The 144,179-nt window shown below is 47.5% G+C and overlaps 1 protein-coding gene across 2 annotated transcripts; it reads right to left on the minus strand.

The window, feature by feature from the left end:
• Window positions 1-67,670: 67,670 nt before the first annotated feature.
• LOC129341718 (uncharacterized) lies at window positions 67,671-109,772 on the minus strand. Of its 2 annotated transcripts, XM_054997059.1 has the most exons (11): window positions 109,681-109,772; window positions 108,828-108,923; window positions 105,839-105,878; window positions 104,887-105,039; window positions 103,162-103,212; window positions 102,162-102,308; window positions 84,014-84,081; window positions 81,515-81,557; window positions 72,683-72,743; window positions 72,267-72,340; window positions 67,671-68,019 (listed from the first exon to the last, which is right to left on the minus strand). In XM_054997059.1, exons 1-11 carry the CDS (start codon window positions 109,746-109,748, stop codon window positions 67,990-67,992), a joined length of 831 nt encoding a protein of 276 aa, XP_054853034.1. In that variant the 5' UTR covers window positions 109,749-109,772; the 3' UTR covers window positions 67,671-67,989. The 2 variants fall into 2 exon arrangements, with proteins under 2 accessions (XP_054853034.1, XP_054853043.1); XM_054997068.1 differs by lacking the exons at window positions 81,515-81,557; window positions 84,014-84,081.
• Between the last annotated feature and the right edge of the window lie 34,407 nt (window positions 109,773-144,179).

Consider the following 144,179-nt stretch of genomic DNA (forward strand, 5'->3'; position numbering starts at 1 on the left):
TGCCAGCTTTGGGCCTACACAGGCCAGAAGCCTGCTGCTCTGGCTTTGTTGCTCTGTGCTGCTTGCTGGCCTGGCTCTCCCAATCACGCTTAACAAACTTGATTGGGGTGTCTGGCCTTGCTGGTTATGGCCCCCTTTCTCCCATGCTTCCCACCAGGCTCTCCAACAAGTGTGCCAGCTTTGGGCCTACACAGGCCAGAAGCCTGCTGCTCTGGCTTTGTTGCTCCGTCCTGCTTGCTAGCCTGGCTCTCCCAATCACGCTTAACAAACTGGATTGGTGTGTCTGGCCTTGCTCGTTATGGCCCCCTTTCTCCCATGCTTCCCACAGAGATCAACAACAAGTGTGCCAGCTTTGAGCCTACACAGGCAAGAAGCCTCGTGCTGTGCCTTTTTTGCTCTGTCCTGCTTGCTGGCCTGTCTCTCCTAATCACGCTTAACAAACTGGATTGGTGTGTCTGGCCTTGCTGGTTATGGCCCCCTTTCTCCCATGCTTCCCACTAGGCTCTCCAACAAGTGTGCCAGCTTTGGGCCTACACAGGCCAGAAGCCTGGTGCTGTGCCTTTGTTGCTCTGTGCTGCTTGCTGGCCTGGCTCTCCCATTCACGCTTAAAAAACTGGATTGGGGTGTCTGGCCTTGCTGGTTATGGCCCCCTTTCTCCCATGCTTCCCACCAGGCTCTCCAACAAGTGTGCCAGCTTTGGGCCTACACAGGCCAGAAGCCTGCTGCTCTGGCTTTGTTGCTCTGTGCTGCTTGCTGGCCTGGCTCTCCCAATCACGCTGAACAAACTGGATTGGGGTGTCTGGCCTTGCTGGTTATGGCCCCCTTTCTCCCATGCTTCCCACTAGGCTCTCCAACAAGTGTGCCAGCTTTGGGCCTACACAGGCCAGAAGCCTGGTGCTGTGCCTTTGTTGCTCTGTGCTGCTTGCTGGCCTGGCTCTCCCATTTACGCTTAAAAAACTGGATTGGGGTGTCTGGCCTTGCTGGTTATGGCCCCCTTTCTCCCATGCTTCCCACCAGGCTCTCCAACAAGTGTGCCAGCCTTGGGCCTACACAGACCAGAAGCCTGGTGCTGTGCCTTTGTTGCTCTGTGCTGCTTGCTGGCCTGGCTCTCCCAATCACGCTTAACAACCTGGATTGGGGTGTCAGGCCTTGCTGGTTATGGCCCCCTTTCTCCCATGCTTCCCACCAGGCTCTCCAACAAGTGTGCCAGCTTTGGGCCTACACAGACCAGAAGCCTGCTGCTCTGGCTTTGTTGCTCTGTACTGCTTGCTGGCCTGGCTCTCCCAATCACGCTTAACAACCTGGATTGGGGTGTCTGGCCTTGCTGGTTATGGCCCCCTTTCTCCCATTCTTCCCACCAGGCTCTCCAACAAGTGTGCCAGCTTTGGGCCTACACAGGCCAGAAGCCTGTTGCTGTGCCTTTGTTGCTCTGTACTGCTTGCTGGCCTGGCTCTCCCATTTACGCTTAACAAACTGGATTGGGGTGTCTGGCCTTGCTGGTTATGGCCCCCTTTCTCCCATGCTTCCCACCAGGCTCTCCAACAAGTGTGCCAGCTTTGGGCCTACACAGGCCAGAAGCCTGCTGCTCCGGCTTTGTTGCTCTGTGCTGCTTGCTGGCCTGGCTCTCCCAATCACGCTTAACAAACTGGATTGGGGTGTCTGGCCTTGCTGGTTATGGCCCCCTTTCTCCCATGCTTCCCACCAGGCTCTCCAACAAGTGTGCCAGCTTTGGGCCTACACAGGCCAGATGCCTGTTGCTCTGGCTTTGTTGCTCCGTGCTGCTTGCTGGCATGGCTCTCCCAATCACGCTTTACAAACTTGATTGGTGTGTCTGGCCTTGCTGGTTATGGCCCCCTTTCTCCCATGCTTCCCACCAGGCTCTCCATCAAGTGTGCCAGCTTTGGGCCTACACAGGCCAGAAGCCTGGTGCTGTGCCTTTGTTGCTCTGTGCTGCTTGCTGGCCTGGCTCTCCCAATCACGCTTTACAAACTGGATTGGGGTGTCTGGCCTTGCTGGTTATGGCCCCCTTTCTCCCATGCTTCCCACCAGGCTCTCCATCAAGTGTGCCAGCTTTGGGCCTACACAGGCCAGAAGCCTGCTGCTCCGGCTTTGTTGCTCTGTGCTGCTTGCTGGCCTGGCTCTCCCATTCACGCTTAACAAACGGGATTGGGGTGTCTGGCCTTGCTGGTTATGGCCCCCTTTCTCCCATGCTTCCCACCAGGCTCTCCAACAAGTGTGCCAGCTTTGGGCCTACACAGGCCAGAAGCCTGGTGCTGTGCCTTTGTTGCTCTGTGCTGCTTGCTGGCCTGGCTCTCCCAATCACGCTTTACAAACTGGATTGGGGTGTCTGGCCTTGCTGGTTATGGCCCCCTTTTTCCCATGCTTCCCACCAGGCTCTCCAACAAGTGTGCCAGCTTTGGGCCTACACAGGCCAGAAGCCTGGTGCTGTGCCTTTGTTGCTCTACGCTGCTTGCTGGCCTGGCACTCCCAATCACGCTTAACAAACTGGATTGGGGTGTCTGGCCTTGCTGGTTATGGCCCCCTTTCTCCCATGCTTCCCACCAGGCTCTCCAACAAGTGTGCCAGCTTTGGGCCTACACAGGCCAGAAGCCTGGTGCTGTGCCTTTGTTGCTCTGTGCTGCTTGCTGGCATGGCTCTCCCAATCACGCTTTACAAACTTGATTGGTGTGTCTGGCCTTGCTGGTTATGGCCCCCTTTCTCCCATGCTTCCCACCAGGCTCTCCATCAAGTGTGCCAGCTTTGGGCCTACACAGGCCAGAAGCCTGCTGCTCTGGCTTTGTTGCTCCGTGCTGCTTGCTGGCCTGGCACTCCCAATCACGCTTAACAAACTGGATTGGGGTGTCTGGCCTTGCTGGTTATGGCCCCCTTTCTCCCATGCTTCCCACCAGGCTCTCCATCAAGTGTGCCAGCTTTGGGCCTACACAGGCCAGAAGCCTGGTGCTGTGCCTTTGTTGCTCTGTGCTGCTTGCTGGCCTGGCTCTCCCAATCACGCTTAACAAACTGGATTGGGGTGTCTGGCCTTGCTGGTTATGGCCCCCTTTCTCCCATGCTTCCCACCAGGCTCTCCAACAAGTGTGCCAGCTTTGGGCCTACACAGGCCAGAAGCCTGGTGCTGTGCCTTTGTTGCTCTGCGCTGCTTGCTGGCCTGGCACTCCCAATCACGCTTAACAAACTGGATTGGGGTGTCAGGCCTTGCTGGTTATGGCCCCCTTTCTCCCATGCTTCCCACCAGGCTCTCCAACAAGTGTGCCAGCTTTGGGCCTACACAGGCCAGAAGCCTGGTGCTGTGCCTTTGTTGCTCTGTGCTGCTTGCTGGCATGGCTCTCCCAATCACGCTTTACAAACTTGATTGGTGTGTCTGGCCTTGCTGGTTATGGCCCCCTTTCTCCCATGCTTCCCACCAGGCTCTCCATCAAGTGTGCCAGCTTTGGGCCTACACAGGCCAGAAGCCTGCTGCTCTGGCTTTGTTGCTCCGTGCTGCTTGCTGGCCTGGCACTCCCAATCACGCTTAACAAACTGGATTGGGGTGTCTGGCCTTGCTGGTTATGGCCCCCTTTCTCCCATGCTTCCCACCAGGCTCTCCATCAAGTGTGCCAGCTTTGGGCCTACACAGGCCAGAAGCCTGGTGCTGTGCCTTTGTTGCTCTGTGCTGCTTGCTGGCCTGGCTCTCCCAATCACGCTTAACAAACTGGATTGGGGTGTCAGGCCTTGCTGGTTATGGCCCCCTTTCTCCCATGCTTCCCACCAGGCTCTCCAACAAGTGTGCCAGCTTTGGGCCTACACAGGCCAGAAGCCTGCTGCTCTGGCTTTGTTGCTCCGTGCTGCTTGCTGGCCTGGCACTCCCAATCACGCTTAACAAACTGGATTGGGGTGTCTGGCCTTGCTGGTTATGGCCCCCTTTCTCCCATGCTTCCCACCAGGCTCTCCAACAAGTGTGCCAGCTTTGGGCCTACACAGGCCAGAAGCCTGGTGCTGTGCCTTTGTTGCTCTGTGCTGCTTGCTGGCATGGCTCTCCCAATCACGCTTTACAAACTTGATTGGTGTGTCTGGCCTTGCTGGTTATGGCCCCCTTTCTCCCATGCTTCCCACCAGGCTCTCCATCAAGTGTGCCAGCTTTGGGCCTACACAGGCCAGAAGCCTTCTGCTCTGGCTTTGTTGCTCCGTGCTGCTTGCTGGCCTGGCACTCCCAATCACGCTTAACAAACTGGATTGGGGTGTCTGGCCTTGCTGGTTATGGCCCCCTTTCTCCCATGCTTCCCACCAGGCTCTCCATCAAGTGTGCCAGCTTTGGGCCTACACAGGCCAGAAGCCTGGTGCTGTGCCTTTGTTGCTCTGTGCTGCTTGCTGGCCTGGCTCTCCCAATCACGCTTAACAAACTGGATTGGGGTGTCTGGCCTTGCTGGTTATGGCCCCCATTCTCCCATGCTTCCAAGCAGGCTCTCCAACAAGTGAGCCAGCTTTGGGCCTACACAGGCTAGAAGCCTGCTGCTCTGGCTTTGTTGCTCTGTGCTGCTTGCTGGCCTGGCTCTCCCAATCACACTTTACAAACTGGATTGGGGTGTCTGGCCTTGCTGGTTATGGCCCCCTTTCTCCCATGCTTCCCACCAGGCTCTCCAACAAGTGTGCCAGCTTTGGGCCTACACAGGCCAGAAGCCTGCTGCTCTGGCTTTGTTGCTCCGTGCTGCTTGCTGGCCTGGCACTCCCAATCACGCTTAACAAACTGGATTGGGGTGTCTGGCCTTGCTGGTTATGGCCCCCTTTCTCCCATGCTTCCCACCAGGCTCTCCATCAAGTGTGCCAGCTCTGGGCCTACACAGGCCAGAAGCCTGGTGCTGTGCCTTTGTTGCTCTGTGCTGCTTGCTGGCCTGGCTCTCCCAATCACGCTTAACAAACTGGATTGGTGTGTCTGGCCTTGCTGGTTATGGCCCCCTTTCTCCCATGCTTCCCACCAGGCTCTCCATCAAGTGTGCCAGCTTTGGGCCTACACAGGCCAGAAGCCTGGTGCTGTGCCTTTGTTGCTCTGTGCTGCTTGCTGGCATGGCTCTCCCAATCACGCTTTACAAACTTGATTGGTGTGTCTGGCCTTGCTGGTTATGGCCCCCTTTCTCCAATGCTTCCCACCAGGCTCTCCAACAAGTGTGCCAGCTTTGGGCCTACACAGGCCAGAAGCCTGGTGCTGTGCCTTTGTTGCTCTGTGCTGCTTGCTGGCCTGGCTCTCCCAATCACGCTTAACAAACTGGATTGGTGTGTCTGGCCTTGCTGGTTATGGCCCCCTTTCTCCCATGCTTCCCACCAGGCTCTCCATCAAGTGTGCCAGCTTTGGGCCTACACAGGCCAGAAGCCTGGTGCTGTGCCTTGGTTGCTCTGTGCTGCTTGCTGGCCTGGCTCTCCCAATCACGCTTTACAAACTGGATTGGGGTGTCTGGCCTTGCTGGTTATGGCCCCCTTTCTCCCATGCTTCCCACCAGGCTCTCCAACAAGTGTGCCAGCTTTGGGCCTACACAGGCCAGAAGCCTGCTGCTCTGGCTTTGTTGCTCCGTGCTGCTTGCTGGCCTGGCACTCCCAATCACGCTTAACAAACTGGATTGGGGTGTCTGGCCTTGCTGGTTATGGCCCCCTTTCTCCCATGCTTCCCACCAGGCTCTCCATCAAGTGTGCCAGCTTTGGGCCTACACAGGCCAGAAGCCTGGTGCTGTGCCTTTGTTGCTCTGTGCTGCTTGCTGGCCTGGCTCTCCCAATCACGCTTAACAAACTGGATTGGTGTGTCTGGCCTTGCTGGTTATGGCCCCCTTTCTCCCATGCTTCCCACCAGGCTCTCCATCAAGTGTGCCAGCTTTGGGCCTACACAGGCCAGAAGCCTGGTGCTGTGCCTTTGTTGCTCTGTGCTGCTTGCTGGCATGGCTCTCCCAATCACGCTTTACAAACTTGATTGGTGTGTCTGGCCTTGCTGGTTATGGCCCCCTTTCTCCCATGCTTCCCACCAGGCTCTCCATCAAGTGTGCCAGCTTTGGGCCTACACAGGCCAGAAGCCTGGTGCTGTGCCTTTGTTGCTCTGTGCTGCTTGCTGGCCTGGCTCTCCCAATCACGCTTACCAAACTGGATTGGGGTGTCTGGCCTTGCTGGTTATGGCCCCCTTTCTCCCATGCTTCCCACCAGGATCTACAACAAGTGTGCCAGCTTTGGGCCTACACAGGCCAGAAGCCTGGTGCTGTGCCTTTGTTGCTCTGTGCTGCTTGCTGGCCTGGCTCTCCCAATCACGCTTACCAAACTGGATTGGTGTGTCTGGCCTTGCTGGTTATGGCCCCCTTTCTCCCATGCTTCCCACCAGGATCTACAACAAGTGTGCCAGCTTTGGGCCTACACAGGCCAGAAGCCTGGTGCTGTGCCTTTGTTGCTCTGTGCTGCTTGCTGGCCTGGCTCTCCCAATCACGCTTTACAAACTGGATTGGGGTGTCTGGCCTTGCTGGTTATGGCCCCCTTTCTCCCATGCTTCCCACCAGGCTCTCCATCAAGTGTGCCAGCTTTGGGCCTACACAGGCCAGAAGCCTGCTGCTCCGGCTTTGTTGCTCTGTGCTGCTTGCTGGCCTGGCTCTCCCATTCACGCTTAACAAACGGGATTGGGGTGTCTGGCCTTGCTGGTTATGGCCCCCTTTCTCCCATGCTTCCCACCAGGCTCTCCAACAAGTGTGCCAGCTTTGGGCCTACACAGGCCAGAAGCCTGGTGCTGTGCCTTTGTTGCTCTGTGCTGCTTGCTGGCCTGGCTCTCCCAATCACGCTTTACAAACTGGATTGGGGTGTCTGGCCTTGCTGGTTATGGCCCCCTTTTTCCCATGCTTCCCACCAGGCTCTCCAACAAGTGTGCCAGCTTTGGGCCTACACAGGCCAGAAGCCTGGTGCTGTGCCTTTGTTGCTCTACGCTGCTTGCTGGCCTGGCACTCCCAATCACGCTTAACAAACTGGATTGGGGTGTCTGGCCTTGCTGGTTATGGCCCCCTTTCTCCCATGCTTCCCACCAGGCTCTCCAACAAGTGTGCCAGCTTTGGGCCTACACAGGCCAGAAGCCTGGTGCTGTGCCTTTGGTGCTCTGTGCTGCTTGCTGGCATGGCTCTCCCAATCACGCTTTACAAACTTGATTGGTGTGTCTGGCCTTGCTGGTTATGGCCCCCTTTCTCCCATGCTTCCCACCAGGCTCTCCATCAAGTGTGCCAGCTTTGGGCCTACACAGGCCAGAAGCCTGCTGCTCTGGCTTTGTTGCTCCGTGCTGCTTGCTGGCCTGGCACTCCCAATCACGCTTAACAAACTGGATTGGGGTGTCTGGCCTTGCTGGTTATGGCCCCCTTTCTCCCATGCTTCCCACCAGGCTCTCCATCAAGTGTGCCAGCTTTGGGCCTACACAGGCCAGAAGCCTGGTGCTGTGCCTTTGTTGCTCTGTGCTGCTTGCTGGCCTGGCTCTCCCAATCACGCTTAACAAACTGGATTGGGGTGTCTGGCCTTGCTGGTTATGGCCCCCTTTCTCCCATGCTTCCCACCAGGCTCTCCAACAAGTGTGCCAGCTTTGGGCCTACACAGGCCAGAAGCCTGGTGCTGTGCCTTTGTTGCTCTGCGCTGCTTGCTGGCCTGGCACTCCCAATCACGCTTAACAAACTGGATTGGGGTGTCAGGCCTTGCTGGTTATGGCCCCCTTTCTCCCATGCTTCCCACCAGGCTCTCCAACAAGTGTGCCAGCTTTGGGCCTACACAGGCCAGAAGCCTGGTGCTGTGCCTTTGTTGCTCTGTGCTGCTTGCTGGCATGGCTCTCCCAATCACGCTTTACAAACTTGATTGGTGTGTCTGGCCTTGCTGGTTATGGCCCCCTTTCTCCCATGCTTCCCACCAGGCTCTCCATCAAGTGTGCCAGCTTTGGGCCTACACAGGCCAGAAGCCTGCTGCTCTGGCTTTGTTGCTCCGTGCTGCTTGCTGGCCTGGCACTCCCAATCACGCTTAACAAACTGGATTGGGGTGTCTGGCCTTGCTGGTTATGGCCCCCTTTCTCCCATGCTTCCCACCAGGCTCTCCATCAAGTGTGCCAGCTTTGGGCCTACACAGGCCAGAAGCCTGGTGCTGTGCCTTTGTTGCTCTGTGCTGCTTGCTGGCCTGGCTCTCCCAATCACGCTTAACAAACTGGATTGGGGTGTCAGGCCTTGCTGGTTATGGCCCCCTTTCTCCCATGCTTCCCACCAGGCTCTCCAACAAGTGTGCCAGCTTTGGGCCTACACAGGCCAGAAGCCTGCTGCTCTGGCTTTGTTGCTCCGTGCTGCTTGCTGGCCTGGCACTCCCAATCACGCTTAACAAACTGGATTGGGGTTTCTGGCCTTGCTGGTTATGGCCCCCTTTCTCCCATGCTTCCCACCAGGCTCTCCAACAAGTGTGCCAGCTTTGGGCCTACACAGGCCAGAAGCCTGGTGCTGTGCCTTTGTTGCTCTGTGCTGCTTGCTGGCATGGCTCTCCCAATCACGCTTTACAAACTTGATTGGTGTGTCTGGCCTTGCTGGTTATGGCCCCCTTTCTCCCATGCTTCCCACCAGGCTCTCCATCAAGTGTGCCAGCTTTGGGCCTACACAGGCCAGAAGCCTTCTGCTCTGGCTTTGTTGCTCCGTGCTGCTTGCTGGCCTGGCACTCCCAATCACGCTTAACAAACTGGATTGGGGTGTCTGGCCTTGCTGGTTATGGCCCCCTTTCTCCCATGCTTCCAACCAGGCTCTCCATCAAGTGTGCCAGCTTTGGGCCTACACAGGCCAGAAGCCTGGTGCTGTGCCTTTGTTGCTCTGTGCTGCTTGCTGGCCTGGCTCTCCCAATCACGCTTAACAAACTGGATTGGGGTGTCTGGCCTTGCTGGTTATGGCCCCCATTCTCCCATGCTTCCAAGCAGGCTCTCCAACAAGTGAGCCAGCTTTGGGCCTACACAGGCTAGAAGCCTGCTGCTCTGGCTTTGTTGCTCTGTGCTGCTTGCTGGCCTGGCTCTCCCAATCACACTTTACAAACTGGATTGGGGTGTCTGGCCTTGCTGGTTATGGCCCCCTTTCTCCCATGCTTCCCACCAGGCTCTCCAACAAGTGTGCCAGCTTTGGGCCTACACAGGCCAGAAGCCTGCTGCTCTGGCTTTGTTGCTCCGTGCTGCTTGCTGGCCTGGCACTCCCAATCACGCTTAACAAACTGGATTGGGGTGTCTGGCCTTGCTGGTTATGGCCCCCTTTCTCCCATGCTTCCCACCAGGCTCTCCATCAAGTGTGCCAGCTTTGGGCCTACACAGGCCAGAAGCCTGGTGCTGTGCCTTTGTTGCTCTGTGCTGCTTGCTGGCCTGGCTCTCCCAATCACGCTTAACAAACTGGATTGGTGTGTCTGGCCTTGCTGGTTATGGCCCCCTTTCTCCCATGCTTCCCACCAGGCTCTCCATCAAGTGTGCCAGCTTTGGGCCTACACAGGCCAGAAGCCTGGTGCTGTGCCTTTGTTGCTCTGTGCTGCTTGCTGGCATGGCTCTCCCAATCACGCTTTACAAACTTGATTGGTGTGTCTGGCCTTGCTGGTTATGGCCCCCTTTCTCCAATGCTTCCCACCAGGCTCTCCAACAAGTGTGCCAGCTTTGGGCCTACACAGGCCAGAAGCCTGGTGCTGTGCCTTTGTTGCTCTGTGCTGCTTGCTGGCCTGGCTCTCCCAATCACGCTTAACAAACTGGATTGGTGTGTCTGGCCTTGCTGGTTATGGCCCCCTTTCTCCCATGCTTCCCACCAGGCTCTCCATCAAGTGTGCCAGCTTTGGGCCTACACAGGCCAGAAGCCTGGTGCTGTGCCTTGGTTGCTCTGTGCTGCTTGCTGGCCTGGCTCTCCCAATCACGCTTTACAAACTGGATTGGGGTGTCTGGCCTTGCTGGTTATGGCCCCCTTTCTCCCATGCTTCCCACCAGGCTCTCCAACAAGTGTGCCAGCTTTGGGCCTACACAGGCCAGAAGCCTGCTGCTCTGGCTTTGTTGCTCCGTGCTGCTTGCTGGCCTGGCACTCCCAATCACGCTTAACAAACTGGATTGGGGTGTCTGGCCTTGCTGGTTATGGCCCCCTTTCTCCCATGCTTCCCACCAGGCTCTCCATCAAGTGTGCCAGCTTTGGGCCTACACAGGCCAGAAGCCTGGTGCTGTGCCTTTGTTGCTCTGTGCTGCTTGCTGGCCTGGCTCTCCCAATCACGCTTAACAAACTGGATTGGTGTGTCTGGCCTTGCTGGTTATGGCCCCCTTTCTCCCATGCTTCCCACCAGGCTCTCCATCAAGTGTGCCAGCTTTGGGCCTACACAGGCCAGAAGCCTGGTGCTGTGCCTTTGTTGCTCTGTGCTGCTTGCTGGCATGGCTCTCCCAATCACGCTTTACAAACTTGATTGGTGTGTCTGGCCTTGCTGGTTATGGCCCCCTTTCTCCCATGCTTCCCACCAGGCTCTCCATCAAGTGTGCCAGCTTTGGGCCTACACAGGCCAGAAGCCTGGTGCTGTGCCTTTGTTGCTCTGTGCTGCTTGCTGGCCTGGCTCTCCCAATCACGCTTACCAAACTGGATTGGGGTGTCTGGCCTTGCTGGTTATGGCCCCCTTTCTCCCATGCTTCCCACCAGGATCTACAACAAGTGTGCCAGCTTTGGGCCTACACAGGCCAGAAGCCTGGTGCTGTGCCTTTGTTGCTCTGTGCTGCTTGCTGGCCTGGCTCTCCCAATCACGCTTACCAAACTGGATTGGTGTGTCTGGCCTTGCTGGTTATGGCCCCCTTTCTCCCATGCTTCCCACCAGGATCTACAACAAGTGTGCCAGCTTTGGGCCTACACAGGCCAGAAGCCTGGTGCTGTGCCTTTGTTGCTCTGTGCTGCTTGCTGGCCTGGCTCTCCCAATCACGCTTACCAAACTGGATTGGTGTGTCTGGCCCTGCTGGTTATGGCCCCCTTTCTCCCATGCTTCCCACCAAGCTCTCCAACAAGTGTGCCAGCTTTGGGCCTACACAGGCCAGAAGCCTGGTGCTGTGCCTTTGTTGCTCTGTGCTGCTTGCTGGCCTGGCACTCCCAATCACGCTTTACAAACTGGATTGGTGTGTTTGGCCTTGCTGGTTATGGCCCCCTTTCTCCCATGCTTCCCACCAGGCCCTCCCACAAGTGTGCCAGCTTTGGGCCTACACAGGCCAGAAGCCTGGTGCTGTGCCTTTGTTGCTCTGTGCTGCTTGCTGGCCTGGCTCTCCCAATCACGCTTACCAAACTGGATTGGTGTGTTTGGCCTTGCTGGTTATGGCCCCCTTTCTCCCATGCTTCCCACCAAGCTCTCCAACAAGTGTGCCAGCTTTGGGCCTACACAGGCCAGAAGCCTGGTGCTGTGCCTTTGTTGCTCTGTGCTGCTTGCTGGCCTGGCTCTCCCAATCACGCTTTACAAACTGGATTGGTGTGTCTGGCCTTGCTGGTTATGGCCCCCTTTCTCCCATGCTTCCCAGCAGGCTCTCCAACAAGTGTGCCAGCTTTGGGCCTACACAGGCCAGAAGCCTGGTGCTGTGCCTTTGTTGCTCTGTGCTGCTTGCTGGCTGGCCTGGCACTCACAAGCATGCTTCACAAACAGGTTGCTGACCGTTCGTGGGCCTCTCCTGGATTGGACAGCACTGCACTTGGAGGAGATCGGCTTGGGGACCTCTGTATGTGAGCATCAACTTTGCTGCTGGACATCAGGAGAGGAGGACTAGTAATTTTTTTATTGTTATTATTATTTTTAATATATTGCTACTGCTGTGGCAATCTTCCAGCATATGCTTTAGTTTTGGTCTTTATGGCTTGGGTCAGGAGGAGGGACATTTTTTCATTGGGCATGAGGACATTGTTCTGGGGTTGGGGGGGGGGGGTAAAATATTGATTGTTGTACTTGCTTTCTTTGATATTTTCTTTCTTATGATTGAGTGTGGGGTGGGCTTGATCTACTTTTAACACCAGAAAAACAGTGTGCCATATTCGGGCCCACACACAGGCATGCTCTGCAGGGTGGATGTTTTGTGTTTTACCAACGGTTGGCCCAATCCTTTCTTGGGGGGGGGGTTATTGCATGACCGGACTTTAAACCATGGCACCGCTTTCTCACAATGGCTTCTGGACTATTTAGGCCCAAAGCAGGTTGGAGCCTTGACTTTTGGGGGTTGTGTGTGTGTTTGGCGCGTTGCTGACTCTGTTAACATGATTCCACCTTTCTTTATAGCATAGAGGAAGAGAGGAGGACCAGCTGCACGACCGCCTGAACATCGCTGGACTGCAGGACTGTGAGTCTGGGTTAACATTTGGGTGGGCTTAGGGGTGGGTTCCTGCTAGCTTGGGAGAGGGGAGGCTCATCTTCAGATCACCACATCCTCACCCCACACCGACACACCACAGAAACATTGTTCCCACTAAATAGTGTCTTAGGCAGGTAGGCCCGTTGGTAGGTGTAAAGTGGCTAATAGCCCTCAACGTAATCGATAGGGAAAACCAAGCGTAGTTTTTAAAAAAAAAATAAATAGGGAATCAGCAGGAAAAGCATTAGTGAGTGAGAGTTAGGATTGAATTCAATATATATACACATTTGGAATAGCTGTCAATAGGCTTCCCATTAGTGCCTCCATAACTAGGGTTCCACTGCCCATCTCTGGCACCCGTGGTGGTGCCAGGCCGGCCTGGGCATACTAGTGTGTGAGTGTCTCAGGCTGCCTGTCACCTACTGGGGTTTAGGGCCAGCTCAGTTCCAGAGGAATTCAGCTGTTTGGCAGGTTCACTTAGGGTCGCTTAAAAGGGCACTTGATTGTTCATCTCCAAGTCACAGAGCCACTAGAAGCACAGATTTAGAGCAGGCAAGTTAGGTCTTGAAAACAAAGTTGACCTTTGTTTTCCCAAGGTTTTTTGAGTAGTTAGGGTAGATTTCGGGAGGGGAAAGCATGTCAGAGAGGAAAGCAGAGAGGGGCCCCGGGGGAAAGGCTAAGGAGAAATCTAGAGGGGAGGAGGGGAGGGGAGGGGGAGGGGGACTGCTGCGGCAGCCCCCCCCCCACCTGAGCGGAGGAGGCCCTCCCCTGCGCTGCTGCCGTTCACCAGCCTGGCTTCTGGTGACAGGAAGAGGGTCCGCAAGGCTCTCTTTCCTGAGGCAGCTGCGGGAGGGCCACCCCCAACCCGGGTGCGTGAGGCAGGGGCTGGCACTGGGCGGGGGCCTGCTGCTGAGGCTCCTCCTCCTCCAGTGGTTGCGAGCCAGCTGCTGGAGGAGGGGCAGCATGTGGTGTCTCCTGGGATGGGCGTGGGGCATGTGACTTTTCCATCCCTCACGATCACCCCAGGAACCCGGAGGATGTTGGAGGAACTGCCCGTGAGACCCCCCCTGGGGCGGTCCACCCCAGTTTCCTCTGAGGCCAGCAGCAGGCCTCTCGCGGCTGTGCAGGAGGAGAGGATGCGGGAGGAAGAGGCAGAGACTGTGGTGGAAGAGCCCACATCTCTGCCCCTTCAGCCTTGTCCATCCCCACCTGCCCGGCCGAGAGTGGGACACGGTGTGTCCGGCCAGAGCACCTCACAGGAGGTGCCTCAGGGTGGGCCCGAAAGCGCTTCTCCTGGGAAGCGTGGGATGCCCTTTTCCTCCGAAATCTGGAAGCACTTCCAGAGAACGGAGGATCCCCGAGCAGCCCAGTGCCTGCACTGTAGGCAGCACGTCAGCCATGGGAGAGATGTGCGGCATCTCTCCACATCTGCGATGAGGTACCATATGAAGAGGCACCACCGGGCGGTGCTTCTTCGGGAGGAGAGTCCAAGTGGCGCCACACGGCCGCCAGCTAGCCAGAAGGAGGCAGGCTCCTCTGGTGCTCTCCCCCCCCCCAAGGGTACCTGCAGGGAAGGGACGCCAAGCCTCTCTCCCGGAGATGCTTGGTACGGCGGGCCCTAGTGTGCCCAGAGAGGGGATCCGGAACACGGTAGCAGTGGATGGGAGACCGTTTTCCATAGTAGAAGACTTCGGCTTCTCAGGGCTGCTCCACGATTTCTTTCCCTGGTACGCCGTCCCTGCTCGCACGACGTTGAGCAGATCGGTGGTGCCCTCGTTTTACAGGGCTGCCAGGGACCATGTGAAGGCACAGCTGTCCCGGGTTGCCGGGAGAACTGTGCACTCCACATCCGACATCTGGACCTGCCCAAGTGTGCAGCAAGCGTACCTCTTGCTTACTGCTCACTGGTGGGAACCTGAGGTGGTTGTGGGTGGGGGCCGGGGGGAGGTGCCTAGCACAGCTAGCCAGGGACGGATGGGAGACCGCCGGGCCGGCTACTGCAAGGCCCTGCTTCATGCCGAGGTGCTCGACGTGTCCCACACGGCCGAGGACGTCGCTGCCACCTTAAGGAGACAGTTGGAAGAGTGGGTAGGCCAGGGACCCGCCACCGTGGGATGCATGGTGACGGACGGTGGCAAGAACATGAGGGCGGCAGCGTGTCTAGTGAGCTGAGAGTGCGTCTACTGTGCGGCTCACAAGCTTCACCTAGTGGTGAGAGACGCGCTGGGGTTGGGCTCCTCGAAGGAACCCCTTGATACCCGGACTCGTGAACTCCCGTTACTGATCCAGAAATGTCGGAGGCTCACAGGTCACTTCTCGCGCAGCGTGAAGTCCACGCATGAACTGCGCCAGACACAGGTCAGGACAGGTGTGCCAGAGCACGCTCTGATCACTGATGTTAGCACTCGCTGGAACTCCACCTGCGCCATGCTTGAGCGCTTGGTGGAGCAGCAGGCCGCACTCCACGTGTGGCTCTCCGAGAGCCGCAGTGCGAGTCAGGTGGGTGAGTTCAGCCGGGAGGATTGGCTCACCGTCACCCAGACAGTGGAGGTCCTGAAGCCCTTCAAGGACTTCACTGTGGCGGTCTCGTCAGACATGGCGACCCTCGGTCTGGTCATTCCCCAGGTGCACACGCTCCAGAGGAATCTGGCCACCCTTGCAGACCGGGTCGCGCCCCGTGCTGACCTTGTTCCAGCGGTGCGCACCCTGGTGAGAAGGCTGCAGCTTGGCATAGCTGCCAGGCTAACTCCTCTCACTAAGGAAGAGTCATACATGTGGGCGACCGTGTGTGACCCGCGCATAAAGGGCACTTTCGCCGAGCGGGACGGGAACCTCACCCAAGCCAGAGACGGGCTCTGCTCTTGGGTGAGGCGCAGGCAGGCCAAGAGGGGACACCTGTTGACAGGGGGGACGCAAGAGGGGCCCTGCCGTGCGGGTCCCTCTGACGCCCCCTCTGCGCAGCCCCCCCCCCCCCGCGGCCACCACCGGAGTGCCGATGGAGATGGAGCTGCTCCGGTGGGCCCTCGTCCCCTCTGGGGTCGTGAGGACCGTGAGAGAGGATCCGGCGGAGGCGATGGTCAGGGACTACCTCGCGGACTACCTGCGAGTCGCTCTCCACCGATCCACTCAGCTACTGGGCCAGGAAGGAGTCGGTCTGGCCGGACCTCTCCCTCGAGGCGCAGCGGCTTCTCTCATGCCCTCCGACGAGCGTGGAGAGCGAGCGCGTCTTTTCACATGCGGGCGACATTGTCGGCCCACTTTGCACTCGCCTTCTCCCATGGAGAGTTGAGCAGTTGACCTTCCTGAAGGTCAACTCTCGCCTCTTCGATTTTTCAGGACTGGACTTCCAGAGTGACTGAGGTGAGCCCAACTTGTGGCCTGCATCCTCTGCGAGTCCAATCCTTTGGAATCGTGCTCTCCCCTGCATAAAACCCTGTAGACGCAGTTAAAACCGGCCAGTAGAGGGAGGGTGGTTAGGAACTAGTGGCAATGGGAATCCCCCCAGCAATTTGAAGCCCCCACCCCAAGGGAATTCAAAACTTCTCCCAGCACTGAGACAGACCCTGTGGGACCAAATTTTTTCTGAAAAATAATGCCCCAGAAACATGGATTGCCACTGGAGGGAGAAATAGGTTAGATAGGGATTGCTTAGGTGGGGATTAGGGAATGGGAAACTGTAGCCTTCTGTTTGGAATGTTTAAAATGTTTTTCAGTGTTGTGGTTTTTCAAAAAAAGAAAAAAAATCCAAAAAAAGTTGAAATGTTTGTTGAGAGTTCAAATGTTAGTTTTCTATATATATAAAAAAGAAACCCCCCCAAAAATTATAATGTTGCTGTTTGGTTTGCTTGGGGGGGGGAGCAGGGAGAGTTGGGGATGGGCGCCAGCCAATGATGATGTCTCGTAGATGTTTCCAGTAACATGCTGAGGCTGGTGTGTGTGTGGGGGGGGCTCTGCAACACCGCCCCACAAATACCAGTGTTCCATACCTTGGCAGTGCCAGCTCCAGCTTTGTGTTGCTGAACCAAAAGCATAGCCCAAGGAAATGACATTGGTTCTGCTGGAACTTGTTGCAGTGGTTTCCCCCCAATTAAGTTTGGTGATGGAGAGGTGGTTGACAGATGGGCTCACGCGCCTGGAAACAGAGAAATTGTGAAAGAGAAGAAGTCTTTTTGTGTTGTGTTTTGTTGTAATGGAGGAGGCCTTGAGGGGATGAGCAAATTAGTATTTTATTTCATGATAGTTGTGTTATTTTCTGACTCAGAGTCTAAGACAATGCTGTCCTGCCTGTGGTTGTGCCCTGCTGCCATGTTGCCTACATCTGTCCAAGACAGAAAGTGTTTTTGACCCATTCCCCCCACCCCGTGCAACACACATCTTGAAATGCTGGTTTCAAGTTTTACTGATTGTCTAATATTAATTGAGTTAGTTGTGTGTTATGTTTGTGTGTTGTGTGACTCGCTGCAAGCATTGCTGTTTTAATGCCCATTTGTGCCCTTCTGATGTGTGAATTTAAGAAGTTCTTGAAATGTGGTTTTTTTCAAAGCTCTTGTTAAGGTTTTGTTGAATCTGTGATTTGAGATAGGTTGTGTTAATTTTGTCTATGGGACTTCTGTTTTCATGCCCTGTTGTGCATTCCTACTGTATAACCCGATTCAGTGCTAAAATTTTAGAGTTTGTTAAAAAAAAATTTTTTTAAGATTCTCTGATGTGTAGTTAATTGTGTGGTGCTTTCGTGTGGGGGACAATTAGTGTGATATGTTGTGATTTGTTGACCTATTGTACTTTGAAAGTGATAAAATAAAGTTTTTTTAAGCTTGAATCATTGTGTGTGTGTTCCTTTCTTTGATGTGAGGTTGGTTCCCGTCATTGGGAACAATGGGGCAGGCTGGCCAGCCTTCTCTGTAGGTGGTGGGGGGGGTCGGGGGGAGTTGTCCGTGTGCCAGGTCAGGTGCTCTTTCCCAGGGACGAGTTGGCACTCAGGAGTGTTCCCATTGTGGCACCCCTGGGCTATGCGGATTTGCCCTGGGAAAGAGAGGAAGTTCCCAAAGGGGGAGGGCTGGCCAGCCTGTTCCTGGGGTTATGGTGGGTGTGGGGCTGCTGGGGGGGCTAATGTTGGGATTTGGGCCTGTGTGTGGCAGATGGGGAGGAATTGGGTTTGTATGGGGTAGTAGGGGGTGGACTTTGGGGGCTGAGGGCACCTACTTGGGGAGGCCATGAAATGCCCCCCCCAAGTGGGAGCAGGCTGAGCCTTGGTGGGGGGTGGGAGGAAAGGTGGGAGAAGGGCCCCTGAGGGTAGGGGGGCATTTTGCATGCAAAATGCCACCCCTGGCAAGACAAGCCTCCCCCAGCTGTAAGTGGTAGAGATGAGAGCACCTACTTGGGGAGGCCATGAAATGCCCCCCCCCCAAGTGGGAGCAGGCTGAGCCTTGGTGGGGGGTGGGAGTAGAGGTGGGAGAAGGGCCCCTGAGGGTAGGGGGGCATTTTGCATGCAAAATGCCACCCCTGGCAAAGGAAGCCTTCCTCTTCATTTTTTCCTCATAGGAAAAAATGAATGAAGATGAGCAGCAGCAACCTAAAGCTATGGCTTTTTTTAGGAGAGGATGGGGGACCTGGTTTGGGGGGCCATAACATGCCCCCCCAAAGTCCAATCGTTCTGAAACTTGGGGGGTTGTTAGAGGGGAGTTAGAGAAAGGCCCCCACCAAATTTGGGGTGATTCGGTGGGAAAATGCCTCCCCCAGGCTTCAGAGAAGCCTGGGGGAGGCTTTTTCCCATTAAAAAAAACCCGAATCGATCCGAATTGATCCGAATCGGTAAACCCGAATCGGCTGGGCGATTCGGATTTCTGCTAAATCCGAATTGGCCTCTCAATTCAGATTTAGCAGATTCGGAAAAAACGAATCAGGGTGCCTTTGCACACCCCTACCTACAGGGATTTCCTGACTCGGAGTTTGCAAGCCCTGGGGAAGAACTAGTGGGAGGCCCCCTCAGGAGACGTGACCAAAACTAATCTCCAACTGACTCTCCCTCCCAATCGCACCTTCACGAAGCTGTAATTTTCAGCTATTTCAAAAAGGAACAGGGTAAAAGCCGGAATGGGCATTAAAGAAATACTAGTGCCACAAAAAAACAGTGGCATGTGTTAAAGACAGTAAAGAACAATATTTTAGAAATGAAAACTCTGAAATAGTATGCTGTTATTAAACCGTTCCATGCCAAAATGCTCCTGGAACAGCACAAAACAGGCTGGAACAGGCACTAAAGAAATGCCAGTGCCACAAAAACCAGTGGGATGTGTTAAAGACACTCCAGAAAAAGATTTCAGAAAGGAAAATTCTGAACTGGCATCCTTTTATTAACCCATTCCATGCCAAATGGCTCACGGAACAGCCCTAAACTGGCTGGAACAGGCACTAAAGAAAAGTCAGTACCACAAAAAACAGTAGGATTTGTTAAAGACACTCCAGAGCAATATTTTAGAACTGGAAACTCTGAACTGGCATGGTTTTTATTAACCCGTTCTGTTCCAAAATGCTCCCAGAACAGCACAGAACAGGCCAGAACAGGCCCTAAAGAATTCCAGTACCAGAAAAAGCAGTGGGATGTGTTAGACACTCCAGAAGAAAATTTTAGAAATGGAAACTCTTAACTGGCATGATTTTTATTATCCTGTTCTATGCCAAAATGCTCCGGGAACTGCACAAAACAGGCCGGAATGGGCACTAAAGAAGTGCCAGTGCCACAAAAAACAGTAGGATGCATTAAAGACACTCCACAACAATATTTTAGAAATGAAAACTCTGAACTGCCATGCTTTCATTAACCCATTCCATGCTGATATGCTCACAGAATAGCACAAAACATGCTGGAACGGGCACTGAAGAAATGTCAGTACCAAAAAAAACAGTGGGATGTGTTAAAGACACTCCAGAACAAGATTTTAGAAACAAAAACTCTTATAAACTTTTACTCAAATATGATACAGAATCAGAACAAGTTAAAGTGTGTATGATAAAGTGGATGCAAAATTTTGGAGAAGAAATAACATTTCGACAGTGGGAGAATCTCTGTACAAAGGGCATAAAATTTACGGCAAGTCAAACATTAAGAGAGAATTGGTACATGATGTTTTCTAGATGGTACATCACACCAAAAGACATTCAGAAAATGGACAAGAAATATGTGGGGTTATGTTGGAAATGTAATGAAACACATGGTTCCTTCTATCACATGTGGTGGACTTGCCACAAAAGCAGAAACTTTTGGGGGAAAGTACATGCTGAGATGCAAAAGATTTTAAAATCTGATTTCGCCATGAATCCACAAACTATGCTGTTGGGAATACTACCAGAAAATGTAGACAGAAAACTACACCAACTATTCAGATATTTACTGATGGCAGCAAGGGTGATATTTGCAACCAGATGGAAGGAAGATGAATGCCTAACTAAGGAAATCTGGAGAGATAAGATAGCAGAATGTGCAGCGATGGCCAAATTAACAAGCTTTTTAAACAGAAGACCAATGAGAGAATTCGAAGAGAAAATGGGAAATGATTTTGCTTACAAAGGATAAAATGCATAAAATGTCTTAGTTTTAGAAACCAGAATATCAGTGATGAGGTAGAATGCATGATATGGAAACTTTGGCAAAATAGTTAAGCTAGACAGAAATGATCTGTATAGAAGTATTAGACAATACTAAGATACAGCAGTTAGAATGTACAGGGAGATCACTTCTTTTGACCTTTAGTTGATCTAAAATTGAATATTGTGTAGGGAAAAGATCGAATTTAGTTTGAGAAGACACACAGGAACTGGAATAGAAGATACAACATTGATGGACTCTGACTAAGGTATGTTCTGTGTACTCTGTTTTTTATTATTACAACTCTTGTAGTGCAAAATCTTAATGTTCCTCTGACCTGTTATTCCCTTTTCTTCTTTTGTACCTCTTTTTTCTGAAAAAGAAAAAGAAAAAAAGAAATGAAAACTCTCATCTGGCATACTTTTATTAACCCTTTCCATGCCAAAATGCTCCTGGAATAGCACAAAACAAGCTGTAACAGGCATTAAAAATGCCAGTACCACAAAAAGCAGTGGAATGTGTTAAAGACACTCCAGAACAATATTTTAGAAATGAAAACTTTGAACTGGGGCACTTTTATTAACCCTTTCCCTGCCAAAATTCTCCCGGAACAGCACAAAACAGGCCGGAACGGGCACTAAAGAAATGCCAGAACCACAAAAAACAGCAGGACGCATTACTGACAGTGCAGAACAAATTTTTAGACCTGAAATCACTGGTAGTGGCTTGCTTTTATTAACTCTTTCCCTGCCAAAATGCTCCTGTAGCAGCATAAAACAGTCCGTAATGAGTTTTGCATGAATGCTTGTTCCAAATATTTAAACAGACAAATAAAATAGTGGGAACCCTTACGGAAACTGGAGATCAATATTGTAGAAATCAAAACACTGTAGTATTATGTTTTTATTAACTCTTTCCATGTTTTAATTTTATTAACTTGTTTCCATACTGATGTTTTCAAGAAAAAACATAACACCAGTCTCTAAGGCACACCAACCAGCCTAATTATCAGTCCTTGGCAAGTGGATCCCCAAGTTCTCCACAGCAAACACACAGGTGATTGGGTTGAAGTAACTTCAACCAATATTCTTCTACGCTCAGAGGCTCATGATGTACCTTTCTTTCCGTTATGCTTCCTAGATAAGACAAAAGTCTGATCCCAGCATATTTTGCTTAGTCGGCTGAGAATGGAATGCGTAACTTGTAACTGTTGCTATAGCCATATTTGGGCATCCGGGACTTCCTGAATACAAGCTCATAAAACTCTCGCCTCCATCTTTGGAGGGACAGACTTTGCATCCAGATCTCGGTCTCGTGGCGTTACTACACTTACCAAGGTATCTTTTTGTACTATTTCTTATGACGTGGCCCTATAATTGAAGTAGAAAGCTGTCCTGGATAATTCAGGTTTGCCTCGCTTGCAGAAAGCCAGGAGGGTGGGGGCTTTCTTGACCTCTTCAGGCAGGCCATTCCACGAGGTGGGGGCTATCGCAGAGAAAGTGCACGTTTGGGGAGTTGTTAATTTAGCCCAACTGCAGGGTGGCATCTGCAGAAGGCCCTGTTCAGATGAGCGAAACTGCGATGGTGGGACATAGTGATGGCCTTGAATTGAGCCCAGTAACTGATGCGTAGCCAATGGAGTGGTGGCAGAATAGGAGTGATATGCGTGCTCCATCTAGCTCCTGGAAGCATACAAGCTGCAGTGTTTTGCATCAGCCAGTACATAAAAAATTGCAGAAAGGTACTGTTGGTTGCATTAAGATTCTTTTTGTGTGATGTTTTACTTTATACGTTTCTATACACTTGCACACTGGTAAACCACCCAGTAAAAAGAGCCCTGATACTCTTGTCACTTACTTACTCACTTCATTTATACTTGTCTTTCTCCCAAATGGGGACCCAAAGCAGCTTACCTTGTTCTCCTCTCCTTCATTTTTTCCTCACCACATCCTTGTGAGGGAGGTTAGGGCTGAGAGGGTCTGACTCACCCCAGGCCACCCAGCAAGCTTCCAAGGCTGAGCAGGGATTCAAACCTGGATCTCCCAGAGCCTGGTCTGAAACTCTAACCACTGCACCACAGTGGCCATTGTTGCCTACAACCCAAGATTACTTTTGCACAGTGTTTTATCAATGCATGCATGAACATCATAAAAGAGAGGAAAGTACATGAAGGCAGTTAAGAAACTGAAAGCTCTGGCGAGCCACAAATACGCAACATTCTGTACAATAACCAGACATAAATCAGGATTCCAAATGCATATGTTCTAGAAACGAGATCCAGTGATTTGGAAGCCCCAAATTTAAGAAGACGTTCCTCTGATGAGAATTTCAGGAACAGCATTTGTCAGAGGCTCCAAATCTAGGGACACCTACTCGTGAGCAGTAAATCGCCTTGGTTTCAATTTGTTTCCTGGTAAATAGCTGTGTTCAGGTTTACTCAGAAGGCTGGGATTTATCACCACGTCACCATGCCAAGTATTGCAACCTTAAACACGCAGGGCTTGATCCAACTAATTTGAAGTGCTTTCAAGACTCATTGATTTCAACGGGAGAGTTAAGCTCCTGGTCCAATCTCTCCCATTAAAATCAATGGGCCTTTACTCTTCCACGGCACTGCACCCCTTAAAATGTAGCTCTCAACATTTATGGAAGATAGTCCCTAAGAGGCTCTCTTAGGAGTTAGCCGTGTTAGTTTGTAGTAGCAAAATAGTAAAGAATCCAGTAGCACATTTAAGACTAACCAACTTTACTGTAGCATAAGCTTTTGAGAACCACAGTTATCTTTGTCACATGCATCTGACAAAGAGAGCTGTGGTTCTTGAAAGATTATGGTACGGGGAAGTTGGTTAGTCTTAAAGGTGCTACTGGATTCTTTACTATTTTGCCACTCCAAACTAACACGGCTAACTCCTCTGGATCCCTGACGACACAGAATCCAGAATCCCGGCATGCCTAGTTCAAAGCCAGCTTCTCAAGTGGGCCTCTCTGCAGGCTCCTGGGTCTGCAGCAAGTGGCGTGGGATTGATCCGGTTTACCTCCCAACGATGCAAAGTTTCATCCACTGATTTCTGCACATCAAATTGCTGTTCAAGGTATTGAAGGGGCTGGCTGGGTCAGGGTTTCCCCCTTCTTAATAAAACAAAAATCCCGTGGCACTAACAATACTTCTTTCAAGAAAAGCTTTTGTGAGTGATAGCCCACTTTGTCAGATAGTATGTGATAGAAAATCATACTGCGGAATTTTATGGGGCAGGCTGGGGGAGGGGAGGAGTCAAGTCTTGGTGTGAATTGCACCATGAACCTTCCCAGTGTAAATCTCAAGGTAAAGGGGAAAGGGAGGAGTTGACGTAAGAAGAGTGGGCATGAGCCCTATCATAAATCAATAGAAGAAGCAGTTGCGCATACATACTCTGACCTGGATGGTCAAGTTGAATCTTGTTGGAAAGCTAAGTGAGGTTGGTCCTGATTAATACTTAGACAGGAGACCATCAAGCAAGTCCAGTGCTACTATGCAGAGGCAGCCAATGGGGCAATGAATATCGCTTGCCTTGAAAACCCTGTGGGGTTGCTATACGTTGGCTATGACTTGAAGGCACTTTCCACCAGCATCATACTGGATGGGTGAGGTAGGCCAGGGGTTCAAACAGATAAACAAATAGTTTACGTGAACATTATTTGTGTTATGTGCCATCAAGTTACCTCTGACCTATCACGATCCTATGAAGGAAAGACCTCCAAAACACCCTATCATTATCACACTTGCTCAGATCCTGCAAACTGGAGGACATGGCTTCTTTTATTGAGTCAAGCCATCTTGTTTTAGGTCTTCCTCTTGTCCTACTGCCTTCCACTTTTCCTAGGATTATTGACTTTTCCAGAGAATCGTCTTCTCATGATGTGACCAAAGTATGATAGCCTCAGTTTTATCATTTTAGCTTCAGGCTTGATTTGATCTAGTACCCAGTTATTTGTCTTTTTGGCTGTCCATGGAATCTGCAAAACTCTCATCTAGCACCACATTTCAAATGAATTAATTTTCTTTCTGTTAGCTTTCTTCATTGTCCAACTTTCACATCCATACATAGTAATGGGGAAAACCATTGTTTGGATTATCTTGATCTTGGTTCCCAGAGAGACATTTTTATCTTTAAGGATCTTCTCTAGCTCCCTCACAGCTGCTCTTCCAAGTCTCAGTCTTCTTCAGATTTCTTAATTGCAGTCTCCTTTTTGGTCGATGATTGAGCCAAGGAATAGAAAATCTGAATGATTGAGCCAAGGAAAAGAAAATTGAACATTATAGCCTGAAAAACCTTCCAATCTCTTTTAAAGACACCTGACAAAGCCTTCCAATCTCTTTTAAAATTCAGCTTCTCGGCTAGCACTGGGACTCCCTTCATGTGCCCCTCCTTGTGTAATTCGTCTCTTGTAGCTTGGTTCTGAGTTGTAGCATTCTGCATCAACTGGAATCTCCACGTTGACTTTGAAGGGAGACCTATATAGAGTGCATTGCAGTAGACACATCTCTGTGTCTACTGCATGAATCTAGGTGACCAGATCAGCCATGCCAAGGTAGCATAGCCATCTTCTGATATAGACTAAGTTGGTAGAAGACATATTTTGAAGCTGCATTAACTTGCTTCTCTAGCAGCCGTGCAGGATCCAATACAACCGCTTGGCTCTTAACCGAGTCTGAATGGGTCCGCTGAACCTCATCAAAGTGGGGTGCACAATATCCTTCAAGACATCTGGCTTCCCAACCAGTATCACTTCTGTCTTGTCTGGGATCAGTTTCAATGGCTTTGCTTTCAGCCATTTGACCACAGCCACTCAAGAAGACCTCTATTGCATCATAAGGGATTTGGACAGAGAGATACAGAGCTGGATCTTATTTGCATAATGATGGCAACCAATTCCATAGCTATGAATCATTTTTCCTAAAGGCTTTACATAGAGGTTGAGGAGAGGGAGGTAAGGTTGCACCCTGTGAAACCCCACAAGATAATTCCCACAGTGAAGATAGCTGGTCTCCAATAACAATTGTTTGAGCTCATTCCATAAATAATGATTTAAACCCATCCAAGGCATATTACTCAATACCAACTTCTGCATCCAAATGCCTCAAAAGGGTGGCATGATCTATTGTATCACAGACTGCAGATAGATCCAGGAGGAGCAAAGAAGAAGCATGGCCTTTGTTTTCACATTCAAACACAGACCATCCATTAAAGCCACCAGAGCCATCCGCCCCATAGCATGGCCTGAAACCAGACTGAAAGGGGTCCAGAGCAAGAAGACCAGGAGTTGGTCTGCTACTGCTCTCTCAATCATTTTGCTGAGGCAGATTAGAGACTAGGCAATAATTGGACACATCATTTTTTCTATGGATTTTTTAAAAGTAGTGGGTGGCCTCTTCGAGTGGCCAAGGGAAGGTGCCTTGAGTTAGTGACTAATTTATGTGATAGACATCGAGGGCTCATTTATGTGGTCCTTCCTTACATGATTTTAGCAGGCAAGATGGGCAAGTATCCAGTGCACAAGGACTGGCCTTCACAGATGCCAGAATCCCATCAATATCCATCACTGTAACTGGGTCGAAAGGGTCCATAAGTGGACCTGATGGCATATTAAGCATTTCTTCTGCCTTGCCTCTATTATAGCTAGCATCCAGATCAGAGTGTATTCATGCTGTTTTAGCAGCAAAAAAACTTTACAAAAGTGTCACAGATAATCGGAATCTTTTGGCAACTGGGTGAAATATGAAAAGCTGGGACAGGTTTACTTTGTACAGAAATATGGGCTTGAACACTGCCTATGTGTTTCCCCTTTTATTATTGAAATCATATGGACCAGCAACTGACTTTTTTTCAGATGCAAGTTAAACTCCCAGGCAAGCTAATTCATTAACTGGGTGCCATGGTAAGTCATGTTCAGATTTCTAAGTAGTCTAGAATCGTAATGGTTGCTGACTTCCTGTTTGGGATCCATGGAGGTCTAACACAGCTCTGGGAGCAGAGCTGACCGGGCTGCCGTTTTCAGTGACCGGCGGGGGCAAACAAGCCCGCGGTCCCCTGTTCTCAGGCGGAGAACAGGCTTTGAACGCTCAAGTACCTCAGGGCGCGTCGATCTCGGGCGAGGGGGGGTTCTGCGCAACGGACTCTCCCCCGTCCCTTGAGGTCCCACCCTAAGACAGGTAGGCTTATATCTCTGTGGCAGTTCTGGGGCCAGTGACGGCTGGCATAAGATCTACATGCCCAAGCATCAACAGGAGGAAAGAAGGTGAAAGAGAAACCTGAGTTTGAAGCAGTGATTACAACCCAGAAAGACGTTTGAAAAGGTAAAGATCACTATCTCTTGAAACGGGACGAATTACTTAAAGTAAAGAAGCATTAAAGGGGACTTTTAAATTGCAACAGTTTGATTAAAAGTAGAGGAAGACTCGGCAAGAAACAGATTAGTAAAAGGACTAAGCTAAAAGAAGTAATTAGATAAATCGGAGGATTGTTGTTCATACCTGTGGTTGTGAGGAGATAACAGACTGTGAGAAAGCTTCTACCATCGCGAGAGCTGCTGTGAGGAGACGGGAAACAGGAAGTACGTAATTGTGATAGAGCTGCTGGAGAGAGACGGCCCTAAGGCAGACAGGAAGAGGGCAATCACCATCTTTGAAGAGGGAAGGGCACGGGCTTCAGCAGAAGAGGAAGTATGCCATATTGGATTACAAAAATATAGAAAAACCATAGAGAAAAGACGCCCGGCATTTTGGATTTTGTAAGTGCTTTTTTTTTCCTTTTGAAACCGGGACATTTGAATTAAATTAAATTAAAGGGACACTTAGCCAAGCGCCACGGAGTTAAGGAAACGAGCAGATTCGTGGGAGCGAGGCAAGTCAAGCCCCACGATGTCGAAAAAAGAGTGGCAGACGGCTATGGAAAATTTAGACAAAAGATTTTCGGAAATGTTAAAGGTCCAGCAGGAGCTGGTGAAAGAGATCAAAGAAGTTAAAGAGACAGTTAAAAGTGAATTGGCAGAAATGAAAAAGGGAATGGAAGCAACACAGCAAAAAGTTAACGTGGTGGAGAAGGCGATGGAGAATCTCTCAGACACGCAACAGACAGATATGAGGACGATGAGGGGCAGAATGGCTATTGCGGAGAGCAAGTATATGGAAAAGCAGCTAAGGTTTCGCGGTTTGCCGGAGATGGAGGGAAAGACAGCTCAAGAGCAAGTTGCTGAAGTGTTAGCTGGATACCTGGGGAAGGAAGAAGAAGAAATCGTGGCTATCCTAGACGTGGCGTATCGTATAAACTCAAGACTTGCGACCCAGAGGAAGTTACCAAGAGACGTGATTGTGCAATTTACAACCAGAAATATGAAAGAAATGATTGTGAGCAAGCAATTCCAAGACCCATTGGAGGTTGGTGGCAAGACGGTGATTATTATGAAGGAGTTACCCAGATCGGTGTTGCTTGATCGGAAAAAATATAAAGCCTTAGTCCAAATTTTGAAGGACATGAAAATAAGGTATAGATGGGAATTACTGGAAGGACTGGCATTTGAGTTTGGAGGAGTGAAAAAGCGCATCAGATCTGAATCTGAAATGGAAAAGTTTATGAGGGACAATGAAAAGGACTTACCAGCAACAAGGCTATGAACATGGAATGTAAGGTTATATCTTGGAACGTAAATGGACTTAATTCACCCAATAAGAGAAAAAGTACTTTTCACTGGCTATTAAAACAGAAATGTGATATTGTTTGTTTACAAGAGACTCATATTAGAAAACAGGATGTAAAATATCTAAAACTGAGCAAATTGGGCACTCATTTTGCAGCGGCCACAAAAAAGAAAAAAAGGGGAGTGGTCCTGTATATTAGAGAGGAGCTGCAGCCAAAGTTAGTGTTTAAGGACCCAGAAGCCAGATTTTTAGCGGTGGAATGTACATGGAATTCAAAGAAAGTGCTGGTGATTGGAATCTATGCACCTAATGGAGCAAAAGAAAGCTTCTTTGAGGATTTGAGGAAGCAATTAGATGAACTTTCTTACGACCAGATAATTCTTGCAGGAGACTTCAATGGAGTTACAAATTTGGAGCAGGATAAGAAATCAGCAACTGCACAAAAGAAAAGAGGACTACTACCAAAAACTTTTTTTGCATTAATGCAGCAGGAAACTTTGGAAGATGTATGGAGAATACAGAATCCCAAGAGCAGACAATTCACATTTTTCTCCGCAAGACACTCTACTTTATCACGAATTGACATGATCTGGGCCTCAAAGGACTTAGTGTTATGGACTAAAGAGGTGGAAATAATGCCTATGGTAGGCTCAGATCACAATCCAATTATGTGGAAGTTTGGGAAAAGAACTAAGAGGAAAGGATGGAGAATAAATGAGGACTTGTTGCAAGAGGGAGAAAACTTGGAGACGTTGAGAAGGGAAACTAAGTTCTTCATACAATACAACATGAATCGAGAAGTACCAACCAACAAGGTATGGGATACCTATAAGGCAGTAATTAGAGGCATACTAATGGACTTAAACGGAAGAGCCAGGAAAAAACAAGAGGAGAAGAGACAGGAGATCACAGAGAAAATAAAAGCCAAAGAAATACTATTAAAGAAAAGACCAGGGAAGAAGAAAATTTACCAAGACATTAAAATTTTACAAGAACAGTTGACAGCAACGAATAATAAAGAACCGGAATGGAATCTGAAGAGAATGAATCAAAAGTCGTTTGAAGGAGCAAATAAACCTGGGAAATATTTGGCATGGCAATTGAAGAAGAGAAAGGAGAAGAAGACAATAAATAAAATATGTGAGGATAATAAAGTATATCTGGAACAGACTGCTATTAGTAGAGCCTTTTACAAATTTTACACGGGCAGCCCAATCCTAAGAAGGGCACGGAAAGTGAACAGGAACCGAACTAAGGCTTGCGAGGGCGCATCTAGCCCGTACGCCCGCGTAAGTGGCCCTCCGCCCGCGCTGGGACGCGGCGCTGGCCCGCCGGCGGGCCAGCACCGGTGCAAGCCACAGGCGCCCGGGCGGCGGCGCAGGAGTGGCGTAGAGCCCTACGCCGACGCAGGGGGGGGCGGGGAGCAAGGCGGGGTCGGAGTTAGTCCGCTCCCTAAGCTCCTCCAGAAGCGGGAACGCCCACAGCGGCGCAAAAAAGCTACGCCACGGAAAAAGAAGGCGTAGCCCATAGGCGTCCATGGAACGGCGAAAAATCAGCCCCCTCTCTGAGCGCCCCGCCCCGCCCCGCCCCTATGGCCCGAAGGAGCATAGGATGAGAACTATCCCGGGGACCAATCAGCGTGCGCGCCCGGCGTGGACGAGCCCCCCTCTCTGCACCCAATCACCTGCGACCGCGCCCTACAAAACATCCGGCCAGCGCCGCCCAAACCCCCAGGTAAGTGAGCACTCGGCCGGAGGCTCTGCCCGTCTGCTGAGTGGCATTGCCCCTTTGAAAACCGAAACGGGCTGAGGGCATTCACATTGGCAGGCGCAGAATGCACTCGGGGGACTTTGCGAAAAACTGGGGGAACTTCGCATAAAGGGGAAGAGGTGCAAATGTCTGCCTAACTCTCTTTCTACCGTGATAGAAAGAATGACTCAACAGCTAACTGGACTCATGCATGCTAGTTGCTTCTAACTAAGCACAAACAAACTAACCCTTCCGTGGCAGAAGGGAATGACACTTTGCAAATTAACCGCATGCTCTCCCGTTTCTTTGCAGGTGCCCTGACTCTGGCGCTCCCACCTGGTGATGACCGACGGAGCGCTGACAGGTGAGGAGGAGGTGGGGGGGCATTCCGCAGATTAGTGCAAACCGCCCATTCACCTGAACCCACCCGCTCACTTGCCGCTTTGGGTGAGGCCCAGCAGGGGTGGGGGGCAACCATGGCCGCCCCTGGCTGCCTCAGAGGCAGGCGCCTCGAAAACCACATGTGGCCAGGTGTTTGTTGTGACCAGCTCATTCCCTCCCATAAAGGTAAAGGCTTCCCAAGGCTGAGTGCATCCTCGCCAGACCGTCAGGCATCAGCTGCTGCCCTCGACCATGTGCAACCCCCCCCCGGATGGCGGAGTGTGGGGCTTGCCTTGCCAGTGGAACGAGGCAAAGCCCACACGTGTCTTTTTCCCCCACAGGCACGTCCAGGGCATGGCTGCTCCCCCGCGCCCCGCCCTCCCCAAACATCTCTGACGGACGGTTGGCTGCAGCCCAGGAAGCACCGTCGCGCCGCGGCCTGCATCCCAGCCCCGCCCCTCCGAGCGGGAAGGAGGGCTGTGTGGAATGCTCCGGCTCCCTCGCCAGCCTAAACGCAAGCCCGCTCTTTCCAGTGCAATAAAACGAGATGTACAACAACTGTCTTCTGTGTCTGCGAGTCTGACTTCGTCCTCCGCCCCTCCCCCAACACTCCCGTCACATCTCCCCACCTGCACATTGCCACAAATGTATCCGACACACCCCGTCTTGCCTCCCCGCCCCCTCCCTCCCTCCTCCTCCCCCCCTCCTCCTCTGTATTTGACCCGTGTCTGTACCACCCATCTGCCGAAGAGAACTTGATTCTCAGAAGCCTATGCCACAATAAAACTGGATAGTTGTAAAGGTGCTACGGGACCCTTTTTGAATTCGCTACCACAGGCTAACATGGCTAACCCCCCTGCATCTATGGCCAGGTAGAGGGTTGGGGCGGGGCATGTGAGCGGGGAGGGGGATCAATCCCCGGTGGGGAGAGTAGCTGGCACCCGATAAGCCAGGGAGAGGGTGGTGCGAGCTGCCGCTGCAAGGGGGCGGGAGATGGCAGGGGAAACGGTCCGCTCGCTGGAACCCTAGCCCCCACCAATGGAGAATCCAGGGTGGTGGCAGGCGGATGACATATCCCGGGCAGGAGGTCTCGCGCGCCTGGGGAGGGTCGCCCCCATCGCAGCCGCAGCCCCAGCAACACAGTCCCATGAGCGGCCGCCTCCCAGAGTGGGTCCAGCCCCTCGGGCGTCTGCAGCAGCCCCATTGGTCATTCCAACACCTTCCACTCCAGGGCGTCCTGCCTCGCATCCAATCCCGTGGAGCAGTTGCCAGCCTCCCACGCCAACAGGCCATGGTTGTTGGGAGGGGTGGGGTGTGTCCGAGGCTGCGCGTGGCTCCGCCCTGGCTCGGCGCCGTCTCCTGCGTTCAGCAATTGTGGCCACTCGCGTTGCCCTGCTGGGGGGGGGGAACCACTCCAAGGCTGCCAGCCCCGCCAATCCTGCAGGGAAGGCCGCTGGCTCCGCCCACAGGGGCAGTGGAAGAGCGCATCAGCTGCGCAAAGTGGCTAAAATGCGGGAGCCCGAGGCCCCCCGGCTGGCTGCCACAGCGTGCCCCTTCCCCGGCCGGGCCATGCAGGCTTGGTGGCCACCCCAGGCCCGGGAGGGCCCCCCGATGGCAGGTTGCGTGACTGCCCCAGCTCAGGGCGGCATGCCAGGCAGGGCAGGTGCGTTAGGGCAATATGGAAGACATGCCAGAGCGGCCCCTGGCCAGTCCTTGTGCATCCTAAGCCCCCCCCCCTTGGAAGGGATGCGCTGTCACCGTGGGCCTGGTCATGCGCTCATGGTGCCAGGGCAGGATATGGCTGGCAGTTCACCAAAGTATTGCAGGCAGACACGGGTCCATGTGTAGATGAGCTTTATTCCCAGTCCCATGGCGCAACGTACAGCCAGGCCCAAGGGTTCACGTCCCGCAAGGATGCACTTGAGCAGCACAGCATCCCCGCAAGGGAAGAGGGCCCTGGGGCCATAGGAAGCCAACCACCACGGCCCCCTCCCCTCCAACCCACAGGTCTGAGACGGGGGGGGCCTATGCTGAACCTATCCATGAACTATGCAGCTGCCAGACAGAAGATAGGGAATTGTTACATCTCAGACCCTCCAAGGTCATGCCGGCGGGCGGTGTAGTTCGGTGGGCAGCACAGAAACACTATACCCACAGCGGTCCCGGCTGCATGGAGGGCGACGGGTGGCGGGAGCAGTGGGCGGCCAGGCTCGGGGCCCAGCTCATTGCCAAGGCTGCCGGGAATGACCTCCTGGCAGATGAGGGTGCGATGACTGCGCGGCCAGTTTACCTGGAGGAGCTCTTCCCTGGCCGTGCGGAGGAGGCCCACCTCATACGAGCGTGGCTAGACACGGCGCTGTGCGAGGTGGAGCATGACCTCCTGGAAGAGGAGGTGCCTGCGGGCCCCGCGCACAGTAAGTCAGGGTCCTCGGCGCCATCCAGGGAGCCTCCTCCGCTGCCACAGAGGGCAGGCTGTAAGGGCCCGGAGGCGTCCCAGCCACTTCCGTCGAGGCGCAGGTTGCAGGTGCTTGCAGCAGATGCCGGGCTGCCACTAACGGGTGCCCCCCCTCCCTCTCTCCCCCCTCTGCAGGGACCATCAATGACAGGTGGATGGCTGCCATGGACCGGGTTCACGGGGCATTCCAGCAGGCGCGGGCAGCGGCACCATGTGAGTCTCGCCAACAGGAGCGGCACGGGCATGTGGGGTGGGGCGGCCTGCGGCCGCGACAACAACCCCAGAACCCACAGGGGCCCTGACGCTCCCATCCCCCACCTCTTGCCCCCACAGCAGCGCCCGCCCGGAGCCCCTCGCCAGATGAGGAGGAACTTGGGAGGGGCTTCACCGCCTGGTCTCCACCCCGCTACCCGCCACCCGCTGAAGACCCAGAGGGTGACCCAGTGGAGGGGCCTGGCAGGAAGCGGCCGAAGCTGGAGCCCGTCCCCGCAGACGGCTGGGCAGCTGCCGATATGCCATCCCAGGCACAGGCATCTTGGACCCCAGCCGGGCCCCTGCTCTGTAACGGGGATGCCGTGGCGGGGCCGCTGGCCTCCCCCTGCTCCGACGCGCTACCTAGCCCTCACCCTCCTGGCTGCTGAGGCCGGGGTTCTGGGTTGGCAAGCTGCTCTCTGGGCGCCTGATGCGGCCCTGGAATCGATTGGGAATAAAGCCAAGTTCGTTAACCGCTTTTCCCGTGCAGCCTGTCCATGGGGGGCGGTGGCTGCTGGCCAGGGCGGCTTTCCCATGCTCTCTACATGCAGGGGTTGAGGGAGCGGGGACTCGGAGGGGCCGCCTGGGACACCATAGGGGCGTAAAGGGCGAGTGTTTGGCCGGCCGAGCCCCCCATGGCCAGGCATGGCCCTCAGCGCGCAGCATGCCACAGGTGCTCCGCGACCCTGTCTCGCACAGCTCGGTCATGCTCCTGGGGCTCTGCAGGGGCGTCAGGAGAAAGGCGACCGGCGGGCGGCAGCCAGGGGTCCTCGCCTGGGCCCTCTGTGGCTGGCAAGGGGAGCTGCTGGCACACGGCAATATTGTGCAGCATGACACAGGCAGCCACGAGCTTGGCGACGGTGAACGGCTGCATGGCCAGGCGGCCGCCCGTGTGATGGAGGCATCTGAAGCGCATTTTCAGCTGACCGAAAGCACGTTCGATCACCATCCTCGTGCGCCGGTGGGCCTGGTTGTAGTTGGCTCTGTCGGCGGGCTCATCCGCAGGGTATGGCGTCAGGAGGCAAGGCAGCAATGGATAGCCACGGTCACCTGCAAGGGGAGGCGGAGTTAGGATCTCCCTTCCCATCCCCGTCCCCTCACAGCTCCCCCACCAACTCCTGACCTAGGAGCCAGCCTCTCCCCTCAGGCCATGATGACAGGAGCCTGTTCAGGCCGGAGGTGGTGAAGATCTGTGCGTCGTGGACGCTTCCCGGGAACTTGGCAACGAGGTCAGTGAATATCCCCTGGTGGTCACAGGCTGCCTGGACGTTGATACTGTAGAACCGGTGCTGATTCCTGTAGACCTGCGGCTCCTCTCTGGGAGCGCATATGGCCACATGCGTGCAGTCGACTGCTCCAATCACATTGGGGAAGCCTGCAAAGGAGGAGAAGCCAGCCCGGATGGGTGCCAACTCTGCCTCCGAGGTGGGAAAGTGGATGTGCTCGCGGATCCGACCAACTAGGGCGTCCAGGAAGGCATGCAGGCAGCGGCTGGCGGATGACTGGGAGACCTCCAAGGCCTCAGCCATGACTCCCTGGAAGGAGCCGGTCGCAAGGTAGCGGAGGGACAGCAGGACCCTCTGGAGGACGGGGATGCCCCGGGGAGCCGCAGCTTGCCCCTGAAGGGCGGGCGCGAGCTCCTCGCACAGAGCCTGTATGGCTGCCCTGTCCAGGCGGAAGCGGTCCAGGCAAGTCATGTCACCCAGGAGCAGGGATGGCACCCTGGCCTGGAACCGGCGGCAGCGTCTGAGGCGGCGCCGCCTGAGGGCTGCTCGGACAAACACGGCTGGCAGGAGGTGGCTGGTCCGGATGGCTGGGAGCCGCGGCGGCAGTGGCGGGCACCAGGCGGGGATGATCAAGGTTCTGCCTGGAAGGAACGCAGGTTGAGTTCCAGCACCCTGAACCCCCCCCCCACAGACCTGGAAGCAGCAGGCCTACCGGTCTCAGCGGCCCGTTGCAAGTGGTGCTCAGGAGCAGGTCCTCTGTCCGCTGCATGGGCCGTCCCAGCCCCCCTTCCTGGTCCTGCACCCCCTGTGCCCTCCTCCATCTTGCCGAGGGGATGGGTGAGCACATGACTAGGTGGCTGGTTCCCACCACTTATCTCGGGGACCGGACATTCCAGCGGGCACTACCCCCATGTCTGCTGAGAGCACTAGTGGCAGCGGAAGCCAGCGCCAGGCAAACTGGACAGAGGCCGAGAGAGTGCTGCTTTTTGGGCTCGTGGTGGAGAATGCGGAGGTCGCCCTGAGCACGCACAGGGGCGCCTCGTCCCGGTCTCGACGACGGGCATTCTGGCAGATGGCAGCTGACAGGGTCTCGGCTGTGGGCAACGCGCCCTGCACTGCTCACTCGGCAATGAAGCGCTGGAATGATTCTTTCGGGCCCGCGCGCAAACGAGTGCGCCTCCTCATGTCTCAGGGGGTTCCTTATGAGCGGGCCCTTGACGAGGGGCTCCCAGGCCCAGAGGCGGTCATGCGAGCGGTCATCCCGGAGGCGGTGGTGGGCGGCCTGGGCATTGAGGTCCTGCCCGGTTAGTATTTGTGGATTCAGGGAGGCGAGGGGGGGACGTATGGATCGTGGCACATGTGTGACAGGGCCTCTCCCATGAGTAGGCACGGCCCCTGAGGGTCCAGACCCAAGCCAGGCGGAGGCAGAGGCAGCGGAGTCTGTGCCCCCCCTGGCAGAGAGCGGGGCCCAGGAACCGGCAGCCCTTCCACCGCCACAGCAAGCCCCTGCTGCCAGCGACGAGGAGCCTCAACCGGGCCCGTCGGGGGGCATGGATCCGGAGCACGGTATGTATCTGTGGCCCTGCTGCTGGTGGGGCCAGGGACCGGCTCGGCCGCCGGCCTCGGCCACACATCCAAGGCCACTCATGGTGCCGACCGGTCTCAAGACGAGGGGCTGCGGCCGCAGTTGGAATGGGTGTGCTTGGCCCGGCTCGGTGGCCTGTGGCAGCCCATGTTGGGCCGCTGCTCTTCCCTTCCTGGGGCCTCTTCCCACCCATGTCTCGCTCCAGCAGGGACCATGCGCCTGGAGATAGGCGGGGAGGTGATTGCCCAGCTGCGCGAGCTGCCACCCTCCCGGAGGACCTCTGCTGCCGGAGCGGCTCTCCTGCAGTCGCTCGGCTTCCCTGTGTCGGTGGAGGGTGAAGGTGGCCCTGGGACTCCGCCGGTTCAGGACACCTCATCGACAGAGCCGCTCGAGGAGCTGTCCCAGCCTGCAGCACCATCCCCTCCAGCCCCCCCGCCCCCGGGTGCCATGGGCCGTGTGCGGGAAGGACCTGGCTCCGCCTCTGAGGGGGAGGGGCCCATGGAGGGGATCCTTCCAGGCGCACGGGCTCGCGGCCCCCGCCCTGCCCAGCGGCTTCCCCCGACACTAGCCGCAATGTGGGCGGCGATCGAGAGGGAGCGGCTAGAGGTGCACACTGCATGGGAGGAGGCGAACAACCGCGGCCGGGAGTTCATGGCTGCGGTACTGGAAGTGGGGGAAGGGGTCCGTGCCTCTCAAGTCCGTGCCGAAGCCCTGCTCAGGCGGCTCGTCGCCATCCTCGACCCTCTGGCCCCACCCGCTGCAGCAGCTCCACCCGCCCCAGAGGCACCCCTCCCTCGGGCCCAGTTGCGTGCGAGAGGCCGGGCCCGTGGATGGCCAAGGGGGTCCGGCCGCCGGCCTCGCCGCTGACCGCCGCTGCCGCCTTGGGGGTGGGGTGTTTTGCTGCACAGACGGCTCTCCTACACGCCTCCCCTTCCTCACGTCTGCTGGGGGAGGTGGGATGATATAATAATAAAGGCTGATTTCTGTGCAATGGGTGTCTGTGTTCTTTGCCTTGGGATGGGGATGAGGGGGCAGGCCCGCTGTGTCTGCCTCTTGGTGGCGGCCTCAGGCCAGCCCTCCCCTTCGGCGCCACTTGGGGGCTGTCCTCTGCTGCCAGAGACTGGCTGCTGCCCTGGATTCCTCATGGCAGGGCGCCTGCCAGTCCCATGCCAACCTCTCTGGACGCGGCTGCCACGGACTTGGTGCTACATTGGGCAAACGGGGGAAAGGCTTCTCAGACTACGCCCACCCCTCTCCTTCCCGACTGCGAGCCCCGCCCGACACACGAGCCGAGGCAGTCTGCCGGCATGGGCGCGGTTTGCCTGCTGCTCTGGGGCCTGGCCGGGATCGCGTGCTGCCCATAGGCTGCGCCTTTCCTGGCCCCTCCCCCTGACGCTTGTCAGGAACAGCGCCCTTTGGCTGCGCCTGGCGGCGGCCGTGCATCAGACCCGCCCACAACACTTTCTGGGTCTCCAAAATTGCATCTCTGCGCCGCTGCGGGCGCCGCTGCGGCCACACTTTGCTGGCACAGGATCCGGCCCGGCGCCGCCGCCACACCACCAGTGCAGCCGCGTCGGCGTTGGGGCCGGCCATAGGATTGCGCTGTAAATTGTATAATAAAAAAGAGGTGAATAAAGATTCAATGGGGAAAACGAGACTCCCAGTGATCTCAGAAGATTGGAGAAATAAATTGAATAGTGAAGTGACAGAGGAAGAGATAAGGAAGGCAATACAGTCAACAAATCTGGGTAAGGCGCCAGGGCCTGATGGACTCACAGCTAAATTTTATAAGGTAATGGTTAATGAACTGGTGTCATTCCTAAAAGAAGTGATCAATGGTGTTATGAGAGACCAAAGAATTCCAGATACTTGGAGTGAAGCTAACATATCATTGATCCCTAAAGAAGGACAGGACTTGACTAACATCAAAAATTACAGACCTATTTCCTTACTTAACAATGACTATAAGATCTTTGCGAAGATCTTAGCGGAAAGAGTAAAGGGATGGCTATCCGAAGTTATTGGGGAAGAACAAGCTGGTTTTTTACCAAATAGACAAATTAGAGACAATTTAAGGACAGTTATAAATGCTATTGAATATTATGATAGGTGTTGTGATAAGGAGGTTGGGTTCTTCTTTGTGGACGCTGAAAAAGCTTTTGACAATTTGAACTGGGATTTTATGTTCACCACTATGGAACAGCTACAGTTGGGAGAAAGATTTATCAGAGCAGTAAAAGAAATCTACAGAGACCAGAGTGCAGCAATTGTGGTGAATGACGAGGTGACTAAGAAATTGACTATAGGCAAAGGTACAAGACAAGGTTGCCCGTTGTCTCCACTGTTGTTTATAATGGTTTTGGAAATTTTGATGATACAGATCCGAGAAGATAATGCAATCCGTGGAATAAAGATAAAAGACTTTTCCTATAAGGTCAGAGCATTTGCAGATGATATAATGTTAATTGTGGAAGATCCAATTGAAAACATGCCAAGGTTAATAGAAAAAATCACAGAATTTGGAGATTTGGCAGGTTTTTTTGTAAATAAAAAGAAGTCAAAGATACTGTGTAAAAATATGATTAAACAAAAACAACAGCAACTTATGGAAATAACAGACTGTGAAGTAACAAATAAGGTGAAATACTTGGGAACTGAACTGACTGCAAAGAATATAGATCTATTCAAGAATAACTATGAGAAATTGTGGACTCAAATAGAGCGAGACTTGATTAAATGGAATAGATTGAATTTGTCATGGTTGGGAAGAATTGCAGCAGTCAAGATGAATGTGCTGCCAAGAGTGATGTTTTTGTTACAGACAATACCAGTTATTCGGGATTCCAAGCAGTTTGAGAAATGGCAGAGAAAGATATCGGACTTTGTTTGGGCAGGCAAAAAGCCTCGAGTGAAAATGAAAGTGTTACAGGATGCGAAAGAGAGAGGCGGAATGCAACTGCCCAACCTAAGACTTTACTATGAGGCAATCTGCTTGGTTTGGCTGAAGGACTGGATGATGCTTAAAAATCGCAAATTGCTGGCCTTAGAGGGATACAAAAAAATATTTGGATGGCATGCATATTTATGGTATGATAAAGTAAAAGCGGACTCTATGTTTTTACACCATTACATTCGGAGAAGCCTCTTCACAATATGGAAAAAGTACAGAGATTACCTACAAGAAGGAATTCCCTCCTGGGTGGTTCCTTATGAAGTGATAGATCCGAGAACTGTTGATAATGAACAACAGTGTTTAACGTATAAGGAGATAACACAAATAGAATTTTCTAAGTTAAGAATAAAGACGCAAGAAGAGTTGTCTCCAAACTATGACTGGTTTCAATATAGACAGCTCAGAGACCTTTATAAATCGGATTGTGCCAAGGGAGGGATAAGAATGGAGAACTTGTACTTGGAGGAAGTAATTTTACAAGAAGACGAAAAGGAAATTTCAAAGGTCTATAAAGTGTTGTTAAAATGGTATACTGAAGAAGAGGTAGTTAAGGTGCAAATGGTGAAGTGGGCTATAAATTTTAATAAAGAAATAACAATGGAGGCGTGGGAATACTTGTGGAAAAATACTTTGAAGATTACGACATGCACTAACATTAAAGAGAATGTCTATAAAATGATCTATCGTTGGTACCTGACACCAAAGAAAATTGCGCTAGGGAATGTGAACACATCTAATAAATGCTGGAAATGTAAAAAGCATGAAGGATCTTTGTATCATATGTGGTGGACTTGTGAGGTAGTCAGGCAGTACTGGGGGGAAATAATAAGAGTAATAAGTGAGATTTTACAGTTTCAAGTTAATAAGAACCCAGAACTCCTGCTACTGAACTTGGGAATGGAAGATATTCCAGCACAACATAGGACATTGCTTTTTTACATGACAGCAGCGGCTAGACTTTTGTATGCGCAAAAGTGGAAAGTACAAGAAGTGCCAACTATCGAGGACTGGATTTACAAATTGCTGTACATGGCGGAGATGGATAAACTGACAAGAAAACTAAGAGACCTTGATCCAGGACAGTTTAACACAGATTGGAAGAAGCTGAAACAATATTTGGTGAAAAACTGGGAGGTGGGAGGAGAACTGTGGCAGTTTGAAAATTATTGAAGAAAAACAAAAGAAGAGAGAAGTGACTATACCGGGGGGAGGAGAGTTAAAGAAGAATTACTAAGCAATTATTCTATTTGATTATTCTATACAGTATTGAGTAATAGTTATTATGTGATATATAAGAATAGAAATTAATTAATTAATTATGTTGCTGGCAGATAGGGGTGTAATTGAGAATTAACAGAATTAAAATTCATGAATACAAGAAGGGAGGGAATGAGAAGTAGCATATAGAATATAGGTTAAATTGATTGACTTATGCTGAAGGTATTTTTGGTTATAGCGATATTTAGAAATGTGCAGAACATGGGTCAAATTGATTGACTTATGTTGAATGTATATTGTGTTTATAGTTATATTTAGAAATGTGTAGAATATGAGTCAAATTGATTGACTTTATGTTATAAAGATAAAAGATATAAGAGGAAGTAAAGAGTAACATATAGAGTATAAGTTAAATTGGTTGACTTATAAATGTATTCATCACTTATGAGTACTCAAGTTATGTATAGGGAGGGATAAATTGTTTGTCCCATATTGATGACATTAGAATGAATAAGTTAGAGTACAGGATATTGAGAATATTACCAGTATTATTACTATTGAATAATATGCCAGGAATATATTAGTTAGTTGATAAGTGAAGGGAAACTGACTTAGCACTGTGTTATAATAGATTAGCTTAGAAGAGTGTGAAAGTATATGTTTAATTGACAAAATAAGTTGAAATGAGTAGGGGAAGAATAGACAAAGGGTTGGAAAACTGTTGGAAGTCAACAAACGGGGGGGGGGGGGAAGGGAGGGGGTTAGAACTGGAATATTAGAGTATTTTGATTGTTATAAATGACAAAATATTTCTAATTCCAATAAATTTTTTTTTAAAAAAATAGAATCGTAATGGTTGCTGCTTAGAAGTATGAACAAGGAAGTCTTCTGCCTAAAACCTTGTCTCTGCCATGAAATTACTCAGTAGCCTTAGCTATGCCATTTAACATGATTCAAATGTACAGCATCCAGATAACTATACCCTTTTATGTGACCAAGTATTGCAAAGATTAGAACAGAGCTGCCAAACAGAATGCCGGGGACTTAATCCAAGTCTTTTAGGGGTCCACACGGTGGCCTGCACTGCACTTTTCACTTAACCCAAAGCTGCTAATATTCTGATGACCATAGATTTATCAATGGCATTATGCAATCCATCGCCTGTGAGTTGAACAAATTGAGTTATGCTTCTGAGTCAATGTGTATAATATGGATCTTTGATATTCTGAAGGTTTTTTAAAAGTTACATGCAATTAACTGGTCTTTATGAGAGCAGTAAGAAACACCCATATTTTCGCTTATGCAAATAATCACATTAGCCTTTTACCCAGAGTCCTCTTCTTCTAGTGACGTTTGTTAATTAGAGATGAAATAGGTTTAAATGGAAAAATAATTTGGGCATTTTCTTCACAATTAAAAAACCCTTTCCCCTCCCCGAGAGGCTTAGCTTGTGTGCAATAGAGAAAGTTATGTTGACTCCCCGCCCTGTCTTCATTTAACAAATGATCCTTGTAGGCAATTAAAACCATATTTGCCTTTATATAACAGTGATGTTGACAGTTCCTTTAAAAAAAAAAGCAAAGATGTCATCACACCTCCTCCTCCCACATCAGAGGCCAAAAATAAAAGTGAAAAGACCAATGTAGCCAATGTATTATTAATACCCATAAATGGGAGCTGGCAAATTTAAAAGGCAAGACGTAATGCATTTTCCTGGAGCACTGAGCCTTTAAACAAGTTCCAGTTATTGAAAATGTGTAGTAAAAATGGGTAAAATGAAATATCTTTTTAGGTGGGATAATAAAAATAGGTAGTATTAACATTGCCTACCTAGAAAGCATGCCTAGGAATGGCTTATCTGTTGTCCTTTATGGACTTGGCTGGGGAACTTGGCCAGAGGCCCAGAGAAATCACTTTCCACGCAGTAGGTTGGGGAAGATGCAGAATGCAATTGAATGAAAATGGAGAATCGCTGCAATGTCTTGCGTCTTGTAGCATTTGCCAGCAGTATGCTTTATGGCATCTTTACAGCAATTTTACAGCAATTTTTGCAACCCTCTGGGCCAGCAACAGGGAGTCCCCGTTTCCCCTGTGTTACAACTGTCCTGGTTTTCTTGTCATGGTCTTTATTTCAGAGGTGCCTTGTTGAATTATTGTTAGTTATTAGCACGGTCATCTTTCAGGGGCCAACTTTCTTTCCCAGTTTCTAGCAGTTAAATCACACAGTTAGAGGAGGGGGATGCATCTTGATCTTGGTGAACATACACATGAATGCATGAACACTAACACCCCCTGTCTTTTCACCCACCTAGTTTTCTCCTCCCATAATGAAGTACAAAACCCTGCTCGAAGCACGTGGTTGGTATCAAAAGATACATTTCTGGTTTAAAATAAATTTTAATTCTTTCGAATTAACTGTATGGATTTACTCTCCTTGCCCTATAGCACTTATGGTTCTTGGGAACTAAAGGAATAATCAAACAACAAATATGGGATATAGCAGGGCTTTTTTCTGGGAAAAGAGGTGGTGGAACTCAGTGGGTTGCCAGCACAGGGGGCAACCCTTGGCGGGAGGTGGTGCCTTTGGTACCACATGTGCACGTCCAAAGGGCACGCATGCTCCCAGGGCTAATGATGTCACTTTGGGTCAGCTGGAACAAGGGGGGAGTTTTTAAAAGTTTACGGCGCCCTCGGTGAAAATGTTCACATGGCTGGTGGCCCCACCCCCTGATCTCCAGACAGAGGGGAACTTAGATTGCCCTCCGTGCCGCTCTAGCGGCGCGGAGAGCAATCTAAAATCCCCTCTGTCTGGAGATCAGGGGGTGGGGCACCTGGCCATGTGACCATTTTCTTTTTTTTGTGTGTAATTTTTTTATTTTTCAACATACTACAAAACACTACAATAACACTACACAAGACTATCACAAGGGAAGGGAAAGGATGAAGAGAAAGGGAAGGGGCGGGGAAAGCGGGACATAAAGGGAAGGACAAACTACATTCAACACTACACTTCAATGTTTTCCCTTCATACTGCCATGATAGAAAAAAAAATACCTCAATAAAATGATGATGGGGTGGTTAATCATACAAAATACACATTTCAAATTCTAATTAAACTTTCCTCCCCCTTCTAGGTCCCGGGCGCAATTCTCTCTGTGCAACCGCAGCTGCAATGTTCTCCGGCCTCAGGCTTCTCCTTTTCTTCGTTCTTGGTGCAGCGGAATTCCGGGTTTTTATCCACAAAATCCTTTAGTTGATCTTCTGATAATATCTTATGGGTTTGATCTTTATGTCTAAACCATATTCCTTCCGGAAGTAACCATTTATACTTTATTCCATGGTCCCTCAGAAGAGCTGCGAACTTTTTATACTTAAAACGTCTTTTCCGGACTAGAAATGGAACGTCCTTCAAAATCTTGACTTTAAAACCCATAAAGTCCAAATCCGCATTGTATGAGTTATATAGGATAGTGTCCCGAATCTTTTTAAATGAAAAGTCAATGATGATCTCGCGGGGCAGCTGTCGCTTTGTTGCATATTTGGAAGAAGTCCGACGGACCTCCAAAATGGCGCTTTTAACCTCTTCTTTGGTTGTCCTCGCGGGTGTCGCCAATAGTTCCGAGACAAGATCCCACAGATCCTCATTTTCCTCCTCTTTCACGTTTTGGAGACGCAAAATTGTCTGCGTTCGTTCCACCTGTAGCCCGATCAGCTGGTTCTCGACCAGCTTCAGCTCTTTTTTCGTAGCCTTCACAAGTGACGCACTTTCCAGAGCAGACTTCTCTGCCCCCCCCCGCTACTTCCTTAATGGTTTTCACTTCGCTTTCAATTGAGCCCACCCTTTGATCAGTTTCGTTCAGCTTGTCAACAAAGGGTTTTATGGCTTCCACCGCCGCCCTGCGCACCAACTCTTCGAGCGACTCTCCCTTCTGCAAGGTAGCCGAAATTGACTTACCGAGAGCGGGACTTTGCTTCTTTGCCGCCATTTTTTTGGGGGGGGCGCCAGCCAAATTCTGGAACTCACCGAAGGGGAAGAGCGAGTCTTCTTCAGATCAACCTCTCCTTCACCAACGCTTGTAAAACAGAAGGGATTCACTTGTTTACAGGCTTCCGCCTGTTTCTTTTAATTGCCGTTTCTCGTTGCCCGGCAGCACACAAGGCGCCGCGCACGTCTGCCAGCCTCCATAGGGACAAACGGGCAATCCCCCCCCCGCATTAATTTCGGGGAGTTCTTCCCGCAGCGTCCCGGACCCTGCCTCCCTCCCTGGGAGTCCTGGGGGCTAATCCTTGCAGATCAGCCGCCCGGTCAGGGTGCCCGGTCGTTTCCTCCCGGACCAGCCGAGAGGAGCGTCCGGCATGGCTGAGAAAGCGAAACCGAATCCGCCATGTGACCATTTTCAAGAGGTTCTGGAACCCAGCTGAAAAAAAGCCCTGGGATATAGTAATTTAAGATGATAGAATACATGCTCAAGTCATTTAGCGTCAGGGAATTGTGGCAACATTTTTGCCACGGAAAACTATCTTTATACCTTCTAAAATATTGACAAGTATTTACTTTGGCTTATTTCAATGTTTTACCATGAGCACTTCTGGGAGGGAAATATTTACGTATTCTCAGTTCTCAATGTGTTTGCCCTTGCCAACGGGACATGGTTGAAACAGTTGAACAGGTGCTACTGTATTGTTTATTCTATAAGGATGCTCGCTCCTTATATATTACCCCAATTTTTATCCAATTACCTAGGTAGATCTGGCAAATTTTATACTTTTCCATTTGGATCGTTTTAATGAAATCATTCTTCATGTGGCTACATTTTGCATCTCGGCATGTTCAGTAAGTAAGCAGTTGGCCAAATACTTCTAATAATCGTATCTGTATTACAGAAATTAGTTTATAGAGAAGCCATGAATTATTTATTGTATCTACATATTTTTCCTTATGTGTTTATGGCTTGTTTGCTATGCTGTTGTCGGTTAATCTGTCCTCATAACAAACTGAACTAAAAGCATCAAACCATTCTACTTCTCAAGTCTCTCTTCAACTCAAAGAACAAATCTTTGTGTTCCAGAGTACATGCAGGCCTTGCTCAAGTTCCTTTTCTCTTTTTTTGGGTGGCCTAGGCAAACTATGAATTTTGTGCGCAGACACACAAATGCCCAGTTCAATACAGAGAAAAGTGAGAAGTTGCACATGACTTTTTTACGTACTGGGCATTCAAAATGAACTACGTAGAAATGAAAACTGATAAGCTCTTGAAAAGCCCTCCGTGTTCTATCATGGCAGCCGTAGAGGACCAGAGTCAATAGATATGGAGATTCTAGAAGCCCGTTCATGTAGGTTTCCATTCAAGCCAGGAGAGTTTTCCCTTGCCTCTTTGACGCCCCTCAAAATCTGGTGCTCTACACCATCACCCAGGTTTACTTAGTAGACAGGCCTGCCCTGAGCACACAAACACAACAAAGGCACTTCTGACAATATAGAAAGAAGTCCGGTAGCACCTTTACGACTAACCAACTTGACTGTAGCATCAGCTTTCGAGAATCACAGTTCTCTTCATCAGATGAGAACTGTGCCCCGTGGTGCAGCTTACCACTCTGCGCCACGGGGCTGATTACATCTCTGATTACATCTCTGGAAATTTGGCGGTTACATTGCATCTGACGAAGAGAACTGTGATTCTCAAAAGCTTATGCTACAGTAAAGTTGGTTAGTCTTAAAGGTGCTACTGGACTCTTTTCTATTTTGCTACTACAGACTAACACGGCTAACTCCTCTGGATCTACTTTCGACAATGTGGCAGGTGTGAAACTTCCAGTGATCAGCGATCTTTCCTGTGAACATAGAGGACTTCCAAGCTTGTCCTTGATTAAAGGTAAAGGGAGTCCCCTGTGCAAGCACTGAGTCATTACTGACCCATGGGGGTGGGGGTGGGGACGTGCATCATGCCATTTTCTTGGCAGACTTTCTGTTATGGAGCGGTTTGCCATTGCCTTCCCCAGTCATCTACACTTTACCCCCAGGAAACTGGGTAATTTTACTGGCCTCAGAAGGATGGAAGGCTGAGTCAACCTTGAGCTGGCTACTTGAACCCGGCTTTGGTCAGGATCGAACTCAGGTCGTGAGCAGAGCTTGGGCTACAGTCCTGCAGTTTACCACTCTGCACCACAGGGCTGACTACATCTCTGACTACATCTCTGGGAATCTGGCAGTTACATTTATCACCAGTTTGTTGGTTCCATATGTAACAGAGACAGGAGGAGAACAGGGGCTCAAATTTACAAGTAAGAAAAGTGGGTATTCTTATATATTCTGATATTAGAGGCATAGGGCAAATCTGAGAGGAAATGCGCCTAATTTGAGCCATTTAGGTCATAGCCAAGGCTATATTAGTTGTTCAAGCTCTTAGGTTCTGGCATTAGACTGACTGCTGCCAATGAAAACCATGTGCTGATATTATGTTAAGGGCTGAATGAATTAAACCCAGGCCTCCCTATTCCTCTGTTGTCCTGAATTTGTCTTGGCGTTGCTTTCCATTCTGCATTATTTTTGGTTTAACTGGGAGAATTTCATAACAGTGCAGTCCTTAACAGAATTACTCTAGTCTAAGCCCATTGACTTCGGTAGGCTTAGACTGGGGTAACTTTGCATAAGATTGCACTGAAAATCAGTACCAATATCATTAGAAACAGCCAGTGCAGTGGCGTGGTTCAAGTGCTGGACTCAGGCCCAGGAAACATGGGTTCAAATCCCCGCTCAGCCATAAAACTTGTTAGCTGTCCATAGATGACCTCTCTCTCATCCTAACCCCTCTCACAGGGCTGTTGAGAGGATAAAAAAGAGGGGCAGGGAAGACTCATATTCATCACGTTGAGCTCCTCGGAAGAAGAGTGGAATAAAAATGTGACAGATATTGGATCATGCGCTGTTTGGGGCAGCTTTCCATCCCTTCATTTGACTTCAATTATTCCCTCTCTATATGACGGATGAGAATATGCATATTGTAACGTCTCACTCATTGTTTAATTTTTTTTTATAAAAAAAGAATATGCACATTGATAAAACATAGCCAAAAAGCGTTCTTGCTGATTGCAATGAGTTATCAGTTAGTTTGCTATTGATGCATACAGGGAAGGACTCCAAAACTTAGGTAAAATGCCACGCAGAAGAATCTTAATACAACGTGTATATATATCACATCAGAATTTTCTCTTGGCAGTGTTTTATTAATGGTAAAAGGTGGAAGCACCGAGTCATAATGACCCATAGGGGGACGTTGCACCACAACGTTTTCTTGGCAGACTTTTTGTCACAGGTTGGTTTGCCATTGCCTTCCCCAGCATCTACACTTTACCCCCAGGAAACTGGGTACTCATTTTACCAAGCTCGGAAGGATGGAAGGCTGAGTCAACCTTAAGCTGGCTACCTGAACCCGGCTTCCGCCGGGATCGAACTCAGGTCATGAGCAGAGCTTGGGCTGCAGTACTGTAGCTTACCACTCTGCGCCACGGGGCTCTTTTATTAATGGACATGTGCATATTCATAACATAGAGGGGGAAAGATGTGTATGGACTGAAAGAACTAAAAGAGGTTCATTTCTCTTTTTTTGCAGTGTTTTATGTCATTGCATGTGTGCACTGAATGTAGAAAAGGGGGAGAGGCAGCAAATGGCACGTGTACATGGCTCTGTATAAAAGTTTGGGAATAAAAGCAGATTACTCCTAGGCATCCGGTTACACTCTGGAAATAAGGCCAAGTAATTTAGAATTGCCAAATTCCAGAGGCATTTTGAAGAGGAAAATGTCAGAAGCATCCTTAACTATTTATTTTTTTACTTCATTCATACCCTGCCTTCTCCCTGTAATGGGGACCTAAAGCAGCTCACCGTATTCTCCCTGCCTCCGCTTTATTCTCACAACCACTCTTTGAGTTAGGGTAGTGGGCTGGGAGAGAGGGGGACTGGTCCAAAGCAGGGATCCCCTAACTCCCAGGTGAGGCTGGCTCTTACCTCCTCCTTCGCCTTCCCCCTCCGCCCCCCGCCTCCACTTACCTGGCTGGCAGGGGAGGAACAGGAACAGGAACGGGCCTCCCAGACGGGCTCCCAGGGTGACGCGCTGATGACACTGACACCATCATCACTGGCGCCAGGAGCACTCCTGTGCTTCGCTGTGGGCTAACTTGGGCTCCAAGTGGGTCAAATTGGGCCCAGGGCCGGCATGCCCATAGAGGCCAGGTGGGCGGTGGCCTCAGGCACGAGGGCCCCGGAGAGGCACTGGAGGGGGTGTTGGGGGTGGAGGTGCGTGCCGTGGAGTTGGCGTGGCTGGCCCGCAGCTGCTGCAGCCAGCCAGCCAGCCAGCCCCGTGCCACTGCCGCCGCCGCCACATGCCCCCAGCCGGGCGCAGCAGCCACGAGCCGCTTCCAGGGCAGCGTGTGGAGCACGGAGCAGCCTCCGCCTGCCACCCCAGCCATCTGCCGGTGAATGCCCTGGCTTGCGCTGTGTGATGACATCATCACACGATGACATCATCACGCAGTCCGTGGCATGCACGCTGTGCGCACGCATGGGGGGAGGGGTGCTGCAGGCGCCAGAGACCCTGGCGCCAGCAGTGATTGGGCCTGTTTGAAGTCCAAATTGGCCTGTTGTGAAGAGAGCATGCCCCCTGCGGCTGCACAGTGACATCACCAGAAGTGATATCACTGTGCAGCTGTGGGACCGCGTGCACTGCTTGCATGCAAATGGAGAATAAAGAATGGAAGAAGGAGGGAAGAGCCAGGTCTACCCCCTCCCTCTGGGAGGGTAAGGGGACCTGGCAACCCTAGCCCAAAGTCACCTGGCAAGCTTCCATGGCAAAGTAGGGGTTGAGACCCGGGTCTCCCAGATCCTAGACTGACCACTACACCACTCTAACCACTCTACTAGGCTGGCTCATGGTCAGAGTTCTGCTTTTCTCTAGCAATGTGAGTTCTTTTGCAGTGCTGGTCAGCTAGCACCAAGTGAATGGGTTGCAGGCAGAACTTGCAAGTCAGGTGCCCTGCTGAAGATGTTGAGAATAGCATCCTCATGCTAAACACCAGAACACCTTCTCTGATGTTAAAACAGCAGGGGTGAGAAATTAACAATTATTCCTAATACCAGTTAGAGCTGGGCTATGCAGCTATATGATACTGACGTATCTTTAAAGGAATAGCTTTGGCAAGGCAATGTGGGATTAGCAAATATTAGTAAAGACTATGGATTAATCATATAGCAATAATAGTAAGCTAGCAAGAAGCATAAGATGGATTCTTTATGTTTTAAAGTAACTGGTCTCTGTCTTTAGCCACCCCCCCTTCTTCTCCCTAGCTGTACATGGAAAGAAAGAATGTCTATCCTTGAAGATAGATAACTGGACAGTCCTGCCAGTATATGAACAGGGCAAAGCTAGAAACAAAGGGAGAATTATAAGTTCCACCCCCTTCCCCCTTTTGGAGAAGAGAGTTTGTGTAGAAAAGTAACCAGTTGTGGAATGAAGGAAGATGCTGCTATGGAGACCAAGAAAGGATGGTACATGATGTTGTCGCGAGACTGAACGGTGGACAATAGTCCAATGTAAAGGTATAAAAGTGATCATGTGCCTTATTCTGAATGTGACTTTCGTTTCTCCAAAATGATGTCACAAGCCCTTAAAAGAAGCATGTGCTCCTTTGTTCTGTGGTACATTCTAAGATCATTTTGTAAGCTGGTATCCTATATTTGCAAATATACTCTGTTACAACAGCCCTTGTCTGTCTCATCTCTCTTTTGCTCAGAAGATTGGAAGGGGCAAAGGGAAAGAGCACTTTTTTGTGCAACAGAACTCTGGCGACCACGAAGGGACTCTCCAGCGCATTCTATCTTTGGTTGCAGAGTATGGACTCAGCTGAAGACCTGGGATTAAGCGCGCACTTTCCCATTTTTGGGGATTTCTCTGGCTTTTTCAGCTGGCCCATAAAGCAACAGGCTGGGGCGCTGTGAGAGCCCTCTAGAGACAGTCAACGACTAAGCACCGCTCTCAGAGCGAAGGTGAGTGCCCCGGGGCTGGAGGAAAAGAAAAAAAGCGCTTGAGAAAAATGCCGCCTCTGTAAATCCGATAGTTAGCCTCCTGAAGGAGCTGCGTGTGGGAGGTTCGAGCAATGGGAACTAGTGAAAGTAAGATTTCTAGGGGGAAAGCCCCTAGACTGTGTGGCTAAAAAAAACTGGGAAATGGTTGCGGGAGAACCTGAAGAGTCCAGTAGAAGAGCCACAGGAGTAGTTGTTCTTTTGGTCTACCTGACAGTGGCCAGTGTATGATATGTATCATGGGATACATTGGCCAGCAAGCTGGCTTAGTCAGGTAATAAATCTGTCTGGGACAGAATTCTGTTGAGTAAGTGGGGGATGCAAAATGGTTAGCTTTTTAGAGTGAAGCTGTGGTATTCCCCCTTGAGTCTTTGTAAAAGACTCCGGATTTTCAGGGGGACGCCCCTGATAGGTATGGTTAGAAGTAAATAATAATAATAATAATAATGGGGAAAAAAAAGAGAAGAGGGAGAGAAAAGTCTGAAGCTGTTTGAGCTTGGAAAATACTGTCTGTTTTCATCTGTTAACGGTTTTGGCAGCTTTAGAGACATTAATGAGTTGGTCTCAAGAATTGTGGGTTAGTTGGTTTTCTTGGTAATTGTTACATGTTAAGTGTTGAATGTTTATTGTTACTCGTTTTGTGAATGAGTGAGAAGCGAGTGTGTTTGTCTCTTTCCACTGATAATGTTGAGAAAGAGAAAGCTAATTTGAAAAAAAAGTGTTAAAAAAAAAGAAAAAGAAGAAGCTTTTGCAGCCTAAAGGACTGTCTTTGTTAATGTGCCAAAGTTTTCTGATAAAGTTAGCTGTTTGGCAAATGGTTGGGTGTCTACGTAGAGATATTTTTTTCTCCATGGCACCTGCATGCTGTGAAGGCACTTTTACCTTTTATCTTTGGTTTTGAGATACTGAATTTGAGTACATTTGGGTTGGTTTGTATTATTTGTATTTGAATTGAATTGTTTGAAAACAAACTATGAAAAAGAAAAAAAAATGGAAAAGGAATTGAGAGGAACCAGATTCCTTTAGAATGCATAGTAGAAAATTGGAAATCAGTAAGGAAAAAGTTCAGTGCCCCCCCCGCCCCCGACTGTTGAAAATCTGATAGCCTATTGAAAGGGAAGGCAGCTGCCAGTTGCTCTCCTTGCTTTTTGGAGCTTCCTCCATGGCAGAGGGAGGAGGAGGGAAGAGGGGTGCTAGATAACTTTGTCATAGATCCAGAGGAGTTAGCCGTGTTAGTCTGTAGTAGTCTTAAAGGTGCTACTGGACTCTTTTGATTTAGATAACTTTGTGTGCGTCTATGCTTAACAAGTGTGAATTAAATTTCAGTGCAAAAAAAAAAATTGTTAACTCCTTTGCACATCCAAGCACTCTGTAGTTTTATTTTACTTGCTGAGTGGAACAGGCTGTTTCTTTCTGCCTGAAACCACCTGCAATTGAACAAGGTAGCAAGCAGAAAATAATCAGAATGGTAGAATAAAAAAAAAAGGGGGTTAAGTTAGTGATTATAGATTATCAGGCTGAAACATTGAAAGAATAAATTTTAGCAGCAGTAACTCAACATTGGCGAGATATTACGATTAAGAGAGCCAAGCATGTACAACTCTTCTTTAGAATGGAGCAAGGGCAACAGAATGCAGAATGCTCCTGTGCCCTATCACAATCCTAAGAAGAAGGAGGGTAGATTTTTTCCTTTGTCTTTTGGGCCATGGAATCCGGTTTTGTGCTAGTTTCTGTGTTTCCTCAAAATCGGGGTTTCTATCTTATGGTTTCTGTGGACCTATGTGATGGCTAGATGCCTCTTTCTCTGTTTAGCGATACTCAGAGAATTTTAGTACATGTTTCTTAAGTAAAGATCCATGTGGTTTTTGAATCCAATTATCTTAAGAGAGTTGAAATAGGAACACTGAAGGAGAAATGGTATGTTAAATTTTGTATAAGATAAAGGGAGGAAGAGAGAAGAACATATTCATATATGAGTTAGAGTCAAAGAATTAGAGAAGGAAAAGTCAGAAAGTTAAGGTGTTGGAATGTAGGTAAGGAATTTAGATAGATAACAAAAAGAGGAGAAGGAAAAGCTAAAATATTTTAAGAAGGATTTTTGTATGTGTTTTAAGTGGTATGTATTAAGTATTTAGGGAAAGTATGGAAAGGAATTTTAAGAGGGTTTCTTAAAGTTGTGTGGGATAAGATTTTTTAAAAAAGAAAAAGAGAGAGAGATTTTTTTGTAGTCTTTGTTCATTTGCCATTTCTTATCCAGTGGTCTCGATCCACTAGTTTTGGGCCATATGAGTGTTTAGGAAGAGAAAAAAAAACGGGAATTTATATCTTCCTATGATGTGAGCTTATTTTCTTTTTCTTTCCTTGGGACTATCATTTTTGAAATTAATAAGTGAATACAATTATTCCAGCTTTGTTTACTGACGCTTTGATATTCCCTTCTGCATTGTTTAAGAAGGGCTGATCTGTTCTTTTCTTGTAAAGTGCCCTCCAGTGTTGGACAAAATCGAGAGGGTGCAGAGGGTGCAGAGGAGAGCGACGAGGATGATCAGGGGTCTGGAGACTGAGCCCTACGAGGAAAGGCTGAGGGCCTTGGGAATGTTTAGTTTGGAGAAGAGGAGGTTGAGAGGGGATATGATTGCTCTCTTTAAATATTTGAAAGGCTGTCATTTGGAGAAGGGCAAGGAGCTGTTCCAGTTGGCAGCAGAGGGTAGGACACGAAGCAATGGGCTTAAACTACATGCACAAAGGTACCGGCTGGATATTAGGAGAAACTTTTTTCACGGTTAAAGTAGTTCAAAAGTGGAATCAGCTGCCTAGGGAGGTGGTGAGCTCCCCTTCACTGGCAGTCTTCAAGAAGAGACTGGATGAATACTTGTCAGAGATGCTTTAGGCTGATCCTGCACTGGGCAGGGGGTTGGACTAGATGGTCTGTATGGCCCCTTCCAACTCTATGATTCTATAAACTTAGGTTTTCTCCTGTCAGGCTCAGGTTCTATATTTCATTTATGGTTGTAACCAGAGAGACTCCATATTAATCTTTGTTTTAGTTGTGTTTAGTTATGTGCTTCTTGCAGGTGCCTGAATCAGTGCCAGGAGGAGAGAGACAAGAATGTTATCGCCTTCACGCCTTCTTGTGCGTCCTTGGAAAACTTTTACTTCTCACACTCCGGCCTTTTGTTTTAGGAATGGAGGGAAGGCTGGGGCCAGATGGAAGGGCTTACCTTGTAACTATTTTTGTGTTAGTCATTTTTGATAATTCCACAGCTCAGCCAAGATCAAATGGTGCAATGTGGATTCCATCTGTATGTTTAACTATCATCATAAAAGCCCTTTTGAAATCAAAGGACTATTGTCTTCTTGCAGATCAGATAGACTGCAGCTTTTGGCACACCACAGTCTAACATCTCCTTCCTAGCGCCTAATAGTTAAAAGAGATTATGACTGAAATCTCAAATTGTCCCAACATATGTATGTAAGCTTAAAAGTTATAATGTTTTGCCTTTGTTAAGAAGCAACAACGTGCTGTCATGTTGGGTTATGGTTTAGAATTATATGGGTCCAGATAAATGTAAACAAATTTGATAGGAGTAAATCTGCTCAAGAAAAAGCAAATTCAACCTAGTATAAGTATCCAAGAAAGCAAGGCTATAGAATTAAAGGTGTTATGTATTGTATTACCTTCTCTCATCTGTAATCTGACCTGAAACTGAAATTTAAAGTATATTTTCAAAGATTCTTGGTATTGTTTTCCTAAACAATTAATCATGATTTTTGTGTTTAAAGATGTTTCTTTCAGGAGTGAAGAGACCACTAGTAAGCAGAAAAGGCATGTAGTCATCTGGCTACCAAATTTTTTATTTTGTTTTTGGATCTGATCTTTCAAAATCATTGGTTTTTTTTTTTAGAGAGACAGCAAGTGACTCCATTCTTAAGCCATCCTCGGTACATAACTTCATCCATGTTCATGAACCAGGTCCTGAAACCAGCATCAGCATGTGATTAACGTGGTGCACTAATGTGGGGGAATTGAAGTGGTAAGCTCACTCCTAACCAGAAAGACTGCATGGTAAAGATGTGATAAGACATGGGCCTCTCAATCCGATGTGTTTTCATGTCAATGCTCAGTAAAAAGAATAAAAGGAGAATGTGGCTTATTGCACTACAAACCCCCTCTTGGCTTTGGATGTTGACTTCTGGAAAAACAGGTCCTGAGAGAGAGAGAGAGAGAGAGAGACCCTCTTAGGGTGCTTGTATTCCAGTTCCCCCCTCCCAACTGTCCTGTTTATTTTTATTGGAGTCCTTGTAATCTCTAAAGGTTTTGTTTATCCTGACTAGCAGGAAGGGCCTAACAGGTAACTCACTTGTTTGTTCCTGCCAACACATGCCCTCCTAGCCTCAAAAGGTATTCAGTTAGTTTTAAATTTCTAAGAATTATTATTGTTATTAATTATAGCTTGCACAGCGGTCTGCTCTCTCCTCATATCTTAAAAAATGCCTTACTTGGAGATTCTATTTTCTGTGGTCCTCCAGTTACTTTCTTGTATTTATTTTAAGTAACTGTTGTTGTTTTTTTGTGCTTACCTTAAATTGTTATTGTTGGAGTTAAGCTAACTTGATCCTGTGCTTAATCCAGTTCCAGCTGTATTTCCTCTGCATTAAAGATAAAAAAAACCCTAAGCTACCCATTTTCCAGTGTTTCGTTTCATGGATGTCCTGGATGCTCTGATGTCAGATTCACAAGAGCCATATGCTAAGGCAATCTACTGGTATTTCCACTCCCCTTTCAGGCCAAAGAGTAAGTTGTGTGTGTGTGTTATTATCCATTTAGAAGATCTACATGAGGCCAGCACTCAGAAGAACTTTAATTAAGAAGTAACACTCCCTGTCCTCAGGCCAAATGGACTTGGAGCTGCATTGATAACTTTAGAAAAATGTTTTACTGTGTGATTGGTTTTACAGATACAGCTCATCAGATTGAAAAAAAAAAGGTGACCTGTTTCTTTTGCTAGATGGAATCCATGACTGGAAAGTCTATTGAAAGCTCTGAAGAGTTCAAATAGATGGCACTATGTATTATCCTGCCTGCCTACCTACACTCCTTAGTATCTATGCTTAGGAATGCACAAGTTGAGATACGTCTTCATTTTATGTTGGACTTCTTTCCCTATAGCCAAAGAATAGTATGATACTACAAGATATAAATGTTTTCCATGTTGGAAAGAACAATACCTGGCTCCTGGAGGAACAGCAGTACCTGATTAAAATCCTAACCATAAGCCATCCCAGATGAACTATTTGAACTATTAGCCCTTCAGATGAGCACCACCTTTGTGGCTAATTGTCAATGTCTATTTATGATGTTGCCTTTTATCTATATATATTGTCTTGTATGTCTATTAGGGATTGATATTGAATTTTTGGGCAATGCTTACATATTGTAATTATATTCTCTTGTATATAATTTATACTGTCTTGTAAAATATTGGTACCCGATACAGAATTTGTTCACCAGTATATAGAACACATGTGTCTATGTATAAGTGTCTTAATAATATAGAATGTTTCACTTGTGATAAGGAATCTCAAGAGAAACAAAGGGGGGATTTGTGGGATTAGCAAATATTAGTAAAGACTATGGATTAATCATATAGCAATAATAGTAAGCTAGCAAGAAGCATAAGATGGATTCTTTATGTTTTAAAGTAACTGGTCTCTGTCTTTAGCCACCCCCCTTCTTCTCCCTAGCTGTACATGGAAAGAAAGAATGTCTATCCTTGAAGATAGATAACTGGACAGTCCTGCCAGTATATGAACAGGGCAAAGCTAGAAACAAAGGGAGAATTATAAGTTCCACCCCCTTCCCCCTTTTGGAGAAGAGAGTTTGTGTAGAAAAGTAACCAGTTGTGGAATGAAGGAAGATGCTGCTATGGAGACCAAGAAAGGATGGTACATGATGTTGTCGCGAGACTGAACGGTGGACAATAGTCCAATGTAAAGGTATAAAAGTGATCAGGTGCCTTATTCTGAATGTGACTTTCGTTTCTCCAAAATGATGTCACAAGCCCTTAAAAGAAGCATGTGCTCCTTTGTTCTGTGGTACATTCTAAGCTCATTTTGTAAGCTGGTACCCTATATTTGCAAATATACTCTGTTACAACAGCCCTTGTCTGTCTCATCTCTCTTTTGCTCAGAAGATTGGAAGGGGCAAAGGGAAAGAGCACTTTTTTGTGCAACAGCAAGAAAGATAGATTTCAGGTTAAGGACATGATTATCTAGGAATACTGTAATAAAAATGTGAAAAGTATCACAAAGCATTAGCACCATTTCATTCACCCATTTAAACTGTGATTTGTCACAAAGACTTAAGTGCTTTCCCCTTTTAGAGCATAGGAAAATGTTAATCTAATAAGATTTTGTGCTCTCCATCTTATGTTGCAACTGTCCCTGTATACTCGAGAAGTTCTATTTATTAAATAACTGTCTAGGCTAAAACAATCTCTTAACCTTGGTGCCACAAACCCATGTCAAACTCAGGCCTGGGCTGAGCGTCCCCCTACCCCGAGGTAACACCTTCTCCTCTGTAGGCCTATGAAGCTGTGTACTGGGCTGGGCAGCCTTTGGGTGGTGCATTTGATTTTAGGCTTCAGACGTTCTTCTTTGTCCCACCCTTATGACTATTACAATTGGTTACCTGGCCAAGTCTTTATAGGGGACAGATCAGGGGTTTGTGCTTCCCTTTATCAGAAACTGGCACACGAGGCTTGGGGAGGTTCAAAAATGTAACTGAAGGTTTATTAACAGAAGTTGAACTCAAGAGGCAGGTAGGCAGGTGTTTGAACGAAATGACAGAAAGGTCAGAAAGGTCAACTTCACTGGTGTGAGACACAACACATTCGGTTACAGGCTGCTTTTAGAGGCACACGCGGCATCACAGATGTTGCAAGTAAAAGCACAGCACGACCTTCCCTCCTCTCTAGACTTAAGGGTGCTCCACAGAGACAGACCCTTCCCAGATCTTGGGCAGGTGTTGTAGCTGTGAACTATAATCCTGTTCCTGGCGCTGAAGTGGAGACTCCTTGCTACCTCCTTCCTTGGCCCTCTGTACTTCCCAGATCCATTTAGTTTTGGTAGGGATTAGTACTGGTTCCCCCCACTTTAGTCCTAGGACTAACAGTGCTTCACAAATCACAGAGGATTTTCTGGCTGACCCCCACTGGTCCAAAGCCAGGCTCCCACTCTCTTCTCCCTCCCCAGTTTCTCTCCCACTCTCCCAACTGACCGCTTCCCCCCAGCATTCCATCCCCAACTGCCATTCCAGGTGTTGTTAGCTTTGCCCTTTAGCCAACAGTTCACCATGCGAAAGGGGGGGGGGGGATCTTTAGTATATCTTCAACTGAGTCAGATTTTCCCAAATGAAGAGAGAGCAAGGATACAGCACAGGCCTGGGCATAAATTTCAGTAAGTTTTATTCAAATCATTCTGCATAGGTTACATAGACTTTAAGTATCGTGGTACAGCATGGTCTTAGCATAGCAATAGCTTGATCAACAATACAACAAGAACAAGGCATAGTGAATCATCTTACCAGTCCTGGAGATGTCCCAGAGATTCTCGTTGATGGAAAGAATGGGAGAGCGCGTTTGGCCAACCTGAAAAGGAAAAGGAGAGAGATAGCAAGGAGGTCTTCCTTCCTTCCTCTCCTCCTAGCTTCTTAGACTCCATGGTTTTTCTTGCTCATTTTTATACAGTTTTGGCTTACATCAACCCATTCAAATTCACCAATGAGATTCTTCAGAGTCATTCCTGGCACTGGAAATCACCTAAAAATTGCAGCATTTGCAGATTTTGCGCTGAGATCGTGACATCTGTAAAACGGTCAGGTCATTCTGATCCCTTAGTATTTGTTATCATTACTCATATGAATATCATGTATCAGCAAAAATCCCCTAGATCTTAGCTTATTGCCACGTTTCCATTCAAAGTTCATTTAGACTCCATTTTGTTTGGTTCAGTATATCCTTAGTTCCTTATGGTTAAGGCCTATGTGATTGATATATGTATAGTGATCGCTGAGTTATTTCATGTAGAGATATAATGAGATTGATTGAGCTGTGAATATATGGATATATGCATGCATGTATGTGTGTTTCCAGCAAAACAATCATGTGGTTAGTGTTGATATCTAAGTGTCAAAAGCCAGTGTGCAGAGGCTTTAGATCAGAACGATCAGTATGACAGGTAGACACATCAGGTGACAGAGAGTCAGATGGTTAACTTAAGTGTCAGGAGACCATGAAGTGAATGACTCAGCTAAACTCATGCATGTATCTGATTGGGTGTCTACATGTATATATAGCTACTATGTACAGTATGGTTGGGGCTTCTTGCAAGTCCAGGTGTAGGCGAAGCACTTTGTCTCTCTGGACTGTAAACTTGTATATATTGCTCTTAATCCACCTATAAATAAATTGTATTATACACCTTTACCAAACAAACAAGGTGTGGACTCTTTGTGGATCCTCCTTAAGCTGGTGCAGTCACGCTGAATACACACCATCCAACAGCGTGATGTTATAGTCAAGGCAGTGTTTCTCAGTGACTTGAACTAGTATTTCTGAATGGTCTGAACTAGGTCTGCAATTGGTCAGTCAGTGTTTCCTCCTGTGAACAGAAGAGGGTCTTAAAAAGAATTTTTCTTGCTGTGGATTTTCCTCTTTTTCCTCTCTTTAATTGTGTTCTCATGATTGCTAGTGTGTGCACAGTGTTTTCCTTCTTTAGGCATAAGAGTAGATGTATGAATTACTGTGTTTTAACGTCTTTGAATCTTAAAAGTTGAAGAGAGAAAAGTTATTCGTTTAAAGTAAGCCTCTGAGTTTATTATCCGTCAGCCCCTCCTTTTCTGCTAGGTTTCTGTGACACTGAGCATGGTCAGATTCTGGCCGCCTGACAAGATACTGACCTGCTATCGATTTTTGCTTCTGTACACTGGCTAATGCAAAACAGCAAAAGCAAACACTTTGTCCTCTCCTGTTCAGAATATGTCATTTTGGAATCTGTCCCAAATGAGCATAGCTTGTGTCAAGTAAAATATTCTGGTGCTTTCCATACTTAAAAATGGAGTTCAGGATTATAGAAAATAGGCCGGCTTCACTATACAGGAATACAACACAGGCCAGCTACTAGGGAGGAGGAAACCTGTCAATCATAACCCTCTGACTAGGAATCTCAGTGTGTAAAGCTGAGTTCGTCACACTTGGCTTTTAGGGAGATGAGTTGCCAACTTCCAGGTTGGGCCTGGAGATCTCCTGGAAGTACCGCTGGTCTTCAAACTACATAGACCAGTTCTTCCCCTGGAGAAAATGACAACTTTGAAGGGTGGAATCTATGGTATCACATCCTTGCTGAGATCCCTCCCCTCCCCAGACTCCACCCTTCCCAGCCCCCCCCCCCAAATCTCCAGAACTTGCCCAACCCAGAGTTGGCAACTTTGGAGATGCTGAAGATGCCTTTTAAAATGTTTAGCATATGTGCTCTTAGAATTTCTGCTCCTATACCCAAGAGGGCTACAGCCCTGTTCACATGTTAGAGGGAACCTACATACATCCTGCATGGATGTGTGTTGATCTATTTGTAACAGAGTCAGGGACCAGTAACTGAGCCTTGTGTGCATTTTCAATCACAGATTCAGCTGTGTATGCGTTGAATGTAACGTGAGAATTAATTCATGGATAAAGAAAAATCAAGCGTATATTGTACGCAGATTGTATGTGCATTCACTGTAACTTGTGAACAAGGCTTACAGCTATTGTGGGGCTAGTGGATGCATCACTCCACCAGAAGAACTAAATTTGCGTAGCAAGTGAACATATTTTATAATTTTTTTCCATAATTTCAATCTTTTGTTTGTTACTGTTGGTTTTGGACATTTGCTTGTATTGTGTACTCATGATGTAAGGTTCCTGTATGCAAGTGATACAGTATTTATACATATAATGTACATATTCACATTATTTAGAATTCTGATTTATAGTGGCGCACTGAAAAATGTGTACATAGTACTGAAAAATATCAATGCAAGGAAACGAATAATGGATAAAGAACGAAGGGTTTGATTTGCTCACCAGGGAAGCAACATCAAATCATGCATTTGGAGGCTGGAACAGCAGAAATTCAAAATGTCCCTTAGATAGTGAGCTTGTGTGTAAAACTGGCCCGGTGATATTGCTAATAGTTGCGGCAAAAGCAAACCTCTCTTTCCGTGAGGTATTATTGCCTCTGAAAACAAAGGACATCTGCTTTACATGTCTCTGGAGGTGCTATAAAATTATCACGGACCATGGCAGAGAGAGAGAGCCAGGTTTATGCCAGACTCGCGTACAGCAGATGAACTTACGTTGACAGCACAAGTCCTTTTAAATCAAAGCAGACTTTGTGTTTCTTGGAGATGCTTGATTTTTTTTCAAGAGTCCATGGAGCTACCGGTCCCAAAATGGTGGCTCAGTGGGTGGAGCCAGTCCCAAAATGGTGACTTGATGATGGCTGACAGCTTGTATCAAAATCACAGTGTTTTAGAGCATGTTTCCTCTACTGTTTTCCGAAGTCAACCACCTTTCCCATTTCCCAAGTCAATCACCACCCCCATCCCAAATTGTAACTTGCCCTGCAGGTAAAATATGTGCAGTTACCTTAAGGTTGCCCCTGGAAAAAGCAAATAGCAGCTTTGATATAGGGGAAAGGCAATAGCATGCCACTATTGTTTGTGCTGTGGTTTGTGCTGTAGTTGTGCTCAAAAGGGAAAGAGAAGAGAAGCTGCTGTGGAAGCTTTAAACCTTTGAAATGAGGAAATAACATAGGAACTGGGCTTTTTTTCTGGGAAGAGGTGGTGGAACTCAGTGGGTTGCCAGCACAGGGGGCAACTCTTGGCGGGAGGTGGTGCCCCTGGTACCACATGTGTGCGTGCATGTGCACGCACAGAGTGCACACATGCTCCCAGGGTCAATGATGTCACTTTGGGTCAGCTGAAACAAGGGGGGAGTTTTGAAGAGTTTAAATTGCCCTCTTGAAAATTGTCACAGGGCTGGGAAACAAACACCAAGCAATCTAAACTCCCCTCTGTCTAGAGATCAGGGGGCGGGGCCACCAGCCCTGTGACCATTTTCAAGAGGTTCCAGAACTCTGTTCCACCACGCTCCAGCTGAAAAAAAGCCCTGCACGGGAAGATTACACAGTTACACCCAGGTGCCCTCTCTCAAGTGTTAAAGCCCAGGTATCTGCTCAGTTTACTGAGTGTCTGAGGTCTTTGAAAAGGCAAGAGACATGGCTACAGCATCAGTGGAGGAAGATTCAGGAGGCAGGAACACAACCAGAGATTTCATACATTACTAAAGCCCACACAGCAAAAACTGTTCCATGGAAAGGATGGGATGGCACAAGTAGTAGCCAGTTAGTACTGTACACAACAGCCTGCTCCTGAACAGTAGGACAACCAATTTATCTTATGCTCATTCCTCTACAGCAGGTTGTGCATTTGGCCAAAATGGGATGAGTGTGGTTCTGTAGTAGTTTAATCATTTTACTCATCTACATTTGAGCATATCCTTGTAAGATTCAGCTTGCTACTGTGTTGTGGGAACATCAGGAAACAAAATGAGCCATTCTTTGTTACACAACTGTGTGGGAAATCCAGATCATAAATTTAGATGTGTGCAATCATACTAGCTAAACATTTGGCTTGACCTTCAGCCTAATAACTTCACTGTGTCCTTGAGATGATGATGCAGCAACTAACTGCTGCCTGAAAGCAATGTATTTATATTATCTGCTCCAAAACTGCTGGGAATCTCTAATACATAAAAGGCTAAACACGTTGCCGATGACTCACTTTTTATCCTGGTGCAGGTGCACTGACAGGTCTGTGGAGTGCGCCTGTGCCAGGATAAAAAGTTGAAATTTATTTATAAGTTTTTCCATATAAGTAGATTGTTCTGATTGAATTTATAAATTTTGTGCCAAATTCCATAATTTTCAGTAATTCAATTAAGTATGTTATTTCTAAGGAATCAAACACTTTCTCTACATCTAATGATACCAGTAATGTTGCTGAATGTTGTTGTTTGCAGGCTGATATAATGTTAAGTGTTTTGTATATGTTTTCCGTTAGGTCCCTTCCAGGGATAAAACCTGTTTGGTCTTGGAGTATATATTCTGTAATAAATGTGTTTACCCTTTTTGCCATTATTGCTGTATAAATTTTATAATCTTGATTAAGCAATGATGTTGGAATCCATTGGACGGTATGAAGCTGGATCCTTTGGGTCTCTTCCTTGCTTATGAATTACTATAATCGATGCTTCTTTCCAAGGCGGAGGTTGTGGTCCCAAGTTTGATAGTGCATTGCATGCCTCTGTTAAAGAATTTAGACTGTTATTAAGAAATTCCTTATAAAATTCCGGAGGGTGACCATCCGGTCCTGCTGCCTTGTTGTTTTTTAGTCTTTGTATTGTTTCTCTAACTTCCTGTGTTGTACTTGGGTTTTCTAATATTTGTGCGTTTCTGCAAGTTTTTTTAAATGTTTATGATTTTGAAAATACTGTTTAATCAGGTCTTCAGTTGGATTCTTTGATGTGTAGAGCTTTTTATAGTATTCTTTAGAGGTATGTGTTATGTCTTTGGGCTTGTGTTCTATTTTTCCGTTCTTGTTTTTTATTGCTATTATTTGTTTTGACATTTGTTTTTCTTTTACCTTCCATGATAAAATCTTTAAATTTTGGGGTGTATTATACCAGTATTTTTGCTTTAAATATAAAAGGTTTCTTTTTATTTGATCAGATTCTATGATTTCTAATAATTTACGTTCATGAAGTAGTGCCTGATAAGTTTTTTTAGTCCCTGTTTTTTTATGTTGCGCTTCCAATTGTCCTATCCTATCCATAATTGCTGTTTTTTGTTCTTTCTGTTGTTTATTTAAATGAGCTGTCAAAGAGATAATTTGACCCCTTAAAACTACTTTGAGTGTGTCCCATCTCATATGAGCCAATGTATCCTTTTCATTGTTATCTTTTAAGTATTGGGCTATAAATTGCTCTATCTTTTTACTAGTTTGGTCTTTGTTGAGTAAGACTTTATTAAGTGTCCAATGTTTTGTAGTTATAGTGTCACTTCTAATGGAAAATGTGCAGCTTGTCCAAGCATGATCTGACCACACAATATTTTCTATTTCTGGATTTACTGCCTTTTTAACTAGTCCATGTGATATTAATATGTAATCTATTCTAGTATGTACTTTATGTCATGGTGAATAGTAAGTGTAATCTCTTTCTTGGTCATGTAACTGTCTCCAAATGTCTACTAGTTGAAATTTATTTTTAAGTTTTTCCATATAAGTTTTATTTTTATTTCTTTTACCATGTTTATTGTTAAGATGTGATCTATCTAGTGCGTGGTTAATTATGTAGTTAAAATCTCCCCCGATTATCAGATCCCCTTCCTGAAATTTATTGAGACTATGAAATGTTGCCTCCAAGAATGCCAATTGATTTGTGTTTGGAGCATATAATGAAACTATTGTGTACATCTTCTCTTCTATAAGCCCTTTAATAAAGAGATATCTCCCTAGTTGGTCTCGATATATTGTTTTTATTGTACACTTTGTATTTTTTGATATAAGTATCGAGACTCCTCTTGCCTTCGATGTACCTTTAGCATGTATTTGCTGTCGTATCCATTTTTCTTTAAATTCCTGTCTGTCATTATATCTAAAGTGTGCCTCTTGAAAAAGAACTATATTTGGTTTTAATTTTGTTAGATTTGCCATAATACGTTTTTTCTTAATTGGATTGTTTAGTCCTCGTGTATTATAAGATATAACTTTAATGTTATGACTCATTCTTGCGTTTAATTATGTTTTCACCGCTTTTCCTATTTTGTAACTAAGTACCACTTATAGCGCAAAAACAATATTTGTATTAAACCACTTTATAACACCAACTGAGTTTTCCAAACTATACTTATCTCAAAAACAGTATCTATATTTAAACACTTGTTTATCACCTAGTATATTATCCAAACTTTCCTTTACAGTTATAGACTAGTACTTATAGTTCTGTATATATATCTAGTTTTCTCTTTTTTATTTACAATTTACCCTTCCCTCCTATTAAATCTCCCTCCTCCCTTTCCCCTTTTCTTTGTTCCCCTCCCCCTCCCCCTCTGTTCCTTCTTCCCTTCTCCTCCCCCTCCCTCCCCTCTTATTTAACATACACACAATCCTGTTCTCTCTAACCTGTGATTACACACCTCACAGGTTATTGGTATTTTACCAACCCGAGAACAGAAAATAACTATAAGAGCTGGATGCTATACCTTCCTATTCCTCCCTCTCCCAAATCCCTGTTAGAAATTCTTTTTGTTGTTCCATTTCCTCACAACCTGTGTATCATTTCTTCCATATAAAGTTCGATCAGTTAGTTCCAGCGGACTGGAATTTTACTGTTCTTATGTGGTGATAAATCTACTGGCATTCTTCTTTTTTGTGAATTCTTCTCTACGTCCGTTGAGTTTTCAATTCCCACTTCGTTTAAAAATGCTGTTCCTGATTCTTGGTCTGATATTCTGTAGATTTTGTCTTTATGTTTGACCTGTAGTGTAGTTAAGTTGCTCCAGTTGTAGTTGATTTTAGCATTTCTTAAAGCTTCAGTAATGACTTTTAAGTCCCTCCTTTTGTTCAGCACTTCTGGGGATAAATCTGTAAGGGCTAATATTTGAGTACCTTTAAAGTCCAGCCCTCCCCTGGCTCTGGCTGTTTCGAAATTTTTTTTTCTGATATTTCCATTTGGGATTGTAGCTATTATGTCCCTAGGAAATTTTCTCTTTGCATCATTTCTTATCCCCACTCTGTATGCATTTTCTATTTTCATATCTTCCTCCTCCTCCATCTGAAGCTGCGTCTGTAGCCATGAAGCTAAAAAATCAGACAGGTCTTCATTGGCATTTATATTTTCTTGGAATCCCCTAAATTTGATATTCCTCTTTCTCGCTGCCATTTCCAGCCTTATTATTCTTTCCTGAAAATTTACATTTGTTTTTTGTATTTCTTTAACTTCACTCTGTACAGTACTGCTGATATCAATAGCAGATTTAGCATCCTGCACTGCTTTACTCAGTTCGATTTTCATTTCAGCAAATTGGTCTTTGAATTGCTGTGATAGCACTGACATTATCTCAAGGAGACTTTGCTCCATCTGCTGGATTAAGCTTGTAACAACATTCTGCTGTTGGGAGAGTTGAATATTTCCTATGCATTTAGTTGCGGCAGCCATTTTGTCTCCCCCTTCCTGTTTCTTAACCAGCTTTGTTGCTGCCTCCTGACTTGAAAAAAACTTCTGTAAGTTTTTAACAGCTGTTACCTTTTGCTTCTTCTTTTCATTCGACTGTTTTTTCATACTCTGAGTGATTTTCGTTTAGTTGTGATGTTTTAAAGCAGGGATTTGTGCTGGGGAGGAATGGAGCTCTAGCAACAAGCATCCACTTTCCTCTGCACTGATGCCACGCCCTCCAAAAGCCTTTTTGAATCATTTAGTTTTGCACTGTTTGTGGAAAGCTAGGTGAATGAGGGCGCTCCTGACCTCCTCACAAGGAAGATGACTTTGTCGAAGTACTAGAAGAAACCTCCTAGCTGTAAAAAACTGTTCAGTTGGGCAAAGGGCTGTCTCAGAGAGTGGGGGACTCCATTTATTGGAAACCTTTAAGTAGAGGCTGGACGGGCATCCACTGCAGGGAGAATGTGCCTTGAAAGCAACCGATTCCTAATTGCAGGGCAGTCCCTGCTTCTGGCTACCCATTGGCCTTTTTGTGCCATTGCTCCTCTTCTCGGATTTCCTCTGCAAGCTCCCAGACCCTGAAGGGTGCCCCCTTCCATTGAGAATCTGCAGCATTCCACTGAGGCAGTGCTCAGAGCTCTGGCATAAACTGGATCCAGAAGGAATGAAGAGCGCTGAGGCCTGGCTGCCAGCGAGAGCTTCCTGGGCGCCTGAATTGTCTGCTGCCAGTGCTGCTCAGTCTTTCCTGTTCCTGTCATCAGCTCTCCATCCTTCTGCCTTCCTTGCAGCACTGCACTGTGTTTAATAGTGTGCAAGATCAAAAATAATATATCCAGTTGCAGATCACCAGTGGCTGACTGGAGGCAACAGAAGAAAAGGGCAGGGAGATGAGGAAAAGAGGGTTGCCAGGAAGTAATTCACTGGCTGCTTGTGAGAGGGCATGCTAAGTTTATTTATCACCCTTATTAAACCAGTGACTTCAGAGGATTTAGAAGGGCATAAGTCTGCTCAGAATTCCTCTGCTAATGCCTCGTTCTTTCGTTCCTGGCTATTTTCCTTCTGTGACTCTCTAGCTGTAGGGTGCCTGAATTTAATGCCCTTTCCCTTCCTGCTTTTTGTTTGACCCCTGGATGCAGTTCAGTTGGTTCCAGGAGCCCAGGTCCTCCCTGGAAGATGGAAGCTACCCAGAGCCTGAGAGATGTTCACCTGAGAACATCTGGGCCTGGGCATGAGGTACTTCTCTGTCCAGCCCAGATGATGCTGTTAACTTGTGCGGTGCACGTGGATAGAATGAGGAGGAACTAATAAATGAATATTTGGTAAGGTTTGTCTTCTCCATCAACACCTACCACTGCAGTGCATGTAAAAGAAGATGGTATGTCTGGACCTAATTGGGCAGGGGAAACTTAACTCAAATACAGCCCCAAGCCAAGGCCCCTTTTCAGTATGTATTAGCTAATTTTGTTTGCCTGATTGTCTCCTTGCAGAAGAAGAGGTGTGTCCAGGGCCTTTGAAACTCACTCCCTGGCCCCAGAAGATTTTACCTCTCCCCTTTAGTTTTGGGAGCTTCGCCCAGGCCCATGATGAGCTTTCATGCCTCAAGCCTAGAACTTGCGTTGGGAAGAGCCTGGCTGCTGCAGAGACTCAAGCCAAGTCTTCATGGGTCAATTTCGTCAGGCCCCATACTGCAGAATTTTTTTCATGACTACCTGCACCAGATTTGCTACCATGTGTATTCACTCTGGCCACTATATGGCTTTCCCCCAGCTTTCCTGGGAGCGCTTATATCCAACTTTTTTAAAAAGTCCATTTTATGGTCAGCTGTTTCCCCATGCACACTCTTTATTTCATTTTTGGCATTCCACCCTCTTCCCCCTCTCCTGCCCCCTGCCATCTCACTGTATTGTGATTGGTTACTCTTGTCTAGCCAGCCACTCCCCCTCCCTTCCCCTCCTTTCCATTCTTCCACACTCCCCTCGTTCTTCTTTGAATTTTTTTTTAAGTCCAGTGCAGGATCAATGCATCACTTGTTTGAAAGCGCAGGGGAAGTACCCTTTTTATTCTTTTTGTTTTGGCACAAATGGGAATATTGTACAGGGGGCTAAATATCTGGGTAGCAAACGAATTCTAGAGAGGTGTGAATGGCCACATATAAGCCAATTCTATGCCTTTGGGCTTGACTTCAGGGAAAGTGAGGAGTTATGTTCCCGGTGCAGAAGGGGCTTCAGCCTCTGAGTTTATTTGAACGATGGCGTCATAGACATTGTGCTACCCATCATGCTGTGCATGAAGCTGCTTTGTACTAGATCAGACGTCAGTCTACTAAGGTCTGTCTTTTCTACTCAGGCTGGCAGCATGTCTCCGCGGTCTCAGGCAGAGACAGGTCTTTCACATCACCTGTTCCTTCGAACTGGAGATGCTGGGAACAGAACTTGGGACTTTGTGCATGCAAAGCAGCAGCAGCAGCACCTCTGTTATCAAAAGTCTGCCTTGGCCTGCTTATCTCCCCTCTCCAGGTGACTGTATCTTTTGTATAATTCTCTCCATTTGGAACAAATGAGAACAAGGGCTGTATGTGAGGAGTATCCCTCAGCTACAAGATGAGAATTAGGGTCCAAGAGCCGGCAGTGGGCACAGTAGCTGTAATCTTGCAGGTCTGGGGGAAGACCTTATTTCCGATCTTATTGCCAGAGGCTCAGTGTGTGACTGTGAGCAAGTCATTCCCAACTCTAAAATGGAAATGCTGCCCTATCTCATAAAGAGTATTCACAATCAGCACTTTGAAGCACGCCACAAATTCAGAGCAGGCTGGGGTTTTTTTCAAAAAAGCAATAGCAAGGAGCAATAATACTGAGACAACATTTTTTTTAAACACATCTAACTATTTATTTGCATCCTATGGAGTCTGCCCTTCCTGAGACTTCAGGTGACATCATACAGTATGACAATTTAGTCAACAGGATGGGATATTCAATATTGGCAGAAGGATGCAGCACGTACACTAAGTAGCAATCTTAAGTATGTTTACACAGAATTCAGTCTTCGTACAGGTTTTTAAATGATGCACAGAATTCTGTTTCTCCAACGCTGCACACCTTGCTCCATATGGTGTTTGCTGGCCTCATCGTTCATATTAGAGGATAAAGAAGTGTTTAAAATGAAGCGCAGCGGTTGGATGGTTGGTTCTCTGGATCAGTCAATCACATGAATGTGCAGCATGCCCTGGGTCGGAACAGAAAGACCACACTTGAAGGAAAAGGAAGGCTAGGGCAAGAGACGGGGAGAAGGGGGGGGCATTTTCCTTTTAGAGAATGAAGCACGCAGCCAAAAAGGGGTCATTTCCTAGAAAAAGAACTGCAGGAACTCATTAGCATATCTCATTAGCATATCTCATTAGCATATGTCACACCCCCTGAAATCACCGGAAGTGTGTCAGAAGGCAATATCCACTCCTCAGGCCCCGTTCCCCAAAAATCTCCAGGTATTTCCTTGAAGCAGAATGAACTCAAAGCAGCTTACCCTCCTCTGGAGAGCCAGCCCTGCTTGCCACGCACACATGGACTTTCACAAGTCACAAATGAAAATAAAGTAGCAGAATGAATTCAAAGCAGCTTACCCTCCTATGGAGCCCAGCCTCACCTGGCTTGTAGTCACTCACTCACTCACTCACTCACTCACCACAAATGAAAATAAAGCAGCAGAGCAGAATGAATTCAAAGCAGCTTACGTTCCTTTGGAGCCCAACCCCACTTGGCTTGCCCTCCCTCCCTCCCTCCCTTATGTTTCTTTGGAGCCCAGCTCCACTCAGCTTGCACTCACTCACTCACTCACTCATTCTCTCTCTCTCTCTCTCTCATGAGTCACAAATCAAAATAAAGCAGCAGAGCAGAATGAATTCAACCGTAACAAAAAGAGAAGCACCCTTAGAAGTAAACTGCAAGAACCCGGATGGATAACCACATCTAAGGGAACAAACAATATACTATTAAAGACTCTCTTCAAAATTATATTATGTGAAATGTTCTTAAAGTGGCTCAGTGAATATAAGACAATAATTATTTTTATAATTTCATACTTAATTCACACCAATGTACAAAGTGACTATAAGACACAATGTCCGACCAATAACGGGAGCAGGATTGGCTCCCACAAAGTGCTGAAAGTTCAATAGGGGATTGCCAATCAAGTTCAATAGGGGATTGTAGATATTTATATTTTTGTTTTCCTATTTCTTGACTGATGAAACAAGGAGATGACACAACTTGAAGGAGTAAGGACCTGACAAGGAACCGGTGATTTTAAACACTTGTTTCCAGACTGCATCAGGGGTCATCAGACCTCCTCCCCATGTATTTTCAAAGCTGTAATAAAATGCATTGGTTCAATACAATACGAGTGACTGTTTTTTCTTAATACACAACTTACAATAAATTATAAATTAACTCACCAGTGCTGCTGCTTGGGCAATCTCAGGCAGCATACGGTGCACCCTCTTTACTTGGCCGTGCGCAAATAATTGGTGCAGAAAGCCGACACTTAAATGGCTGTCTTTAAGGAGCCACCCCCGCAAGAAAACCCTCACAGTATTTAAAGCTATACAGTTCCAAAATGTACAGTCATAGATGATACAAATCAATGACCAAAATACATTGCTGATTAATCCAAACTAAAAATATATCAGTTACAAAACAGACCGACAAGATACATAATGCATCTATAGGAAACAAGATAAATTAAATTCATGGTTTAACCCTAGTGGTTGCATGCTCTTCAATAAATGGATCCATTTAGCTTCCCACTGTTGTAATGTTAAAGAGACCTTTGAAGTAGTACCCCCAGAAGCCACCTGCAAAACCGTATATCTAAAGTCAGACTCCTTGTGATTCGATTCTATGAAGTGATCAACTAAAGGGGCATCCACTACCCTGTTCTTTATTCTCAAAATATGTTCAAGGATACGTACCTTGACTGGGCGGGTAGTGTTCCCCACATATAGCTTCTTGCATGGGCAAGTCGAAAATGAATATAACTTTATGGTGTTATTACCCTCATTATCAACGACTTCCTTGCCTGAAAGGGACAGTCTGCAAACTCTTCATCTGCCACAGGGAAAACGTCTGCCTCCCAGCAGACCCATCATCTCTGGAAGTAATTCTGTGCTTGAACTTCTTTCCAGGTTCATTGATTCCTTCCTCCAACCTTTTGTGAGAGCCATGCCAGGTTACACAAAGGATACTAGGAATTTTATCCAAAAGGTGTCGGCTTTCAGCACCAATTATTTGCGCACGGCCAAGTAAAGAGGGGTGCACCGTATGCCGCCTGAGATTGCCCAAGCAGCAGCATTGGCGAGTTAATTTATAATTTATTGTAAGTTGTGTATTAAGAAAAAAGTCACTCGCATTGTATTGAACCGATGCATTTTATTACAGCTTTGAAAATACATGGGGAGGAGGTCTGATGACCCTTGATGCAGTCTGGAAACAAGTGTTTAAAATCACCGGTTCCTTGTCGGGAACTGCTGCTTTATTTTTATTTGTGATTCGTGAGAGAGGGGGAGAGAGAGAGAGAGAGAGAGAGAGAGAGAGAGAGAGAGTGAGTAAGTGAGTGCAAGCTGAGTTGGGCTGGGCTGCAAAGGAACGTAAGCTGCTTTGAATTCATTCTGCTCTGCTGCTTTATTTTCATTTGTGACTCATGAGAGAGAGGAGGGGGAGAGAGAGACAGAGAGAGAGAGAGTGAGTAAGTGAGTGCAAGCTGAGTTGGGCTGGGCTGCAAAGGAACGTAAGCTGCTTTGAATTCATTCTGCTCTGCTGCTTTATTTTCATTTGTGACTCATGAGAGAGAGGAGGGGGAGAGAGAGACAGAGAGAGAGAGAGAGAGAGAGAGAGAGAGAGAGAGTGAGTGAGTGAGTGAGTGAGTGAGTGAGTGCAAGCCGAATGGGGCTGGGTTCGAAAGGAACGTAAGCTGCTTTGAATTAATTCTGCTCTGCTGCTTTATTTTCATTTGTGGAGAGAGAGAGAGAGAGAGAGAGAGAGAGAGAGTGAGTGAGCGAGCAAGTGAGTGCAAACCGAGTGGGGCTGAGCTCTAAAGGACTGTAAGTTGCTTTGAATTCATTCTGCTCTGCTGCTCACTCACCAACTCACTCTCTCTCCCCCTCCCTCTCTCCTACAATTCACAAATAAAACTAGAGCAGCAGAGCAGAGTGAATTCAAAGCATCTTACCCTTCTTTGGAGAGCCCTCATTGCTTACAGGCCTCAAGTACGGCCCATCCCCCCCCCAGTTCCTACCAGGGAAACCAGGAAGTGATGGTGCTGCAGCTGCCACTGCCTGCTGCTAAAGACAAGGGCAGCCAGGAGGAAAAGGAATCCCGTGGGCAGGGCTGAAACCCACGTGACCTCTTTTCAGATCTACCAGAATGCTGCTCCCACTCTGGGGGAGCAATATGGAGGAAAGAGCCAACTCATCCGTCAGTTTGGTGCCCTCCCCTTGCAGCTTTTAAAAATGGCAGAGAGATCTGATTGCAGATTGCTTACTTTCCCCTCTAAATTGGCCAGGGGTCTCCAGCAGGACTAATAGTGGATTGTGGATCCTTGGAAGGCTGGAAGAGAGACTTTTTCAGAAGTCAGTGCTTAGTTCTCGTGGCCTCTTCTTACATGCCTAGGGTAAGGCTGATTGCAACCTTGGGGTCAGGTAGCAATTTCCCCCAGGCCAGTTTGGCTAGGGATCTTGATGGTGTTTTACCATCTTCTGGGCATGGAGCAGGAGTCACTGGGGATGTGGGGTGGGGGAGGTGATTGTGAATTTCCTGCATTGTGCAGGGGGTTGGACTTGATGACTCTGGAAGTCCCTTCCAACACTATGATTCTATGATCTATGCCTTTCAACTCCAACTCCCACCCCATCTAAATCCACTGACTGGACCCTAGTCCAAACACAAACAGGTCCCTTCCAACCATGTGATTCTATGCTTCTAAGAGCGGGACCACAAGTGACGCCTGACACAGGTTGGACACTAGTCAGCTTCCCTCAAGTTTTGATGGGAAATGTAGGCATCCTGGTCTTGCAGCTTGGCTCTCTGACTGCTGCCCAATGGACTTTTCAAGTGTCACTTGTCCAAGCTGCCTACATTTCCCATCAAAACTTGAGGGAAGCTGGCAAGTGTCCAACCTGTGTCAGGTGTCACTTGTGGTCCCGCTCTAAGTCTTGGTCAAGCTAGGCCTTTGTAAATGGATAGGTTTGCTTGCAGGGAGGGAGGAATCAAGATGGCAGATTTAGCACCTGATGAGGTGCATGAAAAATATTAGCCATGGACTGAGATAAAGGAAGAGCACGGCTAGTGGTTTGCTTGTACTCCATGCCACCCAAGATTTGGCTTCCCAAATGAATGGGGAGCTTGCAACCAATATCTCTTTGGGATGGAGAGAGGGATGGGGTGGATTAAGAATCTTCTGTTCCATTTGGAATCTGTTACCTGTGAGTCAGCCACTGCTGTGTTGTTCATGTGCTGCTTGGTTCTCAGGGTTGGCACTTGGTCTTGGTACATTCCTGAAAGAAACAGTGTGCAAGTTATGAACCCTGAATATCAGCATATTCAATGCAGTGGAATGCTAGCTGGTTGCTACTCTGTAAAGTGTCCTGTGGGATACTCCAGTTCCCTCTCTTCCTGCCTTGTCCGAGGCACAGAGAGACGAGTGAGCCAGGGCTGTGCCAGGCCATCCTTCCCTTTGGAAGCCATTCCAGACAGCACCCAACCCAGGGCTCTGGTATTCTGGTAAAAAGGATGTCTTGGAGCTGGAGCCAAGACCTTCTCTTGCAATGCAGAATAATCCAGGGCAGGCCCTCGCCCAGTACCAGGCAAAGAGTGTCATGGTGAATACATTCACTTACGATTCAGCGCATTCAGGGTTTTCCTAACCATAGCTTCACTCCACTGTATGTAACGGTTCACCTGGAAAGGAAGAGAATTTAGAACTGTAGCGGGGAGAGAGAGCAATGGTTCCTTGTTCAGGGCCATGAGTAGTCAGATACAAACCAAGAGCTACAGCATGCTTTCCAAAAACCAAGGCAGAAGAGCCTGCTCTGTTGACCCAGAAGAGGCAGAAGTCCACACTCCATTTTCCCCCTATCAAGCCTGATGAATCCCAGGGTTTCAATTGTCTGTCACTTACACAGCTGATGTTGTCTTCCTGCATGTAACTGAAGGCAGCACATTGGTCAGCCTTTTGTACTGGGATCCAGTAGCAACGAAGTCTTTTTTGGCTTAGTAGGACTGTCTAAGAGCTGAAACAGACGAGATGAGTTACTAGAGTTTGTGTTTCCTTACCTCAAGGTTTGTCAGGAACTGTAGGTGTCCTTGCAGCTTAAAGTTTAACATCAACAGAGCGGCAGGGAGGGAAGTGCAGGGGTGGGGCGCCTTTCCTCCCGCTCTCCAGGTGCATCGCTGCATTTCTCCTTCCCCTGCTTGTGCGGCCCAGAGCTACATAGCCCGCTCACACAGAGCATCGCTGCACCCCCCCCTCGCCCAGCCCCCAGAGAGCAACGCTGGGCTATGCGGCTTCGGGCGGGGGCCAGGCATGCGAGGGGGGAGATGCAGTGATGTTCTGGGTGCCTTTCCTCCCGGCTCTCCCGGTGCAGCCTGGCGTCGCTCTGCAGGGGCCAGGCCAGGTGAGGGGGGGGGAGATGAAGCGATGCTCCGTGCAAGCGGGCTATGAAGCTCTGGGTCACATGAACAGGGGAAGGGGAAATGCAGTGATGCACCTGAAGAGTGGGAGGAAAGGCACCCCACACCTGCACTTCCCTCCCTGCTGCTCTATTAATGTTAAACTTTAAGCTGCAAGGATGCCTACACTTCCCGACAAACCTTGAGGTAAGGAAACATGAGTTGAACTTTAGTAACTTGCCACGTCTGTTTCGGCTCTCATTCTAGCAATTACCAGGATTTCCTTTTCTAGCCATCAGAAACTGTATCTGACTGGGGGTTTAGTAATTCCAGAGATACTTCCCTTTTTATTAACCAGATTAGTAAATCATCTAACATGGCAGGCATGTTGATATAGTACAAACAGATTTGGACTGAATTGTTTTCTACAGTTTCTTAGCTAAAGGTGAACCAGTGTTATTAAAACACTTTTTTTTTTTTTTTACAATGCTTTGGTAACTTTTACTGAAGCATCTTGTGGACCTACTAACTATGGACTGGCTAGTAAACTTTTTTTTTAATAAAAATTTTATTGTGTTTTTATAATATATGGGGAAGGGGTTACAACAGGACATAACCTTTATGAGATTCACATTCAAGACACATAGTCACCCATCTCTATATAGAAAGCCATTATATATGTAGTTAGCACCCCTTATACCTTCAAAATTCCCTTTTATTAATTTCTATATTTTTAATCCCCTTACTCTGTATCTTATACTTCTAGTAATTTTTTCTTTTATGTATATTACAAAGAGATCACATTACACCTCTTTTACCTTCTACTCTGGCATCTTAGATCCATAATCACTCTAGGAGTGGGGGTGGGTGGGGGGGTGGATATAGCAGAACATACCATATCAGCAGGACAGTAATATACAACAACTTAGAGATGAGAACAATTTTTATATTAATTTCCTCTCTTTCTTATATCTGTTCTGGCCATGCCTCCCAAGCTTGTCTGCTTATATTCTCATAATAGTAAGGCTATAAAGGCCAGATCAATATCTAATTTGATAACACTTTTTTATTCTTTCAAAAGAAAAAAGAAAAGAAATATATGTGTATATATATATATGTATGTGTGTATATGTGTATATATATATCTTTCCTCTATTTTGTTCTAGCCAAACCTGTTTACTTGGGTTTTCATATTGATAAGGCTAGGATAATCACATAAGTATATAGTTAAAACACAACTTTACCTTTTCAAAAATATTAGCTCCTTCATCTATTTTATTTTGACCATCTGTACTCATTTTCTTGGATTTTCATACTCATAAAGTTAAAAAGAACAGGTGATCATTTAACTTAGTATTTTATATTTTTGAGAAGGAGTTCAATCTGAGTAGAGTTGTTAGGATCCAAAAACCCATTATCCTAAACTATATAGTGTTATATAAAAAAGAGGAGGTAAGGAAAGAAAGGAAAGGCTATTTAAGTAAGAGGTTAAGTCTGCCTTAATAAGTCCTGATGTGTCGCAGAATTCTGATCGTTGTTTTTTCTTCTCTCTTCATGAAAAGTAGTATATCCAGTCCTTAGTCCTCTTTTCCCTCTCGGTATTGGCATGTGTAATTCTTTCCATACAGATCTGCTTTCTTCTTCTTCTTCCTTCGTGAGGCGTAGTACATCCAGTCCATGTTCTCTCTGCGCCACCAAAGATAGATTTCCTTATCTTCCAGCCATTTCTGAGGGGGATCAGTATGAATGCAGTTACTGCTCTGTTCATTATTCTGTTTTAAGATCGGCAGCGTTCTCTTCTCCCCTTTCTGTGTTAGCATGCCTGCTTCTTTCTGTGCAGGTCTGTTTCGTGGCCCCAGCTCTTCTTCTGTAGTAGTGATTTGTGTCTTAAAGCTGTGGAAGCTGTTTGGAAGCTGTGACGCAGATCATTTTGTTCCGTTCCCATTAATTCTGTTCCTCCAGCAATTTTTTTTGTATTGTAGATCTTTGTAGACCTCTCATCTTTTCCCACTCCCAGCAGTGCATCTGCTTTAATTAATAATTTCGTCGTTATTTTTGACATCTCTTGCAAGCCAGCAAGTATCTCCTCCTCCCACAAAGCCATTTCAGAAGGTGGTAAAAAAACCTTCGTTTTGGTTAATTATTTTCAAAGGTTTATATAGCATTCCAGCAATTCTGGTAATTACTAAGAGAGCCTCTTTAGAATTCCTCTCCTCTGCCCCTCCCAGCTCGCTTGAGTGGCCCGCGTAGTCAGGCTGAATTGCTCTGTGTAACCTCGTATGACCATAAATCTGTCCACTTACTTGATGGAAGGCAGTGGGGTCAGTAAAGAATTGTCTTTTTTTCTTGTCTTGTTAAGAATCTGGTTGATTGCTGTAGTTTCTTTTGGCCTGCTGGACTCCTGGTTAACAGTTAAGTAGCCATGTTGGCTCCTTCTTTGGTCCCCGCTTCCGGAACTGGTATCTTGGCTTCAGGAGGCTTGCCAGTCCCCCTAAGCTCTTCCGCCGTGTTTCAGCCTGCCTCACCTATCCGGGGGGAGAGCTTGGGGGTCCGATCTCTCGGCTCCCAAGGAACCAGGAAGGTCATGGCAGGGAGCTCATAAAACTGTCTCACCCGGAAGTCACTAGTAAACCTTTGTGTGTGTGTGTTAGATGCTGTCAAGTTGCCTCTGACCTATGGCAACCCTATGAAGGAAAGATCTCTAAAACAACATATCATTAACAGAGTTGCTCAGGTCCTGCAAACTGAAGGACGGGGATTCTTTTATTGGGTCCAGCCATCTCATTTTAGGTCTTCCTCTTTTCCTACTGCCTTCCACTTTTCCTAACATTATTGATTTTCCCAGAGAATCTTGTTTTCTCATGATGTGACCAAAGTACAATAGCCTCAGTTTTGTCATTTTAGCTTCTAGGGAGAATTCAGGCTTGATTTGATCTAGTACCCACTTATTTGTCTTTTTGGCTGTCCATGGTATCCGCAAAACTCTCCTCCAGCCCCACATTTAAAATGAATCCATTTTCTTCCTGTTAGCTTTCTTCACTGTCCAACTTTCACATCCATACATAGTAATGGGAAATACCATTGTTTGGATTATGTATCGTAATAGGCGATACAATTGTTTGGATTATCTTGATCTTGGTCTCTAAAGAGTATCTTTAAGGATCTTCTCTAGCTCCCTCACATCTGCTCTTCCAAGTCTCAATGTTCTTCTGATTTCTTCATTGCAGTCTCCCTTTTGATTGATGATTGAGCCAAGGAATAGAAAAATGTGAACAATTTCAATTTCCACATTGTCAGCTTTAAAACTGTGTAATTCCTCAGTAGTCATTACTTTTGTCTTCTTGATGTTCAGCTGTAATCCTGTCTTGGTGCTTTCACCTTTAACTAGGGATGTGCGTTTCGGCATTCAGAATGCCGAAAGAATGCCGAAACAAAAGTGTTTTGGCTTCTTTCAGGGAATGCCGAAACGTTTCGGGGAATCCCGAAACGTTTCGGGTAGCCGAAAGAAAAAAGCCGAAACGTTTCGGGATTCTTTCGTCTTTCATTCGGCTTTTCAATGGGAAAATGCCTCCGTCTTCCCGGACGTCTGGGGGAGGCATCTTCTCACCGAATAAGCCCAAAATTGGTGGGGACCTTCCTCTAACCCTTCTCTAACAACCACCCAAGTTTCAGACAGATTGGACTTTGGGGGGCCATGTTATGGCCCCCCAAAGCAGGTCCCCCCATCCTCCCATAAAGGAGCATCTTCTTCATTATTTCCTATGGGGAAAAAATGAAGAAGCAGGCTTCCTTTGCCAGGGGTGGCATTTTGCATGCAAAATGCCCCCTTACCCTCAGGGGCCCTTCTCCCACCCCTCCTCCCACCCCCCACCAAGGCTCAGCCTGCTCCCACTTGGGGGGGGCCATTTCATGGCCTCCCCAAGTAGGTGCTCTAATCTCTACCACTGACAGCTGGGGGAGGCTTGTGTTGCCAGGGGTGGCATTTTGCATGCAAAATGCCCCCCAACCCTCTGGGGCCCTTCTCCCACCCCTCCTCCCACCCCCCACCAAGGCTCAGCCTGCTCCCACTTGGGGGGGCCATTTCATGGCCTCCCCAAGTAGGTCCTCTCAGCCCCTAAATTCCACCCCTTACAGCTCCACACAAACCCAATTCCCCCCAGCTGCCACACACAGACCCAAATCCCCACATTAGCCCCTCACAGACCCAAATCCACCCCCACCTGCCCCACACCCATAACCCCAGGAACAGGCTGGCAAAGGCCAGCCCTCTCCCTTTGTTCCCTATGCTGGGAACTTCTAAACTCTCTTTCCCTGGGCAATTCTGCACAGCCCAGGGGTGCCACAATGGTGGGCACACTTCTGAGTGCCAGCTGGTCCCTGTGAAAGAGCACCTGAACCACAGACACCCTCCCTCAAATTCCCCCACCACCTACAGAGATGGCTGGCCAGCCAGCCCCATTGTTCCCTATGATGGGAACCAACTGCACAACAAAGAATAAAACAAGAACAACACAAAATAAAGTTTTTTAAAAATTATTTTCTCCCTTCCAAAGTACAAGTAGGCAAAGCATTATGACACATAACACCAGCAGTCCCCCACACAGAAAAATAACACAACTCACTTAACATCAGAGAATCACAAAGCACGATTCCTGTCAAAAACACTTTATTTCTTGAACAGCTTTAGGCTACACAGCAGGGGGGGAACACCAAAGGGCATGGCAGCAGTATCTTACACAAAAATAACACAACTCACTTAACATCAGAGAATCACAAAAGCACAATTCCTGTCAAAAACACTTTATTTCTTGAACAGCTTTAGGCTACACAGCAGGGGGGGAACACCAAAGGGCATGGAAGCAGTATCTTACACAAAAATAACACAACTCACTTAACATCAGAGAATCACAAAAACACAATTCCTGGCAAAAACACTTTATTTCTTGAACAGCTTTAGGCTACACAGCAGGGGGGCACAAAAGGGCATGATAGCAATGTACTACAAAAAATAATACAACCCACTTCACCGTTTTTGACAGCAATTGTGTTTGTGTGATTCTCTGATGTGAAGTGAGTTGTGTTATTTTTGTGTAGTACACTGCTTTCCTGCTCTGTGGTGCCTTCCTACTGTGTAACCTAAAGCAGTTACAGAAATAAAGTGCTTTTGACAGCAATTTTTGGGGTGATTCTTTAATGTGAAGTGAGTTGTGTTATTTTTGTGTAAGATACTGCTTCCATGCCCTTTGGTGTCCCCCCCCTGCTGTGTAGCCTAAAGCTGTTCAAGAAATAAAGTGTTTTTGACAGGAATTGTGCTTTTGTGATTCTCTGATGTTAAGTGAGTTGTGTTATTTTTGTGTAAGATACTGCTGCCAAGCCCTTTGGTGTTCCCCCCTGCTGTGTAACCTAAAGCTGTTCAAGAAATAAAGTGTTTTTGACAGGAATCGTGCTTTGTGATTCTCTGATGTTAAGTGAGTTGTGTTATTTTTCTGTGTGGGGGACTGCTGGTGTAATGTGTCATAATGCTTTGCCTACTTGTACTTTGGAAGGGAGAAAATAATTTTTTAAAAACTTTATTTTGTGTTGTTCTTGTTTTATTCTTTGTTGTGCAGTTGGTTCCCATCATAGGGAACAATGGGGCTGGCTGGCCAGCTATCTCTGTAGGTGGTGGGGGAATTTGAGAGAGGGTGTCTGTGGTTCAGGTGTTCTTTCACAGGGACCAGCTGGCACTCAGAAGTGTGCCCACCATTGTGGCACCCCTGGGCTGTGCAGAATTGCCCAGGGAAAGAGAGTTTAGAAGTTCCCAGCATAGGGAACAAAGGGAGAGGGCTGGCCTTTGCCAGCCTGTTCCTGGGGTTATGGGTGTGGGGCAGGTGGGGGTGGATTTGGGTCTGTGAGGGGCTAATGTGGGGATTTGGGTCTGTGTGCGGCAGCTGGGGGGGAATTGGGTTTGTGTGGGGCTGTAAGGGGTGGACTTTAGGGGCTGAGAGGACCTACTTGGGGAGGCCATGAAATGGCCCCCCCAAGTGGGAGCAGGCTGAGCCTTGGTGGGGGGTGGGAGGAGGGGTGGGAGAAGGGCCCCTGAGGGTAAGGGGGCATTTTGCATGCAAAATGCCACCCCTGGCAAAGGAAGCCTGCTTCTTCATTTTTTCCCCATAGGAAATAATGAAGAAGATGCTCCTTTATGGGAGGATGGGGGGACCTGCTTTGGGGGGCCATAACATGGCCCCCCAAAGTCCAATCTGTCTGAAACTTGGGTGGTTGTTAGAGAAGGGTTAGAGGAAGGTCCCCACCAATTTTGGGCTTATTCGGTGGGAAAATGCCTCCTCCAGGCGTCCTGGAAGACGGAGGCATTTTCCCATAGAAAAAAGCCGAAAGAATGCCGAAAGAATGCCGAAAGAATCCCGAATCCCGAATCCCGAAAGAGATTCTTGTTTCGGCTTTCAGCTTTAACGATAGAGAATTTTCTTTCGGCTTTCTACTTTCGGCTATAGCCGAAAATTTTTGGCTTGCACACCCCTACCTTTAACCTTCATCAAGTCTTCACTATTTTCTGCCAGTAACGTGGTATCATTTGTATATCTCAAATTGTTAATAGTCCTTCCACCAATTTCCACTCCACCTTCTTCTAGATCTAATCCATCTTTCCTTATGAAATACTCTGCATAGAGGTTGAACAGGTAGGGGAATAATATGCATCCTTGTCTGACACCCTTGCCAAACCATTCTGTTTCTTCATATTCTGTCCTGACAGTAGCCTCTTGTCCAGAGTACAGGTTGTGCATCAAAACAATCAGATGTTGTGGCACCCCTATTTCTTTTAAAATGCTCCATGGTTTTTCATGATCCACATAGTCAAAAGCTTTGCTGTAATCTATAAAACACAGGCTGATTTTCTTCTGAAATTCCCTGGTATGTTCCATTAGCCATCGTAAATTTGCAATGTGATCTCTGGTGCATCTTCCTTTTCTGAATCCAGCTTGAACATCTGGCATTTCTCATTCCACAGTAAACCTTTAGCTTGATTAATATCTCTTTTTCAAAATAGTAAAGAGTCCGATGTCACTGTAGTATGAGCTTTCGAGAACTACAGCTCTGTCAGATGCATTTGACGAAGAGAGCTGTAGTTCTTGAAAGCTTATGCCACAATAAAATTGGTTAGTCTTAAAGGTGCCACTGGACTCTTAACTATTTTGGAACTACAGACTAACATGGCTAACTCCTTGAGATCTCTTATTCAGTTATTTTTTAAAAACATTCTTTTATACTTTTAGAAGCAGAAAAGAGCAAGAATCCAGTAGCACCTATAAGACTGACAAAATTTGTGGCAGGGTATGAGCTTTCATGAGCTACAGCTCACTTCTTCAGATACAGACAGACTAACCCATCTTGATATTTATATTTTTAGGTTATTGAAAATAAGCCAGTGAAGAATAGTGGCTGGACAAGGACCATGTACTAAAAAAATTCACATTTGAGAGTATAAAGGATTTGTTGTATCTGTAAGATCCCTGTACTTGTTTTTCATTTGTTTTTAAGACCAGAGTTAAGTCCCAGTGTAAATTTTATATACTAGATCACTGATGACGTTGCAAAGCATTTGATCTTCTCTTTTATAACTGATAATAGGCGTGGTTTACATGTTGATTATTTTGTGGCACTGTATTTATTAAAGGATATTCATTTTGTTCATTATCTTATTGGTTTTTAAATATTAGGTTTCTCTGTCCTATAATTATACATGCAGGCATCAGGCATAGATCCTTTGCTGGCAGGCTCAGAAAGTGGGAATTGGATGCTTCCATGCCCTAAGGACCATTTATTTTCCTATTTATCTACCCTGCCTGTGCCTGTGGGAATAATTATCCCTCAAAAAAAGGGCTCTGTTGCATCCTTCTAAAGGTGGTCTCCACAGCTGCACCACTTTGCTGAAGAACCATCTATTGCATCTGCCAGGCTAGATACAGTTATACCCCCAGGTGGCTTTGTGCAAATATTCTACTTTCCCAAGCGTTATTTGTTCAAATCTCTGAAGAAGAGCAAAGCAATGGATATGTACTTACATTTGTCCCAGCCACAGGTGAAGAAATTAAAAGGTCATCAGGGCTGTAAAACAAAGGAAGAAACTGGGTAATTTGGATAGGGGTCAACCTGCTGAACGTCTCACTGCCAGTCCTAAAACTAGTCTTGCCTGCTTATGCAAAATAACTGCAGTAATAAAGCAAGTGGGCTCTTCAGTAGATCCACTAGCTAACTGGGTATACAGGTATCCAAAGGGCAATGAGCTAGTTGGCATTTGGCTTCTGGACTAGGCCAGGCTTGGTTTCCAAAGGTGCCAGCATGCCATCAAGGAAGATCAGGCTCCAGCGACAAAATCAAGGAAATGCTCTTCAGGAGAAGTCCATGAGCTCCCCAGAGTAACTTAGAGCCAAAACACACGTTAAGAAATACCTAGGTTCAGCACGTGTTCTCTTACCTCAAGGTTTGCCGGGATCTGTAGGCGTCCTGGAAGCTTAAAGTTTAGCATTTACAGAGCAGCAGGGAGGGAAATACAGGCGCCTGTATTTCCCTCCCTGCTGCTCTGTAAATGCTAAACTTGTTCTCTTACCTCAAAGTTTGCTTGGATCTGTAGGCATCCTGGAAGCTTAAAGTTTAGCATTTACAGAGCAGCAGGAAGGGGAAGGGAAATACAGGCACCTGTATTTCCCTCCCTGCTGCTCTGTAAATGCTAAACTTTAAGCTTCCAGGACGCCTACCGATCCCGGCAAACCTTGAGGTAAGAGAACACGTGCTGAACCTAGGTATTTCTTAACGTGTGTTTTAGCTCTTAGTCAGGGTGCAAGCATTGCAGATGGGCTAGGCACATTAGTCGCCCTCTTGCATCTCTTGGACAGTTTGGTCTGCTGTTAGATACCCAGTGTGGCTGCCAACCTGTGCTGCAGCTGCTACAGAGGTGCTCCCTGACTGTAATTGCTTCAAGCTGAGCAAGATTTGTGTCCAGTTGCACCTTAAAGACCAACTAGATTGCCAGGATATGAGCTTTGGAGAATCAGAGCTCCTTGCCAGTTAATGTGGTAACCCCTTAGAAAAGCACTGCTTCTTTAGCAACAACCAGAGGAGTTAGCCGTGTTAGTCTGTAGTAGCAAAATCAAAAAGAGTCCAGTAGCACCTTTAAGATTAACCAATTTTATTGTAGCATAAGCTTTCGAGAATCAATCTACCAGGACATTCCATCAAAGACTTAAAGGTCGCTGTGGTTCAACAGAAACCTTTCAAAAACAAAATCCAACGGGAGGCTGCTGAATTGGAATTCCTATGCAAATTTGACTCTGTCAAGCTGGGACTGAATAGAGACTATGAATGGTTATCACAGGTAACAGATTTCCTTTACAGAGGCGTGGTCTAGGGGAGCCCAGTGATGCCTGGTGTGGGCTTTCGGGGACCACAGTTCTCTTTGTCAGATGCATCTGGCAGGGAGAGCTGTGGTTATCGAAGACTTATACTACATAGTAATTGGATGCTTTCACTGCTCCAAACTAACACGGCAAACTGACTCCACACCAAAAGGAGATGTTTACATTTACTAGCAAAGGAATGTTTGGGTTGCCTCCCCGCTAATTGCATCCTGTCCCCTTGTGATATATGTCCCCTTCTTTCTCCCCTCTCTCCCCTCCTCTTCTGTATTTGACCAGTTCGGATCATGCATCTGACGAAGAGAACTTGATTCTCGAAAGCTTCTGCTACAATAAAATTGGTTAGTCTTAAAGGTGCTACTGGACTCTTCTTTATTTAGCAACAACCGTATCCATTTCACCATTTCATACAGTTTCATACCAGAATTGTACAGGACAAATTGCCACAAGCAAAGAAAATGTTTCCAAAGATTTTCCATGCTCAGATGTTAAGATCCAACACCTTTTGTAAGAGCTGGGGAGGAGCAATGGCTGGCTGGGGAAGGGGGGGTGAGTTTGAATGAGGGAATAGACAAATGCTTTTTATTTTGGAGGTTTAGACTGCATCAAAATCTATTTTCCTAGTTTAAAAAGTTTCTCTTAGCTAAGAACAGGCAAGAGGAGGGAGGGCAAGTTGATTGCTCTCCAGCCACACCCTGTCAGACCTTTTGAGATGCTGATACCTTGCCTGGGTGCAGACGATGCAGTGATGACAGGAGACTTTGGCATAAGGCAGGGCCTTAGATGGCAAGTCAATACAGGGTAAGTGGTAGCCCTGGCCCTCTTGGCAAGCAACGTCTTCAAAGGCTCCGTGGTGGCAGTGGGTATCAGGGCAGGATTCAGATGTAACAAAGAAAATAAAGATTTGTGTGTATTGGCCTAGAAACCCTGCGAAGTGAGATATTTACAAGAATTGCTAGAGAAATCACTAATTTTACTAATCATTAATTGGTAATTATTGGAAGACGTTGACCACTAATAATAATCTTGGCCTACCTTGCATGGTTGTACATTCCCCTAGGGATTCTTACATCTTAGAAAACTTGAAATGCAATATATAAATGCTTATTAAAACTATCGGTTATTAATTTCTAGATAAGAATCCATTACCTGTCTAAAGACAGCTTCACAATCAAGTAGTTTCCAGACGCTTCAAAGGTGATCTTTAAATAAACTTCCTGCAATCACATAATGGGAGGCAAATATCAATAATCTGAAACTTAGCAGTCACCTTTTCATTACTTTAAAATCCTTGTGCATTACGTGGACAATAAATGTGGCTCAGACTCAAAGTCTGTTACCAGAACTGCTCTTTTATTATAATGGGGAATTAGCTGCAGCAGTCTGTAACTTAATATTAAGCGCGGATCATAACCTATGTATACGGAGGTCCCGATCCCAGACACTCTAGTGAAAAAGAGGCAGACAACGAATAAGTTCCAAACACGTGTATTTAGTGTGGCATAAGCCTAACTTGCACAATCATACAAGGAACACATAAGATCTAGGAAAATACAGAGTAGGAAATACAGAGACGTTCGCATTAGCGGGTTCCCAACGATAAGGGAAATACTCACAATCCTGGAGCGAAGCAGAGACACAGCAGCGAGGGTGGCCCAATGCCAGCACTGGGACCACAGACGGACAGCAAGGAGGTCTGGATAGGGAATGGCCTGAGCACCGAGTGGTCTGGGAGACCAGCTTAAATACCCCAAAACGTACCCTGGGGCTGGTGCTGTACTTGGTGGTTCTCACAGTCTAAAACAAAGGTTCTAATGGGTTACTGAATGGTTTGGATGGGCCACTTTGGTAATCAGATTGTGATAAGTGACACCTCAGGAAGAGGGGACAAAAGAGGGAGGGGGAAATCCGAGTGGGCTGAAAGGATGTTCCAGCGGACAGGGCTTGTCCTGATGTCATCAGCTCTGGAATGCGGAGGTTTCTTTGAGATGCATTCTCTAAGTGCTTGGGATGGTCGGCACTTAGTTCCTTCTCCGGGGCGGCTCCTAAGATATGCAGAGCGGGGCGAGGGGCTCTCGCTGCGGACGTGGTGTGCCCGCTTCGCCGAAATGGCTTCTCAAAGCAGTCTTCTTCCCTGGGTCTTCTGGGGGCCTGAGAACATGGATGCCGGCTGGGCATAGCTGGGGCTGGATAGCAGGCTGCCCGGTAGCGAGGGCAAGCGCGGCGACCGGCCCGCGGGAGGCTCCAGGCGGGAACTGACCAGGGAGCGCCTAGCCAGGCTCGCTGGAGGTTTCCCCGGCTGGCGCCCAGCTGCTAGCAGCGGCTTGGGCCCATATGAGGCAGGCTTCCATGGAGGCAGGGGGAGCAACACTTTAAAACACAGTCCAAAGCAGGGAACAGGCACGGTCCGTGGCAGATGGCAATGCAGGCACGGGGCACACTTGTAACACAGTCCAAACACACACTGGGAAGTCCAGATACAGGTCAGGGCAGGGTTGCCCAGAAAGAGAGTCCTTTGTGCAGATATCCAAACATGGAGTCAGTAAATTACACAGTCTATTGCAGCAGCAAGGTAATTGACACGCAGACAGGAAACTGACACGTGTATCAGAACACGCACGTGCAAAGCAGTCTTTGGTGTAGCAGTGAAACAGCAATGCAGGTAACTTTAGCACAGTTCATGGCAGGCCTTAAAGCAGGGGAGGGGGCCTACTTGGCAACAATTCCCCCCCTCGGAGACCCCGTGACGTCAGGCGCGCGGGTCTCCGAACTTGACTTCAAAGGCGAGGTGGTTGGCAATGTCCGGTGGTCGAGCTTCGAGCGAAGAAGGAGTGGGAAGGGAAGGGGGAGGAGGCGTCACTCAAAAATTTAGTTTGGAGAACCACCTAACCGAATAAGTGCAATTTAGATCAGCCAATGGGCTGCAGGTCTCTGGGTTCACACCAGGGGGTGTGCTAAGTGCAATCGTCAGAATAAATAGCAAAAATTCATAGGTAATAGCAATTCATAGTGATATAGGCAGCAATGAGCAATTCATGCATATAAATAGCAATAATTCATATTTGTGTACAGTGATCAATTCATGGATGAAGGTAATTCATACGGAATTCATGATGGGTTAAAAGCATTAAAAACCAGGAGCAATTCATATACATGGATTAATTCATAATCATAAGATTAAAAGCAAGGGCAATTCATGGATACATTCATGAATGCAAGAATAAAAGCAGGCTACTTCATAGGAAATTAAAACAAAGCTCATAGGCGAGGGAATAATTCATATAAGAAAGTGCAAGTCAGGTAGAACAATTCATGGGTGATTAAAACCATAAATACATATATATATAGGATTAAAACAATAATTCAGGAAGTTAAAACCAATTTCATAGAAAAGCAAGTGCGTGGAAACAATTCATGAGGGGGGGGGAGCGACGGAAGGGCTCCTGGGGGCAGAAAAATAAACTTCGCAATTAAAAGACCAACTCATGCGGCCAGATTAAAAACAAATTCATAGAGCTTAAAATCAGAAATAAAATATCCTTTAAAAGAGACTGCTCAGGAGAAGTCCCGGCTAAAACCCAATTCATAAAATGATAAATAGGCTAGAATTACCTCGGCGGAGGGAGTCAGGTTAAAAAGGCAATCCATAAGGTTAAAATCAAATTCATAGGGATAAAGTTAATAGGGGGTGATAAAAGGGTCCCAGTTCATGGGAAGATCATGGGCGCACTTGCGATAGATAGAGGGAGGGACTAGTTCGGGGCTAAATTCATGGGTGTAAAATTCATAAGAAGCAATGGGAAGAAATTCATAGAACAATAGAGCAACAAAGATCACAGACGGCTCAGTCCGCAGTACAGCTGCTGGACTGGGTTGCATATTTACAATAACAAGCAAGCTTAGTCTATGTGCTCCAAAACACACTTCCACCCCCCCTTGCTGTCTGCGTCAATCCGCAGAGCAGGGTCGGCTGGCGGCAAGAAGGGCTTCGGGCACACAGTTCTAGTCCTCATGGAGGTGGCTGGCGGTTCGAAGGCTGGCCGTGGGCTGGGAGGCGGAGAAATATGTCCCCCCCTAGTCCACAAGAGGGCCTCGGAGCGGTGTCCGGCAGCAAAGCGTCCATGGGGCTGGTTCAGGATCCGTACACATGATCATAACAACACAAGCAATAAAACAAACAAAGGCTAAAACGGGGCGCCAAGAACAACCCTTAAGGCAGAAGAAGGTCGGGGTTATAGTGATCCAAGCGGTAAGACAGCTGGAGTTGCTGGAGCTGTCGGCGGCTTCAACAGCCCAAATACAGCAGTGAGGCACATAACAAAACTTGAAAGGCCAAAATAACGACGATCGGGTGTAAAGCCAAATTGTAAATTCCAGTGGCAGTGGCGCTCCAGCCAAAGAGGGTCTCCCACCACGAGTGCTCACCGGTGGTCTTAATCCGCTGGGCAAGATCCAAAATCTCCTTTCCGTTGTGGGACACAACCAAAGCAGTGGTGTCCCCGTCCCTCTGGATGCTCTGGAGGGTGCGATGTAGCTGGGGGTGGGTCAGGAGCTCGTGGATTAGCTCCAGACCGATGCCGAGGGAGACTGGCTTCACATAGCGATAGATGGAGGGTGCCACCAGGATCTCTTCTTGGGTCCAGACCGGTACCGTGTAGGTGAAGTCGCAGGCTGCTACCGACGATAGGTTGCAGAAGCAGCAATTGACTCCCGGGATCACGGGCTTCAGCTGGAACGAATTCAGGACCACAAAATCGCAGGCCGTTCGCACGCAGGCACATCCTTTCCCAATGTAGACCACAGCGGAGCTGTTCTCCCGGACGACCTCAAAAGAGCACTCGTTGAGGGCGTCGACTTGCGGGGCTACACAGGGGTGATGAGGTGCAAAGGCTTGGTCCTGGCAAATGAAGCCGGTCTGGTCTCGATGCTGGCACCCTTGGAGGCTGACGAGCTGCCATCCAGTCGGGGTGAAGCGGGCCCAATGGTCGGGGTGGCGGGCGTAGAGGACTTCGGTATCGCTGACTTGGAGTCCCAGAGGCACGACTGGATACACATGGAATGACTCGTGCGCACTGGCCGTTAATAAAAATAATTTAAGCTCCTGGGTGGTCGGTGAGAATGAGGAATTTACGAGAGACCACCAGGATTCAAGCTCCAGTTCTAGGGGTGACAATTTGGGCATAATCAATCTTTTAATTTCCAGGGGCAAGTGCCCATCCGTGGCTTGCCGAATTAGCCCCATGGCCACAGCCTGATTTAATTGTTGGGCTTGCATACATGCCATGGCTATTGACATGTTGCGTTCAAAAGACTGTGTTCCTTTGAGCAGCAGAGAAAAATCTCTTTCAATTTGACTCTCCCAGTTAACTAAAATGGAGCTGATCTCGTGTTGCCCATTCGCAATGGAATTTAGGGACTGCACCACCGGTTTACCTAAGTCGGAGATGCTGGTCGTGACATGGGCAAACTTATTAGCGAGAGTCTCAATGTTGACCGAATCCATGATTGCTAAGCCTCCGGCTGCAGGAGCAGTCCAGTCGGCAATGCTTCGTCTGGCACGCGAGAGAGAGGGGGAGGGATCGATCCACAGTTGTAGCCATGCATTCCAACCCTTGCTACCGGCCTCCAGATAGGGAGCGCACTGCGGCAGCCTCTGGGTTACATTTAGCTCAGCTAAGTCTATGCGGATCTCTTTTAAAGACATTTGCGGGCGGACTAGAACTCTCTCTCGAATGTCAGTTTTCAAAACATGGGAGCCCACTATATGCGTGCCGCCTTGGCTTAATTGTTCATTGCTAGCAATCAAAGGGTCAATTTGGATGACGTGGGTCTCCTGGGTCCGGATCAGCAGGGAATAATTGCCTGGTTCGTGAGTCAAATTTACAAAGAGCAGCCCAAGCCGGTGAAATTTCTCTACTAGGGGCTTGGTTTGGCATTCGGGCGTCTGTTGAACCAGTATCCAATCGGGTGGGCCATGTTTGGCTAGGTCTTCCTCCTTTACAATCCAGGTCAGGTTCTCCCAGCGTTTTATAGCAAAGGAGAGAACTGCGCCTGAAGGGGGCGTGATAGTGACAGATGCAGATTCAGTGGTAGTAGTGCCTAGTAGGATGGTCATTCTAAAGGGGTCTCCCGCCTTCCATACTGCGGCCGACACTAAAATAACTTCACAGTATGGTCCGAAAGCCTCAGTGACAAATGGCGAGGTTTCGAAGTTGGCGGGGGTGGTATATTTGTCTACCACTGGGACTGCGGTGGGGGCTGGCCTGATGCGGGGAAGAAACATACATGGAATTGGAGCAAGTGGTGAAACCGTATCGGTAGTTGAATAGCATACTAATTCTTGGGACATGGTTTTGACTCCCACACATAAAATAACAAGCTCTGGGGGTCGGATCCACTGGTCTTCGCAACTGCGGAAGTTAGTGCGATCCGTGGGGGTGGTCATATTGCTCTGCTGCACAACTTTGCAGACCATCATTTCATTCCCTGCTAGTGTATTGATACATCTCCAGTGGGGGTAGGGCATTAATTTGGACGGGCGTCCCTCTGTTAGGGTGCCTGCCAGCACGAGCAAACACAGAGTAGCCAGGTGCCTCATCTCCTGGCCTTCCTTTTCTTTTTGTGGCGAAAATATCCTGGGGAGACCTGCGGATACAAGTACAGGTTCCCTGAGTTTCTTGCGGCAAAATGAATGAAGTAGAGCGGGGGGAAAAGGGAGGGCGTTTTTCTGCCAGCACTGTCTGTTAAGCGGGGTTCGAACGAGAAGTCCCAGGGGCACTAAGCGAGCCTTCCAGCTTGTTGCTCTGGGGGACTCCTATGCGGAGGCTTCTTCCTAAAGCATGTATATTTCAGAGGGGACGTCTTTACGTCGGGCAAGGGTCGGCTGTGCGTCAGGCGGGATTATGCAAACTCGCCCCAGGGGTCCCTGGGTGCCTAGACTATGTGGCCTTCAGGTGCCCCTTGCTCGGTGGCGGGCTATTTTTATTTTGCGGGCTGAGAGCTATCGGTCCGGCTCGGCCTGGCCTTGCCGCTTCAAAACGAAAAAAACTAGAGAGCGGTTTCCAGCAACTATAAGGGTTGCTGCTAAAGGAAACCTTCGTTCTATTTTTCTAAAATAATTTTTAAGTAGATGAGGTTAGGGTTGAAGGTATGTTTTATGATGGTTTGCTTTTGCTTTGCCTTTTTCCCTCTGCTTTTTTTTGCAGGACCTCATGTATGTATTTCAGCGGACCATATTTTTTCCTAGGATCAATTTTTGGAGGGACTCCCTCGGGAGGCCCCATTTTCATGTTAAAAGAAAGAAACACACAAAGCAAAAGCACACGGGCGTGGGTTACTTTCAGGTTGCCCTCACTTGGAAGGCCTGGCAGGGCTTCATTATAACTTCAATATGTCTCCCCCCCTTCTTTTCCCTTATACGGTACGGGCAAGGGAAAAGATTACGTTAGATGGGGTGGGCGGCTGCTGGCAGAAAGGGACGAAATGGAGCCGAAGGCGTTCGGCAGCGTTTATCGAAAAGCGGCGGAGGCGGCCGAGATCTGCCGGCGCCATTGGGTCTGGGTTATTCGGGGGTCATCTTGGCGCGGGGGATCCTGGCTATGTAAATGAGGCACGCTGCCCCTTGTGCGTAGCAAACGCACCTCAATAACATATTCCAGAGGGCACATATTTACAAAATACTGGCAGGTCTTTTACTTTTGCAGTAAAGCGTACTGGCTGGTGGCGCCGTATAGCAACTCACCGTGACGAATATGAGCATTAGTAAAAGAGGGATGTTGGGTCTCCTGGGGGTCCTTTTTCCAGGGGAGGCACGGCCCTCAAAGCGAAAGCCGACCATCATGCGAAAGCGTGGGTCAAGCAGGTGAGACCCCGAATCTACGTAGATGCGGGATCTTCACCAGCACGGCGGGTGAAATGTTTTCAAATACAGAGATCACCTTTATTGGTGTGTCTCCAATATTGGAAATGCATTCACTCTTGGGCTAAAGCCTCTCCAAACACTTTCACACAGCAAATCTCTTTTGCCTGTGCAATTTTTTTCCGAACATGCGGCTCTGAATTCCAATTAAGAATCACTCTTGGTGGTGGTCCTATTTGGCTTTGGTTGCCGTGTCTTCCCCAAGGGTCCCAACTGTGGGGCCCGCCTAATGAAGTTAAAGAATAGAATTGGAAAAACTCTTGACATTCACACCTATATCTACATATTCTACTGTTTCTTTTATACTAAGGCTACAAAGGTCTGGTCTAAGGGGACGCAGGGTATCTCTGGCCCAGGGTGAAGGGACGTTTGGCGAATCACTGGGCAGAGGGGGGCCGGGCTGGCGGCGGCTCCCCCAGGGTCATACACAGGAGGGGCGGTTTGCAGCGGCTTCCCTTTCCATTCTTTTAATTGAGAGGCGTGAAAGTATTTTAGCCAAGTGCCTCCTGTCTTTCTCTGGATAGCTACCTGATAGACGGCTGGGGAGACTCTTTTCGTGATGGGGACTGGGCCTTGCCATTTGGCTGCTAGTGAATGCGCCTTTTGAGAGAACTTTCTGTACAGAACGAGCTGTCCTTCCTCCCACTGCCTGGGGTTCCTGACCCATCCTAGTTTGCGGTCCATATCTTTCTGAGCTGTGCCCAACTTCTGGGCCACTTGCATGTGGACGGCGTGTATGGATGAGAGCAGATCCTGGACCCAAGCGTCATTAATCACTACGGGCTGCATATCAGAAGGGAGCTGCGTATCTAGCCAGAAGGCTTCCGGGAGCTGCATTCTTCGCCCTGTCATTACCATATGGGGTGTGAGCCCATGAACTGCGGTGGTGCCTCTGATGGCCATTAGGATTATGGGGAGTTTTTCATCCCAGTCTCTCCCGGAGGAGCGAACCATTTTGCGGAGAGCCTCCTTGAGGGTCCGGTTGGTTATTTCTATGGCGCCCGAAGCTTGAGGGTGGCCGGCTATGTGGAAGCGTTGCTGGATGCCTAGCGCCTTGCAAAGCTCCTGTGTGACTTCTCCGATGAAGTGTGAGCCTAAATCAGAGTCCATGACTCTCACGATGCCCCATCTTGAAAAGACATTGTTGAACAGTAGTTTGGCTGTGGTGGCTGCATTGTTGCGCTTACAAGGAAACGCTTCGACCCATTTGCTAAAGGGGTCTATGACAGTGAGACAGTAGCGATTGCCGCGAGGAGTGGGGGGAAGGGGGCCGATAAAGTCAATTTGTATGCGAGCCCATGGTCCGTCAATTCTCTGATGCTGGAGGGGAGCTCTAGGTCCGGTGGGGTCTGCATTGACCATAGCGCAGGACAGACAGTTGTCTACCCATTGCGCTACTTCGGTGCGCATGCCAGGCCACCATCCAACCTCTTTTACCCTTTCCATAGTCAGGTCCTTGCCTCGGTGTCCCTGCTCGTGGACAAACTGAATTAAGTCGGCCCTAACTTCCAATGGCACTACCCAGTGGCGTTCGCCGGCTGTATCTACTGCCCAAACTATGCCTTCCTCCTCTCGGATCATTAGTCTTCCTGTCTGATCTCTTCCTGCGGTTAGGAGGTCGGCTACTTCTGGGTCAGATAGCTGTAGTTGTGCTAGGTCTAGTGTCCCTGTGGTTCCCTGAGCCTGGCTGCGGGCTTGTGCCCGGGTGGTGACAGGGTGTAGGGGACAATCGGTGGCTGGTTCCGATAGGGGAGCATTTTCAGTGGCGGCTGCCTTGGCTGCGAGGTCTGCCTGGTCATTCCAATAAGTGGTCTCTGAGTTTGTCTTCTGGTGTCCCTTGACATGGGTAACCTGCGTTGGGCCTGAGCGGGACTGAAGGAGTGCTGCTACTTGCTGCCATAGCTGAAGGTGAGCTATGGGTTTCCCATCACTAGCTCTCCACCCCTGATTCTGCCACACCGGGAGCCAGACTGTGGTGGCTTTGGCCGTCCAATCCGAGTCTGTGTAAATGGCAAGTGGGCTTTCTGGGGGCTCAAACTCAAGCACTGCCAGAAGCGCTTGCACCTCAGCCGCTTGGCTGGAATGGGGGCGGGCTGGACCTTTAAGAGTATGGGCGTCGCTCACTCGCACGGCGCCGTAGCCTGTCCGAGGGGAGCCTCCAACATGAAAGGAGGAGCCGTCACAGAACCAGCATGTGAAGCCGTTCTGTCGGGCTTCCTCTAGCGGGACTCCCCAAGTGACTGGCCAGACAACCTGCGGTGGCGGGTCCAGGGGGCACTCGTGCTCGGTCCCGGTTACTAACAGGCCATAGGGGGCTGGTGGCTCAGTGGTCTCCTTTTTGAATTCTACTCCGTGGTTGACCATGGCCAGGGTCCACTGCGCTATGCGGGCGTTTGAGACTTGTCCATCTTGTATCTTGCCAGACAGAATATATTTGAGGGGCGTGTGAGTCGTTTGAACTATTGTACGTGAACCTCCTATGATAAATTCCCAATGGGTCAGACTCCAGACTAGAGCAAGGCAAGTCTTTTCGCATGGGCTGAACTTGGTCTCTACTGCGGTTAGGTTGCGAGAGGCATAGGCTACTACTCTAGCGGTTCCCGCTTGCTGCTGGGTGAGCGTGGCTCCTATGCTCTTGTCTGACACGGCTAACTGAATAAAGAATGGCTGGGTGACATCTGGATGGGCTAGGGCCGGGGCTGCGGCCAGGCTGCGCTTCAGCTCGGCTAAGGCTGTCTGTTGCTCCGGTCCCCACTCCCAGGTAGTGTTCTTCTTGAGGAGGGCATAAAGGGGGCGAGCTTTGTCTGCAAAGGACTCGATGAAGTCTCGGGAAAAGTTAAAAGTTCCTAGAAGGGCTCTGAGGGAGGGGACATCGGTGGGTGCAGGCAGTTTGGAAATGACCTCCATTCTCTGGGCGTCCGGGGTGCGACCCTCGGGTCCCAGGGTCAGACCCAGGTACTTGACGCTGGTCTGAACCAATTGGGCCTTTTCCCTGCTTGCCTTGAACCCAGTCTCGCGGAGGAGTTCCAGGACTTCCCTGGTGATTTGGCGGGCTAATTCTTCCGTGGGGGCGTGGACTAAAATGTCATCCACGTAGCTCAGTACGTGGGGCCTCGAGGAGGGTTGGAGGTGTTCCAACATCTGAACTACATGGGCATGACAAATACTGGGGCTGGAGTGGAATCCCTGGGGTGTCCGTTTGAATGCGTATTGCTGGCCGCGGAAAGTGAACGCGAACTTGTACCAGCAAGACTCATGCAACCGGATGGAGTGGAAAGCGTTGGCCAGGTCTATGACCGAGTAGAACCGGGACCCAGCGGCAATGGCCGTCAGGATCTCATTGTACTTGGCCACAACCGGGGCAACTGGAGGGGTGGTGGCATTCAGGGCACGGAAGTCGACCGTCATTCTCCAGGTCACTCCATCTGCTTTTAGAACTGGCCACAATGGGGCGTTGCAGATGGACTGCATCGGGAGTATGATGTCCCACTCAAGGAGTCCTTCTATGGTCTTGGCTATCCCTGCCTCAGCTTCCGCTGGGTACTTGTACTGTCGTTGGGGAGGGGGGTCCTTTCCTTCAATCAGGACGCAGGCGCCCTTCACTATCCCACACTCGGCCTTGTCTGTCACCCACACTTCGGGAAAGTCCTGAACCCAGGGGTCTCCTGTAATGGGGGCGAGAGGAAGGGGGGCCTTAAGGGCTGCGCACCGATGGATTGCATTGACAAAGTCTGGGCCTCCTGGGATGCGCCACAGGAGCCCATTTGCTAGGTCAATGGTCAGTCCCTTGGCACGGAAAAATGGCATGCCCAAAAGTCCATCATCTTCTCCCCGGTTTGCGCATGCCGAAATCCGGGTGGCCAGGTTCCCAACGGAGAGGGGGATATCCTGCCAGACCGGGGATTCCTGCATGCCGCCTCCAAAACCGGCGAGCTGCATGGTGGTGGGGGTCTGAGTTCCCTTTGTGACTAAGGTGGGCCGGAGTATATTAAGTGAAGCTCCGGTATCTATGAGGAGGGTGGCAGGCTTCTTCTTTTCCCCGGGAGTCCCGATCCCTGCCTTTACTGTCGGTCTCCCCCATGTGTCCGGCTTTAGTTTGGCAACTATGCCCACGGAGGGAGACTGGGACTCGGGGCAACCCTATTCTGATCCTGCGCCCTGGTCGGTGGAAGCGGCGCTTCCTCTAAAGGGGTTGTTGGGGCTCGGACGTTCCCGGACCGCAGCTATCGGAGGACTCGAGAAGGGAGGGTCAGGCGGTAAAGGAGGCGCTGACGGAGGTACTGGGGGCTGTTGCTGGTCTTCCCATTCCATGATCGCCTTCATTAGAACGGACGTAGGCTTTCCATCGAATAGCTCCATGTTCGCTCCAATGTTTTTGAGGCGCATCCATAGTTCCCAACGGAGGGGGTCCCTGGACTGGGGCGTGCTGCCGCGGTCCCGGTATCCCTCGTGGTCGCCCTGCGATGCTCCCCAAGCGTTAGACTGATCTGGAGGCGGGTAGACCTGATGATTGTACGGGTGTGATGCTCGCGAGTGAGAAGGGGCTAGGGGCGCATCCTGTGATCGGGGCTCGTGGGGTCCCTGCTGGGAGGAGGAACCGTAACTCGGGGTGGGTGCAAAGGAAACTCCCGGGCGGTAGTCCCTCGGTCCTCTTCCCCGGTTAAAGCTACTGCTCCTTCCCCTCAGGATCCCTCCCCTTGCCTCCGGGTACGGGCTGCGTCCCTGCGGTCGGTACTGAGAGTGGGGGCCATGATTGGCATAGGTGACTGCACTTATCGGCTCGCTCTCCTTTCTACGAGAGGCCGGGGACTTCACATGGCGGATGGCGCCGGTCTCTCGCAACAGGCCAGCAATGCTCCTGATGCGGGATTCCAGCTCTCCCCATGTAATGCTCCCGGGCTCTACTCCTGCTAGGGCTAGGCGAGTGGTGCTGTTGAGTCCATCTATAACTGCCCTCCTAAATTCTAAGTCGTCGAAGTCCAGCATGTCGCTCAAGTCTAAATCTACCTCGTCTGCTAGTTTGGCTAGGAGCTGCTTTCTGGCTAAATATGCCTCTGGATCCTCTCCGGGTTTTTGAGACTCTGCAATATACAGGGCCTTTAAACTCTTGGTGGGCCATAGGAATGCGCACAACTCTTTCATGGCACCATACTGACTGTGAGTGGCTAGTCTCCGGTTAGAAATATATGCGTTAAGAGAGGTGACTATTTCGGGGCTGGCACAATGGCGAGCCAGCTGAGCTACATCGGAGCCACTGGCGGAGGGCTGGGACATGGTCACGTGTGCAAACCATTGTATAGCTGAGTCTCGGTTCAGGGGTCCCATGCGGTCCGCTATGGCTTGGAGCTCATCGGGCCTCCAATTGCGGGTTTCCTTAATGACCCGGTCTGTCTTCCTGCCATCCTCGTCTGTGGTGACAATTTCTTTGGTAGCTATCGGATGGAGGGGCTGTGGAGCTTCCTCGGGCTGGGGCGAAGGAGGTGACCAACTGTCGGTACTACCTTCGGGGAGGGCCAAGAGGGCTGCGGGATGCACGGCGGAGATTACGGCCTGCTGCAACCCCAGGTGCTGTTTTAGGGCCTCTAGCTCCCTCTTACAGGTGGAGTGGTCCGCAGAAGCTACCTTGGAGTGATTGTGCTCTGCCATGAACTGGGCGGCATGGGTTAGCTTAGCGATTCTTTCCTGTCCTTCGGTTACTGCATGCTCAGCCATATCGGCACGAGCGGAGGCCGCTTCAGCCTTGTGCTGGGCGTCCTGAAGGGCAGTGGTTAATCCTTGTTTTTCCAATATGAAATTGACGCGTTCAGCGCACCACTCAACTGCTCTTTCCTCATGGTCTCTCTCCTGTTCGACTAGCTTAGTCCTGAGGGTCTGGATTTCTAGACGCAAGGCGTCCTGCTCTCGTTCTGACCTCTCCTCTAGCTCCTCCTGTGCTGAGTGCAGCTTACTAATTAGGGACACGCTGTCCTGCAGGGCGGTGAAAAGTGCCCAGGCTCCATATCTATCTTTCTTGCTAGACCTAGGTTTCTCCTTGTCACAGAAGTCCTGGAAGGCGCTTCTAACTATCTGGAGTGGGTCGGGTCCCTTGAAGGAACCTTCTTCCCAAGGGCAATCTCCCTTCTTAACTAGCCACTTCTCCAGGCGGGGCACGGTGGGGTTTGCCCGGTACATTTTACTTTCGTTTAAGGCTGATCTCGGGTAGGTTAAAGAGTGGATCAGCGACACCAGGGTGGGGCGATTAAAGCTGCTCAAGGGTTTTAACAACTTCTTCCTCTCTATGACCCTTTTGGGAGGTTTATCCTTCCCTCAGGTCCTCAAGGGTTTTTACCAGGGGGTTTTAAGGTTCTACTTTTAGGTTCACAAGGGGATTTTTAAGGGTCCTACACTCGGCTCTTCTCCACCGGGGGAGAAGGAAAATTCCTATTCCCGTTTCAAGCTTGCCTACAAGCCACGGGACCAGGAAAAGTTTACTGGCTCAGAGGGTGCTCTCAAGCTCTCTCAGCCCAAGAACCAAAATTCTCAGTGCTTCCAAGCCTCTGCTTAGAAGCCAAAGCTCAGGGGTCTCCCAAGCCTATACTCGGAAAACCAAAGCTCAGGGGCCTCCCAAGCCTCTGCGCTCAGAAAACCAGAAAGTGTTCCCAAGCCTCTGCTCAGAAACTGCAATTAAGGGGTCTCCCAAGCCTCTGCTTAGGCAACCAGAAATGCTCCCAAGCCTCTACTCAGAAGCCAAAATGCTCTCAAGCTCTCTGCCCAAGAACTGTACTCAAAAGTGTCCCCAGGCCTCGTGCTCGGAGACAAACGATTAAACTGCCTCCAAGCCTCGACCAAAAGACTAAATGCGCTCAAGGACTGCCTCTGCAAGTCCCCAAGCAAAAGTGCCCAGGAGTAAAGCTTACTGTACTCCCAAGCGAGGTGCGCTCAAGAGTTCTAACAACTCCCAAGCAAAACTGTGCCCAAGAGTCCCACTGACTCCCAAGCGAGGTGCGCTCACGAGTCTGACTTAAAACTCGCAAGCGGAAAGGCGCCCAAGAGTCTAACTTAAAACTCTCAGGCGAAAGGCGCTCAAGAGTCTAACTTTAAAACTCTTAAGCACGGTGCGGCCGACTGCCGCGGGGCCTCAGGAACCTGGCTTTAGATTCCCAAAGCTAAACTAAAACGAACGGACTATCGATCCCTTCACGTTTCCTCCGGAGCGGGGATTGAAGCCTAAGTGCTGGCAGGAACGGGGTTTGGACGGGCGTAGGGGAGACGGGGGAGGGCGGAAGAGAGTTTTATATGTGCTGCTTCAGGATATATATCTATAGAGCCTACTTCTGGGATCCCACCCACATAGACGCGTTTAGGCGGCCCGGAAGGTGGCCAGGAACTTCACCAGTTCAGAGGTCCTCGCCCACAGTACACCGGTTATAACGGCTGGAGGGCCTCGCGGTGCACCACAAAAGGCAAGTAGTCCAAAGCTGGCTGAAGGAGGAAATGGGGAAAAGCCAACCCACAAGATAGAAATGCTCACTAGAGCCACACACACTCACACTTTTAATTCCCTGAGCTAAATTGCGCTCTTTACACAGAGGTCTGGAAAATTTGCCTTTAAGTCAGTTCACCGAAGACACGCGTGTCGACTCACGTGTATTCACACGAACTGGGTTATGCCCGCATTCTCCACCAGTAAACTGTTACCAGAACTGCTCTTTTATTATAATGGGGAATTAGCTGCAGCAGTCTGTAACTTAATATTAAGCGCGGATCATAACCTATGTATACGGAGGTCCCGATCCCAGACACTCTAGTGAAAAAGAGGCAGACAACGAATAAGTTCCAAACACGTGTATTTAGTGTGGCGTAAGCCTAACTTGCACAATCATACAAGGAACACATAAGATCTAGGAAAATACAGAGTAGGAAATACAGAGACGTTCGCATTAGCGGGTTCCCAACGATGATAAGGGAAATACTCACAATCCTGGAGCGAAGCAGAGACACAGCAGCGAGGGTGGCCCAATGCCAGCACTGGGACCACAGACGGACAGCAAGGAGGTCTGGATAGGGAATGGCCTGAGCACCGAGTGGTCTGGGAGACCAGCTTAAATACCCCAAAACGTACCCTGGGGCTGGTGCTGTACTTGGTGGTTCTCACAGTCTAAAACAAAGGTTCTAATGGGTTACTGAATGGTTTGGATGGGCCACTTTGGTAATCAGATTGTGATAAGTGACACCTCAGGAAGAGGGGACAAAAGAGGGAGGGGGAAATCCGAGTGGGCTGAAAGGATGTTCCAGCGGACAGGGCTTGTCCTGATGTCATCAGCTCTGGAATGCGGAGGTTTCTTTGAGATGCATTCTCTAAGTGCTTGGGATGGTCGGCACTTAGTTCCTTCTCCGGGGCGGCTCCTAAGATATGCAGAGCGGGGCGAGGGGCTCTCGCTGCGGACGTGGTGTGCCCGCTTCGCCGAAATGGCTTCTCAAAGCAGTCTTCTTCCCTGGGTCTTCTGGGGGCCTGAGAACATGGATGCCGGCTGGGCATAGCTGGGGCTGGATAGCAGGCTGCCCGGTAGCGAGGGCAAGCGCGGCGACCGGCCCGCGGGAGGCTCCAGGCGGGAACTGACCAGGGAGCGCCTAGCCAGGCTCGCTGGAGGTTTCCCCGGCTGGCGCCCAGCTGCTAGCAGCGGCTTGGGCCCATATGAGGCAGGCTTCCATGGAGGCAGGGGGAGCAACACTTTAAAACACAGTCCAAAGCAGGGAACAGGCACGGTCCGTGGCAGATGGCAATGCAGGCACGGGGCACACTTGTAACACAGTCCAAACACACACTGGGAAGTCCAGATACAGGTCAGGGCAGGGTTGCCCAGAAAGAGAGTCCTTTGTACAGATATCCAAACATGGAGTCAGTAAACTACACAGTCTATTGCAGCAGCAAGGTAATTGACACGCAGACAGGAAACTGACACGTGTATCAGAACACACACGTGCAAAGCAGTCTTTGGTGTAGCAGTGAAACAGCAATGCAGGTAACTTTAGCACAGTTCATGGCAGGCCTTAAAGCAGGGGAGGGGGCCTACTTGGCAACAAGTCTCTCTACACAAGACTTCTGATACGTTTCAGGTTTTGATGGTGTTTAAGCTAAAGAGACTCCGTTTTAACCTTGTCAGTGTATCAGGTGTGCTTTTTGCAGGTGGGAAGACTGCTGCTGGGAGCCTTACCGAGAGAGAGGGGATTGTTATGTCTGCATGTGGGGAAGGATGGGGCCTGAGGGGAACTGCTTATTCTGTACCTCATCCTTTGCTTGGCATTCATAACATTTTCATAGTCCAGCTAAGATCCGTGTATCTTGGAATACGTACTCTAATGGTTGACTATCTTCAGTAAAGCCTTTTGAAATCAATGGACTTTTGTCTTATTGCAAGAGGTGGGCTGAGTTGCAACTTTTAGCAAGCCACAGTCTGACAGTATGTGTTCTTTGAGGCACAGTTAATTCAAACTTTTAAGCAGTGAGGGCAGCAGGGCAAAGGCTCCGTAAAGGGAGATAGTCTGGCACACCAGAGGCAACGGAGGGCTGTTAGAGAATCCATCCTCTCCAAATTGATTTCTGCCAGCTCTGTCTTTTTAAACTACGCTTCCCGGATAACATTGCGTCTCCCAGCATTTGACGAACACGCTCCCAGGCATCTTGTTTAGAGAAACTCTCAGAGTGCCTTCACTTGGTGTGCAAAGAGACCGTTTTTCCCAAGCAGTGATTCTTGTTTCCCAGACTTTGAATAACCTACAGATTCTCTTACATCTGAGCAGTTTTTTTGTCCCTCTGTACATTCCCACAGTAGGTGAGGGCACATGTGTGATGGTTATATTAAATTTATATTATTATTAGAGTTAATAGTATAAATGCCAATCAGGCTAGCAAAATAACAGGTTTGTTGCATTATAATAAAACAGCATGGCTTACATTTCTAGTGAGTTTTTTCCTCCCAGTGTCTCAATCCAATCCCAGCTAGTTTTACTAGGAATCTTTACCATTAGACTCAAATATTATCATATTTTGTAACTGGTTTACTGAACAGTTTTATGGGGTTTGTAATCCACCTTGAGCCAGTTTGGTGTAGTAGTTAAGAGCGTGGGACTCTCATCTGGAGATCTGAGTTTGATTCCCCCCTCCTCCGCTTGAAGCCAGCTGGGTGACCTCGGGTTAGTCACAGCTCTCTGGAGCTCTCTCAGCCCTACCCACCTCACAGGGTGTTTTGTTGTGGGGATAATAACAACATACTTTGTAAACCACTCTGAGTGGGCATTAAGTTGCCCCAAAGGGTGGTATATAAATCAAATGTTATTCTTATTCTTAGTGACTAAGGTAGACTATAAATGAAAATAAACAAATAAACAAATGCTGATTTATTCATGTAAACTATATAAAGATTTCTGGTAGCTAAATGAAAGTATAAAATGAGGTGATGGCAAGATACACATTTTGAAATTAGGGCTGCAAGCAGTAGCAGCCAGTGGCTGTTTCTGGTAGAGCAGAATTTGAGCATTTTTTTAAAGTAGCAGGATTTGAATCCAATGGCACCTTAGAGAGCAACTTAGAGATTTTCAGGGTATGAGCTTTCAAAAGTCAGAAGCTTCCTTCTTCAGATATCTGAAAACCTTGTTGGACTCTAACGTACCACTGGACTCAAACCCTGCTGTTCTACTGCAGATGAGCATGGCTACCTTCCCAAAACTTCTTAAAAAACAACGACATTCAACTCAAGCAAGAGCTTCAGAAGAATTTATTGATCCACTTGGCCCAACACGGAACTTACCTTGTGGGATCTAAAATACGTCAACCTGACCTTCACCCCTCTTGCTTGGCTCTCCCTTTCGTGTTTTGCTCAAAGTGCCCCCAGCGTGGCCACCATTCTTTGTGACACCCCCTACCCCAGAAGCGGTGAAAACCTGGCAGACCACAATGCCTGGCTAGTGAGCTCTGTCTATCTGGGTGAGTCACACGCTCTGCAAACCAGTCATGGCATCAAGCTGGACAACTGTCCTCTTTCCAACTGACAACGCTTGAAAGAGATGCTTGTCTGAGAAAGCATTTCCCCCTTTGCAGCTCAGGTCCCATCCAGCCAGAACTGAGCAGCAAAATTCAGGTCAGCATGGGAAAAGGACACTCGAAGCTGCCATCCATTGACTCAGCTCAGGATCCCTTGGTATCTTGAGGTTAGTCTTGGCTCCTTTGACTGGCAGCAGCTTTTGGGGTGAGAAAGATCTTTTACGTCACCTCAGCTCGATCCATTGGGCTTGAACTGCTGCCAGGGATTGAACCTGGGACCTTCTGCATGCAAAGCAGAGGCTCCTCTGATCTTTGGCCCCTTCCCAAGCTGAGAATCCCAGGCTGAAATCTGCACTCACAATATTTAGAGTAAGCAAGTCGTTGGCAGGTCTTCCTCCAGATTTGATGATCAAGTCCAGTGTTGCGTTGGCTTGATTGGCAGTGTAACAAATCAATGGACCTCTGATCCCGACAGACTTAGCCTTTACGTCCCTTTCTTCAGGAGCCTGAAAGAGTTCAGGAGAATCAGTGAGGGAGGGAGTTCATGGAATAGAAGCAAAAGGCACTCTACCAACTCCAGATGTGCCCAGCCTGTGAGGCTTTTTATATGTCAGTTATGGTCCTCGGGCTAGTGGGGTGGAAGCACTCAAGAAAACAATCCTGACTTCCATTTACTTCCTAACAGTTGAATTTATACTCTTTTAATAATAATAAGAAAATAATAATGATGATAACGACCACAGCAACAACTCCAACAACCATGTACTTATATACCGCTCTTCTGGACAGGTTAGTGCCACACTCAGAATGGTTAACCAAGTCAATTTATTATTAACCCCACAATACAGCTGGGGTGGCTGGGGCTGAGAGGAGTGAATTACTCAAGGCCACCTGCAGAGCTCATGGCAGTAGTTGGAATCAAACTAGCAGAGTGCTGATTTGCAGCCCAACCATTCAACCATTATGCTACAGCAGCTTTTATGATAAGTATGCTTATATACTGCTCTTCTAGACGAATCAGTGCCCAACTAAGAGTGGTGGACAATGTTAGCATTAATATTATGCCCACAATAGAGGTGGAGAGCTGGGCTGAGAGGAGGGGCTCACCCAAGGCCACCAGCTGAGCTCATGGCAGGAGTGAGAGAGTCAGACCAGCAGAGTGCCGGCTCGGAGCTCAGCCACTTAACCACTATGTTACAGCAGCAGATTCCCTACCATGCCTCTATAAATTACATGTTGCAATTAAGAAGAAAGAAATCAGATTCCTGATTCAACAGACTTGCAATCATTGCACAGAATGAAATTGGTGTGTGTTGTAGACCTGGAAGAGCAATGAAAGGCAACCCAGAAATTGCTGACCTTGGGTATCCCTCTCCGTTCCTCTGCTGCCAAGACACTGTTGTCCCAAACCTGCCAGAAGATGTGAAAGCGTGAGTACCTCCTCAGTGCCACCCCCTCACTTTCACGGCAACCTGCCCCGAAGTCTGTCCCGTGTGATTTATTTAGTTGATATGCTACTTACCCCAAGGAAGTCAAATGTAGTTGCAGTAGACAAAATCCAAAACAGGTGAACACTAAGGTCTTATAACTACCATTGCCCAAAATACGTTCTACCCAGCACATTACTCACATACCTCTCTGTTTGAATTCAGGCCAATGTATTTGGTGCAGGCACAAAAAGATGCGGCAATTACAGCCACTCTTTCAGCAAACAGTGATAACTGCTGTGCCATATACAGGGTCACCTCAACACTGAAGTTCCAGATCAGTGCTACAAGGTCTGGCTTCCTTCAGAAGAAAGAACATGGTGGAGGTGGGGGACCTATGCTATCTTTGCAACATGTGCTTTCGCCTTTATTTAAGCAGTGCCTCTTCAAAGCAAGATGGCTCTTCAAGAAGCCACCCCTGCATCAAACTGTGCTCCCCTCCTAACCTCCTCCCCCTTCCTATGTAAGCTTGTTTTTGCTTCATCTCTTCAAAATGTTTCTCTGGCTCCCTCCCACAGGTGCCACCTTCCCCATCTTTCTTTCTTTCTTTCTTTCTTTCTTTCTTTCTTTCTTTCTTTCTTTCTTTCTTTCTTTCTTTCTTTCTTTCTTTCTTTCTTTCTTTCTTTCTTTCTTTCTTCCTTTTCTTCGTTCGTTCAGTCTTTTGTTCCTTTGTTTATAATCCATTCTCCCTGCACATGCTCAGAGTGGATCACAACCAAATTAAAATGCAATATGATATACAATATAACAAACGGACAGTGCAAAATTAAAACAGATAAAACTGGTGACAAAACCCCCGCAACACGCAGCGCCCCTGTGGCCCAGCGTAATGCTGTGCATTACACTTCAGGCGCTGCAGAGTGACTCCTAGCAATCAGGGAACATCTCCTGCCTCTGGCTTTTATCAAGGAAACCTCAGCTGGTCTGTTTTTTTAAAATAGAGTTTCATTAAAATTTTAAAATTCTAAAACCTACAAAAAAAAGGAGTTAAGAATATACTTATATAAATAGGAGTAGGTACCCATTTTCCATTTGAAAGATTCTAACATTAATACATATTATATACTAATTCTAAAATAACCATTAAGTAGCTACTTTACCTTTCCTTTTATATATTTTTCCCTCTCCCTAATCTTCACAAGCACAGATTATTAGTTCATCTCTTTCTGTTTCTTGCAAAAAGTCTATAAGAGGCTTCCAGACAATCAAATATTTGACTACTTTCCCCGGAAGCTGATCACTTCTGATTGCAAGGAGTCAGTGTATCCTTAACCTGAAAGGACAATCAGTAGCTCCTTGGGGCCATTTCTGATCAGGAAAATAGTGTGAAGAGTCAAGCTTAATCCCTCTTCCCTGGATGCCACCATCCTGATCAGACTAGGTCATAATGCACATCCCAGGATGGCAGAAGAGCTCAAAGAAATCCTAGCATTTTGTCTGGCTGTGCCCAGATGAGGGCGAGCTGGTATCTCAATAGCCAGTCCCTCTGCATGAGAACCGAACCTTTACTTGTAAAATGTTTGGTGGCAGATGCTGCAGCGTTTCTCTTCCCACCCCACCCCTGGTGAACAAGAATTTTGCTGCTCTGCCTCCGTACCGTTGCAGAGTGGCTGCGAGGAGTGATTGCTGACAGGACGGCCGAGGGGATGCTTCCACTCATGGCCACGACCACACCCGTGCCTTGTGGAGGCAGGAAGGGAGGTGGGCCACCAAGCAGTGTGCGGCTGCCGTTTGATCTTTGAACCGTGATCTGAAAGGAGATGCAGGGGAAACGAAACACTTGTGAAACCACAAGGGGTTTTTTTGCATTTGTTCATTGTGACATAATCTAATTCTTGATTGGGGATCCAAGCTGATTAAGTGGACAATGAGGTGGAACAAAAAACAAAGTCCCCAGCTACTGTGTGGGAGGGCAGAAGAACCCTTTGGGGGATACTGGAGGAATGGCACCTGCAGAATAAAAAAGGGAATCGCCACATCAACGAGTCCAGGCCACAGGATCACAGCCCACAGATGGACCTCTGTGTTGGCCACTAGAGTAGAGCAGGAGTACTCCAAAACATGGTCACTGACCAAACATTCCAGGTGACTCAAGCAAGTGAGACAAGTTTCACCCTACAAGACCCACTTGAAATACAGCCGACAGACCCAAAATGGGTTGGTTTGGCTGCAGCTGGGGAGGTGGAAGTGGCTTCAAAGAGAACCTTGTTAAACGTTGTCTTCCTTCCTGGGAAGATTAGATAATGGAAAGAGTAGGCTGGCCTTGTAGTGGGGATTTGTAAATACAGTATTAGAACGTACATGTTGAGTAGGTATTTTACAAACTCCTCAATTTCTCTCTCACTTTTAGCCCACCCTTCCTCAAAGCAGCACGGACAGTTCTCCCTTCAGATAGGATTGTTTCCAGCTATCTAATCTAGGATGCTGAGAGATGCAGGACAACATGTCCTGCAACCATGGTGGTAAGATAAAAAAGGAGTACAATCTCTGCAAGGTGGGGAGAGGAAGCGCTTGCATGGAGTTTCCTGAGTGGCTCACAACGTTCTTACCATGTTCATCAACACGATGTATATGAGCAGAGGGCTATTCCTGAAAGGAGAAAAGAGAACTTGGTTGTAGCAGCGTGCTTGCATTTTTGCAGGGCTGGGCAGCAGACGACACTTCAGCTGTTGCCCATCTCAGCTCTTCAGGACCGTAGGAGCAACACGGGAGTGGGAATGACATTCCCGCCTGACCCACTCCTAGTCTCCTCTGTGGCGAACAAGCTCTGCAGCCAGGCTCGGAAATGTTGTCATTTCCTCCTGGGCCTGTCTGTCAGATGCATCTGATGAAGAGAGCTGTGGTTCTCAAAAGCTTATGCAACAATAAAGTTGGTTAGTCTTAAAGGTGCTACTGGACTCTTTACTATTTTGGTACTACGGACTAACATGGCTAACTCCTCTGAATCGATGACTATAGATGAAAGGTTCACTGTGGTTCCACTACACAACTTGCCCAGTCCAGCATGAATATTCAGAGAGTATCATAATTAAGAGCTTATCAAAGGAAAAATAACAATTGTGAAAGCTTACCAAGATGTCTAAATCAATGCTGCTTAATCTTCAATAAAATTATTACTACAAAAACATGTCTTTTTTATGGATACAATATCCAAAATAGACTTTTGTGAAAATACACTATTAGTCAACCTCCAAATCCGTATGCAACTCTATGGTTACAACTGCACCCCCTTTGTCCACTTCTTTGATAGTTATATTTGGATCCTTTGGAAAATTATCCAGGGCTCTCTGTTCCTCTGGGGATAAATTGTCCCATGTAGGCTGTGGTTGTGATGTTCCCTCTAAGCTTTGCAGTGTTGTGAGCTAAAAATCTGCTTTGTGAGCCGAAACAACTTTCGTTAAAGTTTTGAGTGCACCTCCTTTTTTTAAAAAAAAATTGCAATCAAATTGTTTTGATTACAATCAAAATAATTTAACAATAAAAGCCATTAGGTGAAAGGGCCGCAAAAATCAGAGTATACTTCTGCATAAAAATGGATGTGTCCGTGCTGATTGCAAAGGGGCAGTTGCATTCGTCTGTTGCTACAAAATAAAGCAGACATGCAACGGCACCTTAAAGACCAGGAAATTCATTTCAAGATGAGCTTTTGTGAGTCAATGCTTACTTCTTCAGCCTCCTTCTGCACCAAGGCCAAGTTAAAGGATGCCTTCACCGCGGCGGCGGCTGAGACGCCACCTCCTCTCCTCCGCTCTCTGGGGCTGAGGGGATCCTAGCGATTTCAGGCTGCACGGGTCAGGCCAGACCCGACCACTCAGCTCTGCTCTGTTCCCCAGCTAGAGAGCCAGCAGTGGCCGGAGGCGGTCTCTGGCACCACCCTGGGGGCCAAACCAGCCACAGCCAGGAAGGGAGGAGAGAAGTGGGATGAGGCTCCATCCCTGCTCCATCCCTATAGGGCCCACCTGCAGATGCTGGCTGACTGGGAGGGCGGGGCCGCCTGAGGGTTAGTATCTGTGAGCTACACCTGAGAAGCTGTGAGCAGAGGAGTCAGAATCTGTGAGCGATTGCTCACGTGCTCACATTAGCGGGAACACACTGGTTGTGATTCTAATTTTTTATTGTTTTTTAAAACCATCACTTCAAAAGTTGTTATATTGGGATGACTAATATTGGGTACAAAGGAAGATTTAGGGCTCAAGATCACTAGTTGTTTCCATACATCTTTTCTTCACGCAAAATTGCACAAAACTCACAGAGCGACACGTCTTCATGGCATGATTTCCCATCATGATTCCATTTCATGGTGTGATTTCTGATGTCATCACGCCATGAAACAGAGTCATGATGGGAAATTGCACCATGAAGACACCATCATTCCATGAGTTTTGTGCGATTTTGTGTCGGGGGAAAGAGGTGTGGAAATGGCCACTATTCGAGGGATCTCTATTACCCAAGAAGACTTTAAGTTTGAGTCGTTTGATTAATTTAAATAGACCTAACCTTGTTTGAAAACTATTGTAAAGGGGGATGGGAACATAACCCAAACCCCGATTGAGCACTTGCAGCTGTATGTCAGATATCTTAACCAGGAACTAAGGAGCCCAAGCTAAAGGAGGCAGAAAATGGGGATATAATCAAAAAGCCTATGCCGTGTACATGACTCATAATATTAGTCATAGATGCAGAGGAGTTAGCCGTGTTAGTCTGTGGTTGCAAAATCAAAAAGAGTCCAGTAGCACCTTTAAGACTAACCAATTGTATTGTAGCATAAGCTTTTGAGAATCAGGTTCTCTTCGTCAGATGCATGTTACAGAAACTGGCCAAATATAGAAGAGGAGGGGAGGAGAGAGAAGATGCAGTTAGGGGGGGAAAGGGAGGGTGCAACCAAAACATTCCTTTGCTAGTAAATGTAAACATCTCCTCTTGGTATGGAGATTAATTGGCTTGTGTGAGACTTCAAAGGAGTTTGCCGTGTCAAAACAACCAGCCCATCCAATTCCAATGTAGTATAAGCCTTCGATAACCACAGCTCTCCCCGTCAGATGCATCTGACAAAGAGAACTGTGGTCCCCGGAGGCCCACGTCAGGTGCCACTGGGCTACAACAGACCCTGCCTCTGTAAAGGAAATCTGTTACCTGTGATAATGTGATAACCATTCATAGTCCCTATTCAGTCCCAGCTTGACAGAGTCAAATTTGCATATGAATTCCAATTCAGCAGCCTCCTGTTAGATTTTGTTTTTGAAAGGTTTCTGTTGAACTACAGTGACCTTTAAGTCTTTGATGAAATGTCCGGGTAGACTGAAGTGTTCTCCCACTGGTTTCTCCATCCAAAAGGATATAAGGACATGAGACATGATATGAGGATGACCTAGAAGGAAAATCTGTTGCTCCTTCAACAGAGGCTTCATGTGCAGAAATGGTGATGCTTTTCATGTCATGGCGGTAAACGTTACTGGGTAAGTAAGATTCCCTTGAGCCTCTGTACACATGCATTTCTAGGTCACCAAGAGAGACATTTGGCTTTCCAGGCAAGCCTACCTTTGCCCTTGGATATTATCCCGAAAGCGGGATTGCAAGACGCCTTGGGTAATCTTCCGTAGAGACTTGTGTGGCATGATTTCCACAACCTTCAAACTGCAGAATTGGGGGTGAGAGGAAAATTACAGTTATAAGCTATTTCCTGCTCTAAATGTGACTTTTTCTTTACACACAGAGAAAACTTAACACCTCAAGAAGGTACCAAAAGGGCTTTGCGGACTTTCCAAGTGAAAGAATGGCTTTTGCATTGTTTGATTAAAGAAAAAGTCATGAAATAAACCAACTGCACCTGAACCAGGACACCAACTCCTCTGTGCAGTCCAGGCCTCTGATTTCCACCAAATAATTGAAAATCAAAACTGATGACACACTTTGTTCAGAGGAATAAAACCATAAAGGCTGAGCAAACCATGAATTACACCTCAGTCTTGTTCTCCTTGGCCTTGGGGGCCTTGGAGGCAAGTACCTACTCAAGCTGGCAATAATATATTCCTCAATGACTTGTGGCAAGGGCTCAGGCTGGTGCTAGATGAATAGTGGGGCACTAGGGCCTAGGCAGAGGCTTGGCCCAGGCGATGGCGGGATGGAGTTCGGTTAGAAGTATCAATAGAATATTATGATAAACATCCTGAGAAAGAGGTGGGTTTTTTCTTTGTGGATGCAGAGAAAGCCTTTGACAATTTGAATTGGGATTTTATGTTTTTAATAATGGAAAAAATGAATTTTGGGAAAGGATTTATAAAAGCTATAAAGGCAGTATATCGAGACCAGCAAGTGGCACTGTGTGTGAATGATGACATGACTGACAAATTTAAAGTAAGAAAAGGACATGTGGCTTTCCAGCAAAGCTTACCTTTGCCCTTCGAATGTATCCCAAAAGAAGCATTGCAACACGCCATGGGTAATATTTCGTAGAGACATGGGTGGCGTAACTTGCCCAACCTTCAAACTGCAGAATTGGGGGTGAGAGGAAAATTACAGTTATAAGCTATTTCCTGCTCTAAAAGTGACTTTTTTTTACACACAGAGAAAACTTAACACCTCAAGAAGGTACCAAAAGGGATTCTGGACTTTCCAAGTGAAAGAAGGACTTTGATATTATTATAAAGCTGTTGCCCCTTCAACAGAGGCTTCATGTGCAGAAATGGTGATGCTTTTCATGTCATGGCAGTAAACATTACTGGGTAAGTAAGATTCCCATGAGCCTCTGTACACATGCATTTCTAGGTCACCAAGAGAGACGTGGCTTTCCAGGCAAGCTTACCTTTGCCCTTGGATATTATCCCGAAAGCGGGATTGCAAGACGCCTTGAGTAATCTTCCGTACAGACTTGCGTGGCGTGATTTCCACAACCTTCAAACTGCAGAATTGGGGGTGAGAGGAAAATTACAGTTATAAGCTATTTCCTACTCTCAACGTGACTTATTTCTACACACAGAGAAAACTTAACACCTCAAGAAGGTACCAAAAGGGCTTTGTGGACGTTCCAAGTGAAAGAATGGCTTTTGCATTGTTTGATTAAAGAAAAAGTCATGAAATAAACCAACTGCACCTGAACCAGGACACCAACTCCTCTGTGCAGTCCAGGCCTCTGATTTCCACCAAATAATTGAAAATCAAAACTGATGACACACTTTGTTTAGAGGAATAAAACCATAAAGGCTGAGCAAACCATGAATTACACCTCAGTCTTGTTCTCCTTGGCCTTGGGGGCCTTGGAGGCAAGTACCTACTCAAGCTGGCAATACTATCTTCCTCAATGACTGGTGGCAAGGGCTCAGGCTGGTGCTAGATGAATAGTGGGGCACTAGGGCCTAGGCAGAGGCTTGGCCCAGGCGATGGCGGGATGGAGTTCGGTTAGAAGCATCAATAGAATATTATGATAAACATCCTGAGAAAGAGGTGGGTTTTTTCTTTGTGGATGCAGAGAAAGCCTTTGACAATTTGAAATGTGATTTTATGTTTTTAATAATGGAAAAAATGGATTTTGGGAAAGGATTTATAAAAGCTATAAAGGCAGTATATCGAGACCAGCAAGTGGCACTGTGTGTGAATGATGATATGACCGACCAATTTAAAGTAAGAAAAGGACATGTGGCTTTCCAGCAAAGCTTACCTTTGCCCTTCGAATGTATCCCAAAAGAAGCATTGCAACACAACATGGGTAATATTTTGCAGAGACATGGGTGGCGTAACTTGCCCAACCTTCAAACTACAGAATTGGGGGTGAGAGGAAAATTACAGTTATAAGCTATTTCCTGCTCTAAACGTGACTTTTTTTTACACACAGAGAAAACTTAACACCTCAAGAAGGTACCAAAAGGGATTTTGGACTTTCCAAGTGAAAGAATGACTTTGATATTATTATAAAGCTGTTGCCCCTTCAACAGAGGCTTCATGTGCAGAAATGGTGATGCTTTTCATGTCATGGCGGTAAACGTTACTAGGTAAGTAAGATTCCCTTGAGCCTCTGTACACATGCATTTCTAGGTCACCAAGAGAGACATGTGGCTTTCCAGGCAAGCTTACCTTTGCCCTTGGATATTATCCCGAAAGCGGGATTGCAAGACGCCTTGGGTATTCTTCCGTAGAGACTTGCGTGGCGTGATTTCCACAACCTTCAAACTGCAGAATTGGGGGTGAGAGGAAAATTACAGTTATAAGCTCTTTCCTGCTCTAAATGTGAATTTTTTTCTACACACAGAGAAAACTTAACACCTCAAGAAGGTACCAAAAGGGCTTTGCGGACTTTCCAAGTGAAAGAATGGCTTTTGCATTGTTTGATTAAAGAAAAAGTCATGAAATAAACCAACTGCACCTGAACCAGGACACCAACTCCTCTGTGCAGTCCAGGCCTCTGATTTCCACCAAATAATTGAAAATCAAAACTGATGACACACTTTTTTAGAGGAATAAAACCATAAAGGCTGAGCAAACCATGAATTACACCTCAGTCTTGTTCTCCTTGGCCTTGGGGGCCTTGGAGGCAAGTACCTACTCAAGCTGGCAATAATATATTCCTCAATGACTTGTGGCAAGGGCTCAGGCTGGTGCTAGATGAATAGTGGGGCACTAGGGCCTAGGCAGAGGCTTGGCCCAGGCGATGGCGGGATGGAGTTCGGTTAGAAGTATCAATAGAATATTATGATAAACATCCTGAGAAAGAGGTGGGTTTTTTCTTTGTGGATGCAGAGAAAGCCTTTGACAATTTGAATTGGGATTTTATGTTTTTAATAATGGAAAAAATGGATTTTGGGAAAGGATTTATAAAAGCTATAAAGGCAGTATATCGAGACCAGCAAGTGGCACTGTGTGTGAATGATGATATGACCGACCAATTTAAAGTAAGAAAAGGACATGTGGCTTTCCAGCAAAGCTTACCTTTGCCCTTCGAATGTATCCCAAAAGAAGCATTGCAACACAACATGGGTAATATTTTGCAGAGACATCGGTGGCGTAACTTGCCCAACCTTCAAACTACAGAATTGGGGGTGAGAGGAAAATTACAGTTATAAGCTATTTCCTGCTCTAAACGTGACTTTTTTTTACACACAGAGAAAACTTAACACCTCAAGAAGGTACCAAAAGGGATTTTGGACTTTCCAAGTGAAAGAATGACTTTGATATTATTATAAAGCTGTTGCCCCTTCAACAGAGGCTTCATGTGCAGAAATGGTGATGCTTTTCATGTCATGGCGGTAAACGTTACTAGGTAAGTAAGATTCCCTTGAGCCTCTGTACACATGCATTTCTAGGTCACCAAGAGAGACATGTGGCTTTCCAGGCAAGCTTACCTTTGCCCTTGGATATTATCCCGAAAGCGGGATTGCAAGACGCCTTGGGTATTCTTCCGTAGAGACTTGCGTGGCGTGATTTCCACAACCTTCAAACTGCAGAATTGGGGGTGAGAGGAAAATTACAGTTATAAGCTCTTTCCTGCTCTAAATGTGAATTTTTTTCTACACACAGAGAAAACTTAACACCTCAAGAAGGTACCAAAAGGGCTTTGCGGACTTTCCAAGTGAAAGAATGGCTTTTGCATTGTTTGATTAAAGAAAAAGTCATGAAATAAACCAACTGCACCTGAACCAGGACACCAACTCCTCTGTGCAGTCCAGGCCTCTGATTTCCACCAAATAATTGAAAATCAAAACTGATGACACACTTTTTTAGAGGAATAAAACCATAAAGGCTGAGCAAACCATGAATTACACCTCAGTCTTGTTCTCCTTGGCCTTGGGGGCCTTGGAGGCAAGTACCTACTCAAGCTGGCAATAATATATTCCTCAATGACTTGTGGCAAGGGCTCAGGCTGGTGCTAGATGAATAGTGGGGCACTAGGGCCTAGGCAGAGGCTTGGCCCAGGCGATGGCGGGATGGAGTTCGGTTAGAAGTATCAATAGAATATTATGATAAACATCCTGAGAAAGAGGTGGGTTTTTTCTTTGTGGATGCAGAGAAAGCCTTTGACAATTTGAATTGGGATTTTATGTTTTTAATAATGGAAATAATGATTTTTGGGAAAGGATTTATAAAAGCTATAAAGGCAGTATATCGAGACCAGCAAGTGGCACTGTGTGTGAATGATGACATGACTGACAAATTTAAAGTAAGAAAAGGACATGTGGCTTTCCAGCAAAGCTTACCTTTGCCCTTCGAATGTATCCCAAAAGAAGCATTGCAACACGCCATGGGTAATATTTCGTAGAGACATGGGTGGCGTAACTTGCCCAACCTTCAAACTGCAGAATTGGGGGTGAGAGGAAAATTACAGTTATAAGCTATTTCCTGCTCTAAACGTGACTTTTTTTTACACACAGAGAAAACTTAACACCTCAAGAAGGTACCAAAAGGGATTTTGGACTTTCCAAGTGAAAGAATGACTTTGATATTATTATAAAGCTGTTGCCCCTTCAACAGAGGCTTCATGTGCAGAAATGCTTTTCATGTCATGGCGGTAAACGTTACTGGGTAAGTAAGATTCCCTTGAGCCTCTGTACACATGCATTTCTAGGTCACCAAGAGAGACATGTGGCTTTCCAGGCAAGCTTACCTTTGCCCTTGGATATTATCCCGAAAGCGGGATTGCAAGACGCCTTGAGTAATCTTCCGTAGAGACTTGCGTGGCGTGATTTCCACAACCTTCAAACTGCAGAATTGAGGGTGAGAGGAAAATTACAGTTATAAGCTATTTCCTGCTCTAAATGTGACTTTTTTCTACACACAGAGAAAACTTAACACCTCAAGAAGGTACCAAAAGGGCTTTGCGGACTTTCCAAGTGAAAGAATGGCTTTTGCATTGTTTGATTAAAGAAAAAGTCATGAAATAAACCAACTCCAGATAAACCAGGACATGAACTCCTCTCTGCAATTCAGGCCTCTGATTTCCACAATATCATAGAATACCAGAACTGCAATCCTTTCATAGAGACATGGGTGGTGTGACTTCCACAACCTTCATACTGCAGAATTGGGGGTGAGAGGAGAATGACAGCAATAAGCTATTTCCTCAGACAGAGAAAATTCAACAAAATAATAGAAAACCAGAACTGATGACACTCTTTGTTTAGAGGAATAAAATCATAAATGCTGAGAAACACATGAATGAAATGAAGTTTCATGAAGTTTCATGAAGTTTCATGAAAAGAAGCTAAGGGAGAAAAAGGAAATGTTCAGGAAATGGAGAGCAGGACAGATCTCTAAAGTGGAGTATATGAGGGTTTCTAGGTACTGCAGATCAGCCATCAGATAGGCCAAAGCTCAGTACAAGCTGGGTCTGGCCAGGAGGGCTCGCTACAATAAGACAAACTTCTACAGATATGTCAGAAGCAAATGCGAAGTAAAAGAGACAATTGGATCACTGTGGGAGTAGATGGAGAAACTCTGATGCAGGACAGAGGAAAAGCAGACAGGCTTAAGGACTTTTTTGCCTGTTTTCTCCCTCAAGAACTCAGGCACATCTAGAGATTAGGGGTGTGCAAGGCCTGCCTGTTTCAGTAAACCTGATTCGGTTTTAACTGAATCAGGAAACCGTTTCTTTATTCATGGAATACAGAATCGGTAAGCCATTTCTGTATTTGCGTTTTGGCTTGATTCGGCCATTGTTTTCAATGAGAAAACCTCCCGGATTTCTGGGAGTCTGAGGGGGAGGGTGCATTTTCTGTCCAAAGCACACCAAACTTGGTGGAGACCTTCTCCTAACTCTCCTCTAACTATCTCCCAGGTTTCAGAAAGATTGGACTTTGGGAAGCCATTTTATTCCCCCCCCCAAACAAGGTGCCCCCATCCTCCTACACTCTCCATGGTTCTCTATGGGGAAAAACAAGTCATCTTTCTAGGAGGCTTGGGGTGGCATTTTGCAAGCAAAATGCACCCAACTTTCAGGGGACCTGCTCCCACCTGTCTTCCCACCCTCCACCAAGTTTCAGGCAGATTCCACTTTGGGGGGGGCCATTTTATGGCCTCCCAAAGAAGGTGCCCCTATCCACCTCAACTCCACTATTCCCTATGAGGGAAATAAGAGAGGCTTGTGTGGCTAGGGGTGGCATTTTGCATGCAAAAGGCCCCCAACCTTCAGGGGCCCACCTCCCACCTGTCCTCCCACCCTCCACGAAGGCCCAAGCTGATCCCACTTTGGGGGGGCATTATATGGCCTCCCAAAGATGTTGATTGTAATGATTTCAAGAAATGGGTGCATGTGTCTTTAAATGTTTGGTGAGATAGTTGAAGAGTGGGGGTGAACGAGAGAGATGAGTGAGTGATATGATTGGTTGATGACTGAGAGTGGGCGGAGTGAAGGCAGTTTTCAGTTATTGAGGGAGGGAAAAAGATTCAGTTAGGGCAAGAGAGGCGAGCTGTGGGCAGCCTGAGTGTGTTCATGTATTTGTGAGGGAAAGGCAACCTGAGTGGAAGCCTGAACTGAGTGTGTCTGTGAAACTATATATTCACTCTATTTGAAGCAGGCAAACTGTGTGTGAAGCCTTACAAGAGATCTGTGTGAATGAGTTTGGATGAAGCAACTAGAAGAACTAAGAACGACTTTTATGTAACCAATACGCTTCTTAAAAAAATAAACTTTGTTTTGTTATATCCCAGAGTTATCTCCCATTCCTATCCTCAGGGCCACATAGAACCACGAAGGAGCCTGACGCTCAAACACGTTACGAAAGGGAAAACTTAAATAAAAATATTGGAATTTAATATTCCTGGTGGCAGCAAACTACCCAGAGGGTATAAGGGGGAGATTTAAAGCAAAATCCACCCTAAAGAAAGTGAAGATCATAACATTGATCTTAGCCTCCCCTTTCTCCATTATTTCCTATGGGGGAAATAAGAGAGGCTTGTGTGGCCTCTCTTGTGGCTAGGGGTGGCATTTTGCATGCAACCCTAACCCTAACCCCAAACTTCAGGGGCCCATCTCCTACCTGTTCTTCCACCTTCCACCAAAGCTCAACCAGATCCCACTTGGGGGGCCATTTTATGCCCCCCAACAGTGGTTCTCCTGCCACACCACTTTGTCTTTCTACTGTGCGTAAGACTTCCACACTGCAGAAACACATGGGATTAGAGCTGCCAATGGCCACAGCTACAGTTCACCTGTACCCAAACTGCCAAATACCACACCCCCACTCCCCAAAACCTAACCTCCCATGTCCTGTGGCTAGCCACTTTCTATTGATTCCTGTTATGGGAAAATCTCCCACAGCAGGAACCCACGGAATGTAGCATCTATGGCCACAGGCACAGTCCTCCTTTTAAATCCACCCCCCACAGCCCCACACTGACCCAAAGACACCCTCCCCAACATTCCCACACCGGCCACTACCTCAGGAGCAGGCTGGCCAGCAGTCCCCCATTGTTCCCTGTGATGGGAACTTTTAAACTCTCTTTCCCAGGGCAATTATGCACAGCCCAGGGGTGCTACAATGGTGGGCACACTCCTGAGTTCGAGCTTGTCCCTGTGAAAGAGCACCTGAACCACAGACACCCTCCCCCAAATTCCTCCACCACCTACAGAGATGGATGGTCAGCCAGCCCCATTGTTCCCTAGGATGGGAACCAACTGCACAACAAATAAAACACAAACAGACACTTAATAAAGTTTTCTCACTTTTTTCTCACTTTCAAAGTACAAGTAGGCAAAGCATTGTGACACATTACACCAGCAGTCCCCTACACAGAAAAATAACACAACTCACTTAACATCAGAGAATCACAAAAACACAATTCCTGTCAAAAACACTTCATTTCTTTAACAGCTGTAGGTTACACAGCAGGGGGGGGGCACAACAAAGGGCATGCCAGTAGTATCTTACACAAAAATAACACAACTCACTTCACATTAAAGAATCACAAAAACACAATTGCTGTCAAAAACACTTTATTTCTTTAACTGCTTTAGGTTACACAGTAGGAGAGCACAACAGGGCATGAAAGCAGTCTACTACACAAAATAACACAACTCACTTCACCGTTTTGACAGCAATTGTGTTTGGGTGATTCTCTGATATGAAGTGAGTTGTGTTATTTTTGCCATCTCTAGGTGGTGGGGCAATTTGGGAGAGGGTGTCTGTGGTTCAGGTGCTCTTTCACAGGGAGAAGATCACACTCAGGAATGTGCCCACCATTGTGTCACCCCTGGGCTGTGCATAATTGCCCTGGGAAAGAGAATTTAAAAGTTCCCATCACAGGGAACAATGGGGGCGGCTGGCAAGCCTGCTCCTGGGGTAGTGGCCAGTGTGGGAATGTTGGGAAGGATGTCTTTGGGTCAGTGTGGGGCTGTGGGGGTGGATTTAAAAGGGGGACTGTGCCTGTGGCCATAGATACCACATTCTGTGGGTTCCTGCTGTAGGAGATTTTCCCATAACAGGAATCAATAGAAAGTGGCTAGCCACAGGACACAGGAAGTCAGGTTTTGGGGAGTGGGGGTGTGGTATTTGGCAGTTTGGGTGCAGGTAGACTGTAGCTGTGGCCATTGGCAGCCCCAATCCCATATGTTTCTGCGGTGTGTCTTCCCCACAGTAGAAAGACAAATTGGTGTGGCAGGAGAACCACTGTTGGGGGGACATAAAATGCCCCCCCAAAGTGGGATATGGTTGAGCTTTGGTGGAGGGTGGGAGGACAGGTAGGAGACAGGCCCCTGAAGGTTGGGGGCATTTTGAATGCAAAATGCCACCCCTAGCCACACAAGCCTCTCTTATTTCCCCCATAGGAAATAATGGAGAAAGGGGGGGGCTAAGATCAACATCTTTGGGAGGCCATATAATGCCTCCCCAAAGTGGGAACAGTTTGGGCCTTGGTGGGAGATGGGCCCCTGAAGGCCCCCTGAAGGTTGGGCCCCTGAAGGGCCCCTGAAGGTTGGGGGCCTTTTGCATGCAAAATGCCACCCCTAGCCACACAAGCCTCTCTTATTTCCCCCATAGGGAATAGTGGAGTTGAGGTGGATAGGGGCACCTTCTTTGGGAGGCCATAAAATGGCCCCCCAAAGTGGAATCTGCCTGAAACTTGGTGGAGGGTGTGAGGACAGGTGGGAGCAGGTCCCCTGAAAGTTGGGTGCGTTTTGCTTGCAAAATGCCACCCCAAGCCACCTAGAAAGATGACTTGTTTTTCCCCATAGAGAACCATGGAGAGTGTAGGAGGATGGGGGCACCTTGTTGGGGGGGGGGCATAAAATGGCTCCCCAAAGTCCAATCTTTCTGAAACTTGGGAGATAGTTAGAGGAGGGCTAGGAGAAAGTCTCCACCAAGTTTGGTGCGATTTGGACAGAAAATCCTCCCCCTGACTTCCGGAAATCCGGGAGAAGATTTTCTCATTGAAAACAATGGCCGAATCATTTCGGCAATCTCTGTTTCGGTATTACTGAAATTTTTCGGTATTCAGAAAAAGTTTCGGTAATACTGAAAAAAACCAAAATGGCTCTGATTCGGTAACTTTAACCTAATCAGAATACTGAATTGCACACCCCTACCAGAGATAGTAGAAAATTTGACAGGGCACCTGAGTGGCTAGTTTACATTGACAGATAGTGGAGAGGAATCTGGCTTTACTGGATGAATACAAATCCCCTTGGCCGGATGGGGTGCACCCAAGAGTGCTGAAAGAACTTTCTATAGAACTTGCAGAACCCCATCCATCATCTTCATGGCTTCCTGGAGGACTGGGGATGTGCCACAAGATTGGAGAAGAGTGAATATTATCCCAATCTTTAGGAAAGGGAAGGAGGATAACCTGGGAACCTACAGGCCGGTCAGTCTGACTTCTGTTGCTGGGAAGATATTCGAGCAGATTTTAAAGGGATCAATCTCTAAGCATCTCAAGGACCTCTCAGTGATCCGGGGAAGTCAGGATGGTTTTGTCCCTAACAGATCTTGCGAGACCAACCTGGTTTCCTTCTTTGATTGAGTGACCAGCTTACTGGATCGGGGGACCTCTGTTGACATGATTTATCTGGATTTCAGTAAATCTTTTGATAAAGTTCCCCATGACATTCTGATGGGCAAATTGGAAGACTGTGGACTGGACTATAGGACAGTTTCGTGAATAGGGAACTGGTTAGAGGACCGCACCCAAAGAGTGGTGATCAACGACATTCGTCAGATTGGGGGGAGGTGTCCAGTGGGGCGCTGCAGGGCTTTGTTTTGGGCCTAGTACTTTTCAATATTTTTATCAATGATCTGGATGAAGGAGTGGAAGGGCTGCTCATTAAATTTAGCTGATGATACCAAATTGGGAGGAGTAGCAAACACTCTAGAAGATAGAATTAAAATTCAACAAGACCTGAATACGCTGGAGAAGTGGGCAGCTGTGAATAGGATGCAATTCAGCAAAGACAGTATTTCATCTGGGCCACAAAAATGGGAAGCACAAATACTGGATGGGGGATACACTTCTGGGCAGTAGTATATGTGAAAGAGATCTTGGGGTAAGAGTGGACTGTAAACTGAATATGAGCAGTCAGTGTGATGTGGTGGCAAAAAAGGCCAATTCAATCTTGGGTTGTATCAAAGGGGCCATAGTGTCAAAATTGCAGGAGGTCATAGCCCCTCTTTATACTGCCTTGGTCAGGCCACACCTGGAGTATTGTGTGCAGTTCTGGAGGCCTCACTTCATAAAGGATGTGGACAAAATTGAGAAGGTGCAGAGGAGAGCGACGATGATGATTAGGGGTCTGGAGACTGACCCTACGAGGAAAGGTTGAGGGCCTTGGGAATGTTTAGTTTGGAGAAGAGGAGATTGAGGGGGGACATGATTGCTCTCTTTAAGTATTTGAAAGGCTATCATTTGGAGGAGGACAGGGAGCTGTTTCAGTTGGCAGCAGAGGGTAGGACCCGAAACAATGGGCTTAAATTACGTGCACAAAGGTACCAGCTGGATGTTAGGAAGAACTTTTTCACGGTCAGAGTCATTCAAAAGTGGAATCAGCTGCCTAGGGAGGTGGTGAGCTCTCCCTCACTGGCAGTTTTCAAGAAGAGGTTGGATGAATATTTGTCAGAGATGCTTTAGGCTGATCCTGCAATGGGCAGGGGAGTGGACTAGATGGTCTGTATGACCCCTTCCAACAATATGTTTCTATGATTCTATTTTTTAAAAAAGTTATTCTTTCTCAAAAAGAAGCACTTTATGCTCTGCGCAATTGAGCAACGGGGCCTCTTGTTGAGACAGGATATGAAAATAACCAGGAAAGAAAAGGTGTTGCCCCTTCAACAGAGGCTTTGTGCATTTCTTTTTTTTTTTAATTAAATAAACTTTTTATTAACTTTAAAAAAACAACATACAATGCGTAAACAGGAAAACAAATTACACAATATTAAAGTCAACTATAATACAAGAAAAAACAGATAGCTTATAATATACTACCAGTTTTCAAATATAATATTAACAAAGGAAAAAGAAAATTTGCTTAGAGAATTGCAATATACCTAAGCAGAGAGGGAGGTTCTTTACAGTTTGTATGAAACCCAACATATTGCTCAGAAACACCATGAGACAAACAATAAGTGCTTTGGAGGGTGTATATCATTGGTTAATAAGTAGTCAAAGAAAGGGAGCCATTTTGTCATAAAATCAGTTTCTTTTGGAAAATGCTGAGATATATAAATAGAATCATAAACTTTCTCCTGGATATAATAATCCCAGACTCTGGAAAACCAACTGTCGATAGATGGGATCTTGGGGGACTTCCAGTTAGCTGCCAAAAGGGATTTTCCGACCATTAGGAGGTCATTAATTAATTCTTTCCTGTGCATTTCTAGGTAACATAGCGAGACATGGCTTTCCAGGAAAGCTTACCTTTGCCCTTTGATTTTATCTCGAAAGTGGGTTTGCAAGACATCTTGGGTAATCTCTCGTAGAGACATCGCTGCTGTGTCTTCCACAACCTTCAAACTGCTTCTCTGGTCGCTGACTGTAATTAAGGAAGGAAGGAAGGAAGGAAGGAAGGCTTTAAAATATTTTATCTAAAGAAAAAGTCATGAAATAAGCCAACTCCAGATGAACCAGGACATCTACTCCTCTGTGCAATCCAGGCGCAATTGAGCCTGGATTGCACAATTGCATCTGACAAAGAATCCTGTGGCTCTCTAAAGCTTATGCTACATTAAAGTTGATTTGTCTTAAAGGTAATACTGGACTCTTTACTGTTTTGGTGTAGGTAATATGGACACCATATATCTGGTGACTTTTGAATGCAGCGGGTTTGTTTGTTTTTTTGACGTTAAGAATATTTGAATCTGTTATTTGCTCCAAAATATAGATCACTTGGAGACATTGCATCTTTTATTAGAAGATAATAGTAGACATTGTTTGTTCAGTTGCAAAATTATATGTGCTTGTGATTGATTTTTATATCTGCTTAAATGCAGTCTAGTTTTTAAAAATACTTTAGTAGTCTGTAGTTTGTTTAAAACTAACAACTTAAGCAGTATGAGTTGAAGAGAGATTTTTCACCTGGGTGTCGCCAGATGTACAACTTAACGGGCAAGAACCAAAGGCTGTCTCTATCAGCCTGTGGCCTTTTGACGCAGGACAACTGACTCAGAACTAGCCAAAAACTGGTATCATATTGCATTTTTTTCTTTGTCTAAATTATATTTTTGTGTTTCTTAGTGAGCTGGCTTGAGTCCCTGACTAGAGAGAAGAGGAAGATAGAGATACTTAAATAGTAAGTAAGTAAGTAAGGTTTAATTGTATATGGCCAAAGGCCGTCACAATACAAAGTTAAAAACAGTAAAAATAGATGGTTGTTGTGGATTTTCCCAGGCTGTATAGCCGTGGTCTTGGCATTGTAGTTCCTGACGTTTCGCCAGCAGCTGTGGCTGGCATCTTCAGAGGTGTAGCACCAAAAGACAGAGATCTCTCAGTGTCACAGTGTGGAAAAGATGTTGGCAGGTCATTTATATCTACTCAGGAGGGGTGGGGTTGAGCTGAGTCATCCTGTAAGAGTTTCCCAGGGTGTGGAATGCTAATAGAGGGAGGCTTCACTGTATCCTGAGGAGGTTTGTTTGCATATGGATTGGTGCTTGATGTACTAATCTTATCTGCAGGGCTAACCATGCTCTATTCATTCTTAAAGTCTCTTCTTTCCTGTTGAAATTGTGCTTATGCTTATGAATTTCAATGGCTTCCCTGTGCAGTCTGACAAAGTAGTTGGAAGTGTTGTCAAGTATTTTAGTGTCCTAGAATAGGATACTGTGTCCTGTTTGAGTTAGGCTATGTTCAGCCACTGCTGATTTTTCAGGTTGTCCAAGTCTGCAGTGTCTTTCATGCTCTTTTATTCTTGTCTGGATGCTATGCTTTGTGGTCCCGATGTAAACTTGTCCACAGCTGCAGGGTATACGGTATACTCCTGCAGAGGTGAGGGGGTCTCTACTGTCTTTTGCTGAACGTAGCATCTGTTGTATTTTTCTGGTGGGTCTGAATACTGTTTGTAAGCTGTACGTTTTCATAAGCTTTCCCATCTGATCAGTGATTCCTTTGATATATGGCAAAAACACTTTTCCTGTGGGAGACTTTTTTCCCTTAGTTGTTTGATAAAATACAGTTATTAAAATAATAAAAATAAAATACAATTAAAATGGGACCTTAATAAATACCAGATAGAATTTTCCCTTCCCATTTCCATCTGGGGAAGAGTCATTTGCATTCAGAGATTGACCATCAGAATTAGGTACACCCACAGGGACAAGCATTTCTCATTTTCTAATCCTTCCAGTATAAGCTTATCTGCACCTTCTTTCCATGGTATATTCTGTGCACCTCCTCTGCTATTCTTTTCCTCTATTGAACTGTTCCCTGAATAAGTAATATCTGTCTGTGGGATTGACCCCATTTCTTTCCTGTTTATTTCATGTGTAGAATATCACTTCTTCCAATATTTGCAATTATTTCTCTTGAATTCTATCTCCCTTCCCTTTTCCATTTTCTTCTGAATCTGTGTTAATCCTAGACATATTCTCTTTATTTACTGGAATGCCTTGATTTGGAGATGGACTACCTTCTTTAGGTGTACCTTTTTGTAGACCATCCTCATCCTTGAGGATAGACTCTCTTTCCTCCTTTCCCAATAGCCCTGCAGTGCCCCTCTTATTGGCAAGACTCATTCCTTCCCTTTGCTCTTCTGATATCCTTGCTCTCTCCCACGGAGGAATCTGTCAGCTCCTTTCTCAGAATTACTCATCTGCTGACCACTCCCCTCCACCAGACCCAGATCATCGCTAGCTCTTGTAGGTACACTTGGGGCCCAGCCAGGCAATTTCCAGGGGTGGATGATGTCATTCCCTTTACAAGACATAATGATGAGGGGTTGACTCCCATTAATAACATTGTTCCCATCACTTTGTCTGGTGACCAGGCCGGACTTGGAAACTCTCCCAGAGCCACACCCAGAACCCAGTCTGGCAGCCCCACCATCCAGCCTTGCCACCCTTGGCACTCACTCAACATGGAGGAAAGAAGCAGCAACAAGGAGGAGACAGGCAGCAAAGGCACCAACAGAGAAATGGAACGCCAAAGAGGGCCCAGGTGTTGACAAGCCCTCGTCAGCAGGAGGCAGGCTAGATGGACCAGGTGCTGACAAGCTCTCATTGGCAGGAAGCAGGCTAGGTGGCAGCTCCTGGGTCCTAGCCACTGCCAGCTTCCCAGCCAGGCCCTTAAAGCTGGAGGAAGAGGGCCTAGCTGGAGGAAGAGGGCACAGGGGGCAGAGACAGACAGCCTGTGCCATCACAGGCAGCTGATCATAGGCAGTGCTGGTGGCACAGGGCCATACCCCAACCCAGTAGCAGGCAGTGGAAGAGCTACAGCCCAGCAACCCAGCAGATAGGCTAGAGGGAATGGGAAAGGGTTGGGGGCAAAACAGGCACCGCTGTGGCTGCCTAAGGCAGCCAGGTCAGCAGCTAGGCTGTGGGGGGTGGGGCTAGGAGGTGGTGCCTGGGAATGGTGAGGGGATAAAAGGGAGGTCCACCCACAAGTGGTGGAGGTTGAGAGGAGAGTGTAGGAGCAGGAGGTTTGTTTCTGGAGTGGAAGTCAGTCTACTCAGGGTTGTAGAGGGGCCCCTGGGGAGTACCCAGGGCCCAATCACCTTGCTTCTGAGACCTTCATGAGATAGTATCCCTGCAGCTAAGGAGGGCTAGTGAGCCAACTGTGTTGGAGTAGACCCAAAGACCAAGAAGCAGAAGTCAGGCAGGTGGCAGGTGAGTGCCAGCATGGCATACAGAGATACATGAGGGGTGGGGAATGCTTGAGCCTGATACACTTCCTGCTCCATTTGGAGTGTGCTTGTTGTGTTTCAAATTGTACCTCTTCTCATGTTTTAATTTACACCCCTTTTTCTTGTGTTTCAAATTGCACCCCCTTTCCCTGTTTTTTCCCTTTTTTTCCAGGTTGTGAGGCATATCATCACTGAATTCATGTCTTGTTTGTTCCCCACTTGGAGGCAGACTATCTGCCTCCCCAGGCTTGAGTGTTGGAATAGGTGGCTCAGCATGCCTTGGAAATGGGGGGGGGGGCTGCATGTCTCTCTGTATGTATGTGCAACTCTAGCCAAGTAAGCTGCTACTCTTTTGTCTAAGGTGGGAATGCCTCCTGACTCCTCCTTCTCGTCTCTATGCCCCTTGGGAGAATCTCTCTCTTGCCTCATGGTTTTCCAAGGAGGAGGATGTAACCCTCCATGCTCTGCCATGAAGGCCTCATCCACAGACCCGCGCTTTCAGCCTCGCTGCCTAGTTTCAGGCCGTGGTTTAGAATTAGGGAATGTAACTCTTTAGATTAGGTTCTTTCCCTTTTACTACAATGTATTGCTATGGAAGAAATCTACTTCAATAAAACTCTAAGTTGTATCTTTCTATGATTTTGTCTGAAGACTAATTAATGCATGTTTTTAGGGTTTAAACAGTTCTGCCGAAATAACTCTACTGTTACTCTGCTACTATAAAGGTTTCACATAACTGTCATGTATTGACTTAGCTTCTGTCTGAACAAAGGCTCCTGCAGTCTTCTTTACTATTGGTTGCTTCCTGCTTAATTGACGGTACAATTAAACCTATCTATACTTCTTTATCTCTCTCCTAATTCAGTAAGCCAACCATCCAAAGTTGGCAACCATCCTGGTCAACTTTTGATGGTTTCCCACCAACATAATTGACAAAAGAATTCTTCTGTTGCGACCTGGATAAGCATTAATAATAGAGTTAATAAAAACTTCCCTGACGTTATGGTATAAACTACAGTAAAAAAAGACATGTTCTAACGTTTCATCAGTTCCCAACCCATATATGCAGTCTTTCTTCAAGGATCTACTAAATCTAGCCTCCAGGATAGCTGAGGGAAGGACATTATACCTTAAAAGAGTAAAAATTCTCCTATGATTAGAATTCTCTAGGAATGTAATATATGTTCTTAAAATTAACTTATTAGAAGTACTTAATTAAATAGAGGATTCTTGATACTGCTCACACCCACCTGTCATTCAACATTTAGTAGTCTTTGTTTTAGAATGGATCTAGCCTGAGCATAAACCAAGGACTGTATAAATTGTTTAGTAAAATCATAGTAAGACAATTTGTCCTCTACCGTCTTCCGCCATGGGGGGACAAAACTGTCCTCCATCATGGTATGAGTAAGGCCAGTAGGTGAAAAAAAATCAATTTTAACCAATATTAGAATGCAGAAATCCGTAATTTGCCTCTACTGAAACCAGACCAGCCTCTAAACAAATTGCAGCGTTTGAAACGCTCGTTAAAACTTGGAAGATAGCTTTTAAGAATTTCAATTGTGTTCTTTCAAGCAAGGTCAAATCAATCGGAAGGGATAAAGGTGCTTCATATAATAACTGGGGTAATACTTTAATAGAAAATAGCTTAATAGGAGCTTCTAAATGATGGCCTCCTTTACACCAGTAAAACTTTTGGATAGCACCAGTGCTTTCCTGCACATTAGCAGCCAGGTAGTCAACACAGCCTTTCATGCGACCGGATGACTGAAATACAGTTCCAAGGTATCTATAACAGTGGACCTGCTCGATAGAACGATTGTCTATACACCAGTTAAACACCCCAGGATTGTTTGCAAATGCCATTATTTTGGTCTTAGTGTAATTTATTTCCAGACAATTTTGTCTGCAATATTCAGAAAGAGCATGCAAGGCTCTCAAGGCCAATAGGAGTCTGAGAGAGTAAAACTGCATCATCTGCATAAAGTAATAATGATACATGCCTATCTGCAAGCCTGGGGAGGGGGTAGAAATCAAGCTTATGCAGACAATGGGCCACATCATTAATATAGATATTAAACAGAAGTGGCACCAGTATACATCCTTGTTTAACTCCTCTATTTGTACTAACCATCTTTGTTAGAAGACCTTGTGGATTACATCGTACCCTTATAGAAGTATTTTATGGAGAGCTCTCAGTAGAAATTATAGGCGTCTATCTATTGTAGTAGATTTCAACTTATCACACAGTATAGTTCTTGAGATAGAGTCGAATGCAGATTTAAAATCTATAAAGGCTGCATACAAAGAGATTAGAGAACTCGAGGAATAGTTTGAAATAGTCCAGTACCACACATTGATCTACACATGATCGTCCCTCTCTAAAAGCTGCTTGCTCCCGTCCCAAAAGACCTTCCTGCTCCAGCCATTCTTTTAACTTCCAATACAGATGTTTCGAACAGAGCTTACTTATTATGCCCAAGATAATTAATTGGCCTATAATTGGAAGGATTCTCTCAATTTCCTTTTTTATAGATAGGCACAATTATTGCTACTCCCCAGTCCTTAAGTATTCTACCTGTTCTATCTATAGTTGTAAATAAAACAGTAAGAACCGGAGTCCACCACTCAAGGTTTTTCTTAATTAGGTCTGCTGGCATAAGATCGGGACCTGGGGCTTTGTTAGATCTCAGAGTCAGTATCAGATTCTTGGTTTCTTGTGGATGCACAGGAGGCCATGCAGGTAAGGTGTCTATACCCATCTCCTCCATTACAGCCTCCTCCTGCCCTCGAGATAAAACTGCTCGAAATACTTTCCCCAAGTTTCAGGAAGAACTATATTGCGACACACTGAAGGAGATCTGATAGAGCAGTTAGAGACCATACACCAAAATAAAGAGGGATTTTTATCTTTGATTGCTGAGCTAAGTTGATCCTATGCAAGGGATCCTATGGCTTCTTTCTTTTTCCATATAGTCTTATACTGCTTTTTCAAGTTTTTCATTTTCTTTAGGCTATCCTCCTCCTCATCACACCTATATTTAATATACATGGTGTTAAGAGCACCTGTCATAGTTTTACACTGGTTATCAAACCAAGGCTTCGAGTTATATTTATTAACACTATTTTGTTTAAAACAGGGCTTACCCATGATCTTTTATAATTCCTTTATAATTTGTGCATAGGTATCTAATTGTAAATCCTCATAGTCCACTCTTCCCAGCCTATTTAGCAGATTATCACGGACACCCGAGTTCAGATATTCTGCAACCACTGCCCCCCTACTATGATTCCAGGGTACCCTATAATATTCATTTCCTTCTAGAGTACCTTCCAAATGTAGATCCATCATTCAGGAGTCAGGATTAGGCATCACAAATCTCAAAATAATAGGTAAATGATTGCTATCCAGATAAGTACAAAGTCAAATAATTCAACCAGACATAGCATATTTCCTGAGACAACAATGAAATCAATAACGCTCCTCCTGTCACCGGAGCAATAAGTAAACTCTGCCAGATAATCTGTAGGGTATGAACCATTTAAAATATGGCAATTAATTCTATTTACCATTTGTAGAAAACTATAACTGGCAGAATTAGACTTTTGATCTTTTGAGCATCTCACAAGTTGGGGAGAAAGTGTTTGCTCCTCTAGAGGGTAAGTATTACATCTTTTATAGACAACACTATTATCTGGTCCTATCCTTGCATTGAAATCTCCCGCAACTATCAAATATGCCATAGGATTATCCCTAAATAATTTCCAAATATACATTTCAAGACCTACCCAGTTAATTTGTCTGAGGAGGATAGTATATGCTAATAATTAAACATAAAGTCTGTGAATATGTTAACACTAACGCCATAGCTAGATGATTAAAGGATGCCAATTGTTTAACCCTGACATTCATAGTAAATCAAAAAGAGTCCAGTAGCACCTTTAAGACTAACCAATTTTATTATAGCATAAGCTTTCGAGAATCAAGTTCTCTTCATCAGATGCCTGATCAAAACTGGGCAGATACAGAAGAGGAGGGGGAAAGAGAGGAAAGAAGAGGGCATAAATCACAAGAGGACAGAATGCAATTAGCATGGATGCAATCAAAACATTCCTTTGCTTGGAAATGTAAACATCCCCTTTTGGTGTGCAGTCAGTTTGCTGTATTTGTTTGTAGCAGTGAAGGTATCCAATTCCTATGTAGTATAAGCCTTCGGCAACCACAGGTCTCTCTGCCAGTTGCATCTGACAAAGAGAACTGTGGTCCCCGAAAGCCCACACCAGGCGTCACTAGGCTCCCCCAGATCACGCCTCTGTAAAAAGAATCTGTTACCTGTGATAATGTGATAACCATTCATAGTCTCTATTCAGTCTCAGCTTGACAGAGTCAAATTTGCATATGAATTCCAATTCAGCAGCCTCCCGTTGGATTTTGTTTTTGAAAGGTTTCTGTTGAACCACAGCGACCTTTAAGTCTTTGGTGGAATGTCCTGGTAGATTGAAGTGTTCTCCCACTGGTTTTTAGATGCCTAAGACTGAAAGAATTCTTCAACTACTCTGCTGGACAAAATGACGAACAAAGCACTGAACAAACACCATCACAGCAGCCCCCACCCCCCCAACCCAGCAATACACAACCATCATTACAAAACTCGAGGAAAAAGAATTCCACATGGACACCCCCTGAGGGCCGTAACTCCTCATTGGACTTTTACATTGAATGCTTCCGTAGACGTGCTCAGGCTGAGATAATTGACAAACAACAACACCTAAAGCAGAACCTCAGCCGTGGAGAAAGAGAGGCCATAAACAGCCTCCAAAATAATTCTGGCATCGTAATCAAGAAAGCTGACAAAGGCGGAGCAGTTGTCATCATGGACAAACAAAATTATATACAAGAAGCAGAAAGACAACTCTCCAACACAACATTCTATAAAATACTACCTTCTGACCCCACTGAACAATACAAAAGGGAACTCAATAAAATATTAAAAACACTCCCCATGGACATACAAGAATGCATCCATACGGACACACCCCAGGAACCACGACCAGGAAGATTCTACCTACTACCCAAAATCCACAAAGCGGGTAACCCAGGATGCCCAATTGTTGCAGGAAAATGCACCATCACAGTAGGAGTCTCGGGACACATGGACTCTATCCTCAGGCCCTATGCTACCAGCACACCCAGCTATTTACAGGACACCACTGACTTCCTCAGGAAAATACAGTCCATTGACAACCTACCAGATGACACCATCCTAGCAACCATGGATGTGGAGGCTCTATACACCAGTATCCCACATGCAGATGGACTGCAAGCCATACGGAATATTATCCCGGACAAAACCACAGCAAACCTCGCCACTGAACTTTGTCACTTCGTACTCACTCACAATTATTTCGAATTTGGTGACAACTTATATCTACAGGTTAATGGCACAGCCATGGGCACACGCATGGCACCACAATATGCTAACATATTCATGGCGGACTTAGAGCAACGCTTCCTCAGCTCCCATCCACTGGAACCACTACTATACTTAAGATTCCTGGATGACATCTTCATCATTTGGACCCATGGGAAGGAAGCCCTTGAGAGATTTCATCAGGACTTCAACAACTTTCACCCTACTATCAACCTAAGCCTTGACCACTCTACACAACAGGTACACTTCCTGGACACCACTGTACAACTACATAATGGACGAATAAATACCACCTTATACCGGAAACCAACAGACCGATACTCATATCTACATGCCTCCAGCTTCCACCCTAAACATACCACTCGGTCTATTGTCTACAGCCAAGCCTTACGTTACAACCGTATCTGCTCCAATGCTCTCGACCGAGACTCACACTTAAGAGATTTACAACAAGCATTTTTGAGACTACAGTACCCACCAAATGAAGTGAAGAAACAAATCAACAGGGCCAGACTAGTACCCAGAAACAGTCTGCTCCAGGACAAACCTAAAGGAACTAACAACAGAACACCACTGGTTGTCACCTATAGCTCCCAGCTCAAACCCATCCAACGTATCATCAGTGAGCTACAACCCATCCTGGAAAATGATACCTCTCTCTCAGAAGCCCTGGGTGGAAGACCTTTCCTTGCCTACAGCCAGCCCCCCAATCTTAAACGACTGCTCACTTACAATCATGAATCGGCCAGCAGAGTCACCAGCACAGGTACCAGGCCCTGCAACAGAACCAGATGCCAGCTCTGCCCCTATATCTACCCAGGGAATACAATTACAGGACCCAATGGCATCAACTACACTGTCTCTGGCTCTTACAGCTGCTCATCCTCCAATCTGATATATGCCCTCATGTGCCAACAATGTCCTTCTGCTCTGTACATTGGACAAACCAGCCAACCTCTACGCAAAAGAATAAATGGACACAAATCTGACATTAGAAATGGCAACGTCCAAAAACCAGTGGGAGAACACTTCAATCTACCAGGACATTCCACCAAAGACTTAAAGGTCGCTGTGGTTCAACAGAAACCTTTCAAAAACAAAATCCAACGGGAGGCTGCTGAATTGGAATTCATATGCAAATTTGACTCTGTCAAGCTGGGACTGAATAGAGACTATGAATGGTTATCACATTATCACAGGTAACAGATTCTCTTTACAGAGGCGTGATCTGGGGGAGCCCAGTGACGCCTGGTGTGGGCTTTCGGGGACCACAGTTCTCTTTTTCAGATGCAACTGGCAGGGAGAGCTGTGGTTACCGAAGGCTTATACTACATAGGAATTGGATACCTTCACTGCTACAAACTAATACAGCAAACTGACTGCACACCAAAAGGGGATGTTTACATTTCCAAGCAAAGGAATGTTTTGATTGCATCCATGCTAATTGCATTCTGTCCTCTTGTGATTTATGCCCTCTTCTTTCCTCTCTTTCCCCCTCCTCTTCCGTATCTGCCCAGTTTTGATCAGGCATCTGATGAAGAGAACTTGATTCTCGAAAGCTTATGCTATAATAAAATTGGTTAGTCTTAAAGGTGCTACTGGACTCTTTTTGATTTTGCTACTACAGACTAACACGGCTAACTCCTCTGGATTCATAGTGGTTGAAATTAAGATACCCAATCTCCCTTTTGCTCTCCCCCTATTAGAGGGTTTTGCCTGCAGATCATACGTTTTATATTCATTGAACAAGATAGGATCAACCCGCCAGGTCTCTTGAAGCAAAATAATGTCATGCTTTCTTAGGAAATTAACTGTTTTGTTGTCCCTCAGCCCAACCCATAACATTCCATGACACTAAACAGTCTGTGAGATAATACATCAAACTTGATAGGTTGAGTTATATAGTCAATCCAGTTAAATCAAGTTCAATGGACCTGTAGGGTCACTAACCACACTTTCATTTCCTGTAGATTTCTTATTCTTCAGAAAATTATCATAACTAGATTTCCTGGATGTCTCTTCAATAAAATCCATCACAGGGTCCACATCTCTCTAATATCAGGAATATCAGAAGCAATAAAAAATCTCATTATTTCCAAGAGAGATACCATCTTGATTCCTGCTATCGGACCCCAATGACATCAGATTAGTCCTTCAGTGTCTCTAGTCTGTTAACAATCGTGACTTGATCCTCTCTTGGTAGATTTGAGTAGGAGTTTATCAGGGCATTCTCTATAGAGTTATCAGGATTCAGGCCTTCAGGCACCTTATCGGCTGGGGATGAGCTCTTCCCTGACAGTTTAACGGCCTTAGGAACCACTCCAGGCATTAAAGCCTCTTCCTCCTGACAGGAAACATCAGGTAGCAAGGGGATCAAGTTCTGGTCAACTTCTAAGGAGACTAAAGTTGATCAGAAGTGGAACAGTTTTCAAAGTGTTCAAAAAGGCATGGGCCAGAAAAAACCCCTGTGCTTTTAAAGGCTGCATTCTGCCTCATTATTAGCGAGGGGATCCTCTCACTTGCAAATGTGAGAAGGACTCTCTGCACCTGGCCTAGTTGGCTCATTATTTCTAGCCCTCTCAAATCAATTCCAGAAATCCCCATCCCAAGTAACGAGCTGAGGTGACGTAGCACCTTAAATTTTGTATTCCATAAACATAACCAGCCTCTATATCTGCAAATCGTTAAGCATATTTTCTTAGGCTGAAGAATCAGCTGGAGTTTCAAGTGTCCGTTGTCCTTTTTACGAGGGAAAAAACAAAGATAAATCTTTATTCCCAGGTGTAGGTAGCACATTAGCAGAAGTGTATTGCTTCTAGGGCAGCAGCCAAACTTAGTCTTTTCAGTTGTTCCAATCATCTTCTCCATAATCATTTCAAGTTTCTCATTAATTTCATTTAAACGCTCCAAAATACATTTAACTGTCATAGCAGTCAAGTCCATTAATTTATCCGTCTCCTTTTCACCATCACAGCAGCTTCCTTTGCCTTTTAAAGGGACAGTATTTATTTCTGCTGAAGCTTCTGTCTCTTCTTCTGCTAATTCACTCCGATTCTTACCAGTTAAAGTTGCATATTTTTCTGAGACAGGAATGTTATAAACAACCCTCCCATGGGAAAAGTTATCTATCTTTGTCTGTTTGAACACGGGAGGGGAGAAAATACCTTCTGGGTCTCTTGGGCATTTTCCAACACCCCTTAAGCTTTATTTGTAGTAGGCAAATGCAAAACCTTCAAAAAGCTCAAGCAATGGATGAAGAGAGTCCAGCAAAAGCATTATATCCAGTCAAGGTAAAATACACAGCAAGGAGAGGACAGAAAGAAAACTAAAAGGTGCTGCCGCAAGAGCTCACCAGCCGTCTGCCGCAACTCCTCTCCATCCTCGATGTCGTATCCCAGACGCGTCACCAGAGTTCCATCCACGGACAGTTTGCTTACTGATACAAGGATGACACAAACAAACGCCAGGAACTTTCTCAGGTCGGCTCTCTGGAAAGAAATCCATGAAAACCCTCAATATTAAGTAAAGCGGCAAGAATGATAGAGACCTTAAAATATAGGTGCAAATTCTCAACCAACCCTTGAGTCTCCTTTGTGAGTTTCCCCCTTGTTTCCTTGAAAAATGCCTGGAAGTAGACCAGAAATGCTTTGTGCATGCCGTAAGAATGCTTTGCCATGGCTTCCTACCCCCATCTCTTTGCAACCAACTGCCAAAAGAGGCAAAGAAAAATGTTCCGGGGAAAGAAAACTACTTGATGTTAAAACAGTCCTTTGACAACTTTTTAACTTTTCTCTTTTTTCACGTATGTTGAAAGGACTGTTTTAAAGTCAAAGGTGTTTTTGTGCTGGTTCTATGTCTAAATTACTGCGGCTGTTATTGTACAGGAATATTATTTATGTACAGAACTATTCATGGGTCATATTTATTGTATACTATTTACAAGTGATGTTTATTCTTATTTATTGTAATTAATATTGGACTAGTATATTGGAAATTCTTTGGAACTACAGAGAACTTTATGAGATCTCTGAATGCACTTAGTTACTTTATTAGATCAAATCATTTATAAAATTAACATTAGAGCTGTGTTTAAGATTGTGATTAATTTTCTTCTCCTGGCTGTGGTTTGACCACTCAGGTTTTTAGGTTCACAGAATCAAAATTGCTGTCAGGTGGCCATCGAGCCTCTGCTTAAAAACTCCAAAGAAGGAGAGCCCCCAAGGAAGCCTGTTCCACTGAGGGACTGCTCTGTCAGGAAGTTCTTCCTAATGTTTGGCCAAAAAGAAAGTTTTTCCTAATGTTTTACAATTAATATAAAAATAAAACAACAGCGGCCAACCGTAGTAGCAATCTACTGGGTACTGGAAGTTTCCCCCTACAAGCTCCCCCCTGCTCCAAAACAGAGACTTCTTGATTCTATCTGTCTGATATTTGGCAGTGGAGATACCTTGGTGCAATACTGCAGCTCCCCTAAGTTTTGTCCAGTTTGGATAGAAAACTAGGGAGGTACACACCAAAGAAGGGGGGCAGGGAGGCAGTTATGAATTTCCTGAATTGTGCAGGGGATTGGACTAGATGACCCTTGAGATCCTTTCCAACCCTATGATTCTAAGAAAGCAGTGGTGGGGGTGGGGTGGGGTCTCTTCCATTGAAACTAATGGGAAATGACAACAAAATAGAATTATGAAAATGAAGCAATAACAACACAAAACCATATGAAATAACTCAAGAACGAAACAGTCCCTTTGGGAATAATCAAAATTTTAAAAAATCAAATCAAACTTGCACAAGTCCAGTAGCCAGTTTTCAAACCCCTAGGATCATTTCCCAATACGTTGTGTTTGCCACAAACGGAGGACCTTAGCTTCCATTGGAAATACAAGCAGGGATGAGGATGGTGGTGGTGGTGGTGGTGGTGTGTGTGTGTGTGTGTGTGTGTGTGTGTGTGTGTGTGTGTGTGTAGGCAGGCAATTTTGAGACTCCTAGCTTTAGTTTTCTTTTTTAAAAAAAATAAATTTGTATTGGATGGGTCAATATATAATCAAATTCAAATACAGATACGTTCCATTTCAATTCCCCTGTGTGTATTTCCCCACCCCCTCCCCTCCCCCCTTTTCAATAATGACTTCCAACAGCACTCCAACCCCCCGTTATTAATAATACCTTATTTCTATACTAAAGTTGTTCTTTTCTTATTATTAGTAAAGATCTTAATTATATCTTATCTTACTTAATTTCTTTAAAACCCCTCGAAAGACCATAATTGTCCCTTAACATCCCATTTCTTTTCCATGTTTTTTTTCAAGTTTTTCCAATCTTCCAAAAATGCTTCTGGATCTTGCTCCTTCAAATTTCTTGTTAGTTTGTCCATTTCAGCCATGTACAACAATTTCCTTGTCCATTCTTCAATTTCAGGTATTTCTTCTCTCTTCCAGTACTGAGCATATATTATTCTAGCTGCTGATATCATATAATATAACAATATCTTATCGTTTCTATTAACACTTTCCAAATGCAATGATAATAATAACATTTCTGGATTTTTTGCAACATTATAACGTAGTATCAAATCTCAGTACATATTTTGGTCCAAAAGTCTCTAGCCTTACGACAAGTCCACCACATATGAAATAGAGAACCTTCATGCTTCTTACATTTCCAACACTTATTAGATAGCTGTTTGTTGGCTATGGCTAATATTTTCGGTGTTAAGTACCATCTATATAACGTTTTATAGCCATTCTCTCTAATACTGGTACATGCTGATATTTTTAAAGTATTTTTCCATAATTGTTCCCATGCTTCCATCATTATTTCATTATTACAATTTATAGCCGATTCTACCATTTGCACCTTGACTGTTTCATCTTCTGTAAACCACTTCAAGAACAATTTATACATTTTAGAAATTATTTTACTATTATCTCCCAGCAGTAATTCTTCTAGCTCTGAATTCTTGGTTCTAAAGCCTGTTTTTCTTTGGTCTGAATCAAATAAGTCTTTAATTTGTCTATATTGCAACCAACCATATTTGAATGGTGACTCTTCATTTAGTTTAAGCTTCAACTCATGATCTGTTACTTCTGTTAAAGTCTTTGAGGGTAAGCCATTCTTTTCCTTTATATTCTAAATTTGGGTTGATCACCTCGGCTGGAATAATCCAAAGTGGTTTTTTCTGGTCTATAAATTTTTTGTACTTTAGCCAAGTCAACAATAAATTTCTTCTCAAATAGTGGTGCTGAAACATTGCGTCCATTTTATACTTATCGTACCACATGTATGCATGCCATCCAAATAGTTTATTATAACCTTCCAAAGTTAGTAGTTTATGATGGTTGTTGGGGGTTTTCCGGGCTGTATTGCCGTGGTCTTGGCATTGTAGTTCCTGACGTTTCGCCAGCAGCTGTGGCTGGCATCTTCAGAGGTGTAGCACCAAAAGACAGACATTCTCTGTCTTTTGGTGCTACACCTCTGAAGATGCCAGCCACAGCTGCTGGCGAAACGTCAGGAACTACAATGCCAAGACCACGGCAATACAGCCCGGAAAACCCCCAACAACCATCGTTCTCCGGCCGTGAAAGCCTTTGACAATACATTAGTAGTTTATGATTGGTTAAAGACACCCATTCTTTTAGCCAGACTAAACATATCGCTTCATGGTAAAGTCGAAGATCAGGTAACTGCCTTCCACCTCTTTCCTTAGCATCACAAAGAACTTTCATCTTTACTCTTGGTTTCTTTCCTGCCCACTCTTCATTTAGTTTAAGCTTCCTGGACACCACTGTACAACTACATAATGGACGGATAAATACCACCTTATACCGGAAACCCACAGACCGATACTCATATCTACATGCCTCCAGCTACCACCCTAAACATACCACTCAGTCAATTGTCTACAGCCAAGCCTTACGTTACAATCGTATCTGCTCCAATGCTCTTGATCGGGACTCCCACTTAAGAGATTTACAACAAGCATTTTTGGGACTACAGTACCCACCAAATGAAGTGAGGAAACAAACTGACAGGGCCAGACTAGTACCCAGAAACAGCCTGCTCCAGGACAAACCTAAAGGAACTAACAACAGAACACCACTGGTTGTCACCTATAGTTCCCAGCTCAAACCCATCCAATGTATCATCAGTGATCTACAACCCATCCTGGAAAATGATGCCTCTCTCTCAGAAGCCCAGGGTGGAAGACCTTTCCTTGCCTACAGACAGCCCCCCAACCTTAAACGACTTCTCACTCACAATCATGAATCTGCCAGCAGAGTCACCAGCACAGGTACCAGGCCCTGCAACAGACCCAGATGCCAGCTCTGCCCTTATATCTACCCAGGGAATACAATTACAGGACCCAATGGCATCAACTACACTGTCTCTGGCTCTTACAGCTGCTCATCCTCCAATCTGATATATGCCCTCATGTGCCAACAATGTCCATCTGCTCTGTACATTGGACAAACCAGCCAACCTCTGCGCAAAAGGATAAATGGACACAAATCTGACCATTAAAAATGGCAACGTCCAGAAACCAGTGGGAGAACACTTCAATCTACCAGGACATTCCATCAAGGACTTAAAGGTCATCGTAAGTCAACAGAAACCTTTCAAAAACAAAATCCAACGGGAGGCTGCTGAACTGGAATTCATATGTAAATTTGACTCAGTTAGGCTGGGACTGAATAGGGACTATGAATGGTTATCTCATTATCAGAAGTAACTGACTTCCTTAACAGAAGCAAACTGATCTCCATATCAGAAGGAGCTGTTTGCATCTACTCCTCCCTCCCCTCTCCTCCTCTATATCTGACCAGTTTCTTCTTGCCCTCCTATCCAGGATAAGGGCCCAAGGGGCTGCCTCCCGCCTGCCGTGTCAAGTGCTGCTTACAGCCACTCAAACCCCTCGCAGGCCTCCTGGAAGAAGAGCCCTTAGCCCTCCTGTTGAGACTCACCGGTCTCCGGGTTCTTTTCCAACCTGGGGGACTCTGCACACCCTTGGCCAGACACTCACAGACACAAGGCTTACATAAAAGGTGTTTATCACTTCAGAAGAATGTATGCAAGTAGCAGGAACCACTCTACTAAGGCACAAGCAAAAGGCATTTTAAACAATAAAAGCTTGTCTATTGTAACTATAGCTGACTAACCTAAACAGAAAGCTGGCTAACTTAGCATTTCTCTGAGGAAAGCTTGAGGCTTATACTCACTCACATACTCCTTAAACTCTACCAGGCAGGTCTGGTCAGGCCTGGCCTGGAGCAAAAATCTCCCTCATGCTGGTGGAAAAGGCGCCTGGAGCCATCTTCTGAGGGCTGAGAGGAGCCAACCTCCCCCTCTCGGATTCCTAGCCAATCAGAGGTGCCGTCAATCCGCGTCGCTAGGCGGGAACTGGGACAAGACTCCCTTGTTTCTCAAGGCCCCCCCTCTCGGCAACAGCTTGCAGGTGCAGTTAATTGGCTGAGCCGGACATTCTGCTCCCAGGGTGTTAAGCTAGGACTGGGCCTGTGGAAACTTAGAAGCCTGAACCAATACAGGCAATGGACTTAAAGGGGCTCTGCTAGACACCTCCATGCATCTGACGAAGAGAACTGTGATTCTCAAGAGCTTATGCTACAATAAAGTTGGTTAGTCTTAAAGATTCTACTGGACTCTTTTTGATTTTGCTACTACAAGACTAACACGGCGAACTCCTCTGGATCTAGGAAGAAAATAGAAATGTGAATTTGAAATGTGGTGCTGGAGGAGAGATTTACAGATACCACAGAAGGCCAACAAGACAAATAAGTGAGTTCTAGATCAAATCAAGCCACAATTCTCCATAAAACAGGTTATCCTACTTTGGTCACATCATGAGAATACTCACCGGAAAAGAAAACAATGCTGTGAAAAGTAGAAGGCAGTAGGAAAAGTGGGAAACCCAAAATGAGATGGATTGACTCAGTAAAGGAAGCCACGGCCTCCAGGTTGCAAGACTTGAGCAAGGCTATCAATGATAGGCTACTTTGGAGGTTGTTAATTCGTAGGGTCACCATAAGTTGGAAGCAACTTTATGGCACATAACACACACAGGAGAGAAAACATTTCTTTTGGCATAAAACTGATCTTACCTCCATGATTTTAGTTTTGCACAAGTATTTTCTGATTCGTGTCCGGGGTCTGGGTCCCAGCCCCCAGACTTGGTAGGAGGGAACAGCGGGTCAGCCGGGCTGACGGGCAAACAGAGGGGGCAGCCAGCAGACAGCAGGTCAACTGGTCAGCCAGCTGACAGCAGGTCAACCAGTCTGACTGGCAGGCAGAGGGGGCAGCTGGGGTACAGCAGGTCAACCCCTCCCACAGGCAAATGGAGCCAGAACCTGCCAGTGCCAGGGGCAAGGGGCAAAAGCCCAGGGCCTCAGGAGGCAGAGGGAGACAGAGAGAGGCCAGCAAGTCCCACTCCCCTAGGAAGGGAAAGGGGGCTAGGCAAGGTGGAAGGGGGCAAGGGCAGAGGGACTGGGAGCCCAGCAGTCACCCACCCAAAGACCTTACCTGAGGAGGAGAAGCAGCAGCAGCCCCAACAACCCAAAGCCATGCCCCAGCTAGGAAATAGTAGCCTGGCCCAGGAGTTGCCAGAAGCCAAGCCACTCCAGGTGGGGCTATTGGAGGCACTCTGCAGGAAGCCCTGGGCAACCAGCCAAGGAGCCGCAGCTGGACCCACCTTCAGCCATCAGCTCTGCCAGGGAGGCTGGGCTGCTAGCCGGGGGACTGCAGCTGGACATGCCTTCAGCAATCAGCCAAGGCAGGGAGGCTGGGCAGCCAGAGAACAAGGCACAGCTGGTGCTGGTCAGTGGGGCCAGATCAGCTACCCCAGCTGCAACTGCTTGGTGCAGCCCAAGGCCAGGCTGGAAGAGGGGTGGGGCAGTAGAAGGAAGCCCTATAAAAGCTGGCTGGGAAGAGCCCTGTGGTGGTGGGTGTGAGTGAGGAGTGATGATGTGGAGTGAGAGCAGTAAGATGCAAGGGTGGAGGCTTGGAGGAGAGTTCTGGAAGGAGGAGATGAAGGAGGACGCAGAGGGTAATCAGGCCAGGTTGAGCAGGCCAGCGAGTGGACTGAGAGGGAGTCTGGGTGAGGTATACCGCCCCTCCTTCCACAGAGCAGGGTCCTGCAGAATCCCTGGCCCCCCTGTGATGTCAGGAGCAGACTGCCCAGTGCCACGCCCAGCGGCAGCGGCGGCAAGCCCTGACAAGTTGGTGGCCCGTACGGGGAGAGACGTTCCGACGCAGGCGCCAGTCAAGGGGCGGCCTCCCAAGGCTGCTGCCCCAGCGGAGCTCGGACCGTGGCTGGAGGAACGCCAGGATAGGATGTGGGGAAAGCTGGAGGCAGCCTACCCAGCTGCTCCAGTGGAACTAGCACAGACAGCGGAGCTGCAGATGCAAGCTGGCGCGCTCACTGAGGCCTTGCCAAGGGTTTGCGCCCTCGTTTGGGAAAATAACCCACCGCCTGGCAAGCAGGTGCAGAGTCTATGCGCCACCGTGAAGATAGGCCGGCTGATCCTACAAGCCCTGTTGGACTCTGGGAGTGCAGTCTCAGCAATTCGGCCCCAGCTCCTCCCAGCTGCCACCCCAGTGCACCGCTGGATCCCGGTGACGGATGTGATGGGCCGCACCCAGCCGTACCCTACGGCCCTAATCACGATAGAGTACCTAGGGGTCCGCCACCAAATGGAAGTTGCCCAGTTAGCTCACCTACCCGTACCAATACTGCTGGGAAGAGATGCCCCGGGGTTCTTCAGGCTCCTCCAGCAGGCAGCGGAGAAATTGGGAAGAGACACCCCAGGGATCGCCGGGTCGCGGCTGAAGGCGGCAGGGGAATTGACAGACCCACAAGTTGCCACCGCTCTGCAAGTGGAGGAGGCCAACGACCCGGGAGAGGGTCCCTCCACCAGACCAGGGGCAGAACCACGGACTGGAGACCCAGTTGGAACCCTGGCAGACCGCCCATTCCGTGATGCTCAAGGGGCAGATGAGTCATTGCAGCGCTTGCGAGAGACAGCCGCTCGGGAGGAGGAGCAAGTGCGGGATGAACGGAGGTCCCAACGGCTCCCTCGCATCGAGAAGCAAGGAGGGGTTTGGGTGCGCCTAGCTCGTGCCCCAAATGGCCAGGGGGAGGTCCGCCAACTACTTGTGCCAGCAGCCTATCGGGCAGAAGTCCTCCGCACGGCCCATGAGCACGCTTGGGCCGGGCACCTGGGGCACCACAAGACCCTGAGGAAGGTTCTTGAGCAATTCTTCTGGCCCTCCGTGAATGCAGACGTGAAGGCCCACTGCCGCTCGTGTCCCACCTGCCAGCGGGTGGCAGCCCGCCGCCCGCCGAAGGCCCCCCTCTCCCCGCTGCCCGTCATGGAGACGCCCTTCCAACGCATCGCAATGGACTTCATCGGACCGCTGCCACGCACACCCCGGGGCCATCGCTTTGCCCTGGTGATTGTGGACTATGCCACGCGGTTCCCTGAGGTCATCCCGCTGAAGACCATGCAGACCCCAGGGATGGTACGGGCCCTGTCCAAGTTTTTTGCGATGGTGGGGCTGCCAGATGAAATTTTGACGGATCGGGGGGGCCCGTTCCGTGCCACAGCCATGCGCCAGCTCTGCCGGAATTTGGGGATCCGGCAGGTGTTCACCTCGGCTTACCACCCTCAAACAGACGGGTTGGCAGAGCGGCTGAACCAGACCGTCAAGGAGGCCCTGAAGAAGATGACGCGGGACAAGCCTCACCAGTGGGACTTGTACATCGACCCGCTCATGTTCGCCCTCCGGGAGACCACGCAGGCCTCCACCGGCTTCAGCCCATTCGAGCTGCTATATGGGCGTAAGCCAAGGGGGATGCTCTCCCGGCTGACGGAACGCTGGGGGCCCCGGGCCAGCAGCCCCGCGCCCCCCATACAGGAGTACGTGAGCCGGCTCCGTGACCGGGTGCAACAGTCCCAAGCGGAGGCAAATCGCAGACTGACTTGCACCCAGTCAAAGCAAAAGGCCGCCTATGACCGGGGTGCACGGATGAGGACTTTCCAGGCCGGAGAGAAGGTCCTCGTGCACCACTCGGTGTTCCCAAGAGAGGAAGGGGACCCATGGAGGGGTCCCTACCAGATTCGAAGGGTGCTGGGCCCCACCACCTACGAAGTCCAGTGTGGGGTTGGCCGGCGTCGGCGGAAGACCCTGCATGTGAACCTCCTAAAACAGTGGCACGAGCGCCCGAAAGAGGAGTGCGGCGTGGCTGAGGACCCACTAGAGCTCCCTGACAGTGTGCTGCCTTGGACCACTGATGCCCCGGAGTTTGAGGAGCCCAAGGTGGACCCTCAGCTCAACCCAGCTCAGAGGGCCCAGCTACAAGACCTCTGGGCTCGGATTCCCGGGGTCTTCTCCCGCAGGCCGGGCAGCACGAGCCTGATCCAACATGCCATTCCAACGGACCCGGGGCAGACAGCCCGGGCTACCTGGCGCCCCATCCCCAGGAAGCGGTGGGAGGCCGTGGAGAAGGAGACCGACGAGATGCTCAGGCTTGGGGTAATCGAGCCCTCGCGAAGCGCTTGGAGGAGCCCGATAGTTTTGGTGCCCAAGCCGGATGGGACCACCCGATTCTGCATCGACTATCGTGAACTGAATAAGGTGGCCCAGTTCGATGCTTACCCCATGCCCCGAGCAGATGTGTTGGTAGACCACCTAGGGTCTGCCCGCTACCTGTCGGCCCTAGACTTGACGAAGGGCTACTGGCAAGTGCCTGTGCGGCCAGCGGACCGGGAGAAGACAGCCTTTGCCACCCCACGAGGCCTCTTCCAGTTCAAGAAGATGCCGTTTGGTCTACATGGGGCAGCTGCCACGTTTCAGCGGCTGGTGGACCAAGTGCTGGGAGAGTGCCGGGCGTATGCAATGGCGTACATAGATGACATCATCATCTTCAGCCCGGACTGGCCCACCCACCTCCAACACTTGGAAGCTGTCATGAGGGCCCTCCAGCGAGCCGGACTACGGGCTAACCCAAAGAAGAGCCACCTGGGGTTCCAGGAACTCCAGTACCTGGGCTTTGTGGTCGGGGGAGGCCGAGTTCGCCCACCACCAGACAAGGTGGCCTCAATAGCTGATGCCCCCCAGCCCCGGACCAAGAAGCAGGTCCGACGTTTCCTGGGACTACTGGGGTATTACGGGCGGTTCATCCCCCACTTTGCCTCCCGAGCCGCCCCCCTGACAGACTGCTTAAAGAAGGGGCTGCCCAACCAAGTCCGGTGGACCCCAGCACTAGAAGCAGCTTTCAAGGACCTGCGGTCAGCCCTCTCTAATACCACAGCCCTGTGGAACCCGGACTTTGACCGACCCTTTACGCTGGCCACAGACGCTTCTGACACCGGCCTTGGGGCAGTCCTGACTCAGGAACGTGACGGAACCGACGTCCCCATCCTCTTCCTGAGTCGGAAGCTGCAGCCCGCAGAGAGGCGCTATGCAACAGTGGAGCGGGAGGCCCTAGCGGTCAAGTGGGCAGTGGGGGCCCTGCAATACTACCTGGCCAATAATCCCTTTGTCCTACTAACGGACCATGCGCCCCTGCAGTGGCTCCACCACATGAAGGCACACAACCCCCGTGTGCTGCGGTGGTACCTCTCCCTCCTCCCCTTCCGGTTCACCATCAAGTACCGCAAGGGGGCGCAGCATGTGGATGCGGACTTCATGTCCCGCATGTTTGAGTCTGACCCTGACCCCCACAACTCAAAGCTAAGCGGGGGTGTGTGTCCGGGGTCTGGGTCCCAGCCCCCAGACTTGGTAGGAGGGAACAGCGGGTCAGCCGGGCTGACGGGCAAACAGAGGGGGCAGCCAGCAGACAGCAGGTCAACTGGTCAGCCAGCTGACAGCAGGTCAACCAGTCTGACTGGCAGGCAGAGGGGGCAGCTGGGGTACAGCAGGTCAACCCCTCCCACAGGCAAATGGAGCCAGAACCTGCCAGTGCCAGGGGCAAGGGGCAAAAGCCCAGGGCCTCAGGAGGCAGAGGGAGACAGAGAGAGGCCAGCAAGTCCCACTCCCCTAGGAAGGGAAAGGGGGCTAGGCAAGGTGGAAGGGGGCAAGGGCAGAGGGACTGGGAGCCCAGCAGTCACCCACCCAAAGACCTTACCTGAGGAGGAGAAGCAGCAGCAGCCCCAACAACCCAAAGCCATGCCCCAGCTAGGAAATAGTAGCCTGGCCCAGGAGTTG

The sequence above is a fragment of the Eublepharis macularius genome, chromosome 1, assembly GCF_028583425.1.
Source record: "Eublepharis macularius isolate TG4126 chromosome 1, MPM_Emac_v1.0, whole genome shotgun sequence".
NCBI classification, from domain to species: Eukaryota; Metazoa; Chordata; class Lepidosauria; order Squamata; family Eublepharidae; genus Eublepharis; species Eublepharis macularius.

Bases quoted from the DNA above. Each gene is read 5' to 3' on its own strand.
- LOC129341718 (XM_054997059.1), bottom strand. From the start codon at position 109,748: ATGTCTCTACGAAATATTACCCATGGCGTGTTGCAATGCTTCTTTTGG. The intron at 103,213-104,886 runs GTACGGAGGCAG...ATCTTCTGGCAG, and splicing joins CTCGCAGCCACTCTGCAACG to GTTTGGGACAACAGTGTCTT. The intron at 72,341-72,682 runs GTAAGTGAATGT...TGTTTCTTTCAG, and splicing joins AACCCTGAATGCGCTGAATC to GAATGTACCAAGACCAAGTG.